This window comes from Cyprinodon tularosa, unplaced genomic scaffold, assembly GCF_016077235.1.
Source record: "Cyprinodon tularosa strain WSP-4 unplaced genomic scaffold, ASM1607723v1 ctg645, whole genome shotgun sequence".
NCBI lineage: Eukaryota > Metazoa > Chordata > Actinopteri > Cyprinodontiformes > Cyprinodontidae > Cyprinodon > Cyprinodon tularosa.
This window is the reverse complement of record NW_024039391.1, coordinates 543,490-674,091: the sequence shown is the minus strand read 5'-3', so window position 1 is coordinate 674,091 and position 130,602 is coordinate 543,490. Positions and strand designations below refer to the sequence as shown.

The 130,602-nt window shown below is 46.7% G+C and overlaps 5 protein-coding genes across 10 annotated transcripts; 3 read left to right on the top strand and 2 right to left on the bottom strand.

Annotated features, from left to right (window-relative positions):
- Window positions 1–9,920: 9,920 nt before the first annotated feature.
- Window positions 9,921–39,192, bottom strand: plekha1b (pleckstrin homology domain containing, family A (phosphoinositide binding specific) member 1b). Of its 4 annotated transcripts, none has more exons than XM_038308730.1 (13): window positions 39,089–39,192; window positions 31,253–31,438; window positions 29,951–30,007; window positions 28,483–28,528; window positions 27,912–28,009; window positions 27,430–27,555; window positions 24,444–24,575; window positions 24,301–24,369; window positions 23,332–23,396; window positions 23,191–23,254; window positions 15,970–16,059; window positions 15,331–15,371; window positions 9,950–10,299 (listed from the first exon to the last, which is right to left on the bottom strand). In XM_038308730.1, exons 2-13 carry the CDS (start codon window positions 31,391–31,393, stop codon window positions 10,083–10,085), a joined length of 1,146 nt encoding a protein of 381 aa, XP_038164658.1. In that variant the 5' UTR covers window positions 31,394–31,438; window positions 39,089–39,192; the 3' UTR covers window positions 9,950–10,082. The 4 variants fall into 4 exon arrangements, 3 of the variants coding, with proteins under 3 accessions (XP_038164657.1, XP_038164658.1, XP_038164659.1); XR_005282805.1 differs by lacking the exon at window positions 15,331–15,371 and adding an exon at window positions 12,402–12,558 and having other exon boundaries at window positions 10,161–10,299; XM_038308731.1 differs by lacking the exon at window positions 9,950–10,299 and adding an exon at window positions 12,440–12,558.
- Window positions 31,954–34,482, top strand: LOC119799044 (collagen alpha-1(I) chain-like). The gene has a single exon (XM_038308722.1). It carries the CDS (start codon window positions 31,954–31,956, stop codon window positions 34,480–34,482), a length of 2,529 nt encoding a protein of 842 aa, XP_038164650.1.
- Window positions 36,283–38,892, top strand: LOC119799043 (proline-rich extensin-like protein EPR1). Its single transcript, XM_038308721.1, has one exon. It carries the CDS (start codon window positions 36,283–36,285, stop codon window positions 38,890–38,892), a length of 2,610 nt encoding a protein of 869 aa, XP_038164649.1.
- Window positions 39,193–47,405: 8,213 nt separating the features above from the next.
- Window positions 47,406–82,652, top strand: LOC119799046 (wings apart-like protein homolog). 3 transcript variants are annotated; one of them, XM_038308728.1, is made up of 20 exons: window positions 47,406–47,724; window positions 48,630–49,138; window positions 62,637–63,336; window positions 64,750–65,126; window positions 65,476–65,600; window positions 74,747–74,842; window positions 74,918–75,088; window positions 75,226–75,362; window positions 75,440–75,551; window positions 75,632–75,877; window positions 76,145–76,256; window positions 76,337–76,425; window positions 76,511–76,587; window positions 78,093–78,229; window positions 78,304–78,419; window positions 78,499–78,675; window positions 78,751–78,964; window positions 79,040–79,128; window positions 79,219–79,314; window positions 82,345–82,651. In XM_038308728.1, the coding sequence occupies exons 2-20, from the start codon at window positions 48,652–48,654 to the stop codon at window positions 82,408–82,410; spliced, it is 3,624 nt and encodes a 1,207-aa protein (XP_038164656.1). In that variant the 5' UTR covers window positions 47,406–47,724; window positions 48,630–48,651; the 3' UTR covers window positions 82,411–82,651. The 3 variants fall into 3 exon arrangements, with proteins under 3 accessions (XP_038164656.1, XP_038164655.1, XP_038164654.1); XM_038308727.1 differs by having other exon boundaries at window positions 64,762–65,126; window positions 78,499–78,964; window positions 82,345–82,652; XM_038308726.1 differs by having other exon boundaries at window positions 78,499–78,964.
- A 1,093-nt stretch (window positions 82,653–83,745) lies between these two features.
- On the bottom strand, window positions 83,746–84,403 carry atoh1c (atonal bHLH transcription factor 1c). The gene has a single exon (XM_038308733.1). The coding sequence runs from the start codon at window positions 84,309–84,311 to the stop codon at window positions 83,829–83,831; it is 483 nt and encodes a 160-aa protein (XP_038164661.1). The 5' UTR covers window positions 84,312–84,403; the 3' UTR covers window positions 83,746–83,828.
- Between the last annotated feature and the right edge of the window lie 46,199 nt (window positions 84,404–130,602).

The window sequence follows — 130,602 nt, the reverse complement described above, 5'->3', positions numbered from 1 at the left end:
TCTATAGTTCTAGTGAGAACGCAGGCAGCAGCGTCTGGATCAGCTGTCTGATCTACTTTATATAGTTCTAGTGAGGACGCAGGCAGCAGCGTCTGGATCAGCTTTAGTCTCTGATGGAGTTCTTAAGCAAACCAATGAAGATGCTCTTCCAGTGATTAATTCCACTAAAGATACATTTATTAAGGAGTTTCATGAATTTTCAAACATTTCCTTACATACGTGAATCTGTAAAGTGTGGTGTGCATTTCTATCTAGCCTTTACGAGTGAATAGTTACATTTTTTTTCTTATAGGTATCTACCACTAACCTGACTCCGCCAGATGGATTTGCTCCGCATATCCATCTGGAAACCTTCCGTTGAAGTAATTTTGGGAAGGGGCGAAAATACTGGTTAGCTGATTGGCCTATGCTGGTGATAGACGGGCCAAATAAACCAATCAGATCAATGAAGCATATGACGTACTAACAGAACGACGACGAAGAGGAGCCAATTGATAGATCAAACTCTTGCCGAAACCAGTCGGGAGAAGAGCAAAAACATCTTTTCCTCTGAGAAAAGCCTCCAGAGCAGTGTTTTGCTCTTCTTTCAGTGAAGAAATACTCTGTAATTCCCATAAAACTTGCTCGATAGCCACGCTAACGCTAGTTTCATCGGCTGAAGCCGCCATGTTCTTTAGCCTGAACTGTGGCGCTTCTCGTTGCGTCATACCTCAACCCGCCTCAAAGCCAACGCTGATTGGACGTTCGTTTGGTGAACGGCTCCAAATTTTCTTTAACGGAGAGTCTCCAGACTGATCTGCGAGTGAAACCTTGAAAGCTCGCGAGATCAGGATGGTCTCACCAGGCTAATCTACTAGCTTCCCTCATCATAGCTTTTCCTCCCTGTTGCTTTTCCCTCCATCTGGTGCTGAACTAACTGAGGAACAGAGAATAGTTCGTTTTACTGGATCATTCTGATGTAGAAATGTTTGGGGAGGTCATCCTGCTGGAAGGAGAAGCTCTGGATTTCTCTCCTCAGGCATGATTGAGTGATTGAACAGCAGGTTTGTTCCTGAACCATAGATCTATGGTCCTCACCTATCAGCTTAGGTGGACCGCGGCGTCTTCATAGAGGAGCAGGTGCTTCTGATCCTCAGCAACCAGGAGGAGGAACGGCGCTGTGCCGCGTTCAGGGTTCCACTGTTGTTTTGGAAACTCTGCAGCAATAACCTTTCAATAAAGATGATGGAGAGATTGGATGGAATGGATCCCTGATGCCGTGGGCTCTGGGTGACCTGCCCCCTGGCAGAGGTGCACAGCCATCGGCTTATTGATTTTTCCAGTAGAAGAGACTGGAACGTTTATTCATTGTCTCTCTACAGGGAAGACAACATTCACAGGAAAACCCCAGGAATTTATTTTCTGTTTTTCTGCGATGCTTTTATTTAACAGCAGTCAATCTGCATTAATGGAAACATGAGCAGCATTAGAAATGACTTGTTTTTGTGTCTTTCATCAGATGTTCTATAATAAAGACAATTACCGACCAAAAATGGTCGGACCGATCAGTTGCTGCTCTATCAAAGTTTCTGAAGTTTCTATAAATACGCTTTAATCAAAGTCGTCCCTGAAGCAGCTTCTGCCCAGAAACGTGTCCTCGTTCTCTCTGGTTACCAAAGATGCTGAAAATGTGAGGAATTTGTTCACAGGCCGCCTCCATGTCTGAAGCGAGTCCCGAGTCTTCGTCAGGGTTGAAGAGCGAGGCCGACGTGTCCCCGATGAAGCTTTGTTTTGGAAACTATCGATTGTTTTGAACGCTGAACAACCAGTGACAACATCTATGACAACACATGTGACTTCATGTGATTATTATGCAACTACTGGACCTAAAGATCCTGGCTGACCTGCTGGCAGCCATGTTTGCTCATTTGCCTCCCAGCTGTGGAAAGTTTGTTCAGGGGACGTTGCTGTGCTATTTTACACATCTTGAAGCTTAATTTGTCATGTTAAAATTTACAAATCTTTAATGATGTCATGCAGAGAAAGAGCACTGCAGATGTGATGCTTGCTTTGGTGCAGCTAGAGACGTTTGGATGGTCTCTGTGATGATAGATCTAAAGCACATAGATGAGAAAGAGGAGAGGTAGTAGAGGCAGTGGGTCTCTGTGATGATGGGAGAAGATGAGACCCAGCAGAGTGGAGCTAGATCATAAAACAGGGCGGGTCTACGGAAGCCCAGAAAGGGAAAATGAAAAATAAAATTCCGGAAATTAAAAGTCTGAAGTATTTTTTTTTTTCTGTCCTGAAAGGCAAGTAAAAAAAAAAATCAAAGGCACATTTTTTTTTAGGTTTTTTTTTGTATTACTTTGTTTGGCCACTAGAGGCGCTGAAGTCGCTGTCAGTTGTATTTTTCAGGTGTGTAGTCAGAGAGGCCTGGTTTCCAAGAGTCTATAGCTCCATTTAGACGTCCCTCTGAAACCGTCGCTACCTGAAACCACCGCTACCTGAAACCACCGCTACCTGAAACCACCGCTACCTGAAACCACCGCTACCTGAAACCACCGCTACCTGAAACCGCCGCTACCTGAAACCGCCGCTACCTGAAACCACCGCTACCTGAAACCGCCGCTACCTGAAACCTTCGCTACCTGAAACCACCGCTACCTGAAACCGCCGCTACCTGAAACCGCCGCTACCTGAAACCACCGCTACCTGAAACCACCGCTACCTGAAACCGCCGCTACCTGAAACCACCGCTACCTGAAACCGCCGCTACCTGAAACCGTCGCTACCTGAAACCGTCGCTACCTTAAAACCGTCGCTACCTGAAACCGTTGCTACCTGAAACCGTCGCTACCTTAAAACCGTCGCTACCTTAAAACCGTCGCTACCTGAAACCGCCGCTACCTGAAAGCGCCGCTACCTGAAACCGTCATTACCTGAAACCACCGCTACCTGAAACCGCCGCTACCTGAAACCGCCGCTACCTGAAACCGTCGCTACCTTAAAACCGTCGCTACCTGAAACCGTTGCTACCTGAAACCGTAGCTACCTTAAAACCGTCGCTACCTTAAAACCGTCGCTACCTGAAACCGCCGCTACCTGAAAGCGCCGCTACCTGAAACCGTCGCTACCTAAAACCGCCACTACCTGAAACCGTCGCTACCTGAAACCGCCGCTACCGCGCCACACAGTGATGATTCTGCTCAGCAGTGGGATGAATCTCAACGTCTGTCATTGTTTCCTGCGTCTGGAAGCCCTGATTAGACGATCGCTTGTCGTATCCACTTCCCAAAAGTCGACAATGTCACGTAAATTCACCTAAGGCTGCCTTCTTCGCCTGACTCTCCGCAAACAATGAAATATCACAATTATAGCCAAACTTCCTGAATGTTACGGGCGCCGCCATCGTCCTTCAATGTTAGGGAGCAGCAGTACCTTAGATCACCACTAGGAGGCGAGGAATCACGCTAGTGTGGTGTGTAACTGGTCTTAAGGAACCGAGCTTGGCACGGTTAACTGATCCAAGCTCGGTCCGAACCCGGCATGAATCGGGTTCAGAGGGGAGTGGAAACGGGGCTTCTGCTATCAAAGAACCGCGCCGCGCCCTACTGATGAGCTAGTACCATGCTAGCGCGGTGCGGTTGTGTCTGGCAGTTATCTGGGTTACCGTGCTTGGACCGATCTTGGCACGGTTTCAAAATGGTGCACTGCAAAGTAAACTTAGATCCAGATCAGGTCCAGTAGCTGTTTATTCATTGGCCGTGGTGTTATTATATCAACCTTTCATGAGTTTGCAGAGATAATCTTTGGATCAAGACCGTATTTCCCAGGTAACCTTAGACCTGCTGTCAGTCAATGGTTATCAGAACTTATTACGGTAAATTAGAAATAATGTGGAGACAATTTAAATATGAATGATATTTATTCATGCTTTATTAAAACAGCTAAATGGAAAGTAGTTGCAAACTTAAGACTTTTTAATCTCAAACCACAGAGTGGAGAAAAAACTCTTAGTTTAGATTCCTAAGTCCTGTTTTTAGGACATTGCCTCTCTGACTGTAGAGCTGAAGAACGCAGCCTTTTTACTTCACTGCCTCTAGTGGCAAAACAAAGAATTACAAGAATAAAAATTGCCTTGGATTTTTTAAAAACGTGCTTTTCAAGGGAGAAAAAATAAACCTTGGTCACTGGTGAAATATAAAAAATAAAAACTCATAATATAATAAGTGTAAGTTTGATCGTGTGTTTAGGGGAGGATTATTTTACTAAGGGATTAATATTCAGATAGCAAATTATTTATTTTAATTGATTTGACAGGATCAGAAGCAGGTGAGGCTAAAACTTTTATTAAAATAGTGAACCTTGATGCTTTCTTAGCGTTTTGGTCTCATTTCTGCTCTAATTTGGTCGTCCCGGTTACCGGTTTGATCAGATTACATTGATAGTCGATTCATACCAACTAATCTGCATTCCTGCTCAGATTATAACAGATTATCTGGATTTTATGAGTGAGTGCTTTAACCAATGTGAATATTTGAAACCTTTTAATGAATAAAAAGCCTTTGCTGTTCTCTAGTGAATCCTTCAGGGTTTGCCTGCTCAGCAGCTGCTGCAGGGGATTAACCAGAGTTTTTACTCACTATTTCACTTTAATGCAGCAGGAGGCAAACATTAAAAGTTTCTCTTGGAAGCTTCCTGGGTCGGTTCTAATGTAGAACAGAAAATGGGTTAGTCTGCACAGCAAAATGTTCCTGCAGAGTTCTTTAGTGAAAACATAACACTGCAGGAACCACAGAGCGGTTAAATGTTCCCCAGATGCATCCAAATGTTTGACAGCTTACTTACAAATCCATATCTTTGCTCAGAACTGACACGAAACAGCGGATCGTTGCTACATAACTGGAGAAAGTTCATAAAACTTGAGTTCAAATCATCCTCCCCTGATGTAACATGAGTCACAATAAACACACAGCAGATAAAAGCGAAGGGCTGGAGAAAGCTCTGAAGTGTGACTCAGTCTGGAGCAGGAACGCTTCCCAGCGCTGACGTGAAGAACTCTGGAGGCTGATTAACGGCCCTGTTCCCAGAAAAACATCCCATCCCAGAGAAAGACGCCTCAACCTGAATTCAACTTATCCTCATTACTCAGCCACAAGTACAGAGCAACGGAATGAGGTTTGCATCTATCCAGAGGTTCTATACAGGATAGAAATGTTTATTTAGATGTCAATGCATGCATGGATGGTAGATATAAGCAGAGAATAACTGGAAAAGGCTAGAAAATAAATAAATATGGAAGCTATATACAGATTATACAGGAAGGTTAGGATATGGATTATATATATATATATATTAGTGGGGTTATAATACAGGATTAAGAAATAGCAGATCAAAGGTTTACAGATTAAATCCAGCTATAGTTGAGAAGTGCATTGAAATGTTGTTGGATCCATGAATGTATGTGAGGTCAGTCTGTGTTCCTGCTGTGTCTGTAGCGCCTCCCAGAGGCAGGAGTGAGAAGAGTCTTTGGTGATTTTCTGGCTCTTTTCAGAAACTACGTCCTGTAGATGTCCTTGATGGCAGGAAGCGTTGCCCCGGCGATGCGCTGAGCTGTTTCCAGCAGCGTCTGAAACACCTTCTGCTCCAAGCAGAGCATTATATACTGTTGGTGAGGATCTCTGAGGTCAGATGGTTCTCCCTCATGAAGAAGAGGCGCTGGTGAGCCTTCTGGATGAATATGGAGCAGCTGGTGGTCCAGGTCAGGACTCCCATGAACTTAAAGCTGTCCACACGCTCCACCCCTGTCCCCTTGTGGATGGGTGGATGTGGGTCATCGTTCCTCCTGAAGTCCACCATGAGCTGCTTGGTTTTTCCGTGTTCAGCTGCAGGTTGTTTGTGTGGCGCCTCTCAGCCAGACGGTCCACCTGCTCCCTGTAGACGTCATCATTGCCTCTGATGTGAGCTAGAAGCAGCTGCTCAAAGCGCGTGGTGATGATGAGGGTGAGGGCTACTGGAAGGTGGTCACTGAGTGTGGAGGGGTTGGAGTTCGGCAGCATGACTTAGGTTTGTAATGTTACGTCTAAACAATGATTGCAGAGGTGCAAATGCGCTGCAAATGCAAAATGAGGCAAAAACTTGCAAAGAAAAAAGATGAAAATTCTAAACATGCTGCAAAAACAGATTTCTTCATGCATCTGCAGTCTCTGAAACAGCCACTAAATGCTGGACCATAACGGAGGCTACAGCGCCACCTATTGAAATAAATCAATACACGTACACAGAATGGGAGGTCATCGGTCCCACAGCTGCGATTCGACCCGAGTGGGTCATCAGCGAGACAAAAATCCAAAAGACATAAGAGAATGATTGTTAAAAAGCTTTAGTCATTTCAGTGGCCTAGTCAAAGCCCAGACCTAAAGAGAATATCATAACCCAAAGTGGAGGAGTGACAATCAGAAGCAGCACCAACATGATGAAGCTATATTTACCTAGCAAGCTTAGCACACCTTTTTTTAAAATATATATAGTGAAACATGGTAGTGGCAGCATCATCCTGTGGTGATGCATTGCTTAGAAGAATGCCGGAGATTCAGCTGCAACTGAAAGGTTTAAAGCATCTTCATGTGCTGCAGTGGCCTAGTCAAAGTCCAGACCTATTGAATGACCACCTGAAGCGGCTACCTCCCCCAGTTCAATCATGCTGTATGGATAGATATAGAACGCATAGAATGCACGTTTGTTTCAGTAAGGAGTCAGAAACAGAAACACAAATATTTCAAAATTCTTTTAATAAATAGAAAACTGGTCTTAGAATCAGACAGAGGATCAAACATGCTCTGAAACATACACTGATGCTGCCCCCCCCCCCCCCCACCCACCTCATTAATCAAAGGGAGGGGGGGGGAGGTATGCAGTCATGCAAACGAGTTCATAGAAATTCAGTAAACAACATATATTTCATTTTCTCCATAATGAATATCAATACTATAAAGCACCCACAACCAGAGAGGAGGAAGGACCTGCAGAGCCAGGAGTCCTAGTCATGGACACGGCAGCAGGACGGGTCGCAGGATGCTGAGGGGAGGGGAGCTGGTGAGCAAGAAGGACATGTTTCCTGCTGCAGGTCAGAGAGAAGGAAGAGAGAAGGAAGGCCGACGTCTATCAGGCGGAAAAACCGTTAAAATGAAGAAAATAAAGATGTTTCTGGCACAGAAAGGGTTAATATAGGAGAGTTCATCTGTTTTTTCCTAAAAGTTTCCTTTTAGAGGATCTGAGTCAATTTCCTGCTTCGCTTTAAGCAAACGGCTCTAATTTATTGAGCCGTTTGCTTAATTTATTGTGTTTCTGGATGTTTATTCACAGGATTGAATAAAAGTTAATCGTTTTTTCTTTACTTTATTCCTATTTTTTCTGCCTCGGTTTTATTTGATCTTATCGTTTTAAGATCAAACAAAAAATTCAATATGCATAAATCTGAGAATTAAAACCCAAAGCGAGTTAAAAATTCTCATCAACACTCTGCTGCAGACACTAGGTGGCAGCAGAGAACTCTGATGCCTTCCTCCATTCTTCCTGTTAAACATGTTAGCCTGTCAGAGATCAACGCCACATCCTGCAGTGTGTGAAGTGGAAAAAAAATCAAACATGATTTAATCGCATCTCAGAATTAAAACCATAAAAGTGCTGAGCAAATTTAGGCTTCAGCCCCCTTTGCTTTGATACCCCTAAATGAACTGAAGCAGTGGTGTTTTGAGAGGGGCGTGAAGGAAGCCATCTATGTTAAAGTCGTAGGGAAGCAGCTGTTCCAAACGTTGCATTTCCGAATTCTCCCAGTGGTGCACGACTTTACACCAGTGAATAAAGTGAATGTGATTGGTCGATAATCAAGGGGGCGGGATTGTTGTGGTGGAAGGTTCGCAAGCCTTTTGGTTGTGGCCGGTTTGTGGGAAGCAGCTTGCTAAGCAGTTAGCATCTTAGTGCTAGCAGGTTCCCAATGGGAAATTCCATTGGGACCAAGTAGCACTAAATTGGTGACTTAGAAACGACGCTGTCAAGGAACGCTATGGACAGAGGAAACATGCAAGAGGAGGAGAGTTTAGTGTGGGAGGTCGTGGATGAGTCTCCTCCGTCATCCATTTTTTATTTAGAGGAGGAAAGCGGGGACGAAGATGTTGTGGAAGAGGACGCCAGGGCGGCAGAAGCTTGGTTTGGTGTAGAAGGCTTCCAGCCGTCCATGTTTGAGCCCTTGCCTCGCAACGCTGCCAGTTCTGTTAGCTCTACGCCTGCCGAAGACACAGACGTCCATCCCCGTGAACACTGGGACGCAACTCAATGGGAAAGGAAAGGATTCTGATTTCAACCGTTGCGTATATTAGCTGCGACACATGAATCAAGATGCTATGACCGAAAACATTTGATTGACAGATGACCGTTGATATATGATTGGCTGAATTTAGGTGTTCAGGCTGACGTAGAACTAACTGGCCTGCAGAAGATAACGGAAAAACACAGATTTTAAGACTTTTTTTCAAATAGAAATTTTCTAACTTTTGGGCTCTGATTGGTTCTGACCCGTTTCTGCTGACTCTGTTAGCCTTTGAACCCAGACTCTACCTGATCCCTACCAGAAGACCTGCAGGTCCAGCAAAAATAACATTTTTATAAAAGGAGTTGGTTAAAGGGGGAGGAAACAAATGCACAACACATTTTATGATTTGTACCTGTTGGAAATAAAACTATGCATAATTTTCCTTCTGCTTCAGTTCAGAGCAGCCACTGGGGATCGGCAGAGGAAGACCCACTGGGGATGAGCAGAGGAAGACCCACTGGGGATCGGCAGAGGAAGACCCACTGGGGATCAGCAGAGGAAGACCCACTGGGGATCGGCAGAGGAAGACCCACTGGGGATGAGCAGAGGAAGACCCACTGGGGATCGGCAGAGGAAGACCCACTGGGGATCGGCAGGGGAAGACCCACTGGGGATCGGCAGAGGAAGACCCACTGGGGATCGGCAGAGGAAGACCCACTGGGGGTGAGCAGAGGAAGACCCACTGGGGATCGGCAGGGGAAGACCCACTGGGGATCGGCAGGGGAAGACCCACTGGGGATCGGCAGGGGAAGACCCACTGGGGATGAGCAGAGGAAGACCCACTGGGGATCGGCAGAGGAAGACCCACTGGGGATCGGCAGAGGAAGACCCACTGGGGATCGGCAGGGGAAGACCCACTGGGGATCGCAGAGGAAGACCCATTGGGGATCGGCAGGGGAAGACCCACTGGGGATCGGCAGGGGAAGACCCACTGGGGATCGGCAGAGGAAGACCCACTGGGGATCGGCAGGGGAAGACCCACTGGGGATCGGCAGGGGAAGACCCACTGGGGATCGGCAGAGGAAGACCCACTGGGGATCGGCAGAGGAAGACCCACTGGGGATGAGCAGAGGAAGACCCACTGGGGATCGGCAGGGGAAGACCCACTGGGGATGAGCAGAGGAAGACCCACTGGGGATGAGCAGAGGAAGACCCACTGGGGATCGGCAGAGGAAGACCCACTGGGGATCGGCAGAGGAAGACCCACTGGGGATCGGCAGGGGAAGACCCACTGGGGATGAGCAGAGGAAGACCCACTGGGGATCGGCAGAGGAAGACCCACTGGGGATCGGCAGAGGAAGACCCACTGGGGATCGGCAGGGGAAGACCCACTGGGGATCGCAGAGGAAGACCCATTGGGGATCGGCAGGGGAAGACCCACTGGGGATCGGCAGAGGAAGACCCACTGGGGATCGGCAGGGGAAGACCCACTGGGGATCGGCAGGGGAAGACCCACTGGGGATCGGCAGAGGAAGACCCACTGGGGATCGGCAGAGGAAGACCCACGGGGGATAGGCAGAGGAAGACCCACGGGGGATAGGCAGAGGAAGACCCACTGGGGATAGGCAGAAGAAGACCCACGGGGGATAGGCAGAGGAAGACCCACATGTAGAAAAACATAGTTCAGCAGGAGAATAAACAATGGTGAGTTTTTATCACATCTGAGTGATGAGTTTGTCTGGATCCTCTGAGGTCAGGTCGTCCTCGCCACCGCAGAGCCTCTTGGTCGCCATCACTTTGAGGACTGAACCGTCTCCTGCAGCGACAGGCGGGAGCTCATCGGCTGGACTCCACTGAGCCGCCAAGGAAGGAGGCTGAGGAAGCTGTCCTGTTGGTGAGTGTCCAGCGTGAGGCTGATCACCCGCTGAGGATTCTGGGTAAAGCGATTCCGAGTTAACGGAGTAGTAGAAGGTGGAGGCTGAGGTGGGAGAGGGAGAGCCGCTGTGCTCCTGGGGAAAGAGTAGAAGAGAAGGTGAGGGGTAGAAAAGGAGGCTGTGAACGACGGGATGGTTGGATGGATGGATGGATGGATGGATGGATGATTGAATGGATGGATGGATGGACGGACGGATGGATGGATGGATGGATGGATGGATGGATGGATGGATGGATGGATGGATGATTGAATGGATGGATGGATGGACGGACGGACGGACGGATGGAGATTAACAGATTACTGGTGGAGCGGATGGATGGATGAGTCTGTGATTGAAGGAGGAAAAGTCAAACTTTTTAGACAGAAAGAAAGTTCAGCTGAAATTTGTTGTCAAGTTTTCCTTGTATTCGGATTATTCTGATAATAATCCCAGAGATTTTTTCTTGCATTGAATTTCCGTTTGCTTATAAATCAGGATTAACAATTAAAGCTGATCACTGCAGAAACAATCAAGAACAGTAATCATCCCAGAAGCTTAAAATGTAAACAGTTGTTTCTCCAACCAATCAAATGCTGGAAATATCCAAGTCATTTAAAAAAATATGTTTTTGCAGCAAAATAATCTCCCCCTGAAATCTTTATACAATCATCTCCAAACCAGAGGACATTGGTTCAGTGGCAGCTTGAATGAACCAATCAGAGCGCAGCACATGCAGCTCATTGACTTTAGTAAACAAAGTTGGCTTTTAAACTCAACAGCTACTACGAACTTCAACGTTTATACATTTATTTGTTTTTTTTTTATAAAAAAGTGTCTCTGATTTAAAATGTTTTACCAAGATGAAATTCCTTAAAGTTTTAAACAGATCAGGCTGTTCCGACTGAGGGTCGATCAATGATAACGGCCGCTGACTGATGTGGTTAAGTCTTTGGTCAGAGGAGAAACACCCAGCAGAGAAAGAAACTGTGGGAAAGTGACCTCTAGTTTTAGAGTCTGTGGATCGCTGGCTGAGGCCTCTGACTGCTGCCCCGTCCTCTCTGCACCCGTCCCCCATTGGTCCCCCTGCAGTTGGGGGCCACAGAGGGAGGGCCTCTCGTTTCTCCTTCAGGCAGGTTCCCATGATGAAGAAGTAAACCACCAGGCGCTCGCCCATGAAACCCGGCTCCACGTTAGGGCCCCAGCTCTGCCATACCGGGTGATGTCACGTGCCTCGACTTTTCAGTCTTCAGGGCTGGAACCTACCAGGGGCTTTAAGCCCTCGACAACACGACCAAGGTGGAGGTTCAAGGACGGCTCAGTTCCCTGGACTGGCAGACTGGGGAGGTGGTTCCTGGTCAGAGGGTGTGTTCCACCTATAGGGAGAACCCACTGCTCAGCCTCCCTGGAGGTCTATGCCAGGGTGCTGGAGGGGAGAGTCCTCTGCTTTAGGAGCAGCAGTATGTTTCTGGATGTGGAAAGGTGGACCAGGTAGGGAGCACCAGGGTTCATGGGAGTTGGCTTAATTGGTCCACATGTGTCAAATGGACCTGCCCTGTGGGGAGCGCTCTATGAGCATAGAGTCGGACCTGTTCCTGGTCCATGTTGGACTCCATCAGGGCTGCCCTCTGGTACCGGTTCTATTCAGAACTTTATGGACTGGATTCTAAGAGCAGCCCAGGACCAGGGGTTCTGGTTTGGGAACCAGTGGGTTTCCTTCCTGCTTTTTGCAGACCTGGTTTTGCTGGTTCCCTCCTGCAGCATGGACTGGGGCGGGTTAGTGTGAAGCGGCCAGGAGGCTTCGGCTTCCCCCGCCGGGTGGAAGGGGGAAGGCTGGGAGTCTCTGCTGCCCTCTGTGACCCCTTCCTAGAGAAGACGAAGACTACGAGTAGATTTCCGTGAGGTAAAAGTAGACAAAGTAGCACAATCAGGAGAACGTAAACTTCTGGGTTCAGACCATTTCATTTTATATTAGATTTTTCAAAACCTCCAGGAAGAGATTATGCCGCTGCAAAGAAAGATGGGTTTTTACCACCTCTTTATTCTACATCTATAAGAAGTTTACCTTTCTAACTCAAGTTGCTCTATTGATTTTTTCCGGTAAGAATTACTTTTAAAATGAACTGATTGAATGTGAGCAACAAAGTTAAAACTGGGTCATAGTCACAGAAATGCAGCTCTCATGCAGGTCCACATACAGACGAGTGATGCTGCTGCTGCTGCGGAAGAGGAGAGGATGAAGAGCGCTGGCTAGCGGGGCTGGGTGATGAAGACGATGAGCAGCAGTGAGGGGGGAGGAGGAAGGCAGTGGGCTCATTTAGGGAAGGTTACTGTGTCACTGTCACACCTCACCCTCTGGAAAACACACACACACACACACCAGGAAGCAGAAGCAGAAAGACAAGATGGCAGAGGGTTAGCAGAAAGACAGGGACGTTTTGTTCCGACTGGGAGGCGGAGAATCCAAAGGCTTTAGGACCTGGAAACTCTCCAGAGATGTTAGGAAAAAATAACCGTGGGCTTGGTAGAAAAATGATCCAAATGTCGTGAAAACGCAGGATAGATGCAACTAACGGCATTATTAAACCTCCATATGCTGCTGAAGTTAGTGCTGATTTGTCAGATTCCCCTGCAGTCAGTTTGAGAACAACTGAGCAAAACTTGGTTTTGAATGAGAATAACAGATCCTTCAAGTTTTAACTCATCAGCTTAGTTTCCTAATAAACTACTGTTTTGGCTTTCCTGATGTGTCCCAACATAGCTGTCACCCTGCCTTGTCCTGCCACTGCCCTGCCATTGTCCCGCTACCTTCCCGCCATTGTCCTGCCTTGTCCTGTCACTGTCTTGCCTTGTCCTGCCACTGCCCTGCCATTGTCCTGCCACTGCCCTGCCATTGTCCTGTCACTGTCTTGCCTTGTCCTGCCACTGCCCTGCCTTGTCCTGTCACTGTCTTGCCTTGTCCTGTCACTGTCTTGCCTCGTCCTGCCACTGCCCTGCCATTGTCCTGTCACTGTCTTGCCTTGCCCTGCCATTGTCCTGTCACTGTCCTGCCTTGTCCTGTCACTGTCTTGCCTTGTCCTGTCACTGTCTTTCCTTGTCCTGCAATTGTCCCGCTACCTTCCTGCCATTGTCCTGCCTTGTCCTGTCACTGTCTTGCGTTGTCCTGCCACTGCCCTGCCATTGTCCTGTCACCATCCTGCCTTGTCCTGCCTTGTCCTGCCGTCAAGTTTGGTTTTGCTGTTTTGCAGCAACTTCTTCTAAATGAGCTGCTTTTACATGAAGATCAAAGGGATTAAAAACTAAAGGATTTAAGTTTCTGACCTTCCAAAGTGGTTTAACATCTAAACCACCATCACCATGACAACAGTCAGGTTCATCCAAAAATATTGATGTCATCCGTTTGCTGCCATGGTTGAGCATTTCCCCTGACTGATCAACTCTCCTCTCATTAACCCTGATTCAGTGCGAGTCAAAGCAAACTGGTGAATCTCAGGCACCAATGGCGGATGACAGTGGATAGAAATGGAAACTATGTTTTCAAAGACGCTTTGAGGAAGTTAATCAGTTTATTAAGGTTCCACCTGATTAGTTATTTCTGAGCAGCTGATTGGGCCGTCTTCTCTCTGGATTGACCTGCTGAATGGACGCTACACCAGAACTCATTCCAGTAATATACTTTTGGACTTTTGTTAAAAAGTAAATCTTGCCTTAAATTCAAGTTGAACATGAAAATGAGATCAGAGTTAGCTCATCTTCAAACGGCGCTATTGTGGATTTAAAAAGAACTTTACAATCATAACCTCTCACCAAATACCTTCTAGAAAAACATCTTTTAAATATCTCCACTAAGATAAATGTTTATTCAGCTCTTTGAAAATGATGAAACACAGAAGCAGAAGTACTGCCCTGTTTGATTGATGCCACCTGTCCCATTAATAATGAACACTGAGACCCTCATCAATCAACCATTCAGAGTTTTAACTTCTGTTATACGCAGCTCTACCTTTGATAAATACCACATTAATGTCAGGATAAAGGATTTAAAGAGAAAAATGTTGCTGTCACTGTTGCTAGGCAACTGAAGCTATGCTCAGGATGCCGCCCTGAATTGGGACCCACCCAGAGATGGAGTCCAGCTGTCTTTAGGAGTTCAAACCGTTATTTTGCAGCTGGAAATTCATCTGAATCAAATATTAGATTTCCGGTTACATCTGTGTGGATCTCTGATAAGATCCTCTTTGCCTCTCAGCAGATTTTTACCTTCAGTAAATAACCTGAAGAGTCTGGTTGTAATCAGAGCCACAGTCCCCGCTCTCACTGATCCTGGACCAGCTTCATATCAGGATCCTAAAGCGTTTCCCAAACCCATCCCTCCTCCGTAACGTCTTAGCCCGATTAATGACGGATCTTTAAGCTGATCTTTGCTGTCCATCACAGGCAGCACATTTATTTCTCCACATCCGTTTTATACTGGAGACACACAGCAATGCTAACACAGCAATGCTAACACAGCAATGCTAACATGACCCAGACTGCCACTCTGGGTCCCTGAGCAAGACCCTTAACCTCACCCTGCGCCTCACAATGGCAGCTCACTGCTCCCCAAGGGGATGGGTTAAATGCAGAGAAGTAATTTCCCTCTGGGATTATTAGAGTATATCAAAATCAAATCAAATGTCACTGCTTTACTGCAGAGGACAAGCATGAAATTCACACTGGATACTGGAAAGAGTCAAAGTAATCCCAGTTAAAACCAGTCCATAAATAAAGGGGGGTCTGAAAGATCGAGGGAATATGTTTAAACTTAGGGAAAAAAGCTGCAAAACGTCAGAAAGTAAAGAATAAAAAACGGCTGCGCTGTGGAGGTGATCCAGCCTTGGATCAGGGCGAGTTAACGACTTCTAGAGATGGCCTCTGATGACAGAGGAATCAGAAAGACGAGAGTGTCGGAGAGTTGGCGAAACATTTCTGGAGTCTGCTGTAGATTCAGGAGATGAAGACATTTATTACTGGTTTCCCTCTAATAGCTGGAAGCTTGGGGGTAAATTAGGAGGAAGCAGAGATGGATGAATGGGGGTTAGGTTAGGGTTGGGGTCGGGGGTCAAATACGTGCAGATCAGAGTATACCTCTGTATACAGGAACTGGACAGCCGGCGGGCCTGACGGATCTGAAAACAACAGTTTACAGCTCAGTTCCAGGCAGGCAGACAATACCCCCCCCCCACCCCCCGCCCCCTAACTGCGCCATGGCGACCTGCTCCTAACCTGCAGGTCAGAAACCAGCTGATGATGTCACAGCAGCTCAGACAGAGCAGCTGTTTGCGGTTGGATCTGTTACAAGATCAACCTTTTTATCCGCAGAAACTAACAGCTACGATAAAAACACTGATTTTAATCTTCTCTCATCAAATATCCCAAACTTTAAATCAGAAATAAAAAACATTTTAGTTTTAATTCCAAACAAATATTGAAGACGAAGAACTGATGAGGTTTGGAAAGAGACTGTAGAGAGAAACTTCACAGGCTGGGGGAGAAAATCACTAAAAACACATCATCATCATCATCATCATCATCATCATCATCATCATCACCATCATCACCATCATCATCATCATCACCATCATCATCATCATGTCATTAACTCTAAAAATGTTTAAAGCTATGAATCTCTGGACAAACAGTAACTATGAGCCCGATCCCAGGATGGAAGAGTTCCTTTCTCTGCCACCAGGTGGCAGCACCTTCTGGCAGCTGTGAGATACGCACCGAGCTGGCGGAGCGTCCCGGCCCGCGCTGAGCGACTATGGCCCCGGAGATGGCCTTGATCCAGCCGTGCATGTCTTCTGGACTGTCAGCCTGAAGGACACAGAGACACAGGGACAGTTTTAGCTGGTTCCCATGGTAACGGGAGCTCCAGGTCTGTTTAAAAAAGCAGGTTTACTGAAAACTCTGAGTTTTCTAAACCTGAAATCAGGGAAACTCTGAGTTTTCCGTTTCTCAAAGAGAGTTTCCTCATCCTCTGTTGCCATGGTAACATCCTCCCAGAGCTGACCTGGTCAGCAGCAGGTTTCCTTCAGTAAACTCAGAGTGTCTCTGTCTCCGCTCTGCTTACAGCCAATCACAAAGCTTCATTTCCTCATTTAGTCCGATTATTGTTGTAGTTTTGGGCATAAATATTATATATCATTTACTAGGTCCGTTAGAAACATTAGGTTTTAATAAACATTTCATGCCTGTTTGACGGGGATCTTATTAAAGAATGATCAACATTAATTCACAGAGAATTAAATATTCATAGGGAGAAGATTCTGCAACTCAGTGATGGGAGATTTATTTGTTCTTTGTTTGTTAATTATGAGTCATTTTGATCTGGTGAACTGGAAAGTTCACCAGATAATTTCACCTAAACAGATAATTTCACCTAAACAGATACATTGATCCACCAACATTCAAGAAATAATCTCGTAATGCTATCGTGTTCGTAAGACTGTTTCGATATGTACTACTTTTACTGATTACGTATTCCTGATATCAGAAAAAAAAAACTGCTTTCTTTGTCATAATGAGCATTTAAAACAAAATGACATTCTCCACATCTAGAATAAACATTGTGGATGTCTAGAAATTAATATCAGATCTCCATCTTCCTATCGTTTCCGGTCAGCATTTGTATTATTTTGACTGTGAAGAAATGTTTCTCATATATAAATAAATTTTCAGTCAAACTGATAAATGTCAGAACTGCCACTGAAACTGTCTAAAGATTTCTAGTTCTACAAAACTTAATTGTTATTAGTACAATTTTTTTTTCTGAAATTCATTTTCTGCTACAAAACTGTAATTTATAGAATATAATATTACAGCTGAGTCTACGAGTGTGATTTTGGTCAGGAAGAATCTTATTTTAGTGATCTACAGTTGGAACAGAGAGGAGAGGTAAAACGGCCTGCCATAGCCCACTTCATGTAAAACGGCCTGCCATAGCCCACTTCATGTAAAACGGCCTGCCATAGCCCACTTCAGATAAAACGGCCTGCCGTAGCCCGCTTCAAGTAAAACGGCCTGCCATAGCCCGCTTCAGGTAAAACGGCCTGCCATAGCCCGCTTCAGGTAAAACGGCCTGCCATAGCCCGCTTCAGGTAAAACGACCTGCCATAGCCCACTTCAGATAAAACGGCCTGCCGTAGCCCGCTTCAAGTAAAACGGCCTGCCATAGCCCGCTTCAAGTAAAACGGCCTGCCATAGCCCGCTTCAGATAAAACGGCCTGCCGTAGCCCGCTTCAAGTAAAACGGCCTGCCGTAGCCCGCTTCAAGTAAAACGGCCTGCCATAGCCCACTTCATGTAAAACGGCCTGCCATAGCCCACTTCAGATAAAACGGCCTGCCGTAGCCCACTTCATGTAAAACGGCCTGCCATAGCCCACTTCAGATAAAACGGCCTGCCGTAGCCCGCTTCAGGTAAAACGGCCTGCCATAGCCCGCTTCAGGTAAAACGGCCTGCCATAGCCCACTTCAGATAAAACGGCCTGCCGTAGCCCGCTTCAGGTAAAACGGCCTGCCATAGCCCACTTCATGTAAAACGGCCTGCCATAGCCCACTTCAGATAAAACGGCCTGCCGTAGCCCGCTTCAGGTAAAACGGCCTGCCATAGCCCGCTTCAGGTAAAACGGCCTGCCATAGCCCGCTTCAGATAAAACGGCCTGCCATAGCCCGCTTCAGATAAAACGGCCTGCCGTAGCCCGCTTCAAGTAAAACGGCCTGCCGTAGCCCGCTTCAAGTAAAACGGCCTGCCATAGACCGCATCAGTTAAAACGGCCTGCCATAGCCCGCTTCAGGTAAAACGGCCTGCCATAGCCCGCTTCAGGTAAAACGGCCTGCCATAGCCCACTTCAGGTAAAACGGCCTGCCATAGCCCGCTTCAGGTAAAACGGCCTGCCGTAGCCCGCTTCAGGTAAAACGGCCTGCCGTAGCCCACTTCATGTAAAACGGCCTGCCATAGCCCACTTCAGGTAAAACGGCCTGCCATAGCCCACTTCAGGTAAAACGGCCTGCCATAGCCCGCTTCAGGTAAAACGGCCTGCCATAGCCCACTTCAGGTAAAACGGCCTGCCGTAGCCCACTTCAGGTAAAACGGCCTGCCATAGCCCGCTTCAGGTAAAACGGCCTGCCATAGCCCACTTCAGGTAAAACGGCCTGCCGTAGCCCGCTTCATGTAAAACGGCCTGCCGTAGCCCGCTTCAGGTAAAACGGCCTGCCGTAGCCCACTTCAGATAAAACGGCCTGCCGTAGCCCGCTTCAGATAAAACGGCCTGCCATAGCCCGCTTCAGGTAAAACGGCCTGCCATAGCCCGCTTCAGGTAAAACGGCCTGCCATAGCCCGCTTCAGGTAAAACGGCCTGCCATAGCCCGCTTCAGGTAAAACGGCCTGCCGTAGCCCGCTTCAGGTAAAACGGCCTGCCGTAGCCCGCTTCAGGTAAAACGGCCTGCCGTAGCCCGCTTCAGATAAAACGGCCTGCCATAGCCCACTTCAGGTAAAACGGCCTGCCGTAGCCCGCTTCAGGTAAAACGGCCTGCCGTAGCCCGCTTCAGGTAAAACGGCCTGCCGTAGCCCGCTTCAGGTAAAACGGCCTGCCGTAGCCCGCTTCAGGTAAAACGGCCTGCCATAGCCCACTTCAGGTAAAACGGCCTGCCATAGCCCACTTCAGGTAAAACGGCCTGCCATAGCCCACTTCAGGTAAAACGGCCTGCCATAGCCCACTTCATGTAAAACGGCCTGCCGTAGCCCACTTCAAGTAAAACGGCCTGCCATAGCCCACTTCAGGTAAAACGGCCTGCCGTAGCCCGCTTCAAGTAAAACGGCCTGCCATAGCCCGCTTCAGGTAAAACGGCCTGCCGTAGCCCACTTCAGATAAAACGGCCTGCCATAGCCCACTTCATGTAAAACGGCCTGCCATAGCCCGCTTCAGGTAAAACGGCCTGCCGTAGCCCACTTCAGATAAAACGGCCTGCCGTAGCCCACTTCAGATAAAACGGCCTGCCGTAGCCCACTTCAGATAAAACGGCCTGCCATAGCCCACTTCAGGTAAAACGGCCTGCCATAGCCCACTTCAGGTAAAACAGATTGCCATAGCCCACTTCAGGTAAAACGGACTGCCATAGCCCACTTCAAGTAAAACGGCCTGCCATAGCCCACTTCAAGTAAAACGGCCTGCCGTAGCCCGCTTCAGGTAAAACGGCCTGCCGTAGCCCGCTTCAGGTAAAACGGCCTGCCGTAGCCCACTTCAGGTAAAACGGCCTGCCGTAGCCCACTTCAGGTAAAACGGCCTGCCGTAGCCCACTTCAGGTAAAACGGCCTGCCGTAGCCCACTTCAGGTAAAACGGCCTGCCGTAGCCCGCTTCTGATAAAACGGCCTGCCGTTGCCCGCTTCAGGTAAAACGGCCTGCCGTAGCCCGCTTCAGGTAAAACGGCCTGCCATAGCCACCTTCAGGTAAAACGGCCTGCCATAGCCCACTTCAGGTAAAACGGCCTGCCATAGCCCACTTCATGTAAAACGGCCTGCCGTAGCCCACTTCAAGTAAAACGGCCTGCCATAGCCCACTTCAGGTAAAACGGCCTGCCGTAGCCCGCTTCAAGTAAAACGGCCTGCCATAGCCCGCTTCAGGTAAAACGGCCTGCCGTAGCCCACTTCAGATAAAACGGCCTGCCATAGCCCACTTCATGTAAAACGGCCTGCCATAGCCCACTTCATGTAAAACGGCCTGCCGTAGCCCGCTTCAGGTAAAACGGCCTGCCGTAGCCCACTTCAGATAAAACGGCCTGCCGTAGCCCACTTCAGATAAAACGGCCTGCCGTAGCCCACTTCAGATAAAACGGCCTGCCGTAGCCCACTTCAGGTAAAACGGCCTGCCATAGCCCACTTCAGGTAAAACGGACTGCCATAGCCCACTTCAGGTAAAACGGACTGCCATAGCCCACTTCAGGTAAAACGGACTGCCATAGCCCACTTCAGGTAAAACGGACTGCCATAGCCCACTTCAAGTAAAACGGCCTGCCATAGCCCACTTCAGGTAAAACGGCCTGCCGTAGCCCGCTTCAGGTAAAACGGCCTGCCGTAGCCCGCTTCAGGTAAAACGGCCTGCCGTAGCCCGCTTCAGGTAAAACGGCCTGCCGTAGCCCACTTCAGGTAAAACGGCCTGCCGTAGCCCACTTCAGGTAAAACGGCCTGCCGTAGCCCACTTCAGGTAAAACGGCCTGCCGTAGCCCACTTCAGGTAAAACGGCCTGCCGTAGCCCGCTTCTGATAAAACGGCCTGCCGTAGCCCACTTCAGGTAAAACGGCCTGCCATAGCCCGCTTCTGATAAAACGGCCTGCCGTAGCCCGCTTCAGGTAAAACGGCCTGCCATAGCCCACTTCAGGTAAAACGGCCTGCCATAGCCCACTTCAGGTAAAACGGCCTGCCATAGCCCACTTCATGTAAAACGGCCTGCCATAGCCCACTTCATGTAAAACGGCCTGCCGTAGCCCGCTTCAAGTAAAACGGCCTGCCATAGCCCGCTTCAGGTAAAACGGCCTGCCGTAGCCCACTTCAGATAAAACGGCCTGCCATAGCCCACTTCATGTAAAACGGCCTGCCATAGCCCACTTCATGTAAAACGGCCTGCCATAGCCTGCTTCAGGTAAAACGGCCTGCCGTAGCCCACTTCAGATAAAACGGCCTGCCGTAGCCCACTTCAGATAAAACGGCCTGCCGTAGCCCACTTCAGATAAAACGGCCTGCCATAGCCCACTTCAGGTAAAACGGCCTGCCATAGCCCACTTCAGGCAAAACGGCCTGCCATAGCCCACTTCAGGTAAAACGGCCTGCCATAGCCCACTTCAGGTAAAACGGCCTGCCATAGCCCACTTCAAGTAAAACGGCCTGCCGTAGCCCACTTCAGATAAAACGGCCTGCCGTAGCCCACTTCAGATAAAACGGCCTGCCATAGCCCACTTCAAGTAAAACGGCCTGCCGTAGCCCGCTTCAGGTAAAACGGCCTGCCGTAGCCCACTTCAGATAAAACGGCCTGCCATAGCCCACTTCAAGTAAAACGGCCTGCCATAGCCCGCATCAGGTAAAACGGCCTGCCGTAGCCCACTTCAGTTAAAACGGCCTGCCATAGCCCACTTCAAGTAAAACGGCCTGCCGTAGCCCACTTCAGGTAAAACGGCCTGCCGTAGCCCACTTCATGTAAAAGGGCCTGCCATAGCCCACTTCAAGTAAAACGGCCTGCCATAGCCCACTTCAAGTAAAACGGCCTGCCGTAGCCCACTTCAGATAAAACGGCCTGCCGTAGCCAACTTCATGTAAAAGGGCCTGCCATAGCCCACTTCAAGTAAAACGGCCTGCCATAGCCCACTTCAGTTAAAACGGCCTGCCGTAGCCCACTTCAGTTAAAACGGCCTGCCATAGCCCACTTCAAGTAAAACGGCCTGCCATAGCCCACTTCAAGTAAAACGGCCTGCCATAGCCCACTTCAGTTAAAACGGCCTGCCGTAGCCCACTTCAGTTAAAACGGCCTGCCATAGCCCACTTCATGTAAAACGGCCTGCCATAGCCCGCATCAGTTAAAACGGCCTGCCATAGCCCACTTCAGGTAAAACGGCCTGCCATAGCCCGCATCAGTTAAAACGGCCTGCCGTAGCCCACTTCAGTTAAAACGGCCTGCCATAGCCCACTTCAGTTAAAACGGCCTGCCGTAGCCCACTTCAGTTAAAACGGCCTGCCATAGCCCACTTCATGTAAAACGGCCTGCCATAGCCCGCATCAGTTAAAACGGCCTGCCATAGCCCACTTCAGATAAAACGGCCTGCCATAGCCCGCATCAGTTAAAACGGCCTGCCATAGCCCACTTCAGGTAAAACGGCCTGCCGTAGCCCACTTCAGTTAAAACGGCCTGCCATAGCCCACTTCATGTAAAACGGCCTGCCGTAGCCCACTTCAGTTAAAACGGCCTGCCATAGCCCACTTCATGTAAAACGGCCTGCCATAGCCCGCATCAGTTAAAACGGCCTGCCATAGCCCGCTTCAGGTAAAACGGCCTGCCATAGCCCACTTCATGTAAAACGGCCTGCCATAGCCCGCATCAGTTAAAACGGCCTGCCGTAGCCCACTTCAGTTAAAACGGCCTGCCATAGCCCGCATCAGTTAAAACGGCCTGCCATAGCCCGCATCAGTTAAAACGGCCTGCCATAGCCCACTTCATGTAAAACGGCCTGCCATAGCCCGCATCAGTTAAAACGGCCTGCCGTAGCCCACTTCAGTTAAAACGGCCTGCCATAGCCCGCATCAGTTAAAACGGCCTGCCGTAGCCCACTTCAGTTAAAACGGCCTGCCATAGCCCGCATCAGTTAAAACGGCCTGCCATAGCCCGCTTCAGGTAAAACGGCCTGCCATAGCCCGCATCAGTTAAAACGGCCTGCCATAGCCCGCTTCAGGTAAAACGGCCTGCCATAGCCCGCATCAGTTAAAACGGCCTGCCATAGCCCGCTTCAGGTAAAACGGCCTGCCATAGCCACTCTAGTTCCAGTGGGGGAGTAATGGCACTTCCTGTTGCCTGTTGTCATGGTGACTGATTGAATCATTTCTCCACTGATAATGGCCTTTTATACTTGTTGTGCACGTTCTAAACTCTGATTGGTTCTACTTAGAGTTGATTGAACTAATTGATAGCAGCCGAGTTTCAGACTTTAGGTTGGATTAATTTAGAGTTAAGGATTTTAATCTGAGTTTGTTAAACCTGCTTCAGGGTGATGAGCTGCACTAACAGTGATGTTCCCTTAGTTTAAAGTATGTTTTAAAAGCTGACATTCATTGGTGGATCTTTCTTTCACATTATTTGTTGGTCTGAGATGTTTTTTATTTTGATTTTCAGTCCATCAGGAAGGGAATAGTTGAAGCTGCTGCAGAGCCTCATCCATCCTAAGCAGAATAAAGATGAAAGCAGCACCTGGATGTAGAAGGTTCTGGAGTTGGTGACCATTTCAAACAGGTTGTCTCTCATCATCAGTTCGCTGCAGAACACAGAAGAGAGCAGCTTTTAAACACTGTGGCTTAAACAAGGCTCTGAAGGATCCAGCAGCTCACTGACCTCTGTTTGCACTCCTGGACCTTCTGGATCTCCTTCAGAGGGATGACTCTCAGCGCCTCCCGGTCCTGAGAAAGACCAGATATGTTTTATAAATCAAACTTTGTTTTATCTCCTTTGCTCCAACTTTCTGCAGGATGTGAGAGCAGGGCTGATGGGAGGTGGAGGCAGCTGAGAGCAGTAAACCCCATACCAACCAGGTCATAATCCAGATTATGCCCTGAATCATCACCTGAGGGAAGCCTTTGGTAAAAATGTCATGGAAATCAACGGTTACACAGACAGACTCTCCTAAAACATCAGAGCGCCTCTGAACAGGGCGCCCTCTTCTGGATGCCGGTATCACTACAACACTCTGAGCAGGAAACAGTTAATCTGGCAGAGCAGAGATGATCAGAGGTGGATTATCATCCCTGGTTCAAACATTTCCATCATCATCAAAAACGCTTCCTGTTTGCCTTTGCGTTGCCCTGGTAACGGGTCAGCCACAGCCTGAGTCAGCTCCTGTCCCAGACCGGCAGGCGGAGGACGATGGTGAAACGGGTCCGTTCTCCCAGAGCTGGAGGCGTTCAACCAGCAGCTCTGACTTCCTCAGTCAGACCATGTGACCAAGCTAACATCTGCTGAGGCATGAACCTGCCGCCTGAGGGAACATGCTCAGCCGCTCTGGGTGTGTCCTCATGTGCTCCGACAGGTCCTGGTTGGGACATGGTTCAGCCATCTCTCCAGGCATGAGCAGGAATTCAGAGTGCGTGCTGCAGCGTGCAGAGATAACCACGCCTCTGCATTTAGATCCCTGTTAGAACATCAGCAACCTCCGCTCCATTCACACTCTGACCTAAAGAGGATGTTGATCAGGACACAAACAGGGAACAACCAGCACGGTTCCTGCTTCATATGCTGCTAAAAACCATTTCTTATAGATCATCAGATTTGCTCTGTCTGCAGCAGATAAACAACTTCCTGTCTCACCAGGTCAGACTTGTAGTAGCTGAGAGCGTTTTCATCCAGGATGAAGTACCTCCTCTTCCAGTTCCTCATCTGAAAAGCAGAAAAAAGACCTGAGCGTCTGGAGGTTCTGGACATGGACGGGTTCTGATGGCGCCGGGTCTCACCACAGCTCCCTGTTTAACGCAGTATCCAGCCTTAATGAAAGCCTGATCCTGCACCCCTCTGGACAGGAAGTACGGCAGCTGGTTCTGAGCCCGCTTCCCTCGCTCTGACCCGTTCTGGCCTTCGCTCTGCTCCTGAAACAGAAACCAGCTTCATCTTAAACAGCCAAACACATGGCGACATGTTGGAGGGGACCGCCATGGCGGGGAGGAAGGAGAGGGAGGCAGGAAACAACCACCTGCAGACCTGCAGGAGTCTGAGCTGCTTAAAAAGACTCGGATCCACAGAAAGAGATGGTCTACAGGAGCTCAGCTCATCCTGATGGACCAACAACCAACTGGAAACATGTCATCAACATCTACTTCTGGACAACGGATCCAGTTTCTTTCAAACATTCAGACTCAACTGGCAGCACCACTGGGGTTCCTCAGGGCGGTCGCCCCATGCCTGCTGGGACCAGTGGTTCTGACAGCTGGACGCCCAGTCAGTAACTGGTCACCAAGCAGGAGGTCTTGCACTGCGAAAACCATCGAGAAATAAGTCAACAATTCTTAAATTAAGTGTATTTATTCTTAATTTGAGGAGGTAAATAAAACGATCGGTGAATAGAATGAATATTCTTCCATTAAAGATAATTAAATTATACGCCCCAAGATACTTGAACTCCTCCACTTGAGGCAGGGCCTCTCCTCCAACCCGAAGGGGACATGCCACCTTTTTCCGGTGGAGAACCATGGCCTCGGATTTGGAGGAGCTGATTCTCATCCCGGCCGCTTCACACTCGGCTGCGAACCGCCCCAGCGCACGCTGTAGGTCTTGGCAGGAGGGAGCCAGCAGAACTACATCATCTGCAAAAAGCAGGGACGAGATCCGCTGGTCCCCGAACCAGACCCCCTCCGGTCCTTGGCTGTGCCTAGAAATCCTGTCCATAAAAGTTATGAACAGGACCGGTGACAGAGGGCAGCCCTGTCGGAGTCCAACATGCACCGGGTCCTGTTCACGAGTGAGGGAGGAATGGAGCGGGAGATCGATAGACGGATCGGTGCGGCTGCTGCAATAATGCGGACGCTGCACCGGTCTGTCGTGGTGAAGAGAGAGCTGAGCGAAAAGGCAAACCTCTCAATTTACCATTCGGTCTACGTTCCTACCCTCACCTATGGTCATGAAATCTGGATCATGACCGAAAGAACGAGATCCCGGATACAAGCGGCTGAAATGAGCTTCCTCCGCAGGGTGGCTGGGCTCTCCCTTAGAGATAGGGTGAGGAGCTCGGTCATTCGGGAGAGGCTCAGTGTAGAGCCGGTTCTCCTCCACATCGAGAGGAGTCAGTTGAGGTGGCTCGGACATCTTCTTCGGATGCCCCCTGGATGTTCCAGGCACGTCCCACTGGGAGTAGGCCCAGGGGACGACCCAGGCTGGCCTGGGAGCGCCTTGGGCTTCCCCCAGCAGAGCTGGAGGAGGTGTCAGCGGAGAGGGAAGTCTGGGAGTCTCTGCTTAGTCTGCTGCCCCCGTGACCCGGTTCCGGATAAAGCGGGAGACGACGAGTACGAGTAAATTATACGCACCTGAAATAAGACAATGCAACACTTTTTTAATTGTCTTGATCTATTAGCAAAACGTCTCACTTACTTCCTCAATAAAAGAAAAAAATATAAATAATAAAAATCTCTTATTTATATTTCTATTTTTTCCAGAGTGGAGCCCAGGTCCATCAGTGACGGGGCCCCGGGGACCCAGCATGCACTGCAAGACATTTACATCTAAATAGGTCATTTTTTCTTATAAGTGCATTTTGTCTTGAATTGAGGAAAGTGAGACACTTTGCTAATGGAACAAAACAATTTGCATTTCAAATAAGAAATAAACAACTGCAGTCTCTTATTTTAAGTCTATAATATCTAATTATTGTTTTCTAAGGGTAAAAATACGCCATTGGCAGAGCATCTTATTTACCTGCTCGATTTAAAGGTGAATAAACTTATTTTAAGAATCTTTTACTCGTTTTAAGATCATTTTTGCGGCGCAGGTCCGTTGGTGGCGGCCCCCCCGGAGCCCCAGCATGGCCGAAGCTTTCAGCAGGATGTAAACTACAAACATGGAGGAGATAACAAACTGATCAGCACCTGAATAAAAGGAGGCCAAAGGGAGCGCCGCATGGAGGGACAGAACTGTTGTTAAACTGGGATTATATCCCACTGATTGGAGGACCTGTCCTGTTGGATTCAGGTTCCTCCATTTTCCTGGATTCCTCTCCTCCTAAAGGAGGACGGGATGGACGGCAGCATCCCTCCATCCAAAGAGCATCTACACAGGCAAAGGAAGGTTCCTTTCAGCCAATCCTCCATCAAAAGGCTCGGCTGCATCTGGACTCACTCCTCCTGTGGCTCCTTCCCACACTGGGACTCAGAAAGAGACAAGATGTCGGCAATCTTCATCAGTCTAATCATCATCATCATAAGTTCACATCAACTATGAGAATCCAGGAGCTTGGGAAGCTTTCTACGGAGCTCCTCCTTGGTTGCCTAGCGTTGCTTTTGGACCGTTGTCGCGCTGGAAGACCCAGCAACCTTTCATCTTCAAAGCTATCAGTGAATCTCACTGTTCATGATCCTATTCTGAACACGGATCATCATCCTGTCTGCTCTGAAGAGAAACAGCCCCACATCATGCTGGTTCCACCCCCATGCTCCACAGTAGGTGTGGTGTCGTGAGGATCCAGCTCAGTTTAACATGGTTTGTGTCAGAAAGTTCTGCTCTGGTTCCATCTGACCACCTGGTGTTCTCCTAATCCTCCTCAGCTCTCTGGGGGAGGTTCTGGACTGGTTCTGTCTCAGCAGAGGGACACGCCTGGCCCTGCAGGATGCCAGGCTTCAGGTTCTGACCCCGCAGCCCTCTGCAGGCTTCAGACTGAATGATGGGACCACATGCCTGCAGAGACGGGACCAAACCTGCCAGCTGCTGCTAATAAACCACCTGAGGAGGACTCACCTGTGTGGCTGTGATGATGGGAACCCCAGCTACGATCTCTGTCTTATAGGAGACCTGCTTCATAGCTCCAAGAGCTTCCTGTGGGGTCTCCACGTCGGCGGTCTGACCCTCCCCACACTTTGGCACCTGAAACACAACAGCAGAGGAAGGTTTTAGTCCTGAGCTGCAGATTAACCCGGTCCTGGATCATCCCGCCGCGGACAGGAAGTCCAGGAACAAAGTTAACGGACCGATCTGTGCTGAATGTCTTTGGTCCACAAACATCCTCCTCTGCTTGTCTGCAGCTTATCTGTTCTGGTTCATCTGGAAAACTGATTCTATCTGAAGCAAAGCTTTTCCACCTTCTGCAGGTAAAGAACTGTCCGGATTCTGCTTCCACTGCAGGATCCTTCATTAAATCTGCAGGTCCACTACGCTGCGATCCGAGGAGTCATTCAGGCAACCAGAATCAATGATGGGATGGTTGTGTGTGTGAGACTCACTGTGATCTTGGTGGCGTTGTTCAGAACGTTGATCCATTCCACCAGGTCCTGCTGGTCGTTGGCCTGCAGGTAGAACTTCCTCATGCCTGCGTTTATAACTGCAGCAACAAAAGGAAGTTTATAAACGCTGCTGCTTGGGGTCGGCTCTACAGAAGGAGAGAAACCCCTGGAGATCTAAAAATATCTGCCTGTTTATGGTTTCCCAGAGGCAGGAGGATGCACGCCTCCATATTAACATCCCATCTAGATGCAAACGTCCGTACACAGCCACTGGGTCATTGTCACTGAACCGTTTCCTCCCATTGAGTGACAAAGAGCTGCTGCTCCATGCAGGAGCAAAACAGGGAGCACGGGACAAAAGGGAGGAAGTGAACTCAAGAGACGAGGAAAGGAGGGAGGGAGGAAGGGAAGGAGGCGAGCGGAAGTGGAAAGATGAGGAAGGAGGGAAGGAAGGAAACGAGGGACTGGAAAGCCGAGCTTTACGTAAAACTGAGACGATGGAGACGGAGGCTGATGGTGGGACAGAGGGAAACGGCCAATCAGAGGAGCGGGGGGGAAACAATGAACTTACCAAAGCAGAACTCTGCCTTCGGCCTGAGCTTGCTGGCATCACTGACCTGCAGACAAGAGGAGAAAACTCAGAGGAACACGGCGGGAGGACGGAGCATCCCACAGAGACAATCATCAGGCACTGCAAGGAGAGCTGCCGCTGCTCCACACAGCTGGATGCCACCAGCGCAGAGCTTGTACAGGAGGAGGAGCAGAGGTTCTGACTCAGCTCTACTGGCTGGCAGAGTGGTGCATGCAGTAAATGCAGCGCTACATCTACACCTGATGGACAAAGGACATTCTGGGAGGACCAGAATGTTCACGTTTTGGACAAAGCAGACAGGTGGTTGAGAAGGAAGCCATCTATGTTAAGAAAGAAAAACCAACCTTAAACGGGGGGGCAGATTACAGCTTTCAGAAACCTCCAATGCAGCGATAGAGTTGATTCCTTCCCGCTATCATCGCAGCTCCAACCCCTTTACAGGAGAACAGGAGACCTCACCTGTTCCTCCAGGCCAACAATTCCCTCTAACGACCCCCCTTTCAGAGACATAGACAGGTATGGAGCATTGCAGGCTAACAAAGAAGCCAAACGGCCCCCATTCCAGAGGGGGGGACCCGTTCATCCGTTTCTATTTGCATGTTTTCTAAACTAAAACCAGGCTTTATTGGGCTGCTGGATAAAACCTGGAACTAAACGCTATTTCTGACATTTTGGATTGAAAAAGTTTCCTAGATGGAAGAGAAACGTCTTCAAACCTGGAAACAAAGTCCAGAGGATTGATTTTTGAACTTTTTTGGACCGGCTGTGTGGAAAATGTAGTTTCTTTTATTTCATATATTAATTTATCCTATTTACTCACTATAAAAGTTTTCATTCAGTTTCACCTGTCAGGCCAAACAATACCTGAGTGAAAATGATTGTAGACCAGTTATAGCTTCTTCCAGAACAAACCAGATTCTTTCTCAGGTTTATTCATAACATTTTACTGTTTAACCAAAGTGTCTGTAATTAGTTTAGACTCTGACTATTTTCCATTATTGTCAGTAAGGAGGAAGAACGCTGCTCAGTCAGAACAGGGCTGATTATTAGGGCCCATTAGGGCCGTATGATGAACTGTTCTCTCTTTTCAAAGATAAAATAAAGATCCGACTGAGTAAAATCCATCGATCTCCGTTTATTAAACTGGGGTGAATGGTTGAATACTTTTTCATGATGGTTCTGGTTCCTGTTGGTGGGATTTCTCTATTCAGCCGTCTGGTTGTGGCGTCCAGCAGAAATGGAACCAGATGTGGAGGCTATTTAAATGGTAACGGCTCATATTTCCTTCACTTTCTGCTCTGAATCCAGATCCAGGAACAAGCAGTCTGCCCCCCCAACAGGAGCTGAACATCTAGAATAGAACCTGAGACCCAGTGGGTGTGGAAAGCAGAACCAAAGCTCTGCTGCCCTGAAGGAGCCAGAACATTCCTGTGGTTGTCAGACTGACCTTGGAGATGTAGGTGAGTTTGAGGAAGCCCACACTATCCGCACCTTTAGGCAGATTCTGAAAGGGAAAGAAGTGAGGAACGTGGTTAGGATGGTAACCAACACAAGCTCAACATTCATGCTGTGACTCATCGCATGTAAATGACGGTTAGACGGCATCAGGCGCTGCACGCTGCTCTGTCTCTGCTGCACTACTTCCTGTTCAGCCTCCTGGCAGCAGAAATGCAGCTATACCAGCTTTACAGAGACGTTCTGCCGCTGACTTTTTACTCTGGCTGCTGTTTGGTGAGCTTAGTAAACGCCTCCTGCCTCCAGGGGGGGGTTAACATTAGGCAATACTAGGCAGCTGCCTAGGGCCCCAAGTTCCTGGGGGCCCCATAAAACTTGCAGCAAGCAGCAGCAAAGCATTTGAAAACAAACCATGCAAAGAGCAGTGTTGCCAACTTAGCGCTTTAGTCGCTATATTTAGCCACTTTTCAGACCCCTCTAGCACTTTGATTTCTAAAAAGCTCCTAGCGCCAAATCTAGAGACTTTTTTCTGCTACTGGAGACTTTGGAGACAACATCTAAAAGCAGCGAACTCTGCTCTCCAGAGCGAGTAGATTGGTAACCCCGCCTCCTGCTCTCCTCTATCTTGTCTGCTGTCATGATTCATGCAGCTATTATTTCATCCAAATGAAAAATGGAGAACAGATAAGCAGATCATGGCTTGTCTACAGTGAAAAGAAGGACTGGGTTATTTACTTTGGCCTTTTTGGAAACACAGGAAGGAGCATTCAGCTAAGTGAGCTTAGTGCTTGGAAAAAATCTTTCATTCCTTTAGAGACAGCATGAAAAGTCAGCTGAGTACAAAACATAGAGAGGAAAACAAGAAGAAAAGGGACAAGAAGAGAGGGACACAACCTAGAACAGATAATGGATGTCTATTCTATTAACATTTCTATATCTGGAGAATGGGGCTGTTTGATGTGTTCTCCATTCAGAGGGGCCCCCTGCCTGTCTTTGCCTGGGGCCCCACATTTCCTAAATCCGCCCCTGCCTGCCTCTGCAGCATGCAGTGTTTTCTTAGAAAGCAGCAGCTGAGATCGATGTTCTGATGGGAACACGGCCGCTTTAACGCTGATCTGAAAAGTGCGGCCTGCATCTGTGTTTAGCGGCTGATCCAGTTGGTGCTTTATTTTCTAACGGGATCAGAACCGTCCTGGATGAAGGCCTGCGGATGGACAGCCGACCTAAAGCTGCAGCTGATCTAACTGAGCTGCAGCAGGGGGGGCTCTGACCCCACCCGCCCCGCTTCACTCACCTGGGGGTTGTCCATGAACCACAGCAGGTTCCCCTGCTCCGTGTCCAGGATGAAGTAGCGGCGCAGGAACCTGCCGCTGTTCTCATTCTCCTCGATGTCCAGGAAGCCACAGATGCGGTTCTGTCGGTCCACGTACGGCATCACGACCCCGGCCAGCTCCGCCCACTCTGGGGCATCACAGGAACTCTGCAGAGGAGGAGGGAGAGGTTGGAGCGCAGACAGAACCGAGCCGCCCGCTGGCCACAGAAGCACGGCGGTGGGGGCGTCATTCCTATGTTTGATGGCAGTGTTTAATATTTTTATTTTTACCACATTAACTGTATAAAAAGTGTTTTATGAATAAAGTTTTGATCCTTTTGAGTCATGCTGGTTACTCCTGTTAGTGGAGTCATTTCAGAAACGTCTCCTCAGGCTATAAGGCAGAACTGCAGGGCATTCTGGGAGATGTAGGCGGGGAAGCCTCTCAGCAGAGCTGAGGAATGTTGGTGTGCAGCTGAGCTCTTTTAAAAGTTTAATCTTTTTCTCCATCCTTATTCTAAATATAGAAACAGATCAGTGATGGAGTGATGGTGAAGCATCGTCACTGGGTTCATCTTTAACTTTACGCTGAGTGGTTTCTGTTCTCTGCTGCTGACCTGCTTTAACATAAAACTACTGTTTCTGTTTTCTTTCTGTCAGAAAGTCCCAAACACACCTGGATGATGTCATCCTTCGCTCTGCAAACCTTCTCGGGTTCTGCTTTTTCCCACCAGCACTGCAGGAACCCACCGGGGCTGCAGGAACCCACCAGGAACCCACCGGGGCTGCAGGAACCCACCAGAGCTGCAGGAACCCACCGGGGCTGCAGGAACCCACCAGAGCTGCAGGAACCCACCGGGGCTGCAGGAACCCACCAGGAACCCACCGGGGCTGCAGGAACCCACCGGGGCTGCAGGAACCCACCAGAGCTGCAGGAACCCACCGGGGCTGCAGGAACCCACCAGAGCTGCAGGAACCCACCGGGGCTGCAGGAACCCACCAGAGCTGCAGGAACCCACCGGGGCTGCAGGAACCCACCAGGAACCCACCGGGGCTGCAGGAACCCACCGGGGCTGCAGGAACCCACCAGGAACCCACCGGGGCTGCAGGAACCCACCAGAGCTGCAGGAACCCACCGGGGCTGCAGGAACCCACCGGGGCTGCAGGAACCCACCGGGGCTGCAGGAACCCACCAGAGCTGCAGGAACCCACCAGGGCTGCAGGAACCCACCGGGGCTGCAGGAACCCACCAGAACTGCAGGAACCCACCAGAGATGCAGGAACCCACCAGGAACCCACCGGGGCTGCAGGAACCCACCAGAGCTGCAGGAACCCACCAGAGCTGCAGGAACCCACCAGGGCTGCAGGAACCCACCAGAGTTGCAGGAACCCACCGAGGCTGCAGGAACCCACCGGGGCTGCAGGAACCCACCAGGAACCCACCGGGGCTGCAGGAACCCACCAGAGCTGCAGGAACCCACCGGGGCTGCAGGAACCCACCGGGGCTGCAGGAACCCACCGGGGCTGCAGGAACCCACCAGAGCTGCAGGAACCCACCGGGGCTGCAGGAACCCACCGGGGCTGCAGGAACCCACCAGAACTGCAGGAACCCACCAGAGATGCAGGAACCCACCAGGAACCCACCGGGGCTGCAGGAACCCACCGGGGCTGCAGGAACCCACCAGAGCTGCAGGAACCCACCGGGGCTGCAGGAACCCACCGGGGCTGCAGGAACCCACCAGAACTGCAGGAACCCACCAGAGATGCAGGAACCCACCAGGAACCCACCGGGGCTGCAGGAACCCACCAGAGCTGCAGGAACCCACCAGAGCTGCAGGAACCCACCAGGGCTGCAGGAACCCACCAGAGTTGCAGGAACCCAACGGGGGCTGCAGGAACCCACCAGAACTGCAGGAACCCACCAGAGATGCAGGAACCCACCAGGAACCCACCGGGGCTGCAGGAACCCACCAGAGCTGCAGGAACCCACCAGAGCTGCAGGAACCCACCGGGGCTGCAGGAACCCACCAGAGCTGCAGGAACCCACCAGAGCTGCAGGAACCCACCGGGGCTGCAGGAACCCACCGGGGCTGCAGGAACCCACCAGAACTGCAGGAACCCACCAGAGATGCAGGAACCCACCAGGAACCCACCGGGGCTGCAGGAACCCACCGGGGCTGCAGGAACCCACCAGAGCTGCAGGAACCCACCGGGGCTGCAGGAACCCACCGGGGCTGCAGGAACCCACCAGAACTGCAGGAACCCACCAGAGATGCAGGAACCCACCAGGAACCCACCGGGGCTGCAGGAACCCACCAGAGCTGCAGGAACCCACCAGAGCTGCAGGAACCCACCAGGGCTGCAGGAACCCACCAGAGTTGCAGGAACCCAACGGGGGCTGCAGGAACCCACCAGAACTGCAGGAACCCACCAGAGATGCAGGAACCCACCAGGAACCCACCGGGGCTGCAGGAACCCACCAGAGCTGCAGGAACCCACCAGAGCTGCAGGAACCCACCGGGGCTGCAGGAACCCACCAGAGCTGCAGGAACCCACCAGAGCTGCAGGAACCCACCAGGGCTGCAGGAACCCACCAGAGTTGCAGGAACCCAACGGGGGCTGCAGGAACCCACCAGAACTGCAGGAACCCACCAGAGATGCAGGAACCCACCAGGAACCCACCGGGGCTGCAGGAACCCACCAGAGCTGCAGGAACCCACCAGAGCTGCAGGAACCCACCAGGGCTGCAGGAACCCACCAGAGTTGCAGGAACCCACCAGAGTTGCAGGAACCCACCAGGGCTGCAGGAACCCACCAGAGTTGCAGGAACCCACCAGGGCTGCAGGAACCCACCGGGGCTGCAGGAACCCACCGGGGCTGCAGGAACCCACCAGGGCTGCAGGAACCCACCAGAGCTGCAGGAACCCACCGGGGCTGCAGGAACCCACCAGAGCTGCAGGAACCCACCGGGGCTGCAGGAACCCACCAGAGCTGCAGGAACCCACCGGGGCTGCAGGAACCCACCAGAGCTGCAGGAACCCAACGGGGCTGCAGGAACCCACCAGAGCTGCAGGAACCCAACGGGGCTGCAGGAACCCACCGGGGCTGCAGGAACCCACCAGGGCTGCAGGAACCCACCGGGGCTGCAGGAACCCACCGGGGCTGCAGGAACCCACCGGGGCTGCAGGAACCCACCAGGAACCCACCAGTAAAGGCGAACACTGGAACCTGATAAACTGCAGAAATATTTGACCTTTTCTAAGGACGTTAATGATGTGAATGTCCAGGATCAGATGAACCCTTTAAAGCAGGGGTCTGCAACGTTTTCCAGGCCAAGGACCCCCTGTTGAAGACCTCCGCTATACACAGCAAGTTAGTTTCATACACCCCCCCCGTCCCTCAGTGAGGTCTAGAAGCACAGATCTATATCCAGCCATTCAGCATAGATCCTGCTACATAGCTGTACATCTTATTCTGGCGTTTGGCCAATTAGAGGAGCCTTTGAATGATAGATTAGCTGCTGGAAATGAAGCTGGAAAAAGAAGTAAAAAAGGTAAAAAGTTAATAAGCCCCGTTAACAATTATATTTAGGTTTATAAACTAAAAAATGTCAGTGCTAGTATCAGCATTAACGCCTCTAAGGTTATGTTAGACCAAAGAAAATGTTTTTCTTTCACTCAGAGTTTTTTTCATAAATTTCTTATAGAAGAACTTTTGTTATTTTTCTCAATATATTCGGGGAGGTTGGCGTTTCTGGTTCTTACAATCACATTAATATTTGCCATCAAAATATCCAGATTTTTTTATGTTACAAAGGAAATAAAGTCTTTTCCTGGATTCCACTAAGACTATTGGCTGGAAATTTGGATTTTCAAAGTATTCTATTCTTCTTTTTCTATGTCTGCTTCTGTCTCCTTGAACCCCAGTGTGCCTCAGCAGATGGCCGCTCACACTGAGCCTGGTTCTAATGGAGGTTTCTTCCTGTTCAAAGGGAGTTTTTCCTCTCCACTGTCGCTACAAGCATGCTTAGTGTGAGCTATAGAAATAAACTGAATAGAACTGAAAGTATTTCACTGAGCGCCCTATAAAGGGTTAAGATGTTTGCTGTGTTTTATCTGAATCCAGATGTTTCATGTTGGAAATCTGGACATTTTAAGTCAGATATTTGTAGACATTATTTAAAGACTGATTTTCTGCAACGTTTCGCTGTTTCTGGATGAATGAAGTTCTAGAAAACGAGGAACCTTCTGGTTCCCAGCAGAGGAGGTTAATGTCTGATCCTGACAAAGCGGAGATCCTGGTCCGTCCAGTGGGACCAGTCCCAGGCTGGGATGATCCCAGTCTGCTGGAATGAAGTCCTTCAGGCTTCCTAAGGGTTGATGGGTTTACCTCTGGCCCATCAGTGGACTGGGAAAGCCGCTTCGGCGTACTGGTTTTACTGGGATTTTCTCTGACAGCCAAACCTCATCGTTTCAGACGTTGATCAGATCCAAACTGGGCCTGAACCTTCTGCTGGGTCTGGACCTGCTGCAGGTCTACAGTCTCTACCCTTTCCAGAATCCTGGAACGTCACTGGCTGGGTGATCTGATTGAGACGGATCTATGAGGTGGTGTGACATGGAGCTATAGAAATAAACTGAATAGAGATGATTAATAAACAGCCCAGTTAATCATAGTGGGATCTGAACATCCCATAATGCTCCGCCTCTCTACTGCAGATTAACCAGACCTGATCAGCCTCCCTGATGTTCTACATGATCTGTTTCTAGTTCAGGACTAACAGCTCTAGATTGGCATCGTCTCTCCGTCTCTCTCAGACCACTGATCTCTATCCACTGGGTGGCTGATAGGACATCTGTATACCTGGCTGTGAAGTCACCAGCCGCCATATTGGTACTCCCTAGTTAGGCAGGTCGGAAGGTAAACAACATGTGAGCTACAGCATCAAACAACAATAAGGTTCTCATTTAGAGAGGGAATTAAGACTTTAAAACAATAATAATAATAATAATATGAGCAATAACAATATTATTGCTCAGACCAGACCGTCCCCTATCAGACCAGACCGTCCCCATCAGACCAGACCGTCCCCTATCAGACCAGTCTGTCCCCTATCAGACCAGACCGTCCCCCATCAGACCAGACCGTCCCCCATCAGACCAGACCGTCCCCCATCAGACCAGACCGTCCCCTATCAGACCAGACCGTCCCCCATCAGACCAGACCGTCCCCCATCAGACCAGACCGTCCCCCATCAGACCAGACCGTCCCCCATCAGACCAGACTGTCCCCCATCAGACCAGACCGTCCCCTATCAGACCAGACCGTCCCCCATCAGACCAGACCGTCCCCTATCAGACCAGACCGTCCCCCATCAGACCAGACCGTCCCCTATCAGACCAGACCGTCCCCCATCAGACCAGACCGTCCCCTATCAGACCAGACCGTCCCCTATCAGACCAGACCGTCCCCATCAGACCAGACCGTCCCCTATCAGACCAGACCGTCCCCTATCAGACCAGTCTGTCCCCTATCAGACCAGACCGTCCCCCATCAGACCAGACCGTCCCCCATCAGACCAGACCGTCCCCCATCAGACCAGACCGTCCCCCATCAGACCAGACTGTCCCCCATCAGACCAGACCGTCCCCTATCAGACCAGACCGTCCCCCATCAGACCAGTCTGTCCCCCATCAGATCAGACCGTCCCCATCAGATCAGACCGTCCCCATCAGACCAGACCGTCCCCTATCAGACCAGACCGTCCCCCATCAGACCAGACCGTCCCCCATCAGACCAGTCTGTCCCCCATCAGATCAGACCGTCCCCATCAGACCAGATCGTCCCCCATCAGACCAGACCGTCCCCCATCAGACCAGTCTGTCCCCCATCAGACCAGTCTGTCCCCCATCAGATCAGACCGTCCCCATCAGACCAGACCGTCCCCCATCAGACCAGACCGTCCCCCATCAGACCAGTCTGTCCCCCATCAGACCAGACTGTCCCCCATCAGACCAGACCGTCCCCCATCAGACCAGTCTGTCCCCTATCAGACCAGACTGTCCCCTATCAGACCAGACTGTCCCCTATCAGACCAGACCGTCCCCTATCAGACCAGACTGTCCCCCATCAGACCAGACCGTCCCCCATCAGACCAGACCGTCCCCTATCAGACCAGACTGTCCCCTATGAGACCAGACTGTCCCCCATCAGACCAGACTGTCCCCTATCAGACCAGACCGTCCCCTATCAGACCAGACTGTCCCCCATCAGACCAGACTGTCCCCTATCAGACCAGACTGTCCCCTATGAGACCAGACTGTCCCCCATCAGACCAGACTGTCCCCTATCAGACCAGACTGTCCCCTATCAGACCAGACTGTCCCCCATCAGACCAGACTGTCCCCCATCAGACCAGACCGTCCCCCATCAGACCAGACTGTCCCCTATCAGACCAGACTGTCCCCTATGAGACCAGACTGTCCCCCATCAGACCAGACTGTCCCCCATCAGACCAGACTGTCCCCTATCAGACCAGACTGTCCCCTATCAGACCAGACTGTCCCCTATCAGACCAGACTGTCCCCTATCAGACCAGACCGTCCCCTATCAGACCAGACTGTCCCCCATCAGACCAGACCGTCCCCCATCAGACCAGACTGTCCCCTATCAGACCAGACTGTCCCCTATCAGACCAGACTGTCCCCCATCAGACCAGACTGTCCCCTATGAGACCAGACTGTCCCCCATCAGACCAGACTGTCCCCTATCAGACCAGACTGTCCCCTATCAGACCAGACTGTCCCCCATCAGACCAGACTGTCCCCTATCAGACCAGACTGTCCCCCATCAGACCAGACTGTCCCCCATCAGACCAGACTGTCCCCTATCAGACCAGACTGTCCCCTATGAGACCAGACTGTCCCCCATCAGACCAGACTGTCCCCTATCAGACCAGACTGTCCCCTATCAGACCAGACTGTCCCCCATCAGACCAGACTGTCCCCTATCAGACCAGACTGTCCCCCATCAGACCAGACCGTCCCCCATCAGACCAGACTGTCCCCTATCAGACCAGACTGTCCCCTATGAGACCAGACTGTCCCCCATCAGACCAGACTGTCCCCCATCAGACCAGACTGTCCCCTATCAGACCAGACCGTCCCCCATCAGACCAGACTGTCCCCTATCAGACCAGACTGTCCCCTATCAGACCAGACTGTCCCCCATCAGACCAGACTGTCCCCTATGAGACCAGACTGTCCCCCATCAGACCAGACTGTCCCCCATCAGACCAGACTGTCCCCTATCAGACCAGACTGTCCCCCATCAGACCAGACTGTCCCCTATCAGACCAGACCGTCCCCCATCAGACCAGACTGTCCCCTATCAGACCAGACCGTCCCCCATCAGACCAGACTGTCCCCTATCAGACCAGACTGTCCCCTATCAGACCAGACTGTCCCCTATCAGACCAGACTGTCCCCTATCAGACCAGACCGTCCCTCAGCAGCGCTATAAACACAGGGATCTCCTGCTGCTCCTCCTGCTGCTCCTCCTGCTGCTCCTCCTGGCTGGTGGTTGAGGAGGTCCCCTCAGACCCAGAAGATGCTCTAATCTAATCCTTCATGTTGGATTATTTCACAAATTATGGAATAAAGCAGCAACAGAAAGCAGCTGATCAGCGGACCGGAACTAACCGAACCGAACCGGACCCAGCCAGGCCTGCCGCACCGAGCCGAACACGGCCCGAACCCTGATCTCTCTGCTCCTGTTCAGAACCACCGAACCAAACCGGACCGGACCGGGTTCACTCACCTGTAGTTCGGCTCAGTCCGGCTCCAGTCCGGCTGTCTGGGCAGCAGCATCAAGTTAAAGGTAAAAGGCAGCTACCACTTCCGGTTTACACACGCAGCCTGAAGCAGACATTAAGCAACGAGGTCATTTCCGTCTGGACTTCAAAATAAAACACCTGGATTTCATTTGTTAATCAGAAACAGAAATACTTTAATAATCCCAGAGGGAAATTGCTTTTGTTACACGCTCCAGTTACAGTTTTATGTATATATATATATATATATATATATATATATATATATATATACACACATCCAACTACACAATATAATAAAGATTTAAAAAAATAAGAGATAAAATATATACACATTAAGGGGAAATGATGAATAATGTCAGTTACGGTCATCAAAGTGTGGCAGGCTAATGGTTAGAGCATAGAGCTGGGACTGAGGTTCAGAGTTCAGGACCCACCCCCACAGCCTGCCCCTGGGTCCCTGAGCCAGACCCTGAACCCCACAATGCTCCCTGGGAGCCACACAATGGCAGCCCACTGCTCCCCAAGGGAAGGGGTTGAATGCTGGGATCAATTATTATTAACCATCCCAGCTCCTCATCTGCCTGACTGACCTCTGACCCCCATACCCCCCCCCTCACAGGTTTAGGTTCCCTCTCAGGTTTAGGTTCCCACACAGGTTTAGGTTCCCTCATAAGTTTAAGGTCCCTCTCAGGTTTAGGTTCCCTCATAGGTTAAGTTCCCTCATAGGTTTAGGTTCCCTCTCAGGTTTAGGTTCCCCCACATGTTTAGGTTCCCTCTCAGGTTTAGGTTCCCTCTCAGGTTTAGGTTCCCCCACATGTTTAGGTTCCCTCTCAGGTTTAGGTTCCCTCACAGGTTTAGGTTCCCTCTCAGGTTTAGGTTCCTCTCAGGTTTAGGTTCCCCCACAGGTTTAGGTTCCCTCTCAGGTTTAGGTTCCCTCACAGGTTTAGGTTCCTCTCAGGTTTAGGTTCCCCCACAGGTTTAGGTTCCCTCTCAGGTTTAGGTTCCCTCATAGGTTTGGGTTCCCCCACAGGTTTAGGTTCCCTCTCAGGTTTATGTTCCCTCATAGGTTTAGGTTCCCTCTCAGGTTTAGGTTCCCTCATAGGTTTGGGTTCCCCCACAGGTTTAGGTTCCCTCTCAGGTTTATGTTCCCTCTCAGGTTTAGGTTCCCCCACAGGTTTAGGTTCCCTCTCAGGTTTAGGTTCCTCTCAGGTTTTGGTTCCCTCTCAGGTTTATGTTCCCTCATAGGTTTAGGTTCCCCCACAGGTTTAGGTTCCCTCTCAGATTTAGTTTCCCTCTCAGGTTTAAGTTCCCCCACAGGTTTAGGTTCCCTCTCAGGTTTAGGTTCCTCTCAGGTTTAGGTTCCCTCACATGTTTAGGTTCCCTCATAGGTTTAGGTTCCCCCACAGGTATAGGTTCCACTCAGGTTTAGGTTCCCTAACATGTTTAGGTTTCCTCTCAGGTTTAGGTTCCCCCACAGGTTTAGGTTCCCCCACAGGTTTAGGTTCCACTCAGGTTTAGGTTCCCTCACATGTTTAGGTTTCCTCTCAGGTTTAGGTTCCCCCACAGGTTTAGGTTCCACTCAGGTTTAGGTTCCACTCAGGTTTAGGTTCCCTCTCAGGTTTAGGTTCCCTGACATTTCTAGTGCCCAGTGTTCCTGTTCCTCTGAATGAACCTCCCCTCTGGTCTCAATTCTTTTCTGGAACTTTTCATTCGATCAGTTTTTACATAATTACATAATAAACAGAGATACATGAAATTAAATGACAGGTACATAAAAAACATATCAAGTAAAACAATTACAGATGATTGAGGCTGCTTCAAATTCTCTCACTTTCAACTTAAAAGCATATAAAGATAAAAACTCGGTCAACTTCCAGTTTCTTTGTAAAATATTCCCCCCAGAAGGAGCTGCGTAGCTAAAGGCTTTCTCCCCCAGTTCTGTTCGGGCAAAAGGAGCAGAGAGCAGCAGCTGATGTTGGATCTCAGGCAGAAGAAGCCGCGCTTTACTGGGGAAGGAAGGTAGAAACGTTAGAGGGCAGTAATCCAAGAAGGGCCTCGGAAATAAACGTGTAGCAATGACACTGCCTTCTGGTAGAGAGGGAAGGCCATCCCACCTGAGAGGACAGGTGACAGTGATGTCATCAGTGATGAACCTTAATGAAGCATGGGAAACAGAGTCCAACATTTGAAGACAGGAAGAAGCGTGGCAGAGACAAGCCGCTTTTTACTCCAAAAGAAAAACATGTCTTATTAGGAAAGAAGAAGCCCAGTTTAACTTTTAATTTCTTCACAAGTTTCTCAATAAAAGGTTTGAAGGTGAGGGAGTCATCAATTCCAATTCTAAGGTATTTATATTCATGTTCCACCTCAATGACATTCCCCTCCGACTGGCAGGGTTTGGGGCACCTTCCTATGATTTAAAAAACATTATGTTTGTTTTGTCAGCATTAAGAAATAAAGATAGTTAAAAGATAAACAATAAAATACTGTACTTTACAAGCCCATTTCTCCTCGTGCACGCTCTGTTTAATAGTTCCTGTTTGCATCATACAAGCTTATTTTCCTCTGTGTCAGACTCACCAGCGGTCATTGGAAATGAGGACGAGCGCGTAGGACGGCCTTATGGAAACATATCACCAGAATGATTGACAGTTAGGAGGACCACTGAATGAGATGATCCACCTGGGAAAACAACACCCTCTCCTGTACTTTTAATTTTCTCTAAGCTGTCAGTGAAACTTAGCTCACACATCGCTTCACTTATACTTCCTCATATTCTACCACAGTTCCTCTCTGGGTGCAACATCATCTGCTTTCTGATCCAACTTCTGCAGCTTCTCCCTCTGACTGCATCTAAACTTCTCCATCAACCCTCTGAATGCAGCATTCCTGAACCACAGACTGCGTCTCCCTGATGACCATCGCTCCTCTTAAACCAGCACCTCCTTCCCATCTTTAGCAACTTCATTCATCAGCGCTTTCTGAACAGCGTTAGCTTTCCTGATTAAATTAAACAACGTTTGTCTTTGACAAACCTTCTTTCCAAACATAAATTACACAATAAAACCATAAACTTTAATAAAACAGCTGCTGCTTTTATTTTGAAGGATAAATGTTTGCAGCAGCTTCCTGATGATCTGAAGTTGCCCTGATGCCTCTAGCTCTGCAATGTATTATGGGAAATGCAGTCTTTAAAGGAACAGGGTCATCCTGTGTGGAGCCATCAGTCTAAATATCAGGGAATCGGTCCGTCTGCCTGCCTGCCTGTCCGTCTGCCTGCCCACCTGCCTGCCCGCCTGCCTGCCTGTCCGTCTGCCTGCCTGTCCGTCTGCATGCCTGTCCGTCTGCCTGCCTGCCTGTCCGTCTGCCTGCCTGCCTGCCTGTCCGTCTGCCTGCCTGCCTGTCCGTCTGCCTGCCTGCCTGCCTGTCCGTCTGCCTGCCTGCCTGTCCGTCTGCCTGCCCACCTGCCTGCCCGCCCGTCTGCCTGGCTGTCCGTCTGCCTGCCTGTTTGTTTTACACCTGGAATCAAATCTGAGCAAAGCTGAAATGATAGTGACTCAGATGAACTGAATCATGAGCTGATCTGGTGTGAAAGGATCTGCACCGACACAGTCAGAGTTCACTGGTGTGAAGTGAAACAAAAGGAAACAGCATCTGGTTTACAGCTTCAAACAAACGCGGGGTTTTCCATGAGTGTGTGTAGGTGTGTATTGTTGCAGACCATGTGACTTTCAGTGTGGATGGGCTCTGACATTTATAATGAATAAACAGGTCAGAGCAGGATGAACCTCCCCACCAGTTCCTGTTCAGCCTTCTGACGAACGTTCTGGCTTGATTGATATTAAACTGACTTAATCATTTTATTTTACTTTGAGTCTCTTTAAATATTTTGTGTTGCCTCTATGCAGCTGCAACATACTTTTATCCATTGTTTTCAGATGCACAGCACTTTGGAATTAGAGTTGGATTTATTGCTATTTAAAGTCTTTCTAATATAATGTACTATAGAACTAAACCTGCCTTGCATTGACAGCGTCCCTGCTTTTCATGTGTTAATTAATAAAGTTCTCAGGGTTTGTTGTTAAAGGAATAGTACACCCAAAACATGATTAGCCTTCATTTTCTACTCACCCCCATGCTGAACAACACTCTGGAGTACTTTTTTGATATCTCAAATGCATCTGGAGATCTGGGAGGCTTCTTGCTGTCTGCTGACATTCAAATAATGGAGGTCTATGGCGCCCGAGGCAGAAAGGTCCATAAAAGTCCACAAAAAACGTGTCAACATTCCTCCATACTGCTCGTCCAATGTATTCCAAGTGTCCTGAGTGGGTAGCATCCAGAATTTACTTGAAACAAAGTCATTTAGAATGTTTTTAGAGCATAAACAGTAGTGTATAGGATTTCCTGAAAGCGCGCGCCAGCGCGTTCAGGACGCTACGGAAGCCGGCAGACCAAACCAGATGAAAGTGCGCATTCAGCGTCTGCTCTGCCGATAATGCAAGCGTAGAAGAAGAAATGTGCTGTTTACCTGTGCAAAGAAAGAAACAACGAAATAAAAATGTCTGAGGACTTCAGTGTTGAGGAAGAGCATGAGTTCTTTGCCGAGCTGAATGCGCACTTTCATCTGGTTTGGTCTGCCGCGGTTTCCGTAGACTCGTGAACGCGCTTTTAGGAAATCCTATACACTACTGTTTATGCTCTAAAAACATTCTAAATGACTTCGTTTCGAGTAAATTCTGGATGCTACCCACTCAGGACACTTGGAATACATTGGACGAGCAGTATGGAGGAATATTGACACGTTTTTTGTGGACTTTTATGGACCTTTCTGCCTCGGGCGCCATAGACCTCCATTATTCGAATGTCAGCAGACAGCAAGAAGCCTCCCAGATCTCCAGATGCATTTGAGATATCAAAAAAGTACTCCAGAGTGTTGTTCAGCATGGGGGTGAGTAGAAAATGAAGGCTGATCATGTTTTGGGTGTACTATTCCTTTAAAGAGTCTACTGTCAGTGCAGGGATAAGTGCAGGAATCAGTACAACAATCAGAGAAGGAATAAGTTCAGGAATCAGAGAAGGGAGGGATGCAGATTAAACTGTCTGGATGAACACTGACATCTGGTGGTGGAACGCAGAAACCACAGTCTCTCTTTTGTCATTGCAAAAACTTTTGCCTGTGAGTTTTTTTATTTTATGACCACAACAATTGTAGATTTTTATTTCTCAACAAAACCTTCAACTTTTTAGACAATGTAATTGGCAAAATTATAACGATTTAAGAAAAGTTTATTTGTTCACAGTTTAGTAAAGATATAAAGACCTGCCCAAATATAATGCCATAAAATATAATAACAGCAGATTAATATCTTTAAGAAATTAGAGGATCAAATCCAAAGTATTTCAGAGTATTTCTGGATCCTGGAACCAATTAAGAACAAAAGCTTTGTCCTCTCAATTTTTAGTAATAAACTGAGGGGAAAAAAAAACAGGCCCTGATTACTGGACCTTAGGGACCCGCTGGGGACATAAAGCTGCAGTGCTCTGGTGATGAACTCTGCTGGGAACATGAGGAGCTTTCCAAGTCCATATTATCTGAGTCTTTGTCAGGGAACTGTTCAGGAGCAGAAATGTTGGATATCCTATATTCTTATTGCTCCTTCTGCAGAAATCCCAAACCATCATAACATGGACAACTGCATCTACACCTACCTGCTGCCAGAGTTAAACAAGCTTTGCTCTGGTGGTAACACCGTTCTGTCGGCCTTCTTAATGAGAAATCAGTCCTGGAGTTTCCTGCAGCCTCAGAGGTCATGCTTAGTGTCTGCTTCAAGCGTTGCTCTGTGTCAAGGACAAAAGTACATTTTACTTGGAATATCACTGTTTTAGAAGACAGCATTAGAGGTTAGAGGTTTATTCTGCGCATAAGTTATCCGCTACGTCTGGAAGAATGAGTTCAACCGTTCTGATACGTATTTTACCTCCAGTGATCCAAGCTAGCATGTTACTAATTTGAAATGTTTTTTTTCTGAGTTGTTCTTTAAACTTTCACAGGTTTTTCATGTGTTTTTTTTTCTCAGTCTAGAACATGCAGTGACTTAGAGCAGCTGTTCTTTGCTTGTTTCGCTCCAGAATTCTGATGCATCATTAAATCATTTCAGTTGGGGAAGAAACTGTTGCAGAAATGTTTTCATTTGGTCGTGAAAGGAATGGGAGATATGTTTATATGCAGATGATAGTGTTTTGTGTTTACATCATGAGGGCTAAAGTCCACCCCACCAGAGGCCTGTTTCCTCTCTGAACCTTCGTCTTTGTGGCGTTGCTTGCTCTGGGAAGCCATGTAGCTTCCTGTCACTTTTTATTTGCCAGACATCATTCTTCTATCTGCTGAATGTCAAAAGCCTAATTGTTTTCACAGAAGGCTCTGCCAGTGTTGAAAGCCGCCACTGCGTCCGTTCTTTCTTGTTCTCTGCATGATGCCGAGGCCCTCCAGGTGCCACCGCAAAGCTTTGCCAGGATCCCGACAAACAGCTCCGACTCAGGGAGCCTTTGGCAAAGCTGTGAAAAACACAGATCTATTTCTTCTTGTCAGGATAATGAACCCCATCATGGTACAGTAACATCGGTCTGACGGCTGATGTTGGCATGGAAGCGGTGCGGTATGCCAGTCCTGGCGAGGCGCAACGCTCTGCAATCAATGCTGCATCTGAGGTTCAAATATCAAAGTTTGTTGGCAGCAGGACTGACTGCCTCCCCCAGAACCAGACAGCCATAGAAAGGAGCAAAAATCCAGATCAAAATAAGTGCTTTTTTCCTAGTTTTTCCTTGAATTGAGGAGGAAAGGACTTTGCCAATGGAACGAGACAATTTACATTTTAACTAATAAAAAAACAATTGCATTGTCTTATTTCAAGTGCATATTAGCACCTGCTCAAATTAAGGGTACATATACCTAATTTAAGACATTTTGACTTATTTCTAGATCATTTTTGCAGTGAACAAACTCTTGTACTCTGACAGGTCCCGATTTAGAATGACAAGGAGCAGCTATACACACAGATGGTGTTTTTCATTGTTGATAGGAAACATAAAATGAGACTCAACATTGAGGAGGAGAGAATTGTGTCGCTTTAGTCGCTATATTTAGCCACTTTTCAGACCCCTCTAGCACTTTGATTTCTAAAAAGCTCCTAGCGCCAAATCTAGAGACTTTTTTCTGCTACTGGAGACTTTGGAGACAACATCTAAAAGCAGCGAACTCTGCTCTCCAGAGCGAGTAGATTGGTAACCCCGCCTCCTGCTCTCCTCTATCTTGTCTGCTGTCATGATTCATGCAGCTATTATTTCATCCAAATGAAAAATGGAGAACAGATAAGCAGATCATGGCTTGTCTACAGTGAAAAGAAGGACTGGGTTATTTACTTTGGCCTTTTTGGAAACACAGGAAGGAGCAATCAGCTAAGTGAGCTTAGTGCTTGGAAAAAATCTTTCATTCCTTTAGAGACAGCATGAAAAGTCAGCTGAGTACAAAACATAGAGAGGAAAACAAGAAGAAAAGGGACAAGAAGAGAGGGACACAACCTAGAACAGATAATGGATGTCTATTCTATTAACATTTCTCTATCTGGAGAATGGGGCTGTTTGGTGTCTTCTCAGTTCAGAGGGGCCCCCTGCCTGTCTTCGCCTAGGGCCCCACATTTCCTAAATCCATCTCTGCATGGGAGGAAAGAAAAATCTAACAGAAAAATGTAAGATTTAAAGAAAAACCAATACCAGTTTCAAGCTCATCTCAAAGCAGACTTTTCAGATTAGTTTAAGGTATGTTGGAAATGTGTGGATAAGTTTTCGAAATTTACTCATAAGACAAATTAATACATATTTATGGCTTTTAAAATTAAACAGTAACGTTTTCCATCATATTCATTTATTTTTAATTTTTACATAATTTCTTTATCTTTTTTACTGGTTGTGAAATTATAAATGTACATTTTCCGAGTTCAAGGACGTGTCTTAAACGCAGCATTCTTTGCTATAAATGTGATGTGATGACCACAAAACGTAGACAAGTTCCGGTCTAGTTTAAGAAATAAAATAATATTTTTACTAAATTGTAAATGAGTAACAATGACTAGAATGGTTTATTGACTAGCATGTAAATAAGCAAAGTAAGATTGAAATATATTTCTAAAATTAACTCTAATTCCAAATATTTGAAAGTAAAACAGTTGGGTGCCCTCCGGGTGTTAGCACTTTTATTTTGACATGCCAAGGTCATCCATTTCCGGTTGTTTCAATTCAATCTTTACGCGGTGGGGGGGGGGTCCAATGGAAGCCTTCGTCGTAAAGTGGAGAAGACAATCGAGTGAGATTTAAGCTGATAAATCTTGACACATTCAGTTAATGTTAATATAAATCTGGTTTTCCCGCCTCGGCCCGGAGCCTCCGTTCTCCCCCGCCTGTCTGGGAGCCGGTGACCCGCCGGTAGCCGCCGCTGTTCGGCCTTGTTTATAGTGATCAGGTCGGTGAGGGAAGCAGCAGGCCCGGCGCCGCTGCTGCCGCTGCTAACGGCCCATTGGGCTCCGCTCTGGGACGGATGCTGTTCGGCTCTTTAGCTCAGCCAGTAAGTCCGGACTCCGCCGGTACTTCCGAGTCTCTAACTGTGTTTTTGTAGGACTTGTGAGCGTTTAAATGTCGGTTTCTAGCTTTTATTAACTGTTAGCTTGGGACTAGCTCCGGCTAACCCGGAGCTAGGTGTATGCTAAGCTAACGGCTAAACTAGTTAACGGTTGGAGATAACTTCGGACATTGATAGAACTGCCATTCTTCTTTAAATGTTTTGGTAAGAAGGCACATTAGTCTAACCATTAAATTAAATGGTTTTAAAATAATTTAAAGGAAACGTCAAAATAAACAAAACACGACAAAAATAAAGCTAATCACAATTTCACTAATTCCCAGTGATCTAGAAGCAGCAGATAGTGAGCAGGGTGATGGTGAGTCGGTGTGAACTTGTGATGCCCATCACAGCCTGGAGGTTTATTAGACCAAGTTCCTGCAGAGAGGAAGATCATTTAAAAGGTTTTATTATTTAGTAAAACTATCAGATCACCTGCAGCCATGAAGGCAGAGAGGAAAGATTCCTTCATTATCTGAGGGACTGAAAATATCAGGTCAAAAATATATTTGGATCTTTGACACTAATGCTGCTTTTTTAACTTTGTTGTGTTTGTAAATGAATCCACTCTATGCATAAACCTGTTCACATTGATCATATTTAGGAGGAGATGAGCTTGGTTCTAAACATTAGGATCTAAGGAAGCCCAGTTAGAGACTACGTTCTAAGTCTGATTATTCTAATGAATAAAGTTAATCTGGGTCATTGAATTTCTGTTAAATGAGCTCAGAAATGTTTTTTTCTCATATATTTAAGTTGATGAAACAATTTTTAAACTTAAAAAAATACAAATAAAGAAGATGTGCTCTGAAATGTAAGAGAAGACTAATTTCATTGTTTATTTTTTTCAGAGAACATGAACCAGATGCAACAATGACGTCCAGATTTGGGAAAACCTACAGCCGCAAGGGAGGGGAGGGCACGTCCAAGTTTGATGAGGTCCTGTCCACCAAAAAAGGCACCCTCAGTACCAAATGGGGAGACACCACCTATAAGGCCAAGGTGGGCTCCAAGCGAGCCGGCGCTCCCAGGAACGACTCGGTCCTGGAGGTTTACAAGAAGCCCCGCCCCTCCGCAGATGGCCAGGACGACCCGTTCGGCTTCGACAGCGATGAGGAGTCTAAACCAGTGTCGTCCCGGGCAGTTAGCAAGTCCTCGCCCTCCAAGCCGGCCTCAGCGGAGCCTCCGCAGGCGGAGAGGCCGAGCTTCTCCTCGGATGTGGGGAGCTGGTCCAGCTTTCAGGGAGGATCCCACACGGCGCTGTCGGCTGAAGAGACTCTGTGGCCCTCTGGGAATGGGAATCAGCTGAGAGTGATGGAGGACACCGCCCGGTTCTTCAACAGCACCACAGCAAACACAGGTAAGACACACACCATCTCAGCTTAGTCATTATTTGGAAACTTAAACCAATCCTAAACTTAAGAGATCAGCTTTGGAACAAGTCCCACATTCTGAATGCTCCCTGCATGGATGTGACTCGGGAGGAATAGAGGCTGATGTCGACTCTGACCGCCGGTCAGTGTTGATGTTGAGATTTGAACAGCTTTGACGGAGTCCTGGAGGCAAAGTGTGCCTCAGTAGCTGCTCTGGTCTCCTTCTGATGAGCGTCTGCTTTAGTTACATGGAGGCAGTCAGCTGGAGCGCTGCTGAGGACTGAGAACTGCTTGGTTTGGTCTTCAGGTTCTCCTCATAGTTCCTAGGTTCCCTGACCTCCACAGCAGATGTCAGAGGTGCAGCTAAAGAAGGAAAGCAGCATCTCCTTATTAAACCCCGTCAGTAGAAGGAAAAAGTGCCGCTGCTGTCCTGGTGGATGTCTGCACTGACCTTGGATTGATAAAACAAGATGGCGTCTAAAATCCTGCCTGACTGGAAACCGGGCGCCTCTTTCCCTTCAGACTCTGATCCAAATCCTGCTGACTTTACCTTCAAGAAGATCTTGGATCAGTTAGGAGTCCAGCGTGGTTTCTGCTCAGGTCCTCCTGAGGCTCCACTCCGTCCTCTGGACTCGCCATCAGCTCTCCTGTGGGTCATCTTGTCTTCAGGCTGGGATGATCCCTGTTGCTTTTCTGGATTTTTCTTAGTTCTGCCGCTATTAGTAAAGATTATCGACAATGAAAATTTGTTGTCAGGTTTTTCTTTTCGTCGATGGCTGTTTGTTTTTTGGCGGCTAGAAGTAGATGTTAGCGTTTTTCAGGTCTGTGCTACAAACTGCAGGCAGCAGGATAATAAAAGCCAACATATTCTGCCGGCAGGTTTCTACATTTGAAGTTAATTTAGGCGTTAATAAACTGTTTCAGAGGAGTGATCATAGCGCTCTGCATCAGCAGTGCTGCGTCTGACTCCCTGCCAGCTCCCAGATCAGCTTCTCTCATTGGTTGATGCGGCGCGTCCAGCAGAGAAAGTTCAATTTTTCCACCTCCAGCAGCTGCTGCTTCTGAAGCTCCTCAGATGCTCATGAGGCGCCGCTGCTCTAGATGCTGCAGGACCTTCTGCTGCACCTGGATTCGCATCAACCATTGACTTTACATGGAAACCAGCTGCTGCTGCTGCCTCTGATGCTATCGGTCTGAACGTAGCATAAAGCTAATGCCTCTGCATTAATAAGCCTTCCTCTAATTCATCATTATTTTGTTTTTAGGGACTCTGAGCTTTAGGCCAAAGTGATTGAAATGAACAGAAATGTGACTGAAATGGATCTGTGGTTGTGAGCGGTGCGCTCTAACGGTGCTCTGCTCTGATGGGGGCTGAAGGTGTGAACATCAGAGCTCTGCTCCTCCTGGTTGAAGGTCGATGCCATTCAGGATGCAGAGCCTCATGACATCACCCTCCAGCTACCATCTGGGCTTTAAAAGCAGATCTTAGGTATTTAGATTTCCCTGGGGGTCAGTGAGGGAGGGAGTGATGGTGATCTCAGCAAGTGATGAACAACCTGCCGCTTTTCCACTCATGTCTGTGGCGGACGGGTGGACGGGTCCTGAGGAGGAACCGGCGGCAGCGTTGAGACGCATCATCAGTTTGTGTGGACAGTCTGTCCTACAGCCTGTTTGGGATTTTAGGATTATCGTTTTCTGTTGAAGTTTGGGGGAAAGCTGAGGTCATCAGATGTACTACCGCATGGTCACAGTCGCCCTCAGATTGCTTCCTGCTGCCGCCGCCCTACAGCTACTTTCACTGCTCACCTAAAAACACCCTGGAGGCAGAAGAGGTCACAGTTTGATCATTTCATCTCTGAACAGGATGCCCTCAGCGCTCACTGCCTTGTTAATGGAGCAGGGGGAGCTGTACAATATTTAAAATGGCCTCTAAAGAACACGCCGTTAGAAATGTAACGTCATGGTCTCTCTATGTGAAGCTTTGAAGGAAGTATTCCCAGTTTATTTACTGCAGCATTTAAAGTTAGCTCTCATTAAACTGCTTTAGGATAAAAAGGACATGTTTTTATTTTACTGGAAAAGCTCAGCAACCACAGCATAGGACTGGTCATTGTTTCTGCTGCATAGACTGAGGCCAATTCCATTGTATTTAGTCTATTTCTATAGCTCCAATTCACATCAGGTCACTTTCCAGTTCACCAGATCATCCAGTCAGATTGATTCAAAGTTTTCTATCTAAGGAAAACCAGCTGATTGCATCGACTCATTGACTCTTCATCAATCCCTCACACTAAGCATGCTTGTAGCGACAGTGGAGAGGAAAAACTCCCTTTGAACAGGAAGAAACCTCCAGCAGAACCAGGCCATGAGAATATCATTAGTGACTTTCACCAGAGCTGTTTCAGTGCTATGATGAGCTCTAAAGCCAGACTGAAACTCTTCAAAAAGTTCATTATGGTGGAAGTGGTCGGACACAAACTGCTTAATCAAGATATCAGATCAGAAAGGAAGATTGGATATAGGTCTATAATTGACCAAGAGCCTTTGGTATATATCCCTGTAACAGATAGATTAATCACATCTAGAATGGAGGAGGAGATCACAAACATTAACCAGATTTAATGGGTTGGCTCTAATTCTACTAAGATGGAAAAATAAATCTTACCTAATAATATTAATTGAACTTTATTGATCTCACATTGGAGAAATTCCCTCTCTGCATCTAACCCATCTCCTCGGGGAGCAGTGGTCTTGCTCAGGGACCCATAGTGGCCAGCTGTGGTACTGCATCCTTCCCAGAGCACAGAGCGCTGCTCTAACCTCTAGCCCATCAATCCCCTCAGAAATACTCTAAACCAGTAGCTCTGCTGGTGGAGTTCTCAAGGTTCAAACTACCAGTTTAGAAACAAACTTACCTTCTCTGGAAACGTCGTACTTGTTAAGATGAAAAAGGTATCATTTCCAATATAACATTATGATTCTGTATTATTATTTTTCAGACATTTAAACAGGTTTCCATTCAAAAACAATATTTTAAATACCTTCTTTTATTGCGGAGTGATGCAATCATCAGCAATGTTCAGAACGCAGCAATCTCCAGCATCAGTTTGTTCGTTCAACACAAGATTTATATTTTTATACCTTTCCTGTTTACGTGTTCTCATCACCCCCCCCCCCACTGTTAGCCTAAGGACTCACCGAGCATCCAGGTCTGCAGTGGTTGGTACTGAATGACTGTTGATGGTTGAACTGGTTGGCTTAGAGCTCCCAGTGCAGAAGCTGTGCTGATGACTGGGTAGAACTCTTCATTCACCACTAAGATCAGAGACGACCTACTTCTACAGGTCTGACACAGAGGAAGGCCTGGATGGTGAACCGTTTCCTGTTTGAACTCTGTCAGCTCAGCCGTCTTATTGTGTTTATATCTCAAGCAGCCGGACTGGGATTTTCTCACCAGCAGCCATAACTCATCCCAGCTTATATGTTTAATCTCAGCTTTAGTTCTACAGTTAATCTGACTTTCATGAAGACAAAGCTCCTCCATAGAGGCTCTGCTTTAGCACCGGCTGGAAATGAAGCTGTTATTAGGTCATGTTTCCTGTTTCTGTCCAGACATTCGCCCAAACTTGATTTTTTAATTTTTTCTGCCTTCCTAACCAGACGCATCATCAGGCAGGAGGCGTGTTGAATGAAACCAGCAGCTATCAGCTGGTGGTAGGTTTGGCCTGGATGGTTTCTGATGTGGCTCTATGACCCGTTTGCTTCACGCTGTCGGGTCTTTGCACCTGGAGACACTATAGAGGAGGAACTGCACTTTGACTGAAGTTAATTTAACACACTTTAGTGGAGTTCCTGTTCTTTCAGCCTTGGTCTGCGAGGGCTGCAACAAACGATTATTTTGCAAATCAGTTATTCTGTCGATTATTTTTTCAATTAATAATCGGATAGCCAAAGATTTTTTTACACATTAAGCCAGATGAAACTCAAACCTTTCCACTTTCTGGATAGAGCAGATTGACGGACAAAAACATTTTTTTTATCTTGAATGCAGAAAGTGTTTTTTATATATATATATATATATATATATATATATATATATATATATATATATATATTTATTTATATAAATATTTTTACCATTTTTAAATAATCATTACACTGTCAGCTAGAGGCATATTTACAGTCTCTGTTTTCCAGTGTAGTCCTGTTTCTCTGACTGTGACTAACTGGATGTGCTCTCTTCATCCTCTGACATGGGAGCTGGCTCGGAGCTCGTCTGCCTGGCTGTGTGTTTCCTGGACGGGGCCGCCTGTGGAGCTGGTTGACAGTTGCCTTTTGTATCTATGCTTCTTTTTCTATGTCTGCTTCTGTCTCCTTGAACCCCAGTGGGCCTCAGCAGATGGCCGCTCACACTGAGCCTGGTTCTGCTGGAGGTTTCTTCCTGTTCAAAGGGAGTTTTTCCTCTCCACTGTCGCTACAAGCATGCTTAGTGTGAGGGATTGCTGAAGAGTCAATGAGTCGATGCAATCAGCTGGTTTTCCTTAGATAGAAAACTTTGAATCAATCTGACTGGATGATCTGGTTGTTTTATATCTATAAAGTGACCTGAGATGACATGATGTGAATTGGAGCTATAGAAATAAACTGAATAGAATTGAATGTGAGATTAATCCAATTAATTGTTTCAGCCCTAAAGTCTTAATTAGGAAATAGCAGCTAGCATCAATCAGCACCTGGTTTATTTTCAATGGGAAGAAAGCTGTGAACAAAGGGAGCAAAAGAAGTCGTCAGACTTTGTTTTTAAAATGTTCTGCACATCTGCTGCTTTCCTTCAGCCTGGGTCATGATGGCTTCCTGCTTCCTGCTTCCTGCTCAGACACACATTTAAAAGACATTGAAACCTTTTTCAGCTTCCGTTTCAACAGGAATGGATGATTTGTTCTTTCTACAGATCGAGTCTTTTGATTTTCTGCTCTCCACTTTTTGATCTGCTCATAAATGATTAACTTAATGTATTTCATTTGAGTGTTTCTATTTATTTATATAAGGCACAGAGGGGATTACACACTGGAGCTAAGGGTTAGAGCTATAGAAAGTAGATCAGACAGCTGATCCAGACGCTGCTGCCTGCGTCCTCACTAGAACTATAGAAAGTAGATCAGACAGCTGATCCAGACGCTGCTGCCTGCGTCCTCACTAGAACTATAGAAAGTAGATCAGACAGCTGATCCAGACGCTGCTGCCTGCGTCCTCACTAGAACTATAGAAAGTAGATCAGACAGCTGATCCAGACGCCGCTGCCTGCGTCCTCACTAGAACTATAGAAAGTAGATCAGACAGCTGATCCAGACACTGCTGCCTGCGTTCTCACTAGAACTATAGAAAGTAGATCAGACAGCTGATCCAGACGCTGCTGCCTGCGTCCTCACTAGAACTATAGAAAGTAGATCAGACAGCTGATCCAGACGCTGCTGCCTGTGTCCTCACTAGAACTATAGAAAGTAGATCAGACAGCTGATCCAGACGCTGCTGCCTGCGTCCTCACTAGAACTATAGAAAGTAGATCAGACAGCTGATCCAGACGCTGCTGCCTGCGTCCTCACTAGAACTATAGAAAGTAGATCAGACAGCTGATCCAGACGCTGCTGCCTGCGTCCTCACTAGAACTATAGAAAGTAGATCAGACAGCTGATCCAGACGCTGCTGCCTGCGTCCTCACTAGAACTATAGAAAGTAGATCAGACAGCTGATCCAGACGCTGCTGCCTGCGTCCTCACTAGAACTATAGAAAGTAGATCAGACAGCTGATCCAGACGCTGCTGCCTGCGTCCTCACTAGAACTATAGAAAGTAGATCAGACAGCTGATCCAGACGCTGCTGCCTGTGTCCTCACTAGAACTATAGAAAGTAGATCAGACAGCTGATCCAGACGCCGCTGCCTGCGTCCTCACTAGAACTATAGAAAGTAGATCAGACAGCTGATCCAGACGCCGCTGCCTGCGTTCTCACTAGAACTATAGAAAGTAGATCAGACAGCTGATCCAGACGCTGCTGCCTGCGTCCTCACTAGAACTATAGAAAGTAGATCAGACAGCTGATCCAGACGCTGCTGCCTGTGTCCTCACTAGAACTATAGAAAGTAGATCAGACAGCTGATCCAGACGCTGCTGCCTGCGTCCTCACTAGAACTATAGAAAGTAGATCAGACAGCTGATCCAGACGCTGCTGCCTGCGTCCTCACTAGAACTATAGAAAGTAGATCAGACAGCTGATCCAGACGCTGCTGCCTGCGTCCTCACTAGAACTATAGAAAGTAGATCAGACAGCTGATCCAGACGCTGCTGCCTGCGTCCTCACTAGAACTATAGAAAGTAGATCAGACAGCTGATCCAGACGCTGCTGCCTGCGTCCTCACTAGAACTATAGAAAGTAGATCAGACAGCTGATCTAGACGCTGCTGCCTGCGTCCTCACTAGAACTATAGAAAGTAGATCAGACAGCTGATCCAGACGCTGCTGCCTGCGTCCTCACTAGAACTATAGAAAGTAGATCAGACAGCTGATCCAGACGCTGCTGCCTGCGTCCTCACTAGAACTATAGAAAGTAGATCAGACAGCTGATCCAGACGCTGCTGCCTGCGTCCTCACTAGAACTATAGAAAGTAGATCAGACAGCTGATCCAGACGCCGCTGCCTGCGTCCTCACTAGAACTATAGAAAGTAGATCAGACAGCTGATCCAGATGCTGCTGCCTGCGTCCTCACTAGAACTATAGAAAGTAGATCAGACAGCTGATCTAGACGCTGCTGCCTGCGTCCTCACTAGAACTATAGAAAGTAGATCAGACAGCTGATCCAGACGCTGCTGCCTGCGTCCTCACTAGAACTATAGAAAGTAGATCAGACAGCTGATCCAGACGCTGCTGCCTGCGTCCTCACTAGAACTATAGAAAGTAGATCAGACAGCTGATCCAGACGCTGCTGCCTGCGTCCTCACTAGAACTATAGAAAGTAGATCAGACAGCTGATCCAGACGCTGCTGCCTGCGTCCTCACTAGAACTATAGAAAGTAGATCAGACAGCTGATCCAGACGCTGCTGCCTGCGTCCTCACTAGAACTATAGAAAGTAGATCAGACAGCTGATCCAGACGCTGCTGCCTGCGTCCTCACTAGAACTATATAAAGTAGATCAGACAGCTGATCCAGACGCTGCTGCCTGCGTCCTCACTAGAACTATATAAAGTAGATCAGACAGCTGATCCAGACGCTGCTGCCTGCGTCCTCACTAGAACTATAGAAAGTAGATCAGACAGCTGATCCAGACGCTGCTGCCTGCGTCCTCACTAGAACTATAGAAAGTAGATCAGACAGCTGATCCAGACGCTGCTGCCTGCGTCCTCACTAGAACTATAGAAAGTAGATCAGACAGCTGATCCAGACGCTGCTGCCTGCGTCCTCACTAGAACTATAGAAAGTAGATCAGACAGCTGATCCAGACGCTGCTGCCTGCGTCCTCACTAGAACTATAGAAAGTAGATCAGACAGCTGATCCAGACGCCGCTGCCTGCTTCCTCACTAGAACTATAGAAAGTAGATCAGACAGCTGATCCAGACGCTGCTGCCTGCGTCCTCACTAGAACTATAGAAAGTAGATCAGACAGCTGATCCAGACGCTGCTGCCTGCGTCCTCACTAGAACTATAGAAAGTAGATCAGACAGCTGATCCAGACGCTGCTGCCTGCGTCCTCACTAGAACTATAGAAAGTAGATCAGACAGCTGATCCAGACGCCGCTGCCTGCGTCCTCACTAGAACTATAGAAAGTAGATCAGACAGCTGATCCAGACGCCGCTGCCTGCGTCCTCACTAGAACTATAGAAAGTAGATCAGACAGCTGATCCAGACGCTGCTGCCTGCGTCCTCACTAGAACTATAGAAAGTAGATCAGACAGCTGATCCAGACGCTGCTGCCTGCGTCCTCACTAGAACTATAGAAAGTAGATCAGACAGCTGATCCAGACGCTGCTGCCTGCGTCCTCACTAGAACTATAGAAAGTAGATCAGACAGCTGATCCAGACGCTGCTGCCTGCGTCCTCACTAGAACTATAGAAAGTAGATCAGACAGCTGATCCAGACGCTGCTGCCTGCGTCCTCACTAGAACTATAGAAAGTAGATCAGACAGCTGATCCAGACGCTGCTGCCTGCGTCCTCACTAGAACTATAGAAAGTAGATCAGACAGCTGATCCAGACGCTGCTGCCTGCGTCCTCACTAGAACTATAGAAAGTAGATCAGACAGCTGATCCAGACGCTGCTGCCTGCGTCCTCACTAGAACTATAGAAAGTAGATCAGACAGCTGATCCAGACGCTGCTGCCTGCGTCCTCACTAGAACTATAGAAAGTAGATCAGACAGCTGATCCAGACGCTGCTGCCTGCGTCCTCACTAGAACTATAGAAAGTAGATCAGACAGCTGATCCAGACGCTGCTGCCTGCGTCCTCACTAGAACTATAGAAAGTAGATCAGACAGCTGATCCAGACGCTGCTGCCTGCGTCCTCACTAGAACTATAGAAAGTAGATCAGACAGCTGATCCAGACGCTGCTGCCTGCGTCCTCACTAGAACTATAGAAAGTAGATCAGACAGCTGATCCAGACGCTGCTGCCTGCGTCCTCACTAGAACTATAGAAAGTAGATCAGACAGCTGATCCAGACGCTGCTGCCTGCGTCCTCACTAGAACTATAGAAAGTAGATCAGACAGCTGATCCAGACGCTGCTGCCTGCGTCCTCACTAGAACTATAGAAAGTAGATCAGACAGCTGATCCAGACGCTGCTGCCTGCGTCCTCACTAGAACTATAGAAAGTAGATCAGACAGCTGATCCAGACGCTGCTGCCTGCGTCCTCACTAGAACTATAGAAAGTAGATCAGACAGCTGATCCAGACGCTGCTGCCTGCGTCCTCACTAGAACTATAGAAAGTAGATCAGACAGCTGATCCAGACGCCGCTGCCTGCGTCCTCACTAGAACTATAGAAAGTAGATCAGACGGCTGATCCAGACGCCGCTGCCTGCGTCCTCACTAGAACTATAGAAAGTAGATCAGACGGCTGATCCAGACGCCGCTGCCTGCGTCCTCACTAGAACTATAGAAAGTAGATCAGACAGCTGATCCAGACGCCGCTGCCTGCGTCCTCACTAGAACTATAGAAAGTAGATCAGACAGCTGATCCAGACGCCGCTGCCTGCGTCCTCACTAGAACTATAGAAAGTAGATCAGACAGCTGATCCAGACGCCGCTGCCTGCGTCCTCACTAGAACTATAGAAAGTAGATCAGACAGCTGATCCAGACGCCGCTGCCTGCGTCCTCACTAGAACTATAGAAAGTAGATCAGACAGCTGATCCAGACGCCGCTGCCTGCGTCCTCACTAGAACTATAGAAAGTAGATCAGACAGCTGATCCAGACGCCGCTGCCTGCGTCCTCACTAGAACTATAGAAAGTAGATCAGACAGCTGATCCAGACGCCGCTGCCTGCGTCCTCACTAGAACTATAGAAAGTAGATCAGACAGCTGATCCAGACGCCGCTGCCTGCGTCCTAACTAGAACTATAGAAAGTAGATCAGACAGCTGATCCAGACGCCGCTGCCTGCGTCCTCACTAGAACTATAGAAAGTAGATCAGACAGCTGATCCAGACGCCGCCGCCTGCGTCCTCACTAGAACTATAGAAAGTAGATCAGACAGCTGATCCAGACGCCGCCGCCTGCGTCCTCACTAGAACTATAGAAAGTAGATCAGACGGCTGATCCAGACGCTGCCGCCTGCGTCCTCACTAGAACTATAGAAAGTAGATCAGACAGCTGATCCAGACGCTGCTGCCTGCGTCCTCACTAGAACTATAGAAAGTAGATCAGAAAGCTGATCCAGACGCTGCTGCCTGCGTCCTCACTAGAACTATAGAAAGTAGATCAGACAGCTGATCCAGACGCTGCTGCCTGCGTCCTCACTAGAACTATAGAAAGTAGATCAGACAGCTGATCCAGACGCTGCTGCCTGCGTCCTAACTAGAACTATAGAAAGTAGATCAGACAGCTGATCCAGACGCTGCCGCCTGCGTCCTCACTAGAACTATAGAAAGTAGATCAGACAGCTGATCCAGACGCTGCCGCCTGCGTCCTCACTAGAACTATAGAAAGTAGATCAGACAGCTGATCCAGACGCTGCCGCCTGCGTCCTCACTAGAACTATAGAAAGTAGATCAGACAGCTGATCCAGACGCTGCCGCCTGCGTCCTCACTAGAACTATAGAAAGTAGATCAGACGGCTGATCCAGACGCTGCCGCCTGCGTCCTCACTAGAACTATAGAAAGTAGATCAGACGGCTGATCCAGACGCTGCCGCCTGCGTCCTCACTAGAACTATAGAAAGTAGATCAGACAGCTGATCCAGACGCTGCTGCCTGCGTCCTCACTAGAACTATAGAAAGTAGATCAGACAGCTGATCCAGACGCCGCTGCCTGCGTCCTCACTAGAACTATAGAAAGTAGATCAGACAGCTGATCCAGACGCCGCTGCCTGCGTCCTCACTAGAACTATAGAAAGTAGATCAGACAGCTGATCCAGACGCCGCTGCCTGCGTCCTCACTAGAACTATAGAAAGTAGATCAGACAGCTGATCCAGACGCTACTGCCTGCGTCCTCACTAGAACTATAGAAAGTAGATCAGACAGCTGATCCAGACGCCGCTGCCTGCGTCCTCACTAGAACTATAGAAAGTAGATCAGACAGCTGATCCAGACGCCGCTGCCTGCGTCCTCACTAGAACTATAGAAAGTAGATCAGACAGCTGATCCAGACGCCGCTGCCTGCGTCCTCACTAGAACTATAGAAAGTAGATCAGACACTGATCCAGACGCCGCTGCCTGCGTCCTCACTAGAACTATAGAAAGTAGATCAGACAGCTGATCCAGACGCCGCTGCCTGCGTCCTCACTAGAACTATAGAAAGTAGATCAGACAGCTGATCCAGACGCCGCTGCCTGCGTCCTCACTAGAACTATAGAAAGTAGATCAGACAGCTGATCCAGACGCCGCTGCCTGCGTCCTCACTAGAACTATAGAAAGTAGATCAGACAGCTGATCCAGACGCTGCCGCCTGCGTCCTCACTAGAACTATAGAAAGTAGATCAGACAGCTGATCCAGACGCTGCCGCCTGCGTCCTCACTAGAACTATAGAAAGTAGATCAGACAGCTGATCCAGACGCTGCCGCCTGCGTCCTCACTAGAACTATAGAAAGTAGATCAGACAGCTGATCCAGACGCTGCCGCCTGCGTCCTCACTAGAACTATAGAAAGTAGATCAGACAGCTGATCCAGACGCTGCCGCCTGCGTCCTCACTAGAACTATAGAAAGTAGATCAGACAGCTGATCCAGACGCTGCCGCCTGCGTCCTCACTAGAACTATAGAAAGTAGATCAGACAGCTGATCCAGACGCTGCTGCCTGCGTCCTCACTAGAACTATAGAAAGTAGATCAGACAGCTGATCCAGACGCTGCTGCCTGCGTCCTCACTAGAACTATAGAAAGTAGATCAGACAGCTGATCCAGACGCTGCTGCCTGCGTCCTCACTAGAACTATAGAAAGTAGATCAGACAGCTGATCCAGACGCTGCTGCCTGCGTCCTCACTAGAACTATAGAAAGTAGATCAGACAGCTGATCCAGACGCTGCTGCCTGCGTCCTCACTAGAACTATAGAAAGTAGATCAGACAGCTGATCCAGACGCTGCCGCCTGCGTCCTCACTAGAACTATAGAAAGTAGATCAGACAGCTGATCCAGACGCTGCCGCCTGCGTCCTCACTAGAACTATAGAAAGTAGATCAGACAGCTGATCCAGACGCTGCCGCCTGCGTCCTCACTAGAACTATAGAAAGTAGATCAGACAGCTGATCCAGACGCTGCCGCCTGCGTCCTCACTAGAACTATAGAAAGTAGATCAGACAGCTGATCCAGACGCTGCCGCCTGCGTCCTCACTAGAACTATAGAAAGTAGATCAGACAGCTGATCCAGACGCTGCCGCCTGCGTCCTCACTAGAACTATAAAAAGTAGATCAGACAGCTGATCCAGACGCTGCTGCCTGCGTCCTCACTAGAACTATAGAAAGTAGATCAGACAGCTGATCCAGACGCTGCTGCCTGCGTCCTCACTAGAACTATAGAAAGTAGATCAGACAGCTGATCCAGACGCTGCTGCCTGCGTCCTCACTAGAACTATAGAAAGTAGATCAGACAGCTGATCCAGACGCTGCTGCCTGCGTCCTCACTAGAACTATAGAAAGTAGATCAGACAGCTGATCCAGACGCTGCTGCCTGCGTCCTCACTAGAACTATAGAAAGTAGATCAGACAGCTGATCCAGACGCTGCCGCCTGCGTCCTCACTAGAACTATAGAAAGTAGATCAGACAGCTGATCCAGACGCTGCCGCCTGCGTCCTCACTAGAACTATAGAAAGTAGATCAGACAGCTGATCCAGACGCTGCCGCCTGCGTCCTCACTAGAACTATAGAAAGTAGATCAGACAGCTGATCCAGACGCTGCCGCCTGCGTCCTCACTAGAACTATAGAAAGTAGATCAGACAGCTGATCCAGACGCTGCCGCCTGCGTCCTCACTAGAACTATAGAAAGTAGATCAGACAGCTGATCCAGACGCTGCCGCCTGCGTCCTCACTAGAACTATAGAAAGTAGATCAGACAGCTGATCCAGACGCTGCCGCCTGCGTCCTCACTAGAACTATAGAAAGTAGATCAGACAGCTGATCCAGACGCTGCCGCCTGCGTCCTCACTAGAACTATAGAAAGTAGATCAGACAGCTGATCCAGACGCTGCCGCCTGCGTCCTCACTAGAACTATAAAAAGTAGATCAGACAGCTGATCCAGACGCTGCTGCCTGCGTCCTCACTAGAACTATAGAAAGTAGATCAGACAGCTGATCCAGACGCTGCTGCCTGCGTCCTCACTAGAACTATAGAAAGTAGATCAGACAGCTGATCCAGACGCTGCTGCCTGCGTCCTCACTAGAACTATAGAAAGTAGATCAGACAGCTGATCCAGACGCTGCTGCCTGCGTCCTCACTAGAACTATAGAAAGTAGATCAGACAGCTGATCCAGACGCTGCTGCCTGCGTCCTCACTAGAACTATAGAAAGTAGATCAGACAGCTGATCCAGACGCTGCTGCCTGCGTCCTCACTAGAACTTCCCGTTATCTGCTGGAAGTCTCCCTCTCTCTGAGCAATGCACATGGTTGTTATTTATTGCATGAATGTAAAGACGTCCCTGATGCTGTTAATAAGGAAAGTATTCCTCCTCCTCCCGTCTGGACTTGAACCAAACCATCGTCTCTTTTTCGGCGTATTTTCCTGCTCAGTTTTCCCCTGAAGTCGTGCAGATTTAATCCTGCCATCTTTGTCTCTGTAGGAACGTCATGGCAGAACCCGGCGTTGCCGCAGAACCAGCACAGCTACTCGTGGTACCAGAATGCTTCAGACAGCGATAAGCAGCCCCTGTCCCAGACCACCACCCTGAAGTCGGGCTCCAAGGCAGAATCCACGTATGACTCCTGGGACGCCATCGTGGGGCTCCGCCCACAGTCGCCAGTTCAGGAACCTCGGAAGCCGGCCCCCTCGCTCTCCTGGGGTTCCGGTGGTCTTAACTCAGTGCAAAGCCTACACAGGAAGCCCCCGTCTCCTCCACAGCTGCAGCACCTCGGTGAGAGAAACGACGTAATGGGGGGGTCTGCCCCCGCTGAGAAATTCCCCCAGACATCCGCCTCCGTATCGCTGGAAAGGAACTCCAACTGCCGGACGTACAGGAGGCCCAACAAGCAGGGCTCTGGCAAAGCCCCGGACTCCAGCAGCTTCGACGACGCAGCCTTTGGCGTCACACCTGAAGCCCCCCAGACCAAAACAACAGGCAGGGGAGGGGGCCGAGGCAGGACGAGGGACTGCACAGTGCTGCAGCCCTCATCCATTTCCATGACTAACGTCACCAACCAGGACAGGGGCAGGGAGGAGTTCCCTGCCGATGCAGCGCCCCCTAGCGTTGGCCCCTCAGGAGATACGGCAGAGCTTGGAGAAACGGGATGGCAGCGGAAAAAGACGGAAGCGCAGCAGCCGAGGTAGGACAGGTGGTTGGTTTGAAAACCAGCGGATGTTGGCTTGCAGAAGCAGGACTCCTTAGATCACGTCCTCTTCCGTTTCTAAGCTGCTGATGTCAGAATAGTTCCTGACAGAATCGCTTTATTTACAGTTAAATCAATAATTACTGGTTTATGCCAGTTAGCATCAATCCAGTCAGACTGGAGCTGCATCAGGTTAAAATGGAGGATCAGGAAAGGTCTAACTATGACAGAAGACTGTTATGGTCTGTGTGGCGACTGACCGGCTGCGGTTCAGAGCTGGAGCACAGACTGAAAAAGACAACATTAGAGATCACTGCTGAATGGACGACCACGAACTGTTCTAATATATGAACCACCGTTTCTAGGTGAAAAAGATTGGCTGCTTTGTTACGGAGCGTATTGCATTGCAAGAAAAATAAATACGAACGCTTATCTCATAATTACTAGATGCGTATCTCTATATTTGGTCATGACTCATGGAGCCAGTAATAAATCTTATTTAAGAAAACTTCTTAAAATCATCTGTTCCATTGAACATTTCTCTGTACCGCGGTCTGACCTGATGCCCGTTGGAGCTCCGCTCCGGTTTAATACTTCACCTGGGATTACTACTAGTGCAGTAAGCATGCAGCCATGCGACCATACGCCAAAATCAGTCAGCAGCTCCTTACAGACTCTTTATGGTTTTAGTTGTTCGTATGAATCCACATGCTGCATGACGTTGGGACCTGGTCGTTTTAAACGACGCTGAAGCCTCAGCTGCAAACCTTAAAGGATGTCGGATTGTTTAGCAGGTACTGAACGGTTCTTTGGGTCGCCACAGAGCCAGCTGGGACTAGTTTCAGATGCATCATTTGGAGCCATAAAGCTTCCTGTGCTGGTTTAAAGGCTCCTGCAGGAACTTCCAGCAGGTCAGAGTAGAGTGGACTGACTGCCCGATGCTGACAAACTAAAACTATTTCCATCCACACTGAGGAAACTCAGTATTTCACTAAAAGGAAATAAAAGCTGATTAATCTGACAACCATTGTTCATGTTTCGTGCAGCGTAGCTCAGCAATGACTGTCCTTCCTGATCTCCTAAGAATGACATCTCATCTTTTATTAAATTAGTTTTTCTTCGGATGCAATACGCTTCCATACATTGTAAATAAAGAACTAAGAAAAATCTAAATCTGTTGACATTTGAGCAAAATACATTTAAAGTTGTAGGGAATTCATAAAAATAGTTACAATAGAAACGATAACTAGTAGATTTTCTAAGGATCAGATATAAAGGATGCTCTGTAGACCTGACAAAATCTTTGAATTCACATTTTTCACTAAATCTTGTTTCTCTGAAGGAGATAAAATATTAAAACATTCTTTTAATAAACTGAAAGAAAACCTCTGTCCTCTTGTCTGATGTCAGTTCTCTTGTCAGGCCCAAGCAGACCAAGTCAAAGGACGACCTGTTCGGCTTCGACGACACGGATTTCGATCAGGGGGAAAACAGCGGCGACAGCACAGACGGCAGGTCCAGCTACAAAATCCAATACTTTGGCTTCGATGACATGAGCGACAGTGACGGCGCGGACGGCGACTCTGAACCCCACATGAGGAGGAAGGTTATGCAGCCTGCCGTCTCCACGGTGACCCCAGCGCTTACGGCGAAGGAGGCGATGGGCGACGATGTTCCAGATCCGTTTGAGAGGCTGGAGAGCAGAGAGAGTCTGCAGGTCTGGGAGAAACCAGCCAGCAGGGAGAGCAAGAAGACCTCTGAGAGGCTGGACAGGAAGCCGCATCGAGGTAAACGCTCTCAGGTTCTCTCTCCACGTCCTGTTCTCCTGACGACTGAACACCGCGGGGTTAAACTGTTTGTTCTCCTGATGAACTCTGTTCAGCTGCACAGAGAAACTAGCCTCTTTTCCCCTGAATGCTTCAGGTTTAGTTTCTCCCAGGAAACGGGAATCTTCCCACTGGAACATCAGCGCTAGAGAAACCAGTAAATGTATCTGTGTAGAAATGTAAACATGGCGCGCCAGCAGAGGAATGCTTTGATCCAAACAGTGACGTCATCAGAGCCTCTGCTGAGCGTCCTGCTCAGGCGGAGCCTAGAAGCAGAGAGGGCTAATGGAGGTGATCTGGTTTCCTGCAGGTACGGTGGACTTCTCAGAAGACAGCCTTCGAGTGCTGGCGAGCGGTCCCAGGAGGCCGGCCATGGGCAAGCAGGCGGAGAAGAACCCCGACACGTTACGGAGAATCTTCAGTGCACACAAGAAGGTCAGACGCTGCGTCACATATGGGCTGAATACCTGCACAGGTGTCAGAAAAGACACTGCTGACAGAATGCAGATAATGTGGGACGGAAATAAAGGAGGAATTCCCTCTCTGTATTTAACCCCTCCCCTTAGGGAGCAGAGGGCTGCCATTGTGTGGCGCCTGGGGAGCAGTGTGGGGTTAGGCGTCTTGAACCGGGTACTTGCAACCTTCTCAGAGCGCAGAGCGCTGCTCTAACCACTAAGCCAGCGCTCCCAAAGGGACAGATGATGGTGGAAATGCTGGAAGAACCAGTCTGAAGCGCTTCACCACAGTCTGTTGAACTTTAAAGAGCAGAATTAGTTGCTAATGGCTGCTGAAGGGGGATGTTGTCATGAGACGTTGCTTCAGATATTTATCCTCCTGACCCTGAGTGGATTAGACTCATTCAAACCATTAATCATTCATATTTAATCATCTTTAAAATGGTGTAAAGTAAATAATTTTCTTGAACGTACTCACTGGTTTATATTTAAGCTTCTGAAATGTTTCCTTCATGCTGAAAATGAGACCCAGCTGTTTACTCGTCTCTGCTCAGCTGAGCAGCTTTTTAAAAGGACCCATTTCCATCTGATTAGAGCTCCGTTTGGGAAACATCTGACCTGCTGCATCTAGATGTGTGGATCTACCTGTAGGGGCGGGGCTTGGTACCAGAGGCTGCTTACTGCTTCCAAGCTATTCCCCCAGGATGGACAAGTCACGGCTTCAGAACCACTGACGTTCTGTCATACTCCTCCTGCAGTCTCTGCCACCCCCCACCCCCCCAGCGCTCCCTGTAGCTGTTGCCTCTGCAGCTTCAGTAGTGTGGTAGCGGATGGAGGGGATGCCTTTGGCCCCTTAAAGCAGGGCTAACTGGTGTAGTATGAAACAGCTTAAAGTCAGCTAAGTGGGAAAACTTCATCCAAAGCTAAAAGAGGAAAACAGCTGGAAGAAGGCTTCTCTGTGTGTTCAGACAGCAGCTGATCTAATGCTCTGTGTGGAGTATCAGCCACAGTAGGTGAAAGGGGTCTAGAATGGAATGAACAAGCTAACAACTGTTAGCGTCGTGTTCCTGAGCCTAACAGTTTGGTGATTGTTCTGCTCACTAATGCTCTGCTGATAAAGTGAAAGCAGAAATAAAGCGTAGCTGTGGCCCGTCTGACTGCGCTCATTCTTCTCTGCACAGAAAACAGTTTATATATAGCAGCCAAAATTATTAGTATGGCTGACAGAAACATTTTCTAGATCACACATGTTTTCTAAAAGCGGCTTCAACAAAATATTAAAAGTTAAATCTATTCAGTTTATTTCTATAGCTCCAATTCACATCATGTCATCTCAGGTCACTTTATAGAGACAATTCAACCAGATCATCCAGCCAAACAGGAACAGACCAGATGAAGCTACTATGAGAAAAAGCAGAGAGAGCAGAACGTTAGAGATTGAACTAACAGATTCTGCAGAGTGGGAGAATAGAGATAGAATGAAGCAGAATGATGAAAAAGGGGTCCCTATGTCCTCCAGCAGTCTAAGCCTATAGCAGCAGAACTATAGAGATAGATCAGGATAACCTGAGCCACTCTAACTAGAAGCTTCATCAAAAAGGAAAGTTTTAAGCCTAGCCTTAAAAGTAGACAGGGTGTCTGCCTCACGGACTAAAACTGGTAGTTGGTTCCACAGGAGAGGAGCCTGATAACTAAAAGATCTGCCTCCCATTCTACTTTTACAAATTCTAGGAACCACTAGTAAACCTGCAGATTGAGAGCGAAGTGCTCTGTTAGGAATAGGGATGGGGATCGAAACCCGGTTCCATCAAGGACCCGGTTCCACTTTTTTCAAAACCCGAAAATCAATAACGTTTGGGCTTATCGATACCACTATCGAGTCTTTTTGTTTTTTTCTCCCGGAGGTCCTGTAACATAATTGTGTGTCCGTCGAGTCGCGTCACAGCATTTAAATCTAATCAATCCAATCACTGCAGCATGTCCACCAATGCTTTGGAATGAAATTGTAAGCAAACAGATATTAAAAGTAAAACAAGTGAAGTCTGGCAGTTAACTTCGCTCGTGATTCGAGGATGGCTGAACGGACGAAAAGGTCTAAAGTTTGGCTTCATTTTACCAAGCTCAAAGATAAAGAAGAAGCAGAATGCAACTTATGTTGCAAAATCATCTCTTTTAAAGGGGGGAACACAACTTCAATGGCCAAGCACATTAGTATTGTGCATCAAATAAAGGCTAAATGCAGTACCTTCGACTGTCCTGCTGCTGCCGTCGCACCACATCCGGTCTGTCTTCATCATCCACTCAGAGTACCACTGGTAAGCGCACACAGACTTTGTAGCTTGTCCGGTCAGTTAAAAATAGTAATTGTGAAATCTGTGTTGTAATCGGAAGCATACAAGCTAGTTAGCTTGAAAAGTAAATAAAGTTTCAGACGTGCTGCGTGATGATGTGTTCAGATTGGCTCAGTAAAACGACAATTAGGTTATCATGATGCGTTCGAGTGTAACGTAAAGAAAACGGGAAATTGAGATTTTGGCGAGAAACATGAGTAATACAGTTGTATATTGCTCTAACTATTTTAGAATATATAATTAACTACTGATGCCAACATTTATTAAAAATTACATTTAATTTAAAATACAATTATTTATTTACTAAATAGTTTCCTAATCACTAAAAACGTGATGAAAAGTGACAGTAGACAATACATTAACCAACAATTGTGAAAATGTATATATTTTTTTAAACCAAAAGAAGACATTTCTTCAAATAATTTTTTCCCCACTTCTTTTCTGTCTGTTAAAAAAATATTGTTGCATCGTCTTTCCCCCAAATAACAGAAAAGTATCGATAGTGGTATCGATAAAGACTCGGATCAATAAGGAGTATCGATAAAGGTATCGATATCAATAAATATTAACAATCCCCATCCCTAGTTAGGAACATAAGGAACAGTTAGTAAATGTATTTCTATAGCACCTTCAATAGAGAGGGCAGGTCACAAAGTGGTTAACAGAAATGGTAGAACAAAGATGCAGATTAATTTATCATCCCAGTGGAAGAAAATACATAAAGTTAAGTAAAAAGAACTTTATTTTAACTTGAGTTTATGATCTAAACTTGGTTAGTTTTAGACAAACTTTGTCTTCTTATACACACAGAGTGCATAGAAAACAAAATGTCGATGCGTAGAGCTTATGAACAGATAATGAGCAGCTTAGCAGTGAAATGAACATTACCGTTTACAAAGTGCAGCAGTGATCAGAATGTAAACAAAGAGAAAATAAACCAGTGAAGTCATGTTGCAAAAGGCATTGATATGGAAAGGTTCAGTGCAGAATAAATAAATATGGTGCAAAAAGCTGTAGAACATTAAATTCTATTTAAAGGGATTCTAAAAATATTCAGCCATGTCGGCAGTGCAAACATTCTAAGTATGATGCAGATGCTTGGTGATGTTTCAACATTCCTCAGTGTGATGGCGGTGGGGAAGAAGCTGCTGCAGAACCTGCTGGTCCTGCATTGAATGCTGGGAAGCCTCTTCCCAGAGGGCAGCAGGTGGGGGGGTGAGGGGTCATTGATGATGTCACGGGACATGCAGCGCTGGGATGAAATGTCTTTAATGGAGGGAAGAGGAGTTACAGAGTGTATTTAAATGCTAAAACATTTATACTGAAGAGCAGCGAAAATCACATCTAGAATTTAATTTTTCTCAGTTTTTTTAAATTAGAAATGTCAGAGATGGAGCTGTAATCATGATACCATCAAACTGCTATTTTTGCTTAAATTAGTTGTTCTGTTAGAGTTCATGCCGGCCCTTGCCTCGTGCTAACTGTTAGCAGTTGGCAGAGCTGCTGCTCTTTGCTCCGTTCTGATGGCCCGTGGCTCCTCGCCTGACCGCTGGCCTCAGATCAGTTATCGATCAGCCTTCTTAGAGCTGATGCAGAGCAGAGAATCTGTTCATGTTGGATGCCTCTTCTTTATGCCACCACATAAAGCCAGACTGATCATCATGTTCAGCTAAACAGACTCTGCCGCTTGGTCTCAGCAGGTTCCTGTTAATGAGACCTACTGTCTTCAGATGCATCTGTAGATTATGGCTTTTATTGGACTGATGTTTGTTCACAAGCTTTTCTGCCCCATCAGGTCCTTCTACCGGTTCCAAATGAGTTTCTAAAATAGTTTTTCTTTGTAGAAATAATGGTAAACTGGTGAGTTCAGGATGACATGGAAAAAGGTAGAGAGTGTTATGAGTTGGTGAGCTAAAGCAGCTGCAGCTCTGGGTGTGACTGACGGTGAGATGACAGCATCTCAGAAGCCTCTGGCTAACGGGGAGAAGGTGTTTGTTTTTAGTAAGCAGATCACAGGAACATTTGAACTTTGACCTCAGGGAATGTCTCCAGTTCGCACTTAATCGCTGCCATCGGCTCTGTCACTACACGATCCGTCCCGGGGAGCGCGGTGCATCCCGGGGAGCGCGGTCCGTCCCCGGGGGAGCGCGGTGCGTCCCCGGGGGAGCGCGGTCCGTCCCCGGGGGAGCGCGGTGCGTCCCCGGGGGAGCGCGGTGCGTCCCCGGGGGAGCGCGGTCCGTCCCCGGGGAAGCGCGGTCCGTCCCCGGGGGAGCGCGGTCCGTCCCCGGTGGAGCGCGGTCCGTCCCCGGTGGAGCGCGGTGCGTCCCCGGGGGAGCGCGGTCCGTCCCCGGGGGAGCGCGGTCCGTCCCCGGGGGAGCGCGGTGCGTCCCCGGGGGAGCGCGGTCCGTCCCCGGTGGAGCGCGGTGCGTCCCCGGGGGAGCGCGGTGCGTCCCCGGGGGAGCGCGGTCCGTCCCCGGTGGAGCGCGGTCCGTCCCCGGGGGAGCGCGGTCCGTCCCCGGGGGAGCGCGGTGCGTCCCCGGGGGAGCGCGGTCCGTCCCCGGTGGAGCGCGGTCCGTCCCCGGTGGAGCGCGGTGCGTCCCCGGTGGAGCGCGGTGCGTCCCCGGGGGAGCGCGGTCCGTCCCCGGGGGAGCGCGGTCCGTCCCCGGGGGAGCGCGGTCCGTCCCCGGGGGAGCGCGGTCCGTCCCCGGGGGAGCGCGGTCCGTCCCCGGGGGAGCGCGGTCCGTCCCCGGTGGAGCGCGGTCCGTCCCCGGTGGAGCGCGGTGCGTCCCCGGTGGAGCGCGGTGCGTCCCCGGGGGAGCGCGGTCCGTCCCCGGGGGAGCGCGGTCCGTCCCTCCCGCGCATCCAGATATACATCTGAGTCGCCCTGGATTTTATTATTAAAAAGACATAAATGACGTTTTCCCCTCCCCAAAAATATTTAAAGTACTAAACTATAATGTGTTAAAGGTTAATAATGTATTTCCTGATAAAATAATTGCTTTTAAATCCTTTCTGTTTATCCTTCTGTTCTCGATCTGTACAGGAAATGGATGCTACGCTACTTCCAGGAGCTAACTTTATCAGCTTTGGATTTAAACATTTTTGAGTTTAATGTTTTCCTTTCATGTTAACATTATGCTATATAGTCCGTAATCTAAAGAAAGAAACAATTAAAATGCAGATAAACATTGTTTATTCAGATTTACTGCTCTCATGTCCCATGATGACATCAGAGAAAATTTAAAAAGCATCAACATTTTCTCAGAACAGTCAAACATTTTTACAGATGTGTATTAGCATTATTTGGAGAGCTAATGATAGAAATAAGTGATTTTAGAACCATCATTCCATTATTGATGGAGACTGGATGTTAATCTGTTCACTCACCGCAGGACAGGTCGTGCTTCCTGGACAGATCGGTTAGTGACAGGTTCTCCTCTCAGTCCTAACCCAAATAAAGCCCCGCCCACATTCCGCTGCTCAGCCAATCAGAGTAAGGTCCCTCCCCCGCTGCAGAGTGTGTGTTTACGGTGCTTTGCTTAGATTGATGGTGGTGTAGAAAGTTATTTTTTGAATAGAAACTCATCTCTGGTGTGAACTCCATCAGATGAGCTCTGGTCTTATTCCATCATCATTTCAAAAGAGCAACGTCACTCAGTTAATCAGAGCCAATATTCTTTTATCTTCTAAATGTTTAATGGTTAATTATTCCTCCGTGCACTGCCAATGAGATCTAGATCTCAGCCAGGCTTTAATCTGGTTCAATAAATTAAATGATGATTAAGAGACACGCTTGCAGCCAATGTTGCATACGACTGGTTTGACTCCTGAGCTACCAGGATGAACATCATCCAACTGGGGCGTCCAAATCCCAGCAGGTGAGGTGGGAGGGGGTCCGCTCTGTGGTCGCAGTGGTTCCCTTATTGGAGCTCTCCATGGTGCTGTTTCCTTCTGCTCTCCTTAAGAGCTTAGAGTCTGAGGTGAATAAAGGTTCTGACCTCCTGGGGGAGTCGGAGGTGATTAAGTGGGTTCGACCAGCAGCTGACCTCACCTGTGGTTTGCTGCTGAATGTTACAGACTTCTGATCAGTTCCAGCTGAATCCAGCGGCTCCAAATCTTTTCCCACACACTGATCTGCTGCATTTAAAGTGAAACCCAAAGAAGAATCTCTGAAGACCTTTGCTTATTTCTCTTATTTGCTGTTTCTGTGTTTTTAAAACGGGCGGTACAGTAGCAGCCATTCAAAATGGCCGACCCCGTCAAAATCTTGCTGAACGGCAGCAAAATCCCCTCTAACTTCCAGCCTCTGGCCTTCTCCTGGGCGTGCAGTTTTTCCTCTGACTCCACCCTTTCACTGAATTACAGGGTCTGACCAGGAGATGGCGCTGCTCTTTCCATCTTAATGTCCACAAATCATGACGGAACATTTTAAAAAGGAACTGTAGGAGACCAACCAAAGGCCCGACAAGGAAAGTGGGGAGATTGTGAATAGTTCCTACTGTATGACCGTGAGTCATACGACAGATGTAATGAAGAGAATTGCTCCTTCAGGTAAATGAATGACGGACGCCCGGTACCAGGCTCAGGACCTCGCAGCGATCTAACGGACCCAACATGCTGTCGGCTTATTGGGCTGGGATCAGTGTGAAACGTTTCCATAGTGACAGACAGACTTGTTGGTGGTAATGTGAAGCGAACTCTTTGGAAGCGGCGTCGGCGCGGTGCGGATGCATAGCGTGGACTTCAGGGTCACGAAGGGCGTTAATGTTGGCGATGTGACCCGCCTCGTCAGGGATCCTCTGGCAGCGAGCGCCGCATTCAGCAGACCAAGCGTGTGTCCGTTCCCCTCCCTGCCTTATCAGCAGCAGGTGGGGGTGGGACGGGGTCCTGGTCTGCCTGTGTCACTCAGATTACTGCAGCAGGCTTTAATTTGCTGTGTTGATGTTCCAAACTCTGCTCAGCTCATCCCTGATCTCCTCCTTTGTCTCTGCTTATTAACCCTGTGGAGAACCTTCTCCCTGCCAGCTCCGCCTCCTCTGCTTCCCTCTGTTGGTCTTTTGTTTCTCATCATGAATGCCTTGGCAGCCAGCGGCCGCAGCTTTGGCTCAGCGGGCCGGGTCCGGCCGGGGAGGCTGCTTGTTTTAAGTGTGTCCTGCTGTTTGATCAGGCTGGCAGAGTCCACTCTCACCAACCTCCTCTGCATCTGCTGGTTCCTCCTTCACCTCCCTCCCTCCCTGCATCTGCTGGTTCCTCCTTCACCTCCCTCCCTCCCTGCATCTGATGGTTCCTCCTTCACCTCCCTCCCTCCCTGCATCTGCTGGTTCCTCCTTCACCTCCACTCTGTGTGCTTCAGCTCCAGCCGTCTGCTTTCTGCCTTTTCTACTCCAACTTCAGGCTTTTTGACCTTCTGCTCTTTATTATTGCTGAAGCAAAGTTTGCCGGTCATTCTTCTGGCGTTACCACCAGGCTTTTAGCTAGGAATATTTCATAGGCCGTTTCTCAATCTGTGTTCCTGTGAATTCTCTTGTCCTCGTGAAACATCATCATCCTCAGCCCCAGTACTGTTCCAATTCATAAGAACAGCAGACAGAGAACAGGCAAAGTCCCCGGATGCTGTACTGGCCCCTCCCTCTTTACCCAGCATGCATCAGAGCAGACTGGTCCATCCTCCAGACTGACAGCTTTCCCAGCATGCACTGCAGCAGCAGCAGCTTCCAGGTTAGCGCTCACAGAGCTCAGAGGATTAAAAGTTCTCTTTCTGTTGCCGTAGTTCAATAAAAGTGCGTTTTAAGATCATTAGAGGCGAGAATATTATACTTTAAGCTTCACTATATGGAACATTTACTGATTTAAGGCATAATTTAAGAAAACAACCAACAATCAAACCTGATGGAGGTTAGATTGTTTTATTTGGTAAAATCTGACTGTGTTCATTATTATTCCTCCACTAAATGAAAAAAGTCATAATTTATTATAATCTAGAGACTATTAATAACAGGAGGGGAAAACCAGCTCCAGACCAGCTTTGAATGTGGTGATGTCATCAGTACGCTGCTGTTCTAGTTGACCCACATTTATTCTGCGGGTCCAGTTCTCCCCGAGTCCAGACTCTACTGGGTTCTAGTCAGGAACCCAGACTTGGTGAGGACACGGGTCCGTACTCGTGTTCTTGTTAATTGAGAAACGGCCATAGGGTGTACAGTTTTGTTTTTTTCTCCACACTGCAGCATAGTAGGGGGGTCCGGGGCTTTCCTCCCCCCAAAATGCTGAAATTTAGATTCTCTGAAACAATATTTTATTGATCTCTAGGAAATGAAGACTCCAATTTTCTTGAAGAATCATGAAAAAAAAAAATCGCAGCATCTGTTTGACATTTGGATTTAGTACTGATATCCCCACCAGTTATCATCTAAACTATCTCTTGGTTTCCTCCCATTCAATCCACCAAATTGCCCCAAAGAACAACAAACCTTCCTCCTCTAAGCTAAACATGTGTGTCTGAAATACATTGACGTTAAGTCACTGAGTGTAAACAACCCAAAGTTTGCTGTCAGGGAAAGATTTCTAAATAATTCAGCGAGCTGGTCCTCTGTTAGAGGCGCTCTCATGTTCCTGATAAAAGCCACAATAATACGTAGCAAAGATGGTTTCTCGCTTCAGGAGTCCAACATTTAGGGCTGACAGTCTGAATAAATCGTGTTTCTGCTCAGAGCGGCTGCTTCTACATCAGGAAAACATGACGCAGCTTCTTTATCCTGACCATCTCCTGTTTCAGTCTCCCACCAAAGCCGTGTACAACGCCAGACACTGGACCATGGAGAGCGAGGAGGAGCCGCCGCCGCCTTTCTTCTCTCGTTCACATTCCAACCCGGTAAGAACACGCCGCGCTGTCTGCCTGGACCTCAGGCTCCAAGAAAGTCCTTCAGAATATCCTTCATCCCTGCAGGCGACCGTGGCAACTGGGAGCTCCACCAAGGAGCCCGCCGAGGCCCAGAGGGACGACGGGGTCTTCAAGGCTCCGCCCCCTCCTCCAAAGGTCACCAAGTGTGTCACTGTTCCCACAGACCCGTACCAGGACACGGTCACAGCACTAAAGTGTCATAAAGAACACAAAGAGGTTTGTTTGCTCAGAGATCCTCCTGATTGGCTGCAGAATGCGGCGTTCTGTGAATCTTTGATCAGCTGTTGTCAACGTCTTCCTCCTGATTGGACGTTTCTCCTGATTGGACGTTTCTCCTGCGTCTCTGTCTGCAGCTTTACACGGTGGTCCAGCATGTGAAGCACTTCAACGATGTGGTGGAGTTTGGAGAGAACCAGGAGTTCACCGACGACTTTGAGTACCTGGCCACCGGTCTGAAGAGCGGGCAGCCCCTCAACACCCGCTGCCTCAGGTAGGACAGCCCCCCGCCCCCCTCTGGGAGCCCTCTGGGTGTCTCCTGGTGACCATGCTTGTGCTTGCTGTCCTCAGTGTGATCAGCCTGGCCACTCGCTGCGCCATGCCCAGCTTCAGGATGCACCTCCGAGCCAGAGGGAAGGTAGCTCAGGTCTTCAAGACACTGAATGACGCTCCTCAGCTCCCGGTAACCCCCCACCCCCACCCCACCTGCCAGCAAGGCCCGGTCTGATCCTGGGATTTAACCGCCGCTCCCTCTCTCTGCAGAACCTGGCTCTCTGCACGGCGGCGCTGATGTACATCCTGAGCAGAGACCGGCTGAACATGGACCTGGACCGATCCTGTTTGGACCTGATGATCCGGCTCCTGGAGCTGGACCAGGATCACGGCGCCGGGACGGAGCCGGACTCCAGCATCCAGTTTAGTGCCAAAGAGCTAGCAAAGATCAAGGAGAAGATCCGGAAGCTGTGCGACACGGTGCACAACAAGCACCTGGACCTGCAGAACATCACGGTACCTGCAGCTCTGAGCGACCTGCTGCACTCGGGGATTTTAATCTGAGATTACGTCACATTTAGGTCAAACCGCTGCAGTTCCTGCGCGGAGGTTAATGAAGCCATACGTGAAACTAGATGAACAGACTTTGTTTTTATTTTGACATAAATGTGATGCAATAATCTCAGATTTGTAATCCTCAGGTTGAAACATGTTGGATTATTCTTCATTCTCAGTAATCCAGGGTGTTGTTAGCATCTCATGACGTCTTCTCTGTCCCTCCAGACGGGACATTTGGCCATGGAGACGCTGCTGTCCCTGACCTCGAAGCGAGCAGGGGACTGGTTCAAAGAGGAGCTGCGGCTGCTGGGAGGACTGGACCACATCGTGGATAAAGGTGTTAATCTCAGGGTGACGGCGAGGAAACGCGCCGACGCTCATGGTTTCTGGTTTCTAACCAACTGTTCCTCTCCTCAGTGAAAGAGTGCGTGAAGAACCTGGACCAGGAGGAGAAGCTGGTGTCGTCGCTGTGGGGAGCAGAGCGCTGTCTGCGGGTGCTGGAGAGCGTAAGAGCATCCAGTGTTTCGGGGCGGGGGGCGGGGTCTGTCTACCTGTCTGCCTGCATAGAGATAACTTCCTGTTTGGTTTCAGGTGACGGTCCACAACCCAGAGAACCAGAGCTACCTGATTGCCTACAAGGACTCGTCGCTCATCGTCTCCTCTGCAAAGTGAGCAAACCTTTAAACATTTTTATTGTTTCTCTAATGGATCTGCTGAATCCTGGTCGTCGTCACGCTGTGATGAGACCTTTAGAACACCTGGGATCAGATCCATCCCCATGATTTCCTGCAGGCGCCGCCTGCCTCACCCTGACCCGTGATCTGTCTGCGTCACTACTAAGGCACGTCACTATGAGTTTTGTTCCTCCACTTCCTGGTTGTGACCTCCTGTCAGTCACAGCGGCGACCTTTGACCTCTGACCTCAGCAGCAGCAGACGATGACGTCGCTCGTTAAGTCGTTGCCTGGTCGGTTTGTTCTTGTTTCTGCCTCATGCTGAACTACAGCAGCACAGCTTTTGTTGTCTGAGCGCGTTACAGGACGCAAGAAGTGAATCTGAAAGGTGTGGCTGGCATCTGAATGCAGGACAGTGAGTCTAAACATGCAGCCAGAGCTACGATGGAGTGAGTGACAGCAGAGCATTCAATGGTGGTAAATGGCCTACAGTCCTTTACAGAGCAAAGCCATCAGTAATAAAAATAATCATGGCCTCCATTAAAATAAAGGTTAAACAGCATCTTTCTTAGTCAACAAGCTGATATTTAAATTAATATTTAAATGCATATTTATTTATTCTATTAAAGAAGGATTGGTTCTGTTTGACCAACCTGCAGCTGGTAGCTGCCACCAGGGGGCAGCAATGCCCAGAGCTGGGACGGCTGCAGAAGAAGAGCAGCAGCAGCTCTGCAGTGGTTTCTGGGCGGAGCCTAAACAGCTAGTTTACCTCCTGGATCCTCTGGCCCCTTGCTGACCTGAGGGGGGGGACAAAGAGCTGCTGTCTGTGAGGCTTCAGCTGCTGCTTTAACTCGATTAGCTGCAGAAGGACCCATGGCTGCTCCGCCACACATTCTCCTCCCCACTAACATGATGAGGAACTCACTGGGTCCACGTTCTGCCCGGGGGTTCCCGGTTCTCTCTGACCTTCAGGGTGATGATGTAAACCATCCTTCTGTCACACTGAAGGTTCCTGCTGTTTTATTGAGGTGTGAACATGTGAAACATGACTCAGCATTTCTGCTCAGCCCCTCCACTCCGTTTCCCCTTAATGAAATCCGGTCTAAATCTGGAACCAAAATGAGACTCTAAACCATGGAGCTGACCATGAGGGAAACCAGACCTTCTGTCTGAGCGCGGGGGCCACAGCAGGTCATGGTCCCCCCCCCCCCGACTGAAGGAGCTGAAGCATCTGGAGGAGGACCCTCCCTCCTCTGGGAACAGCAGGGTTCATCTCCTGCAGATGTTCCACACGGCTCTGTTCATTCACTGACATTTCATCTAATTGGATTATTTCCATCAGCGCTCTGACCCCCCCCCCCCCCCCCCCCCCCCCCCCCTCGCTGAATGAGTCCAGTTTATAAGCTGGAGGTGATCCAGTTGATGTCACCTGCCAGACTGGGAGGTCGTAGTGCCGCTGAGGGAGGATGTCACACCAGGTGACCCTCTGTTTGTTCTCAGGGCTCTGAGGAGGTGTGAGCAGATGATCCAGAGGTACAGCCGGCAGAGCAGCTCAGATGGAGCGCCGTTGGGGAAGGCGGTGGAGGACTGCATGAGGGCCATCATCGGAGTCCTGCTCAACCTGACGCACGATAACGGTGAGGCGGCAGGCCGCGGCAGCTTCCTGTCAGCGGCTCTGGCCTTTCTTCTCATGTGTGCTGTGGCTCTGCAGAGTGGGGCAGCACCAAGGCGGGCGAGCAGGACGCTCTGATAGAGACGGCGCTCAACTGCGTCCTCAAAGTCCCCCAGTTCCTTCTGCAGGAGCAGAGATTCGACATCAGAGTTCTGGTTGGTATGGCGTCTCTGAACAATCTGACAGGGTGGAGCTGCTGGGCTGATGCTGGAGCTTTGTCTGTGGATCATCCAGGGTCTGGGTCTGCTCATCAACCTGGTGGAGTACAGCGCCAGGAACAGGTACTTCCTGATTGAGATGGAGATGGAGGGGGGCCAGGGGCCCTGTGACTCCACCGTCCTGCTTGGCGAGCAGCATCAGGACCTTGGCAGCAGCGGCGGTCCACTCAGCGCCATCGCTGCTCTGGTGCAGGTACGGTTCCCTCCTGAGACGGCTCAGATTAAACCTCAGGGAGGCGCTCTGATCCAACTCCTCCCGTCTCCTCAGCTCTTCCTGCAGCGTGAGCGAGCCGCCGTGCTGGCCGAGGCGCAGACCGATGACCTCATCAAAGAAGCCCCGAAGCCCGCGCTCGACCAGAGCGGGGAGTGGCAGGAGACCGGAGGAGAGATCCAGTGGGTCGCCAACGACAACGCCTCTGAGAAACAGGACGAAGGCAAGAAGAAGGACGAGGAGGAGGATGAGCCGCTGGATCTGAACAAAGGTAGATCAGAGGTCCGGATTCTATCGGCGAACCGAACGGAACCGAACTGAAGAATGTCCTGTTTGTTCCTTGTAGCTCTGCAGCACGCGGGGAAGCACATGGAGGACAGCATCGTGGCGTCCTACACCGCCCTGCTGCTGGGCTGCCTGTGCCAGGGGAGCCCGGTGAGTATCAGGACCAGGAGGTCTGAAGCCTCAAACATCTGCAGAAATCACCTGGTTTCCGTCTCCATGACGACCGTCTCTGTTTACCAGATGAATGTGACGACCGTCAGGGAAAACCTGCCGAAAGGAGATTTCTCCATCATGACAGAGATGCTGAAGAAGTTCCTGAACTTCATGAACCTCACAGTGAGTCACGCCTTCTTTCTCTGGGGAGACCTTCCTCCTGCAGAGCCAGAGGTCAGGGGTCAGAGGTCAGGCTGCTGTTAGCTGCTAGCATCACAGAGAGCCTCTGCTAACATTTCCTCAGCTACAACTTCAACTGAGTTCAAGTTTAGTCTCAGACCGTTCAGCTCCCTGCAGTGATGATGCAGATGACTGACTGATTCACTGACTGATTCACTGACTGATTCACTGACTGATTCACTGACTGATTCACTGACTGACTGATTCACTGACTGACTGATTCACTGACGGACTGATTCACTGACTGATTCACTGACTGACTGATTCACTGACTGATTCACTGACTGATTCACTGACTGATTCACTGACTGATTCACTGACTGATTCACTGACTGATTCACTGACGGACTGATTCACTGACGGACTGATTCACTGACTGACTGATTCACTGACTGACTGATTCACTGACTGACTGATTCACTGACTGATTCACTGATTCACTGACTGATTCACTGACTGATTCACTGACTGATTCACTGATTCACTGACTGATTCACTGACTGATTCACTGACTGATTCACTGACTGATTCACTGACTGACTGATTCACTGACTGACTGATTCACTGACTGACTGATTCACTGACTGATTCACTGACTGACTCACTGACTGACTGATTCACTGACTGATTCACTGACTGATTCACTGACTGACTGATTCACTGACTGATTCACTGACTGATTCACTGACTGATTCACTGACTGACTGACTGACTCACTGATTGACTGACTGATTCACTGACTGATTCACTGACTGACTGACTGATTCACTGACTGACTGACTGATTCACTGACTGACTGATTCACTGACTGATTCACTGACTGATTCACTGACTGACTGACTGACTCACTGATTGACTGACTGATTCACTGACTGACTCACTGATTGACTGACTGATTCACTGACTGATTCACTGACTGACTCACTGACTGACTGACTGATTCACTGACTGACTGACTCACTGACTCACTGACTGACTGACTGATTCACTGACTGACTGATTGACTGACTGACTGACTGATTCACTGACTGACTGATTCACTGACTGATTCACTGACTGATTCACTGACTGACTGACTGATTCACTGATTGATTCACTGACTGACTGATTCACTGACTGACTGACTGATTCACTGACTGACTGACTGATTCACTGATTGATTCACTGACTGACTGATTCACTGACTGATTGACTGATTCACTGACTGACTGACTGATTCACTGACTGACTGACTGATTCACTGATTGATTCACTGACTGACTGATTCACTGATTGATTCACTGACGGACTGATTCACTGACTGACTGATTCACTGACTGACTGATTCACTGACTGATTCACTGACTGATTCACTGACTGATTCACTGACTGATTCACTGACTGACTGATTCACTGACTGACTGATTCACTGACTGACTGATTCACTGACTGACTGATTCACTGACTGATTCACTGACTGACTGATTCACTGACTGACTGATTCACTGACTGATTCACTGACTGATTCACTGACTGACTGATTCACTGACTGACTGATTCACTGACTGACTGATTCACTGACTGACTGATTCACTGATTCACTGACTGACTGACTGATTCACTGATTCACTGACTGACTGATTCACTGACTGATTCACTGACTGACTGATTCACTGACTGACTGATTCACTGACTGACTGATTCACTGACTGATTCACTGATTCACTGACTGACTGATTCACTGACTGATTCACTGATTCACTGACTGATTCACTGACTGATTCACTGACTGATTCACTGACTGATTCACTGACTGATTCACTGACTGATTCACTGACTGACTGATTCACTGACTGACTGATTCACTGACTGACTGATTCACTGACTGATTCACTGACTGACTGATTCACTGACTGACTGATTCACTGACTGACTGATTCACTGACTGACTGATTCACTGACTGACTGATTCACTGACTGACTGATTCACTGACTGATTCACTGACTCACTGACTGATTCACTGACTGACTGATTCACTGACTGATTCACTGACTGACTGATTCACTGACTGATTCACTGACTGACTGATTCACTGACTGATTCACTGATTCACTGACTGACTGATTCACTGACTGATTCACTGATTCACTGATTCACTGACTGATTCACTGACTGATTCACTGATTCACTGATTCACTGACTGATTCACTGACTGATTCACTGACTGACTCACTGACTGACTGATTCACTGACTGATTCACTGACTGACTCACTGACTGACTGATTCACTGACTGATTCACTGACTGATTCACTGACTGATTCACTGACTGACTGACTGACTCACTGATTGACTGACTGATTCACTGACTGATTCACTGACTGACTGACTGATTCACTGACTGACTGACTGATTCACTGACTGACTGATTCACTGACTGATTCACTGACTGATTCACTGACTGACTGACTGACTCACTGATTGACTGACTGATTCACTGACTGACTCACTGATTGACTGACTGATTCACTGACTGATTCACTGACTGACTCACTGACTGACTGACTGATTCACTGACTGACTGACTCACTGACTCACTGACTGACTGACTGATTCACTGACTGACTGATTGACTGACTGACTGACTGATTCACTGACTGACTGATTCACTGACTGATTCACTGACTGATTCACTGACTGACTGACTGATTCACTGATTGATTCACTGACTGACTGATTCACTGACTGACTGACTGATTCACTGACTGACTGACTGATTCACTGATTGATTCACTGACTGACTGATTCACTGACTGATTGACTGATTCACTGACTGACTGACTGATTCACTGATTGATTCACTGACTGACTGATTCACTGATTGATTCACTGACTGACTGATTCACTGACTGATTGACTGATTCACTGACTGACTGATTCATTCACTGATATTGAAGCATCCATCCTGTAAATGAACCTCTGTTCTGTCCGCAGTGTGACGTCGGCACCGCGGGACAGAAGTCTATTTCCCGGATCATCGACTACCTGGAGCACTGCTAGAGCCTGCTGCACACACTGGGACAGGCTCCGCCTCCTCCAGTTATAGGCCCCTCCCACCGCTCCCCCTGAGCCCCCTCCACCTCTGCACCAGTTTGTTCCCCAGGATGTCTGTTCTCTGACTGGTTTCTGCCTGGGATGGAAGTTCTGTGAAGGTTCCAGTCTGACCTGAGTGTCTGCTGCCCCCGCCCCCGCCCCCCCCGGGTCCCCAAAGCTTCAAACATCCAGAGATGATGCTCCTCTCCTCCTCCTCCTCTGGGTTCTGTGGTGGAGATGCTGAGGAACCAGAGGTGCTGAAAGCGCAGAAGCTGATCAGAACCAAAGACTGATTGGAGGAAACGTTCCTGTGGGCGGAGCTACTTTCCTCCGTCTGGAAAGCCAATCAGACCACAGGTCCTTCATCTACTTCCTGTCCTCATGCGCCTCCTCTTCTCCAGGCTGCAGCTCCTGCTCACCTTTGGCCCCAGATGGCCAGAAAGATCTTTAGCTCCTAGAATATCTGCTCTCACTTAATGTCATCTGGACGCCTTCTACCTGTCAATCATGTCTAGTTATGAGCTGAGCTTCATCTAACAGGAAGTGACAGGAAGAACGCACCGTGACCCAAACGGCGCTCTAAACCTGAAGGAAAATGAGAACCATTAACCTGCTTTATAGAAGAGAAGGTCTCTAGATGTGACTCTGGTTTCTCTAGCTCTAGGTATGAGGGAGGTTAAAGGAGCAACAGTGAAACGTTCACCTCCCAGCAACGCTGAACCTGATTGGCTCCTCAGATCCTGATTGTTCATGTTTGGAGGGGAGCTCAGCGGAGGAGGGGCCGACCAGCAGCAGAGCCTCCTGCTGCATCTGAGCGACTCGTTCTAGAAAACCTTTTCTCTTCTGTTGGACTTTGTTACATCAAAGGTTTTTTTTTAATGTTTCTAAATCAGTTCAAAGCATCAAACACATTTCAGTCACACTCCTGTTCTCAGAAGTTTACAGAGCTTTATTCCTGGACGTCTGCAGAGTGAATGGAACAGCTTTCTGTACATAGATCCTGTACATAGATTCAATGGGGGTGGGGTGGGGGGGTAAATTTAATTTTAGATGCTAGACTTTTCTGGATCGGACTCTATTTTTCTTTTTCTAAAGCTTTTTTCTCCCGGTTGTTTTGGACGGATGGACAGACAGCTTCTGCAGGAAACTTGATCTTTGTACCAATTTGCAGATTTGTGTTTTTGGTTACATGTAAATAATTTTAAGATAATAAAAATTGCTACTTTCAGTAACTAATGGAATGTTTTTATTCATTTCTGATGAGATGAAAAACTTCCTCACCGAATGAACATAAAGAGCCGCTTTCAAACAGGAACCATTTATTTACAATCATCAAGCTGTGCGGGTCTGGGCCCTCCGGGGCCCCCGGGGGCCCTCAGTCCAGGTTATCTGCTCCTCTCTGCGCTCCGGGCCTCCCCGTCAGGTCCCGGCTCTGCGGCTCCGTCCTGCAGCAGCTCGCTCAGGGTGCTGATGTAGATCTGCGCCATCTGCAGCGTCTCAGACTTGGACAGTTTCTTCTGGCTCTGCAGGTTCGGGATGACGCTCCGCAGCCGGTCGAAGGCCACGTTCAGTCCCAGCATCCTCCTCCTCTCCCGGGCGTTGGCGGCCAGGCGCCGCCGCCGCTGCGCGCGCTCCAGGGCGCACCTGTCCGGCTGCAGGTGGCGCAGCGCGCTCCCGCCGGGGCCCAACCGAAGCTCCACGAGGGCGCGCGGAGCCTCGTAGAAGTCGCGGGCGTCTCTGGCGCGCGCAGCGTCGGGTTGCTCCTGCAGAAGGACGTGGATGTTCCCACTGAGGTCCGCGGGGGCCGCGGGGCCGAGTCCGGCTCCTGGGCTTCCTGGGTTCAAGGGCGCAAACAGGCCTTTCCTCATCGCTCCTCCTGCGGGTCAGAAGCAGGCGGCGCTGCGCTGGAAGTTCAGACCTCCCCGCACTGGGACGGGCATTTATGGGCCGGGGGGACGCGCCTTGCGTGGTCCGTGGGCGTGGAGAAGGTCGTGTGCTGCCTAATGAACGGAGCCAGAGTCACAGCAGGAGGTCCATCAACCAAGTTCATCAAAAAGGGATTAGAAGCGAGTCATCGCTTCGCTGAGGAGGAGAGATGCTGCAGGAGGACCCGGCAGGAGCTGCAGGAGGACCCGGCAGGAGCTGCAGGAGGACCCGGCAGGAGCTGCAGGAGGACCCGGCAGGAGCTGCAGGAGGACCCGGCAGGAGCTGCAGGAGGAACCGGCAGGAGCTGCAGGAGGAACCGGCAGGAGCTGCAGGAGGAACCGGCAGGAGCTGCTGCATCATCAGATGATTGATTCAATGGATTATTGGAATGTTAACATTTAGAAATAAAACTTTGGATCAATTAAAAAAAACAAAAATAGATTGCAAATAGAAAACTAGAGATAAAAGCACGTGGATAAAATGGTTGGATTTAATAAAGGAAAAAATTAAATGAAAATGAACAAATTCAATCTTTTCTTTTCAATAAAATAAAAGCCTGATTTAGGAGCTGCTTTCTTGATTGGTTCCTGCTCCTGTCAGTCAGAGCTCTGCTCCTCCTCCAGGAGTCTCAGGCTGTTTCAGCTCCTTCCAGAGATGCTCAGTAGGATGGAGGTCAGGGGCCCCTAGGGGCCCCTTAAGTCCACCGTTTCCCTCTCAGCCGTTCTCGGCTGTTTCTATCTCTGACCTTTGACCTGCTGCAGACCAATCTTTCTGCAGCTGTTTCTCTACCATCCCTGATAGTCTGGAGATTTCATTGGACCCTGCAGAGATTCAGATGAAGCAAAGCAGCCCAGAGCATGACACAGCCTCCTCCATGCTCCACAGTCTTGATCTGGGATCATAGAGCAGATGATTGTTGGCATAAAGCTCCATGTTTGTCTCCTCTGTCTCCTTTGTTTCATGTTTGGTGAATTCCAGTCTGTTTTTTATGATCCGTTTCATCCATGGTTCCTCCTGGATGGTTTCCAGGTGAGCGATGCTGCGATCTGACTCTGATGTTCCTTCAGACTGAAGTTCACCTCTAATCTCTGTAGAAGTTTTTCTGGGATCTTCCTCAGTTGTCCTCCTGCAGACGCGTCCAGGTAGGCCTTCTTCAGTCCATGGATCCTAGATGTTCAGCTGCAGTCAGAGGAGCGTTAAAGCTGCGTGGAGATGCTCTGATAGCCGTTAGCTTTGACAAGCTGCTCTGTCATTTTCTCCTCCATGTAGAGTGTGGTACACACCATGTAGCTCTATATATAGATCCACTGACTGGCTACTAAATTGCTGTTAACTAGATGCTAATTAGTGGACACGCCCTGATTAACTCACATTATTCTCAGACTTTTCTAGAAGAACCATCATGTTGGTCCAGGTCTGTTTCATGAGTTTTTTTCTTCCTATTCTGTTGAATCCTAATTAAAAATCATCTTTTGTTCATCGTTATAGAATTGGTATTTATTATTATTGACAGATTCACATTATTTCGGTGACCATTGTGGGTTTTCTTTCATTAAATGAGGGAGGCAAACAATCCTGTTCACGTGTGTATATCTATAGATGTATACAGAAATACACTGCTCAAAAAAATGAAAGGAACACATTGAAAACACATCAGATCTCAATGGTATAAATTCCTTCATCCTCCAGGAACTGCCTGCAGACTCTCGCCACGTGAGGCCGGGCATTGTCGTGCACCAGGAGGAACCCAAGACTAGAGCATGAAACGGGCCTTGAAAGTCAGCCCGAAACCGACCCGAGTCCGAAAGAACCAGGCCCGTGCCCGGCCCGGCCCGTTATGATTGACAGCTTCGTAGAGCCCGACCCTTTTGCAGCCCGACATTTTTCAATTGTGCGCATTAAGGGCTAATCTCCGTTTCACTTCTGTAACATCCATTTTGCATTCATTTGCATTCATCGCGTATAGATCGAACGTTATCACATGATCATTTATTTGCCGCGCATATAACGGTTTAAAGCCCGAGCCCGGCCCGGCCCGAATGAAATAATAAAAAGTACAGCCCGAACCCGACGGGACCCGAGAGGTCCCGTCGGGTTCGGGCTAATATTCCCTGCTCTACCCAGGACCCACTGCACCAGCAGAGGGTCTGATAATGGGTGTAAGGATTTCATCCCGATCCCTAATGGCAGTCAGGGTGGTGTTGTCTAGCCTGTATAGGTCTGTGCGTCCCTCCATGGATATGCCTCCCCAGACCATCACTGACCCCCCACCAAACCGCTCATGCTGAACGATGTTCCAGGCAGCAGAACGTTCTCCACGGCTTCTCCAGACTCTTTCACGTCTGTCACATGTGCTCAGGGTGAACCCGCCTCATGCTAACAGTAGTGACAGTGACCCTAGCCAAATGCTAAACTGGTGAAAAACAGTCAGAAAAGATGAGGAGGGGAAAATGTCAGCGGCCTCCACCTGTAAAACCATTCCTGTTTTGTTGTTGCTCCTCTAGTTCACCTGTTGTTCATTTCATTAACACCAAAGCAGCTGAAACTGATTAACACCCCCTCTGCTACTGACCTGACCAATCAATATCCCACAAGTTTAATTAACTTGATGCTTTACTCTGATTACAGTGTTCCTTTAATTTTTGTGTCTACTCTATATATAAATATATATTCAGTTCAGCTTTCAGCACCATCATCCCACAGCATCTGATGGGCAAACTGGGACAGCTGGGCTTCAATACACCCCTCTGCTATTGGCTGCTAGACTTCCTCACCAACAGACCTCAGTCAGAACGCCTCTGATGTCATTGGTCTAAGCCCCTCCCCTCAGGGCTGCGTCCTGAGTCCCCTGCCGGACGGACGGACGGATGGATGGATGCAGGATGGATGGATGGATGACGGTTAAATGGACGGACGGACGGATGGTGGATGGATCCAGGTAGATCTGCTCCCAGGTTGCTGCAGACTGATGGTTTTTTAGACTCATTATCTGACTGGAAACCAAACACCTTGGTGAGCTTTCCTAAACTCCTGTGCTCCTCTTTTCTCTTTCTCTCCACTTCCTGGTTGACGTCCTGAAAGGTTGGCGGTTCCTGTTTGAACCCGGATGAAGCCTGAAGCGGATGAACTTTGACCCCCGGATGAACCGGACTCCTGGAGACGAGGCGATACCTGAAACTGCTGAAAATAATAAATACAGAGATTCTCTCCTAATTTATTTTAATCCCAACTGATCTGAGTAGAAAGGATTGGATCCCAGATAGAGGAGAGAAAAAGCTGCTTTGGTTTTAGTTAGTTAATCTCTGATTTCTGCTGTTTTTGAGGTAAATGGATCAAATGTGATCAAACTGCAAAAACAATCTAGAAATAAGTAAAAATATCTTTAAGTGAATTTATACTTAATTTGAGCAGATCCAATTAATATCTTTACTCTTAAAATAAGATAATTAGATATTTACACTTGAAAAAGCGTAAATAGTTTTGTTCCATTAGCAAAGTGTCTCACTTCCCTCCTTAATTCAAGACAAGATGCACTTATTAAAAAAAAAAAGGCTTATTTTGGCATCAGATTAATTTGGAAGAACGTTCTCCAACTCTCTATAGTTTAGTTTTAAGTTGCTTTGTTTGCGGTGGAGTTGGAACCGCAGCAGTTCCTCCTGAGGAAGTTGGGAGGCGTTTTGTTCCTGGGGTCTCTGCTGGTCGGACTCTTGCTGTGACACATTGAAGCTCATCAGAGTGGAAACCTGCATCTTGTTTTTAGAGTTAATTAAAAAGCTGCAGCTTCCTGCAGGGCCCGCCTCATGATGACTGACAGTAACTGGCTCTCTGGACGCACTAATGGGATTTAGCAGCGTGTCCTGAGCACGGCGTGCCAGAGCTCTGCTGGGACAAACCGGGCCTTTACAGACGCCGCAGTGTGGGGGGCGGCCGGGGACACACAGGGAGCACAATGTGGCCCTCGGGGCCGTATGGGCCCTCTCTGGTTCTCCTCCTTTTGTTCTGCTGATCTGGAGCACGTGGGGGGGTTTGGCTCCACGGCTCAGATGATGCTTGTTGGCACGCTCCACTTTATAACCCCCCCACACACACATGGCAGCGGTGCAGGTTAAGCTTAAAACTTTACACAGACTCAACAATGAAGACTTTTTGATCAATTTCATTTCTTTCATGGTTTACAGAATAATCTGATCATTAAATAAAAACAATGAAACATAAACTTTAACACCTGCCCTGTCTGGAAAAGTATTTCTATTCAGTACAAACAAACCAAAAATACAACAAATCACCAAGAAAAGAAAGAAAATAAACATTAAAATAAAAATCATCCATTACTTTCATCTTCTTTTAGCTTCTTTAAACATTTTCTTAGATAAAATAAAGAAATATAAATCCCTTTATTGTCCCATAAGGAAGAAAATCTCTCTTTGCATTTAACCCCTCCCCTTGGGAAGCAGAGGGCTGCCATGGTGCGGCGCCCGGGGAGCAGTGGGGGGTTAAGGGTCTTGCTCAGAGACTTAGAGTGTCAGTCTGTGGGGATCGAACCGGGAACTGCAACCTTCTCAGAGCTGCTCTGACCTCTAGGTGCAAATTTCCAGGATTTCAGAAATCCAGAGATTAACATCAGAAGCTTTAATCCCCAAACAGGTTTAGGAAAATATGCTGGTGAAGATTCTCAGTCATCCAGGTCAGAGTCATTCCCAAAAAACTTAAAATCAATCCACTGGACTTTGTTTCCAAGTTTGAAGACGTTTCGATTCTCATCCAGGAAGATTTTTCAGTTCAAATGTCAGAAATAGCGTTTAGTTCCAGGTTTTATCCAGCAGGTAACCAATGAAAACCAGCAGGGTCCGAATAAAGAAAATGATCAACCAGTAAAGGTTCGGAGACATTTTTAATGATCTGTTACTTTAAACAGAATTTAACACTGAAATAAAATGAGGTTTTTATGCATCCTTGTTAAACAATTAATTTTTAAATAAATAATTTATTAAAAGTAGAGAACAACAATCGTTCAGTTTGGTTTATAGATAATTTCCTGATTCCCATATTTTCTCAAACCCCTGAACTGATGGTTTGTTATTTTCTTTCTTTTTTTCTGTCTTAATGTTGGCAGTGGGCTTTAGGCTGCCCTGCAAGGCTTTAAACCTGGGTTTAACCGGAGACTAAGCCATTCTCAAGCACATATCAAGGAGCTCACTTTGAGCCTGGATCCAGATTTATTGTTGATTCTGTTCATGGTGGAGAATCCTGCTTCACAGCAGCAGGTTGAGCCAAACATCCTCTAAATGTGCAGGGTCATCTTTGAGCACGCCATTTCACTTTTCTTTCACCAGTTCACCGCAGTTCTTCCAGCAGTCCACACTTTCTCTGCTCTCTTTTTCTCATGGTCTTCTCCTTCTTTCCCATCGCCCGGCTTCCCACAGGTTTGAGAAGAAGGTTGGGTCCAGATTAGCCAGCAGGTGGGTCTGGATCCGGACCGCGGTCCGCTAATCCGTGGTCTCTGGTTTATAGTGTGGACCAACAAAGCCTTGATTTGGTTTAGAATTTGCAGCTTTCTAAGCCAAAACCAGGTTTATTGAAAATGTTTCTAAACCTGAAATCAGGAAATGAAGAAAGTTCCCCTGGTCTCCGCTGGCTTTGACTAAAACACTTCCTCTGTTTTACCAGACGTATCTTTATCAGTCCTCCACTTTCCCCTCCAATGTCTGATATCTACCCTGCAGTCGTCTGAAGCCATCTTCTTCCGTCAATGTTTAAAGTTTCTTTAGGGTTTTCTGAGCTTGCTGCTTCTGGTCTCAGGGGCCAAGATGAAACCCCGGATCCAGCTCTGGAAAGTGAAGAAGTTTTTTGCCAATTCTGACCTTTCTGTTCATTTAGGTTTTCCATAAAGTCTGACAGCTTAACAAAGAATCCTGAAGCGAAAGGTTTAGCCTGCTGGACTGGGCTGGTAGAGACGCCCAGAGATGCCCAGACAAGCCAAGAGACGCCCGGAGACGCCCAGAGACGCCTGGAGACGCCCAGAGATGCCTGGAGACGCCCAGAGACGCCTGGAGACGCCCAGAGACGCCTGGAGACGCCCGGCAGCCTGAAGGATCTGATCAAACTACTGAAATAGACGGAAGTTTGGCAAAACCTAAAGGAATGAATGGAAGCAAAGCATTGTGGGATTTAATGCAGGTTGTTGTTTCTGTGCTGTAATATACGACTCGTCTGTCTGTCCTCTGTGTTTATTTTATTTGCATGATATTTAAATCTGGTAAAATACAGGGAAAGGATGAACTCTCATCTTCCTACTTTTCCAAAGTTGCTGTTTGTTTTTCTTCTTCCTGCTTCCTTCTCAGCGTTCTGCTGTTCGCAGAAACAAAGGAGACAAAAGGATTTTTCGGCCTTTTCTCTGTTTTCTTTGTGCGGCTCCTGTTTGATGCAGCTGGGAGTCAGAGGGCCCGACACCCTGGTTGGTTTAACTCAGCTGTTTTCACGCTGGATTTATTTTTCACCTTGTATAGGAGCAGGGGAAGCAAGTCGGAACGAACTCGGGCTGCTGTTCTTTCGGTGGTATACATGTGCAGCTGCTTTTTCTTCCATTTCCCTTCCGGCTGACGGCGTGCCAAATCCGCTGCACTACAGTAGGTGAGATGTAGTGGTGATGACTTGATTTGTGCATTTTATGAACTTTACGTTGCTGGTTGGTTTTGGGGGGGTTACGGGGTTGATGAGGAGTACGGGGTCGAAGGTTAAGGGTTGGTTCGGTTAAGTTGGTGAGGGTGTGGAGTTAGGGGTGGATGGGTGTGTGATGACTTACATGACATACTTCATTGACTTTACATTAATGCCTAATTAATTACATTAAATGGGGAATTAATGCAATTTAATTAATTAATAGAATTAATTAATTAATTAATTATGAATTATTAATGAATTAATGAATTACTTACTGCATTAATGAATTTAATTAATTTCATGAATTAATTACTATAAATTAATTTAATGAATTAATGGATGAATTAATTTAATTATTAATTAATTAATTCATGAATTACTGCATTATTAATTCATTAATGGATGAATTAATTAATGACTTAGCTAATTAATGAATTTAATCGAATTTAATTAATTACTTAATGGGATGAATTATTAATGAATTACGTAATAATTAATTAATGATTAATTAATTAATTAATTTATTTAATTAATTATTATTAATTCATGAATGCTGGAATTAATGACTGCAGTGAATGGAATGAATGAATTTTCATGAATGAAGGATGCATTATTAATTACTGATTAATTAAATGAATAATTAGTGAATTTTAAATTAATGAATTAATTATGGAACTTACTTATGAATTTAATATTTCAATTAATGGTGTGTGATTAATTAATTCATGGATGAATTTATGTGATGAATAATTAATGATGAATTTAAATTAATTTATGAATTCCTTTCAATTACTGAATTTTAATTTAATGAATTTAATTAATGAATTAATTAATTAATTAATGTACTGAATTAATTAATTAATGGAATTATTAATGAATTATGAATTAATGGAATTAATTTAATTAATTAATTAATGGATGAATTAATGGATGACTTCCTTACTGCATTACACACATTAATTAATGGCATTAATTATGAATTAATTAATGATTTAACTTTAATTGATTATTAATGCCTTAACTGAATTATGTTTAATTAATTACTTAATTCAATTAATTAATGGCTGAATTAATGGATGAATTAATTCATGAATGTAATTAAAAACATTTTTTTTTTTTTTGGAAATTAATGAATTCATGCACTTAATTAATGAATTAATTAATTAATAAAGAATTAATTAACATCGAATTAATTAATTAATTAATTAATGAATGCTGAATTAATGACTGATGATGAATTAATGAATTAATTGAATGATGGCTGAATTAATTTAATGAATTCATTATGACTTCATATATTGACTTAACATAAATGACTTATTATTTCATTGGTGTGTGATTAATTAATTAATGATGAATTAATGGATGCATTGAATTCATGAATGAATTAATTTAATTAATGAATAATTAATTTAATGAATTAATTTAATGAAATTAATTAATGGTGTGTGATTAATAATTAATGGAATGAATTATGGGATGAATTAATTCAATGAATTTTAATTAATTAATGAATTAATTAATTAATGATTAATTAATGAGTAATTAATGATTAATTATGAATTAAGTATGAATTCATTAATGAATTCATTAATTAACTGGTGTGTTGATTACTTAATTAATGGATTGAATTAATGATAAATTAATTAATGAATTTATTCAATGAATTAATTATTATGGATTAATTAATTATGCAATTAATTAATTAAATTAATTAATGGATGACATTAATGGATGAATTTAATGAATTATTAATTAATGAATTCATTTATGACTTCTATAATTAATGAATGATTTAATTAATGGTGTGTGATTAATTAATTATGATTGAATTAATGCATTAATTAATTGACTGAATTAATTAATTAATTAATTAATTAATTAATTACTGAATTACTTACATGACTTAATTAATGGAGAATTAATGGATGCTTAATGGAATTAATTATTAATGACTTAGGTAATTAATGAATTACTAATGAATTAAGTAATGAATTAATTGAATGAATTAATTAATTACATGGTGTGTGATTATATTATTAATGGATGCATTATGCCTTATTAATTACATGAATTAATTACTGAATTCATTAATTAATGAATTAATTAATTAATGAATTAATTACTGAATTAATAATGGATGAATTAATGATTAATTAATTTATGAATTCATTAATTAATGATTAATTAATGAATTAAGTCATGACTAATTTCATTGAAATTAATTCCTTGAATTATAATTATGAATTAATTAGTGAATTAATTCTTTCATGACAATTAATTAATGAATTAATTAATGGATGAATTAATGGATGACTTAATTGAATTAATTAATTACTGAATTAATTAATGAATTACTTAATGAATTAATTAATTACATTAATGAATTATTTAAGAATTTTATTAATGGATGAATTAAATGGATGCAATTATGAATTAATTAATTAATGGATTAATTTATTAATGAATTAATTATTTAATTAATTTAGTTAAATTAATAATTAATTAATGGAGCGATTACTTAATTAATTAGTTACTGGAATTAATGGAATAAATGAATAATTAATTTAGATTAATTAAATGGATGAATTAATGGGATGAAGTTATTACAATGAAATTGATTAATTATTAATGCTTTAATTAATTTTAATGACATTAATTAATTTAATGAATTAATTAATTAATGATTCTTTAATTAATTGAATTCATTAATGAATTAATGACTTAATGAATTATTAATTATTATTTAATGGATGACTTAATGGAAGCTGCCCCATTCTACCAACAACCATTCATCCAACCATCCAACCAACCAACCATCCAACCAACCAACCATCCAACCAACCAACCAACCAACCAACTAACCAACCAACCAACCAACCATTCTTCCAACCAACCAACCAACCAACCATCCAACCATCCAACCATCCAACCAACCATCCAACCAACCAACCATTCATCCAACCATTCATCCAACCAACCATCCAACCAACCAACCATCCAACCAACCAACCATCCAACCAACCATCTATCCAACCAACCATGATAGATCAACCAACCAACCATTCATCCAACCATTCATCCAACCAACCATCCAACCAACCATCCAACCAACCAACCATCCAACCAACCATCTAACCAACCATCCAACCAACCATCCAACCAACCATCCAACCAACCAACCATCCAACCAACCAACCATGATAGATCAACCAACCAACCATTCATCCAACCATCCAACCAACCAACCAACCATCCAACCAACCATCCAACCAACCATCCAACCAACAATCCAACCAACCATCCAACCAACCAACCATGATAGATCAACCAACCAACCATTCATCCAACCATTCATCCAACCAACCATCCATCCAACCAACCAACCATCCAACCAACCAACCATCCAACCAACCATCCAACCAACCATGATAGATCAACCAACCAACCATTCATCCAACCAACCATCCAACCAACCAACCATCCAACCAACCAACCATCCAACCAACCATCTAACCAACCATCCAACCAACCATCCAACCGACCATCCAACCAACCATCCAACCAACCAACCATGATAGATCAACCAACCAACCATTCATCCAACCATCCAACCAACCAACCATCCAACCAACCATCCAACCAACCAACCATCCAACCAACCAACCATCCAACCAACCATCCAACCAACCATTCATCCAACCATCCAACCAACCAACCATCCAACCAACCAACCATCCAACCAACCATCCAACCAACCATCCATCCAACCAACCAACCAACCAACCAACCAACCAACCATCCAACCAACCATCCAACCAACCAACCATCCAACCAACCAACCATCCAACCAACCATCCAACCAACCATCCAACCAACCATTCATCCAACCATTCATCCAACCAACCAACCATCCAACCAACCATCCAACCAACCAACCATCCAACCAACCAACCATCCAACCAACCATCCAACCAACCATTCATCCAACAATTCATCCAACCAACCATCCAACCAACCATCCAACCATCCAACCAACCATCCAACCAACCATCCAACCAACCAACCAACCATCCAACCAACCATCCATCCATCCAACCAACCATCCAACCAACCATCCAACCAACCATTCATCCAACCATTCATCCAACCAACCATCCAACCAACCATCCAACCATCCAACCAACCAACTATCCAACCAACCATCCAACCAACCATCCAACCAACCAACCATCCAACCAACCATCCAACCAACCAACCAACCATCCAACCAACCATCCAACCAACCATTCATCCAACCATTCATCCAACCATTCATCCAACCAACCATCTAACCAACCATCCAACCATCCAACCAACCATCCAACCAACCAACCAACCAACCAACCAACCATCCAACCAACCATCCAACCAACCAACCATCCAACCAACCATCCAACCAACCAACCATCCAACCAACCAACCATCCAACCAACCATCCAACCAACCATCCATCCAACCATTCATCCAACCATTCATCCAACCATTCATCCAACCAACCAACCATCCAACCAACCAACCATCCAACCAACCAACCATCCAACCAACCAACCATCCAACCAACCAACCAACCAACCAACCATTCATCCAACCAACCAACCAACCATTCATCCAACCAACCATCCAACCATCCAACCAACCAACCATCCAACCAACCATCCAACCAACCAACCATCCAACCAACCAACCATCCAACCAACCAACCATTCATCCAACCATTCATCCAACCAACCATCCAACCAACCATCCAACCATCCAACCAACCAACCATCCAACCAACCAACCATCCAACCAACCATCCAACCAACCATCCATCCAACCAACCATCCAACCAACCATCCATCCAACCAACCAACCATCCAACCAACCATCCAACCAACCATCCAACCAACCAACCATCCAACCAACCAACCATCCAACCAACCATCCAACCAACCAACCATCCAACCAACCATCCATCCAACCAACCATCCAACCAACCATCCAACCAACCATCCATCCAACCATCCAACCAACCATTCATCCAACCAACCATCCAACCAACCATCCAACCATCCAACCAACCATCCAACCAACCAACCATCCAACCAACCAACCATCCAACCAACCATCCATCCAACCAACCAACCATCCAACCATCCAACCAACCATCCAACCAACCAACCAACCATCCAACCAACCATCCAACCAACCAACCATCCAACCAACCAACCATCCAACCAACCATCCAACCAACCAACCATCCAACCAACCATCCATCCAACCAACCATCCAACCAACCATCCAACCAACCAACCATCCAACCAACCAACCATGATAGATCAACCAACCAACCATCCAACCATTCATCCATCCAACCAACCAACCATCCAACCAACCTTCCTTCCTTCCTTCCTTCCTTCCTTCCTTCCTTCCTTCCTTCCTTCCTTCCTTCCTTCCTTCCTTCCTTCCTTCCTTCCTTCCTGCTCAGGTGTTTCTCTGCAGGTGAACACTGTCAGCAGTTCAGGTGTATAATCTCTCACCTGTGGAGAACGATGCTGCAAAATCTCTAAAGTAAATCTGATTCTGCTTTACTCTCATTGATGCCAAAGCAAACAAATTAGGGTGGCGTTGTCATGACGACTGCAGCAGTGTGATGTTTGCTTCTTAAACTGTTCCTGTTTGACCCGTTAAACTGCAGCAGATCACAGAATCAACAGTTCTTAGTTTTTGTTTCTGGAGTTTTCTTTCATTTCACCAACCCCCTCTGGTGACCATCAGCCGCTCCTGCCTGTACCTCTTGGTTGCTTAGCAACAGACATAGGGCCAGATCTGCAGTGTACAGACAATGTTAAATAAATAAAAAAAGCTTTAAAATATTAAACAGTTCAGCAGAGCAGCAATCTCTGTGTGGGGAGAAAGTTTGGTGTTTAATCTGCAGGATTAAAAACATCAACAGGTTTCCGTCTCTAAACTCTGAACCGCTTCGCTCCAAAGGAAGGAGACTAACGGTGGAGGTGACCTGGGTCTGTGGGACATCAGGTCAGCTGGAGCTGGCAGTCAGAGCCTCTTACAGCGCAGGGCGCTTTTTGGGCAGCAGGGGTCGCTGTTTCCTAACAGTTTGTGTCCCTCAGTGCATCAGTCCTGCCTCTGCTCCTCCTGTGGGCTTCATGCCATCAGCTGCAACACTTAGAGGATGAGTTCCTGAAGGTCTGAAGAGCAGGAAATCTGCTCACAACCAGACGGAGAACATTTGAAAAAGATTTAAATGTAAAGCTTTCACATTTTGTAATTTAACAAACCTTTCAGAGTTTATCAGACCAATAGATAACAAGCATCACAACGTTTCTACTGTTTGTTAACTTTCAGCTTTTATTGGATTTTTTTTCCATTCATCCAATATTTAAACAATCTCAATAATCGTTACAGGACGGTTCACAGTTATGGCTGAATCCCGCCGCCGTGCTTCACAGTGAAGTCAGCGTTAGCCATGTGATCAATGACCTCAGATGGCCTTCCTGCTATGGTGGCTAAAGGTCACATCAAACATTTTCAGTTTGCTTCATCGGACCAAAGTTCTGCATCTCTTTACTCGATCTTCTCTGAGATGGTTTCTGCCTCAGGTCGGCCGTCCACTCTGCCAAATTATTAATGGTTGGACGAAGCTACAGCTCAAACACGACGAAACCGCAGAGTTTAAAAGTTCACAGCCTTCAATGTTTGTTCTTCCACTTTACGGCCCGATGCTCTGATGCTGTACGTCCAGAAACCAAACGTTACTCAGCACCTAGAGATGGTCAGACTCGTCAACCTGGAAGAAGAAGAAGAAGAAGAAGAAGAAGAAACCTCCAATGCAGCGATAGAGTTGATTCCTTCCCGCTATCATCGCAGCTCCAACCCCTTTACAGGAGAACAGAAGACCTCACCTGTTCATCCAGGCCAACTATTCCCTCTAACGACCCCCCTTTCAGAGACATAGACAGGTATGGGGCATTGCAGGCTAACAAAGAAGCCAAACGACCCCCATTCCAAAGGGGGGGGCCCGTTCATCCGTTTCTATCTGCATGTTTTCTAAACTAACTGCAGTAAAATATCAACCAACCAATGGGCAGAAGATGACCCTCTAAGACACGCCCCCTTCCTCATTTGCATTATGAGGCAGAAATAAATAGGATAAAAAAATACAAAGGAAGAATAACAAAGATAAAAATATTATAACATGCACATAAATAAGTAAGGTAATTATTACAAAGGTGAATAAATAAAGAAGCTAATATAGATATATACATTTATGTCTCACTGTATAATTGAATTTTTACCTACATTTATTTGTTTATTGTAATTTTGGGGGCAATTAATTGTATGCTTATTTATTTATTCAGCATTTATTTATTTCTGTATTTATTTTTAAATATAGTAGAGTTGGTCCTGCATAGTACTGTCCATCAGCTGTCATCCCTTCATCATCTCTCAGACAGAAACATCCAGATGTTAACAGATGAATCCAGAGCCAAACATCCACAGCGTTGGGTGCAGGAGTCTGTTTTCCCCTCTAGGTGGAGCCATTAGGCTGCGGTCGGCCTGGAGGGCAGTTTCTGCACACCTGCGGGTAATCTTCCTCATCCTCTCCAGTATAAGAGGAGCGGTTGAGTGTTCACCGAACCCCCCCCTCAAACTAACAGTCTGCAGAGATCCTTTAAACCGGAAAAACCTCCCTATCCAGACGCTCCTCCATTATAATCTTCCTTCCTTCTGTTTGTTTCTGTCAGTTTTAAAGTGAAAATTCATCTGAATTAATCCTCATCATGTTTTCTCTGCATGTGGGGCAAACGCCTTGCTTCAGACATCAAACACACATTTATTGTGAGAACAAAGCCAAGGAACTGCAGCAATCCCTCACACTAAGCATGCTTGTAGCGACAGTGGAGAGGAAAAACTCCCTTTGAACAGGAAGAAACCTCCAGCAGAACCAGGCTCAGTGTGAGCGGCCATCTGCTGAGGCCCACTGGGGTTCAAGGAGACAGAAGCAGACATAGAAAAAGAAGCATAGAAGCTCTGATCTATAAATACTTTCTGTGCAAGCTAATGCTAATTAGCTCCACAGGATGCTCTGTCTGGGAAAGAAACAGTTAACCAGACAAGCTCTAAGCCAGTTTTCATGTCAGAGGATGAAGCTGAGCTCATAGGTGTAGGAGAGAAACAGGACTAAACACTGAAAAAAAACAGAGCAGCGTGTTGAACTTTAGAAGGACCCATAAATATGACCAGATTCCCAGAAAGAAGAGCTGCTCCATCCAAAGTGGGATGGACGCCGTCCCTCCGAATCAGACCAAATGATTAAATGATCATGACTTCATGTTACCGCTGGTCACGGTGTGAATAGTTATCTGTCAAAGCGACTGATGGCTTTCATTTTATTTCCGTCATTTTTAATGGACCTGATCTGCAGGCAGGTCAGTGGTGCTGATTCCCGCTGCTTGCTCTCAGGTCTCGGCTGTTAGAGAAGGAGGGATTCATTTTGCTTTGCTTCTGGCTTTCAGCGGTTTGGAAGGTTTGGACGCTCAGACAGATCTGCAGCATCTTTGATCCAGAACCAGCATTCAGCTGTTCAGCAGTCGGAGCTACAGTGGTTCCCTGTTGGATGGGGCGCATCATGAAGGCTGCCCATGACCCTGTCCACCTGTGCTGCTGACCCTCAGAGGCTGCAGGTTTGAGTCCTGGAGTTCCCCTGGATCAGGTGCTGTGATGAACGCTTTCATTGGCTGTTTGGTGATCAGGATGTTTTTCAGATCAATGTCAGATTGCTGTTTCCTGGGTAATTGCTCTGATTCCTTCCAGCTCTTCACACGTCTGTTTCTTTGAACGCCTCCCAGGCGCTCGTATCGATGCTCCACTTTTGTGCATCATCATCACCAGAGCAGCTGTTAAGGGACTCCTGAATGTTAGCAGGAGGTTATGCATCTCCATCTCTCTGACTCATTTGCTATAAATGACTGCGATAGCTTGGCCACAGCGGCAGCTATCGTACCCTCTGGATTCATTCTTCCACTCGCGTTGCTGCTGGTTTTAGACGTTTTAATCTGAGAGCTGCTTGTTTCCAGCTGCAGCTCAGGTATGTTGGATTCCTGCAGCAGAGAAGCTGAGGAGCCTCCAGCTCCCTGATGGTGAGTGTTAGCAGCTACAGATGAGACCTCCTGCCTGCTTGGCATGCAGGCCTCAAGGTTTGGAGGAAAAAATAGACAATAGATTTTTACTGCTCTCACAGCAGCAGCATTTATGTCCTTAAACGGAAACGGTTCCTAATGTTTGACATAAAGACGGGAAGAAATGTTCTTTTCATGTTTGGTTATATTCTGCTCAGCAGATCAGAGATCAACACAGATGGCTGCATCACTTTTATTTGGGAAGATAAATCCAGATTATTTTTTTACATGTTAAAATAAGGAAGTCCATCTCTGCACTGATCTGTGTTTTTCTCCATGGATAAGAAGCAGCAGAGATAATTCAGAAATATATACTGTTTTAATTCTGCCATAGAACTAGAACAGGCAGAATTCTGAACACCATGCAGGGAGAAACATGATTCTCATGCTGTCCTATTGGTCCAAAGACCCGTCAATGTTTTCATGAATCAGATATGAAAACATTCAGGATTTCTTTGTTAGTCAATTCAATTCTATTCAGTCTATTTCTATAGCTCCAATTCACATGATGTCATCTCAGGCCACTTTGTAGATCCATATCAACCAGATCATCCAGTCAGATTGATTCAAAGTTTTCTATCTGTCGATACAATCGACTCATTGACTCTTCAGCAATCCCTCACACTAAGCATGCTTGTAGCGACAGTGGAGAGGAAAAACTCCCTTTGAACAGGAAGAAACCTCCAGCAGAACCAGGCTCAGTGTGAGCGGCCATCTGCTGAGGCCCACTGGGGTTAAAGGAGACAGAAGCAGACATAGAAAAAGAAGCATAGATACAAAAGGCAACTGTCAACCAGCTCCACAGGCGGCCCCGTCCAGGAAACACACAGCCAGGCAGACGAGCTCCGAGCCAGCTCCCATGTCAGAGGATGAAGAGAGCACATCCAGTTAGTCACAGTCAGAGAAACAGGACTACACTGGAAAACAGGCCAAGCTCCAACATCTAGAAACAAAGGTGTTGATGGCAGCAGCAAAGGTGTTAAAAAGATTCTTTGGGCTTATTTTATGCCACTCTTCTAAAACTATTGCGTTTATTAGTGAGAGTTTTCCTGTGAACACCTGATCTCTGCATCGCCTCCGATCCTCATGGGTCTTCTGATGCTTCTGATGATGTCTGCATGATGCGTCTACAAGCAGCTCAGATCCAATCAGCTTCACACTCTATGCTCATTTTCTAAGCTGATAATTCTGTTTGGATGCGCCGCCTTTAGAGCATTCTAGAGCTGCTAATTTAAACACTGGCTGGTGCCTGGGCTCATCAGTGCGCTCTTGGTGCTCGGTGTTTGGGGGTGGATGCCCAGGCAGGTGCTAGCTGATTCCTTGTGGATGCTTTGCAGGGCGTTGGGGCGCCCCTGGGGCCGCGTCTTCGGCTCTTCACAACCACTATTGAGCATTTTTCCTTTGGATAAACTTTACATGCAGTAGTGCACTCTCACAATCAACTACAGGTGTTTGGTTCCAGGTACTCAGAGATTCACTTCCACGCAGAAAGCCCATATTCTGACCTTAAGGTAACACAGAGTCCATGTCAGATTAAATAATACTACTGATACTTCAGCCATAGTATCAAGGTGTACTATATCCGTTGGTTGTTCTGTTCTTTTTCCATCTCTTTGCAGGTGATGAAGCAGACTGAAGATGTTTTATCATTTTCTCCCTTTTATCTCCTCTTTCTTTCATCTTTTCTCCTTTTTCCTGTTTTTCCGTTCCTGTTCTACCTACATTGCAGTGTCCATATAATCTGTAAAACTCCCTGCATGAATTATAATAAAGCTATTTATAATCATAAATCAAGCGGAACACTATGGTGATAGCCGTACTGCTCCACTGGTGAAAGGAAAATCTGTTGGGCTCTTTTTGGCATCAAGACAATTATTATTATTACCACATTGCCAGACAGGACACTGAAAAAAATAAAATAAAGATAATAAAAATAAAATAAAGATAATAAATAAACGCTGGTTTCATCTTTATTTCATTACAGCCGTCTCCGCTGGCTGCAGGAAGTGGAACAGCAGCCGGTTAAACTGCCTGGTTAGTGGACATTTCTGGCTCACTAATGCTCGGCTGGACGGCCACAGGGGAACCGATGCCAGGTAGAAACGCCAACGCATGAGGCGGAGCTTTAACGGCAGGCTGCAGCAGAGACGAGCTAACGGATCAGCGCTCCTCTTATCACACTATTAAACCACCGATGTGACCGATGGGAGAGAGGTCATCTGGGATAAAGAAGGCTGGTCTGAGAGAGGAAGATAAAATGAAAAAACTCTCCCTCCTACCAGCTGCTCATTCCCTGACGCTCTTATCGGTTCTGAGTTTTACTATTCGCCCACTTTTACAGTTTCTCTCCCTGAGCTGGAACCACAGAGAGGATCGGTCCAGGAGGGAAAAATCCCAGCAAGTTGTTCCAGCGCATCCTGGAAGATTCCAGGAACTTTCAGGGTGAGATGCTGATGGTGTCCCTCCATGGAGACCAGCCTGCCCTGGGAGGATGATCCACAGGAAGGGCGGTCGCTTTGTTGACTGCTCCAGCAGATATGAGGACAAGTCCGAGTCCTTCCCTCACATTCAAGGCAGACATGGAGGAAGATTCTGGAGCTCAGTTCTCCGTGTCAGTCAGAGTGTGAGAGGCCTCCTCTGGGACCCCCCCCCCCCCAGCCTTCAGCCTGCGGGCCTGTTTCTGATCGGCCCAGAGGTCATCCGCAGCGTTCCCACCTGTTAAACTTGGAGCGTCTGCAGTTAAATTGGCTCGCCGCTTCCCTGCAGACGCATCATCTCCTCAGTTTGATGGGACACTGACAGCCCTTCATGTTTCCTTCCCCCGTTACCCCCAGCAGACAGCGGGAGCTCGGCTGGGAGGATTCTCCTACATGATTCCCTGTTGGGATAACAGCCGGGATCTGAATGCTAATCCCAGACAAAAGGAAAGTCAGAAGATGGTTGGTCTGCATCTGAATTTGAGAATGACGCTTTTTTATCTTATAGATATTTCTAAGGTTTATTTTTTTGATTTACATTAGAATCCAACAGAAAAAAACAGTTTACAGGTTTTAGTTTTTGTTGCTTCTCTCCATCAAATGTGGAAAAAAGTATTTTTTTTCCAGTCAACCTGATTTTAATCTGTAGAGTTTTAAATTATAGCAGAGAAATTCAGCTGGAATCAGAAATGCAGACAGCAGCCAATTAAATAAACTCTCATCTCACTGCTGCTCCTCTAGAGTTATAATGTCAAACTGAAATATGCTAAACAATCCAGCAACATGTAGGAAACTGTTCAGGATGTGAGGCAGAGATGGCAGCAGGTGAAAAGGCTGCAGGGATTATTTGGTTTTTAGAAACAGGTTTTAATGCCGCTCTGCTTCCTTCATCTCCGTGCTGCTGGGGGAACAAGGCTCTGTCAGTCAAAGCATCTTCTGGGTGTTGGATGGAGCTCCTGTCAGACCTGGGCTCCCTTCGAATTCATGGGCTGCGAAGGCTGATGACATCATGGCGAGGCGCTGAGGTCTGGTCGGATTCAGAGACTCCTTCTTTTTTCCCAATAGGGGGTTTTCAGGTGACGTAATGCTCACGTGACTACTCAGCGCGTCCGCCATATTGGGTGGCAGCCTTAGGCAGTATTGACAGTGAAAAATGGTGAAATCGTGTGTAATTGTTGGTTGCACGGCCCGTGGAGGTGGAGATCAACGCTCTTTCTATCGCATACCAGCCGTAATCGTGAATCAATGTGAAAAAACAAAACAGCTATCTGAACAACGCCGTCACCTATGGCTGACACGGATATCCAGGTCCGATTTGGACGGTGTTAAGCTGGAATACGCCAGAGTCTGCAGTGCTCACTTTGTCACAGGTAATTAACTGTCAAGCATTTAAAACATGTAAGAATATATTAATAATAGGGCTTGGGCGTCATGACGTATTACTTTCCGTGGCCGCAATGTTGACCGTCTCCGCCGCCGCTACTCAGACTACTGCCTATGACCACCGCGTACTGGACTCCCTCTCTCTGCCGTGTTTTAATTTGATTAATTTCACCTTAACTTGATTTCAACCAGCGGGAAAAGGCTCAAATATGTCAGAAACCCGGAGGGTTTAGGGAGGTTTGGCAGTTAACGTTACTAACCAAACCTTTGAAACACATAGCAGCTGTTTAAAAGTACATTACATGCCTGAGTGGTTGTTAGCACTAACGGTTAGCACTGTTTGCTGGCTTTATGAGCTGCAGCTCCTGAACCCATCCATTCGTAAACTGCACATGAGACTCCAAGGACTTGTAGCTTTGGAACTGTTCGCGCACCGCCGGCCGTTAGCCACCTAGCATAGCGAGCCCTGCGTCGGATTGTTTACATTTTTACCATCTTATTAAAACTCACCCGTCCACGTATGATGGCGATTTCCTTCATGTACATCACTTCGACATCTCGTATCCAACCAGATGTGAACTGGTTGTGAGCCTCTAGACCCTTGTACGCTCTCATTTCCTCCAGAGTGTGCAGAGGGTTTTCACTGAACACCGGGTAATGAACTATGTTACCGTGCTCTACATTTGGCCAATCATCTGGATTAGTGCTAAACAAGGCACTGTGGAGGGCATAGGGGTCCATATGGTCGATCACGGAACATTTCCTCAGATATGTTCCATGATCTGGTGGCTCTAGCGTGCTGGCGTACTTATCCATTCGCGACATGATATATATGATATACGATATTATGCCACCCAAGATGGCGGACCGGAAGCTGGCCAGTGACGTCACTGAAAACCCCCTATTTGGAGGACGGGTCCGATGTATCCTCTCTATCCTTAGATTTCCCAGGATTCATTGCGGGACCAAGCTGCTCTGTGATCAGAGGGAAAAAGGAAATGGTGCCGAACAGAATATTAGAAGATCAGTTTAATATATTATTGCTAACAGCAGTTATTGCTATAAACTGCATCGAAAAATATCTAAGATATTTTCTATTTAAATATAGATATCAAGTAATATAACATAACCAACAATAATTTCAATGATATCATTGTTCTAGATCATCAAATCAGTTCAGTTTAGTCTGTCCATTCAGCTGCCTGTAGTGTCTTTAAATGTCCAGCAGGTGGCAGTATTCTGTGAGACAGCATCAGTGCAGCATCAATACAGTTTGGCTACAAGATGCCTCATTAACCATCAATGGCGTTCCCTCTTGGGAGCGTTTTTTTTTTTTAGTGGAGAGGGCTAGCCTGATAATCCAGACTAAATGTGAGATTAAATGTGTAATCTAGTCTGGCTCAGATGGATGCGACATCGGAAGATTGTTGATGAGATCAACCCGTTGTTTTTCAAACCATGTCTGTGGCTATTGGCCAACGCTCTGACCAATGAGAGCCACTGACTGTGACGTAGGAAGCGGGACAGGAAGCTGGTGGGGGAGTGGAAACATACAGCATGTTGGTAAAACGACGAATACGTCCTTCTTAAAAATGAATGAGCGTAGAGCCTCTTCCTGCTCACGTTTCAATGAAAACCCAAAGTCTGATCCTTCCAGAACTGATTCCAAAGCTGAGTCAGAAACCTCCATCAGAGCCAGCGGTCCTTCACACACGGCTATGCCGAGAGAGGGCCGCTGCAGACGGGCTAACGTTAGCCCTGGCTGCCGTGAGCCTCGGAGCTCCGCTGGTTGCTGCAGTCCTCTCACCTTCGGAAATTGCTTTTTAAATTACGCATTAAATCGGTAAATGGACCAGATAGTGACGCTTTAAAGTATAACATTCTCGCCTCAAATGATCTTAAAACTTTTAATGGATATCAGCTGTGCTGCTGCCATCAACACCTTTGTTTCTAGATGTTGGAGCTTGGCCTGTTTTCCAGTGTAGTCCTGTTTCTCTGACTGTGACTAACTGGATGTGCTCTCTTCATCCTCTGACATGGGAGCTGGCTCGGAGCTCGTCTGCCTGTCTTCATTGAAAGCTGCTGCCGCAGGGCATCATTCTACTGTTCAATAGTTGTTGCCACTGTTGTGGGAAAATTTCAACCCCTTTCTCTCATTATATATTAATATTCATATTTACTCACTATAAAAGTTTTCACTCAGTCTGTTTCTCTCTCAAGGCCACACCATTCCCTGCAGAATGTTGTTTGTAGACCAGACATAGCTTCTTCCCATAACAATCCAGATTCTTTCTCAAGGTTTATTCATAACATGTTACTGTTAAGCAAAGTGTGTGTAATTTGTTATGACTCTGACTGCTTTCGATTGTTGTAACTAGGGGGGAACGAACCCTGCCCAGATCAGAACAGAGCAGAATGCTGTGCCATGATGACTGTTCTCTCTTTGCAAAGATATTAATAAATGTGCCGACTGAGTGAAATCCATCGATCTCCGTTTATTTAACTAGGATGAATAGTTGAATACTTTTTTCCCACGACACCATCTTCCTCCTTGTGCTTCTCCAGCATCGTTTTGTCGTCACGCCCTCAAACCCCCGCCCGCTTTGCATCAAAAAATTGAAAACACATCTCTGCGATGTGATTGGCCCGCCGGTTCTAGGGTCTGGGGCATTGATCGAAGCTAGACCACCCGCAGGCAAAAATGATTTTGGCCGCTGGCGGGTGGAGCTAGTTTACTAGGCTAGGAGAGGGCGGGTCTTTTAAAAAATTCATGAAAATCCTCTACTATACCTTTAAGGTAAAGCCTGGCTGACAGCGAGGCCTTTGGTTTGGTCATTCCTTCTGATGGAGCAAACGGCGTTTATGAGCTGCCGGTTGGACCAAGCTGCAGGTTGGACCAAGCTGCAGGTTGGACCAAGCTGCAGGTTGGACCAAGCTGCCGGTTGGACCAAGCTGCAGGTTGGACCAAGCTGCAGGTGGGACCAAGCTGCAGGTTGGACCAACCTGCAGGTTGGACCAAGCTGCAGGTTGGACCAAGCTGCAGGTTGGACCAAGCTGCCGGTTGGACCAAGCTGCAGGTTGGACCAAGCTGCAGGTGGGACCAAGCTGCAGGTTGGACCAAGCTGCAGGTGGGACCAAGCTGCAGGTTGGACCAAGCTGCAGGTTGGACCAAGCTGCAGGTTGGACCAAGCTGCAGGTTGGACCAAGCTGCAGGTGGACCAAGCTGCAGGTGGGACCAAGCTTCTTATCTCTGGTGTTTCTCTGAAAACAGCTGCTTAGAAACAGAACCGCTCAGCAGTGAAGGGAGAGCAGAGATGCTGTGAATCTGCACTGAACATTCTGATTTTATGATTTTTATAAAGTTCTTAACGGGTTTAGCCAATAATATTGAACAGAACCATGCAGTCGGGAGTCAGTTCTCTCCCCAGGTTAGCTGAGGCCTAAACTGATAATATTACCTCCTGGCCTCCTGAACAGCCTCCCTGAAGTCAGCAGGATAGTTCATAATCTAAACATAACCAAATGAAAGAACTATCTTTATCACTTTATTGTTGAAATAATCACTGTTTTTGCAACTATTTTGAATTTCCTCTACTTTGAGTTTAATTCATGTCCAGAGACGCTGGAGAGCTGGGAGAGCGGCTCATCGGAGAAGGAGAGGCGGGGGGAGAGGAGTAGGAGGAGGCGGGGGGAGAGGAGTAGGAGGAGGCGGCGGTGGAGTCAGAGGAAGACCACAGCGTGGGGAAGAGGCAGCGAAGGAACGCCACGGGGGTGACGGCGATCTCGGCGGGTTATCGCTGGCCCGACGCCGTCATGTCCTCGCTCGTTTAAAAAAGTAAAATAATAATAATGATAAAAAAAATCTCCTGCAGAACACCTCGCTCTGCTTTTTAACAGGCAAGTGGTTACCATGGCAATAACCAGTCCAGCTTATAATGTTGCACATGCTGCCCAGTGCATGCTGGGAAAGTTAATTCCAGCTGTTTGACGTTTGGATTTTTCATTTTGGAACCGGTCGTTAATTTAAACACTTCCAGGACTTTGTTTTGAGCTTGGAGGACCTGGAACTCCTTTGTGGAAATTATTACTAAAATAAAAAGAAGGGGCAGTTTTTCAGTTACTTTCAGTTATTTGGATTTTTTGCTGATATAATTTGAATGTTTTGAGACCAACTTATAATTAGTTTTTGAAGGATTTGATCTGTTTATTCTAAATTACTATTGAATGAACTGTTGATACTTTGTAGCATTTTGATTTTTAGATCCTTGTTTCTAAAAATCACTTCTTATTGATTGGTTGGATATTTACTTTGGTATCAAATTAATAATGTGACCTATTTTACCTGATTCCTGTGACAGAATCCCTCCTTCAGCATATTGTGAGTTCTGCTTTTAGTCAAGCTGAATTATTTACCTGGTCTCAGGTGGGGTAGGGGTCCAGGACTGGTCCTGAGCCCCTGTCTCCCCCATCAGCTGTAGCAATAAGGTGCTAGCCGGTCTCTATGAAGCACCACCTCCCGGCTCCGCTTGATCAGTCGTACCCAGGAAACGACGTCTGACTTTAGCACAGTGCAGGGGCCAATCCATTGGCTCATCAGCTCCTTTCTTACCTTCTGGACTGTAAACTTAGGACTACGCATGAGATGCCAAGTCCTCCCCTTTACGGTGAGAATCGTAAGCCTGTTTCTGTCAAGGCCCAGCAGCTGACACGGCCTGCATGGTCATTTTATGCACCCAGCAAAGCCGTTCCCTGGGATTAATTAAATAATCCAAGCCAGGCCCACCCCCAATCTGTGGGAGTGCAGAGCTGATGTCCACATGTAAGGACTGTGCAGGGTGCACTTGGTAGACTCCTGGACGGCCGTTCTATATGTCCACAAGGGCAAGTACAGGTCCCAGTCCCACTGCCGGACTGGTCAGGATAGCGTGCTGGGTGGCCAAGGTGCGGTCGAAGCGTTGTAACATCAGGAACAGCATATGCCTCTGGCCACTTTGTGAGGGAGTCCATTACCACAAACACATAGCGTGTGGTGGGGGGAGGGGCCAAGGATGGTGACCCCCATGGGCTTCATGGGAGCTCCCACCTGGTACTGCTGCATAGGGGCGTGTGAGCCAAGACAGACCCGTCCGGGCCGTAAAACCAGGACCGGAGCCGATTCAAGGCCCAGGCGACCCTGAAGTTGCCCTTCCCTACCGAGCCATGGACCATTTTAAGGGCCTTTGGGCGAAGCTGGCGGGTCACCAGAAGCTGGACGATGTTACAGGCACCCCTGGATGCCTGCCAATGGCGGTAGAAGAGGCCATCCCTGATGGTAAGGCTATTCTACTGCGCTATTCCACTGGAATTTTTAAATTCCAATCATTCAAGTCAGCAAAAATAAGACAAAATAGAAGAAAATGAAGTGTTGGAGTCCTGAAGATCTGACAGAGCTCTGCTCAGGCCGTGTGAATCCGGCCGGCATCAGGGTCTGTCCTTGGCTGCATGAATGCACAATGAAAAGCTATTGAACAACAGAACGCCGTGTGAGCGCAGCACCTGCCTCACCTGCAGCTCCTGCAGCTCCTGCAGCACCTGCAGCACCTGCCTCACCTGCCTCACCTGCCTCACCTGCAGCACCTGCCTCACCTGCAGCACCTGCAGCACCTGCAGCACCTGCCTCACCTGCAGCACCTGCCTCACCTGCAGCACCTGCAGCACCTGCCTCACCTGCAGCACCTGCAGCACCTGCCTCACCTGCAGCACCTGCCTCACCTGCAGCACCTGCCTCACCTGCAGCACCTGCAGCCTCAAACTCAAGAAAGATCCCATCAACAGTGAGGTTCTGTAAGCAGATCTGAATTCATAAACAGCTCATCCAGTCATTGTGGGAGAATCCAAGGACACGCAGCTGGTCTATATTCCTGAGATAAAACCCCAGAGGAGAGAAGAAGGAGCTGTTCACCTTCAGCTGCATTTATTGGGATCTGCTGAAGCAGATCTTTAGCCACCAAACTGGAAACCATTATTGAATCGGTGAACGTATTGATCCACACATGAGCGGCTCGTCCAAACTGGTGGGAAAGTGGAACCATCTGCGTCTGATCGATCATTTCAGGAAACCAGTGAAACTCAGAGGGTTTTCTGCTTGAGCTCCCAGAAAAGTTTAGTTAATCTCTGATAAATCTATTTATGAGCAGAGAAGGTTGAGGCTGAGAGAATAACAGATTACTACTTGGTTCAGAAATGATGACCGAATGATTCCTGCACTAAAGGAGACTAGGAGGAAGGCAGAGCCTTAGTTTTCAGTTCAGATCCTTCAAAGCTGAACGTGAACCAGAGATGGAAAAAAAGACATGAAGCCAGAAAACTTCAAATCTGTTCTACATGAATAAAACCTGCTAGGAAAACAGGAACGGATGAAATCTGAAGGAAAAGCTGAGCCTCAGCTCAGGTTCCCTTTTCTCCACCTGCATTTTATTTATGAATACATGTTGACTGCATATTTAAACATTTATCAGTTCGGTGAAGCAGCCTGCTGGATAATAAACCCAGCCAGGACTGATGAAGACCTTCTGCTTGGGCTCCAGTAAATCGCTTATGAGAGGAACTGGAATCATTAAAGGAGTCCAGCAACAGTGAAACAGAAAAAATGACATAAAGCTTGTTTGGAGGCCTTTTAAACATTCCAGGGCCAACATTGAGTCCTGCATGTTTTTCCTTTTTCTGTTTCCGTAGAAACTAATTAGACACGTGGAGGGGAGGGTGGGGAGGGGGGGGGGGGGGGGGGGGGGGGGGGGTTTGCTGCCAGTGCAGAGCCCGGCCCTCTGTAGCGGCTTCACGGTTTGTTCAGATGAACAAGACATCCTCAGAGATTTGGGTTTCCTCTCCAGGTCCCTCAGCATGAAGCCTCAGGGGGGAGGAAGCAGAGAGGGGAAGGGGAGGCTTCATCAATAATTTAAAGAGCAACACAGATATCGGTCCCCAGTAGAGTTTAGTGTGCTGGGAAAAGTAGGTTCCCTCCAGTCCAGGCGTTTTAGAAGCAGGATCGACAGGAGGCTGAGGCGAGAGAATTCAACATGGAGCAGCTGCTGCAGAGATGAAAGCAGCAAGAAGATGGAAGAAACAAAGCGAGGGAAGAAGGAGAGAAGTTAGACAAAACAATGCAAATGTTTTGGCTGAATGGGATGAAATCAGAGGAGTAAAATAAACCGCAGCTACACTTTATGTCTAAATACATTAAAATATTAGCAGATTTTATCCCTTAGAGCAGATCTAAGGATTTAGGTTCATTTAAGCTCCTCATATTCAGGAACAAACCTGAACCCAGGCAGCATCAGACCGATGCTCCCAAAACACACCTGGGTTCTATCTACTATAGAAATATGAATATTATTAAAGCCATTATTCAAATATGTTTTTATTTAAAAATGCATCTTGGAGAGTCATTATTATTTTTGCACGTTCTGAACCTTCCACATCAATTTAAATTTTGATCACTGCTGCACTTTAATAATGTTCATTTAACTGCTGTAAGCTGGAAAAGCTTTATTTATTGAAATGTTTTTTTGCATACACTTTGTAAACAAAATAACAATGAAATTGATCTAAGTCTGCGTCCCCTCCACTGCACCGAGCCGACACAGTTTCCCTTCATCTGATGCTTAAGAAATACTCTGCTTGGGCAACAAATTGGTAGAAAAGTCAGTCAGAGTTCTGAACTGAATGCTAATGCTAACCTAGCCTGACTGAACGATCCAAACTGTGGGTTTCTGTCTGCTTATTTTTCCCCTTTTTCTGCAGAGTTCATCTTCTGTGGTTGGAAAGGTTAACATAATGGGCTCCAGGCTTCCTCATGTTGGGCGCCATGGTAGCAGCCATTTTGTTACCATCTATTGTTCTAGCAGAGCCCCTCCTCGTAGCCGGGGGTCATCAGAGCTAACCCATTCTGCTCCAGTTTACTAAATGCATTCCTCAGTCATTTTTCACTGTTTGACTGCATTTAATATCTCTGCATCAGAGTTATTCACTTTTATCTGCAGCTTTTCTAAAGGACACCTAGAACAAAAAATTAAGCCTTAAAGGTTAAACATTCCTCAGAGACTCTTGAACACTTGTTTAACCCCCTTTTATGCTTTTTATTTGTTTAATTTACTCGTGCTTATTTCACTAGTGTTAGTGTCTGTTTAGTTATTAGATATAATAACCATTATATTCAGTAAAACCTCAGAAAACACCATTTTAGAAGAAACTCTTAAAATATGGTATTAGGTGCTTAAAAAATACAAATCAAAGGGGAAAGTAAACTATTGATGTGGCGCTCTCAGTCAGAGAGATTCAAACGAAAGGACTCAGATACTTTTATAGATTGGAGGAGAAAGGGTATAAAATTAAAAAAGTTAAAGTTAAAAAGCCTTTATTGTCATCATATTCTGCAACAGATACAATGAGATTTTTGGGACTTCCATTTCAGCTACTGTGAAAAAAATAAAATAAATTAAAATAAAAATAACGGCTATCTGCACACTAGTAGAAGGAAAAACATTTAAAACATTCAATAAAATCAGAAGAGAATTTGAACTGAATAACAGAGTTTTTTCAGATACCTGCAGCTAAGATACTTCTCTACCAATGAGGTTGAGGAAGAATTATCACCAGAAGGAAATTAGTTGATTGAGTTCTTTGTAGATGCATACACCAAAACCCCAATAAAAGTTGTATCTAAGCTTTATAAAAGCTTATAAAAACAAAATGGAAAATAACTTGTTTTATATAAAGTCCAAATGGGAAGCAGAGTTAAAAGTGAAACAGAGTGACTGGCTTTCAATGTGCAAAACACAACAGTCCTGCAGAAGCTCCAGAGGCTGGAGGGAATGTGGATGGAAAAACTTAATACGCTACTTTATAACGCCTCAATTACAAAATAAATTATTCTACACTCAGCAACAATGTTGGAGGCAATGTGGACGGATGAATGCCAGTAGCTCTGGCAATGTACAAAATACAAACCTACTGGGATCAAGTTGTTCAGGTTATAGAAGAAATAATAGGATACAATATGCCCAAGGACCCACCAATGATGTACCTGGGATGGATGGAGAGTGAAGGATCAAGGACCCACCAATGATGTACCTGGGCTGGATGGAGAGTGAAGGATCAAGGACCCACCAATGATCTACCTGGGCCGGATGGAGTGTGAAGGATCAAGGACCCACCAATGATGTACCTGGGCCGGATGGAGAGGGAAGGATCAAGGACCCACCAATGATGTACCTGGGCTGGATGGAGAGTGAAGGATCAAGGACCCACCAATGATGTACCTGGGCTGGATGGAGAGTGAAGGATCAAGGACCCACCAATGATGTACCTGGGCTGGATGGAGAGGGAAGGATCAAGGACCCACCAATGATGTACCTGGGCTGGATGGAGAGGGAAGGATCAAGGACCCACCAATGATGTACCTGGGCTGGATGGAGAGTGAAGGATCAAGGACCCACCAATGATGTACCTGGGCTGGATGGAGAGTGAAGGATCAAGGACCCACCAATGATGTACCTGGGCTGGATGGAGAGGGAAGGATCTTCTGAAAATCTTTATAGTGCAGCTAAAAGGTGATTACCAGAAAATGGTTAAAAAGTGGCCCTCCACGCCATGATGGAGGAAATGACCTCCCACCTAAGGATCAGGTACAAACACCTGAGACAACAGTGGAGGAAATGGTTTGATTACACAAAGCGGAACGGACTGACCCTCAATAAGAACCACAGACAAACCTTTTTAAGACTTGTGTGACCCCCACATTCACTGAACTCCCACTCTGTTATACCTTTGCTGTATTTTATCTCCCTGCTCTGTTCACATTCTTTTTGTTTGTTTAATGCAAAATTGAAAAATACTGAATAAAAAGTAAAAAAAAAAAACCCAAAAGCGATTCTATTCAGTTTATCTCTATAGCTACAATTCACATCATGTCATCTCAGGTCACTTTATAGATCCAGTTCAACCAGATCATCCAGTCAGATTGATTCAAAGTTTTCTATCTAAGGAAAACCAGCTGATTGCATCGACTCATTGACTCTTCAGCAATCCCTCACACCAACGCTGTGGGATTATCAGCTAATAAAGGTTTCATCGTATTTCAGCCGATGGTGTTACGACCCGTCTAGGGTTGCCAGACCATAACATATTAAAGAGTGGATCCATCCTCTTCCCATCCCAAGTAGCTCACACATACAAAGTTGCACATCTTTAGAAAGTGATTTATTTACAAAAAGGAAAATAATTCTAAAGTTACAACATAAGTGGAGCAAATGACTTCAGAGAGAGCTATATGCCAAAAATAACAAACAAAAGGCAACTGTCTAAAACAATGAACCAACTTACCTACTGCAGTATAAGTAAACAAATGACAGTCACCTTACCTCCCTAACTAAGAAAAACAGGAGAAAACTTAAGCAACAGAAATGGCAGCTCACTCTTACAAGCTCCAGAATGTTCAGGTGTTAACAGTGTGGCCAGGAAGAGTGGAGGACGGGACCAGGAAGTCCACATCAGCAGCCTTTTTATAGTTGTCACTTCCAGGAAGCCACCAATGGGATGTCATGATGTCATCGTCCTGGAACCAATCAGCAACTGGCACCTGCACACTTACATTTGCACACAAATTATCACCAGCTGTAACAATGGTCTTTGAAGTTATTTGACGCGGTGAACGATTTATCACTCAGGCTGGATTCTCTCTGTCAGCAGCATCCGAATGAACAGAGACACGTTTATTTGGCTGCTGATTAATAACTGCTGATATCCACAGTCTGAATTATAGAACCCTGGTGAGGAAGTTAGAATCATTCATTAGTTTAACCCTCAGTTTGAATGACCTATTAATTACCAATTACTCTCAGTTCTAGTTGTTTCATATCTTCTGCCTGGCCTTTAACCAGTCGTTAGTGTTAACTGGAGGTCTGATGTTGCCTTCACCTGTTCTAAAGTTTGAAAGGTGGATCACATTCGACCTGCAGGGAGGATTTTGATCTAAATAGATTTTATTTCACATCAGCAAGTTTTTCTAATCCTCTTCTTTTAATAAAGAAAGTAGATATAAAGAAAACTAAGGAGACCGTGGGAAAAAATAGATGTTTGATAAAGAGTCCTAAAAGAAGCCGTGTTTAAAACCGTCCCAGTCTGCCTCCCTCTAACCCTGAGAACTGCTTCGCTGCTAAATGATTAAGAAATGATTTGTTTTTGGTTGTTTTATCCTGTTTGGAGTTTATTTGTATGATTTCAGCTTTATTAGTTTCCTTGTGAGGAAGAAACTTTGGCGAAATGTTTCCAAACCATCTCCAGATGATTTATACAGACATTAATGTTTCTAACCAGAGGAGAGGAGAGATTATCTGAGGCCAGGTTGGGTTTTAGGTCGATATCTCTGATTATTCAATTCAATTCAATTCAATTCAGTTTATTTATATAGCGCCAAATTCACAACACATGTCATCTCAAGGCACTTTACAGTTGATTATTCCACACTTCAGATTCAGAGAACTTCTCAGGAAATCCAGTGAGTGAGTTTAATCTTATAGGGCCACTAGAAAGTCATTGCCCAGGTCAGAAATCAATACAAGTTGTGTCAGACTGTCTGGTAGCAAGATGTTTGAAACAGACCCCTGGAGTTCCTTTCATGGGAGGAAGGTCTCCATTCTGCAGAGCAATGAAGATCATCAATATAAAAGGTTACATCTAGGCCTACGTCACAGCCTCTGAAAGCAGCTTCTGAAGCACAGCGGTGCAGAAAAAAGCTGCATCGAACGCTCTGACTGTGGCCATTGTTCACCAATACCTTCATGCTGCAGATATGAGGAACCGCCGAGTCTCTGGGTCAGCAGGCGATGTGGGAGATTACCGACACGAGCAGGCAGATAACTTCATCTCTGGCATCCAGGAGGAGCTCGATTAGGCTCACAGCTTTTCTGTTGAGATGCATCAGGACACTTCACTGGGGGAGGGCGGGGATTATCAGGTCGCTACGGGAACCAGACAGCACAGGCTGCACGGACTGAAGCTCTTCGGTAAAAATAAACGCTGGAAATGAGTTGATCCCTGAAGGCCTGATGAGGAGAAAACTAAATCATTTCAGGAGAGAAAGGTTTGCAGATGTGTGCAGAAGAGGAGGGATTTGATAAATATGAAAATCACCACAGCGAGATCTGAGATGTAGATCTGGAGGTGTTGGCACAGAGATCTCTGACCTACTGACCTTTCTGTTCATGTTAGCAGAGCTTCTGCTCCTACAGGGAGTCAGACTATCACCCATTCTAAGATTTCTGTCTATGTTTCAGGTACTTATTTTCTATTTATTTCATTTTAAAATTGTATCTTTAGATTAGATTAGATTAGATTAGCTGAGCTTTATTAATCTCACAGCGGAGAAATTGGCTTGTCACATATTGGCATAGAAGTCAAAGAAGGTGCATTAAGAATAAACAATAAAGAATATATATACAGTATATCAAGATAAATAATTTAATGCATTTTCATGCTTGCAGTGTTTAATTAGAACATCTTTGTGCTGTTTTTCGATCTCGCTGAGATCTGCTGGTTAAATGTTCATAAAATAACAGCCGACTGCAGCTTATCTCTGCTAACCGCAGCCAGTAGAGGACAGCTTCCTGCAGTATTAGCTCTATGTATGCAGGAGGAAACGAGGAGAATGGTTGATGTTTGTTATCCGACTGCTGCCTTTTTTTTCTTATAATCAGGATCAAATAACTTCAACCTTTTCATCAGGGTTTACATTTTCAGAATAATACATCCAGCTCTCACCTTTACATTAAAGGCACACTATGCAACATTTTCCAGTTAATTAATGTGTTCCATAACGTTTTGGATGATTAAATGAGTCATTTCAGGTTGAACAAAGGTATTCTCGGCCGCCCTGGTGGTCTGTGGGGGAAATACTGCACTTGCAATTGCAGGAGCCCTCGGCCCGCACCCACAGGCTCAGAAGTCTCGCGAGAGTCGGTCTTGCTTTACGGCGAGAACCGCTACACGCCCCCAGTGAAAGGCATGCTCGTTGCTAGCACAGTGGCGATCTTTGTGCAGTTATCATGGCGGAACCAGCGTGAAAACAGCGAAAGCCCATGTCGGAGCAGGCAAGAAAGAGGAAAAGGGCTCCGGACAGAGAGAGGAGTCGTACACGGGTGAACATCGGGCAAGCTTTTTCCGAAAGGCGAGAGCTAAAATAAAAAGAAGGCTGCAAGGCTGACGCGGACCTCGCGTTTCTGCTGATGCGATTGTAAGTAACATTGGAATGGTTTCTCTCTCTCTGTGTGCATGTTCATACTTTCACTGTGTTAGTCATTCGTTGCGTTCGCCTGTCTGCTAAGCTCAAAACAACCGCGCCTGGCTTGACGGAGAAACCAGGAGAACAGCTGAGCATATTTACGGCAGTGCACTTTTACTTTCGCCCTCTGGGGGGAGCCTCGCTGGAAAATCAACACCGGTTGCATAGTGTACCTTTAAAGAACAAAGGATCCTTTAAAGAACTTTTCAGATTTTTTGTGTTTTTCCAGCAGGACTCAGAAAGTGAACCAATGCTGTTGATGAAGTTTATATTATTCTACTATTTAACTTCAGATATTATGGAAGCTCATTGGTAGAATTCTCTTATGACAGAAAAAAAGACACTTGAACATGTTTATTTTGTCCTCCGCGGGGGGGGGGGGGGGGGGGGGGGGACATTTATTTACAGTTCAAATTCCTACAGCTGTCTTAAACACTTTGTGAGTTCAGGAATACGTCGTCAGACATCTAATCAGACATGGAATACGAAGCTGTATTTATACCGTTGCACCAAGTGCTATTTCCAAATCTTGCAGGTGTGTGTGACTGCATGTGTGTGTGTGTGTAGCTCTGATTCTTAAACAGGAAAGATATTTTTCCTGTTTTCGCTAAAACCCTGCAGGTCACCAGTTAAGGTCTTGTTTTCGTAGCTGAGTTCTGTTTTCCAGTGTTTCTGTGAGTTAAAGTTTTAACAGCCTGTCTCCTATATCCTGTGTGTATGTCGCTAATTATTTATGAGGCCTTGAATATTTTTACACGTGTGAAAATTATATAACACCATCATTGCTGACTCGTGAAATGCTACCTAAACTTTATTTGATTGATTTCTGTTAAAAATCTCTATATTTTATATTATATTTCAATGGAAGTTGTGGTGAATTTATTCCATATCTGTTCAGAATAAACTGTCTAAACGTGATTTAAGCTCGATTCACTTTTTCACTGATTGTTCCAACAAACAGCCAGTAGGGGGCGTGTTCACAAACAATATGTGAGTCTGAATATAATTTTGGTTAAATATTTGTCTGGTATATCTTATGTTAGTCTGACCTAATTCGTTGGGTTTTATTCTATTTTATCCGTAGTTTAACCAACCTGGGATTATATTTAACTTTATTCACACATTGTTGTTTTATTGTGGTTTATTTTAAAATAATTATATCTTTTCTTTACCCCGTTTTATCTGACAGACGTATTTTAGTTTGTGTAATTTAATTTAATTTCTTTTAAAAACATTCATTTCTTCCATCTAATACTTTTTAGTTGACTAAATAATCTCAGATTAGCTCAAGCTGTTATATTTTTATAATTTTTTACTAAGTATTGAAGAGGATCAGAGCAGCTCATGTTATTTTAGAAAATAAAGAAATAGTTTCTCATAAAGCAGCTTCCAGCTGTAGCATCCTGTATGTTAGTTTGCTGAATGCGGCTCAGTAAAGGTGTTTGGAGGATTTCCAGCTTGGTGTAATTCCTTTGGGTAAATCTGGGCGTGCGTCCAACCAAACATGGAGGAGAGTTTCTGTTTCAGAGACATTTCCCCTCCCACACGTGTTTCTGCATGATCCCATGAACCAGCAGCCTCGTTTCTGTCTCACACACCTTAGCTGTGATGAAGAGGAGATTGGATGAAGAGCGAACACACACACACCTCCTCCTGTGGGATTAGTGTTCAGATAAATTAATCATTGAAAGACAAACTAGCTTTAGGCATGGCCTGCTGCCTTGAAATGAATATTTAACCAGACGGTACATCTCTGTCTTCATGGCTGCCTCTTTCTCTCCCCCAGTCTCTCAATAAATACATTTATTCTTTAACTCCTCAGGAATTCACCGCCTGAAGCAACACTGCACCCACAAAAACACACTCTCACCTTCATCTGCCACAAAGCGAGGACTCCTGTCACGCAGAGAAGTTTTTCTCAGCATGTTGCTGCGGCGCTAAAGGACGGCGGAGCAGAGTCAGAGTTCAAGGCCACAGCCTTAATCAGGGAGAAGCCATGAAGGCGTAGATGAATGTGTAATGAAGAGGAGGAGAGCGAATCGTGCTGCATCGCTATGTTTGGTATTCTGCTTCAGCCTTTTCTGTTCTCCAGTATTGATGATCGAACTGCTTCTGCTCGGCGAGTCGGGCTGAGATGAAACCGACTGCAGAGCAGCAGCTTTCTAAACTTCACCTACTATCACGGTGGAAGGAACAAACGAAGGCATTCCCGTAAACCGGACGTTCTCCCTGCGGTCGTCTCTGGCTGTTTCAGCAGACAGCCCCTCCCCCAAAAGCAACATGACTTTCCTTTATCTCCTCTGGTTGGGTGGAGGCGCCCTCCTCGGGTCGACCTCCAGCACCGGGCAGCTGTTTGCAGATGATAAAGCCTGCACCATGGGCAGAAGGATGCAGTTAAAACTTCTCATAAACAGCTTAAAGACTCAACACTAAATTCTTCTAAAGCTGAGGGCAGATTTGATGGGGGCCACATTAAATCCCGCCTCATTAAGACATTTACTGTCTTAATGAGGCGGGATTTAGTTTTTACTGCTTTTAACTGCATTAATTCTACTGGAATATTGAATATATTCAAGCAAAAATAAAAACATGCCTATGTGAGTAATGTTACCATTTTAATTTGCTAAAAATAAGTGAACTATGGTGTAAAGTTCTGGTCAGCTCTTTATTTCCACTCATCATGGTCATGAATGGGAAGTTAAATAATCTCCCAGTTCAGCGTGTCTCATTGAACCATTAACTGCTCCTGAAAGCATCAAGCTCGTCCATTTTGGCTCATCCAACATGTTAGATGTTGGAGCTTGGCCTGTTTTCCAGTGTAGTCCTGTTTCTCTGACTGTGACTAACTGGATGTGCTCTCTTCATCCTCTGACATGGGAGCTGGCTCGGAGCTCGTCTGCCTGGCTGTGTGTTTCCTGGACGGGGCCGCCTGTGGAGCTGGTTGACAGTTGCCTTTTGTATCTATGCTTCTTTTTCTATCTCTGCTTCTGTCTCCTTGAACCCCAGTGGGCCTCAGCAGATGGCCGCTCACACTGAGCCTGGTTCTGCTGGAGGTTTCTTCCTGTTCAAAGGGAGTTTTTCCTCTCCACTGTCGCTACAAGCATGCTTAGTGTGAGGGATTGCTGAAGAGTCAATGAGTCGATGCAATCAGCTGGTTTTCCTTAGATAGAAAACTTTGAATCAATCTGACTGGATGATCTGGTTGAACTGGAAAGTGACCTGAGATGACATGATGTGAATTGGAGCTATAGAAATAAACTGAATAGAATTTAACTGAATCATCAGTGATTCCTGGTTTTCTTCCAGACATCCAGTTACTGTTGATCTGAGGACAACATGGTGGGTCTTCTTTCCGCCTGCAGCAACATGGCGACAACGTCTGACTGAGTTTTATGAGCGGGACTTTTAGCGCTTTGATCAAGTCGCTTTACGTTACATTCATTCACCCATTCACTCACACACACAGCTGCCAGGCTGCCGTACGCTGGCGCCATCAGGCCCTCTGACCTCCATCAGTAGGTAATGTGGGGAAGTGTCTTGCTCAAGGACACAATGACACTGAAAGCCGAGGCTCGAACTGACGACCCTCCGATTGCAGGGCAAACTCCTGCACCCAACACCACTGCCGCCCCAACGATCTGGTTTTGTTGTTTATATCTGTCATGCTGCGGGAATCTGAAGTCTTTCAGGATTGGCTCCAAAAATCCTCCAGATTGTTTAAATCCATAAATAATAATTCTGACTTCGTCCTTCTATAAAAAACGGCCAAATGCCCCCAATCACAGTCACTAATGAGAAATGAATTAATTTAAACTCCATGAATTAAAGGACTTCACTTATTCAAATATTAATTGAACATATTCATATGTTTGACCCTGTGGATAATTAAAGGGAAAAACTGCTCATTATTCCCATTTAATGGAATCTGAAAGCAACCTTTCATTCCTGATTCTGCAGCCTGTTTGATTGCCTCGTTCAGACACAAATCCACACAATGCAGATACGCCACAGGACGGCTAGAAAAGGCCTGATTGTGTTAATTAGAATAGTCAAAACTTGTTGTCTGCCTTGTCAGTCTCCCTGAGAGACTTTTGACTACTGCCAGCGTGCCCTTTAGCAGCGTTTGGACTCTTCTGTGACAGTTTGTTCATCTGTGGATGCATGAAAGCAGAATGTGATGAATGTGTTCTCTCCCTTTGTTTCTGCTCTGCTGGAAGGCTTTGCAGCTTAGCAGCGCGTCCTTTGAGTGTTTGACTTTCTGACTTGCTTTAAGTACAGAAATCTGTAAACTTTGGGTGAATTGCTGGAATGTTAACAGGGTCAGGGTGTTGCTGAGGTCATGAAGAACCAGCTGAGCTGAAAGGGAAAAACTATTTAGATGGTTTAACCTGCCTGTTACTCATCAGATCCTGGTTCCGTTAAAAAGCTGCCATTGCTTCGGTCAGCTTTATCTCCGTCTGTACGGAGCTTAGAGAGGCGATCCGACAGGTTCTGTTGACGAGTTTTCCTTTTTTCTCCTGTTAGAAGGTGTCTGAGACATCCTGCATTTAGATTGATGTAGCAGAAAAGCTGCTCTTCCTGGATCATGGTTCATTAAGCGGTGCAAAAAGCTGAGCTGCAAGAATCTGCCCCTAGAGGGTGCTATTGCTGCTGTGGGTGAGACGTATCGTGTTCACTTCCTGTTTTAGCTGCCGAGCGCGATCCGTACCATCAGCTCACCCAGTTTCACATCCAGGTTTCCATTAATAATGTATGATGGAACTAAAATTACTTATTTCTATCATTAACTCACTAAAGAATGCTAATACACATCTTTAAAAATGTTTTATGACTTTTCTGAGAGAATTTTGATGCTTTTTACATTTTCTCCATTAAACTGCTTCTCTGACGTCATCATGTGACATCAGAGCAGTCCGGCTAAATCTGATTAAAACACGTTTATCTGCATTTTAGTTGTTTCTGTCTGTAGTTTATGCACTATATACCATAATGTTAACACGAGGCCCACTGGGGTTCAAGGAGACAGAAGCAGACATAGAAAAAGAAGCATAGATACAAAAGGCAACTGTCAACCAGCTCCACAGGCGGCCCCGTCCAGGAAACACACAGCCAGGCAGACGAGCTCCGAGCCAGCTCCCATGTCAGAGGATGAAGAGAGCACATCCAGTTAGTCACAGTCAGAGAAACAGGACTACACTGGAAAACAGGCCAAGCTCCAACATCTATAAACAAAGGTGTTGATGGCAGCAGCACAGCTGATATTTCTCTCCAGGATGGAGTCACAGCCAAACAGGAACAGACCAGATGAAGCTACTATGAGAAAAAGCAGAGAGAGCAGAACGTTAGAGATTGAACTAACAGATTCTGCAGAGTGGGAGAATAGAGATAGAATGAAGCAGAATGATGAAAAAGGAGTCCCTATGTCCTCCAGCAGTCTAAGCCTATAGCAGCAGAACTATAGAGATAGATCAGGATAACCTGAGCCACTCTAACTAGAAGCTTTATCAAAAAGGAAAGTTTTAAGCCTAGCCTTAAAAGTAGACAGGGTGTCTGCCTCACGGACTAAAACTGCTAGTTGGTTCCACAGGAGAGGAGCCTGCGTGATGGAGTTAAACCTTCCCAGTGTTTCTGTCACATAGTCCAGCAGGACTAAAGGAGAGAAGAACTTAAACTTTTCTCATTTTCAAAGATCATCAATGGTCAATAAAACTAGATAAAGACTAAAAAAGGTTTCTACTGTAGATCTTCCTCTAGTGGAATCATCTACTGTAGATCTTCCTCTTCTAGAATCATCTACTGTAGATGTTCATCTTCTAGAAACATCTACAAAGGCTACAGAGGCTTTTTGCCCAGAAAAGCCTCTGATCTGTGGAGAGAAATATTTTGATTTCTGACATTTTATTTGTTTGTTTGTTCCATCAAAAACAACTTTTCATGGTTTTCTGTTTAGGTTTTGTTCTGAGATTCTGTGACTTTTAGCTGTAAATATTTTTTCCTTTTCTAAATCAGTGGTTTCAAAATGAACACAAATCCAGCTGTGAGGCGCCTGGAACAGCGGCGGACCAGTAAACCTGGGACAGGTTGGGTTTATAGTTTCAGAATCAATAACTCATTTTCAGGATTTGTTCTGCTCTGCTCTCTTTTCCATTGAGCTGTTTTTGAAAAGGGTTTCAGCTGTTTACAAGTTTCCATTAGACTGTGACAGGGCTGCGGCTCCAAAAACAGCTCAAAGAGGAAAAGCGATAGAAAAGATGAGAGTAACGTCTCTGTGTACCAATGATCTACATCAGGGGAGAACTTTGGTTTAGAAGAGAGATGAAAAAAAACATCCAATAATTCCTGAAGTGAAGCCACATCGAGTGTGAGGGCTTCCAAATGTTAACATAGATTATACTCTTACACGCTAAGTGGGTCAAACAAAACCTAAGATGTTTTATTTCCAGCCCAGCTGCTGGGCTAATATAGCCCCACTGAGCATTAGCTAATAGGACCCAACATGATGGGGGGGTCCATTTGAACCCAACTCATGCTTAGAACGTTCCTCCCAAACGCTGAGTCAAATACAAACACAGAACAATCATTAAGAAAATAAAATGCTGGGTGGCCTGTGGGGACATGGGGGCCCTGTCCCCGGGGGGCTTTTACTGGGGGGTCGTCTGGTCCGCGTACGAGGTGGGGGGCCGGGTATGAAGTTTGGACTAGATGGGTTAGTGTGGCGCTGACCCCCCCCCCCCCACCACCGTTTGGGTCATCCAATAATCCTCGGTCCTGGGATTATTTGATGTGACTAACTTTGCAAGTGTTGATTGGATGGACATCAACCTGCATCTGTGAAGAACCGAGGACAGATGGACCCCGTATTCAAGGAGAGACAGTCAGTAGGAAAGTTCAAAACGTTTATTAAATAAAACAAAACAAAAGCGGAGCTGTGGCTCACGGACACTGCAGGCGGGGGGGCGGGGCACCACCCAATCTCAGACAGGGGAGAAACACAGGTAAGTGACCACGATCATCTGACTGAACATGATGTTCTCAGCGAGTCACTTACCTGGTTTAACAGTCCAGACCAGGAATGTCCCAGTGCTGCAGTTCCAGAGGTCATGCTGGAAGCTGATCCTGGTCAGGGATCCAGAACAGACAGGAACAGGCAGGATCCAGATCAGGCAGGAACAGAAACAGGTGGCAGGATCCAGACTTCCATGCATCCACAGGCTCCCAGGCGGGTTCAGAGTCTGACTGGGACCAGAAGCATGACCAGGTGGTCACGCACAGGAGCAGACAGGATCAGGTGCAGACAGGCAGGCAGGCTCAGTGGAAGAGGGTAGCCGAGACAGGACGTGGGACCAGAACTTGATGCAGGACTTTAAACTGGTCTCCTCCCTGGAGCCAGGCTTACTGGATAAAAACTGAACCTCCCCACATATTAAGCCAAAAACCCAGAGGACTCTGCGGGGGAGGAACAGTGGACGATCTGGAGACGAGACAAACACTAAAACCCTCTTTCCACTGGCTGCTAGGATCAAGGACATGAACCAAGAACTAAAACTGAACAGACAGACTCAAAGAAAACAAGTAATGATCTGGCCCTGAATGCTCAGGCTGAACTGAATATAAACCAGAGGAAACAGGTGAGAGGAATAAATAATGATTGAGGCAGGGAGGGAAAACGACAGGTGAAAGGAATGACTAATTAAGGGAGAGCAAACAGGCCAGATCATGACAGCATCTCTATCAGGACCTTGTTTTATTGCTGCTTTGATACTAAACCATCTTTTTAAATCCTTTTAAAAAAATTTTTATTTCTTTGTATTTTTTGTTTTGTTGAAGCACTTTCTGGTTTAATCTGGAAAAGATGTTATATAAAGTTTTACTTACTGACCTTAATTAAAGCCTGCTTGATCAAATTAAACCCAGTTTTAGTGAAATTCTTTATCTTTATTAAAACCGATCAGCAGCAGACATGTGAAGATGTTTTCATTTTCAGGTGAAACTGAAAAATCTCATTCATGCAACAACAGCAGTGAAACAGTCTGATCTAATCAACACCTGCTGGATGATCCACATTTTCATAACAATGTTTAATTTCTTTGTGATTTTTCGATTGTATTTTTTTAAAAGAAAACAACCAAAATAAAGTTCATCATAAGTTAGAGACCAAATAATAAATCTATACATCTTCATCCCCACAGGAGAGAAAAATAAATAATAATTGAAGTCAGTCGCTGGAATGTTTTAGGCTAAGAAATTAGAAATATTGAAATAGATTTTCTACGCTAGGAGCAAAAAACAATTGACCACAGAATGTGGAAATTTTAAGTATTCAGGCAACAGCTGCAACACAGTAAATAATTCATGAAGAGCAGATCATAATTCACCATTCCTCTGAAAGTTGCATCATTTCTTTCAATCATTTTATGTTTCTTACCCAAAGATCTCAGCACGACTCCAGAGAAAGAACAACCACACCAGTTTTTTTAACATCATCCAGCTGAGGTTTTTATTTTCTCCAGCTTTAATCTTACCATGCAGTCATCTATCTATTTTTAATACCTCACCTGAAAACAAACAGAAGTCCTTCTCATGGTGGGGGCGATATTTCTCCAAACGCTTTCTAAGGTGAAGCTGAAGGAGGCAAAAGTCCGGCTTGTTCCAGGGAGTCCTGCTGTCCCCACCTCAGCCACAGCCTCCAACTGCAGCTAATGAAAAGTGAATGTTGTTGTCAGGCCTGATCAGGGGAAGCAGCAGAGGACTGCAGGGAGGCAGCGCAGTTCGGATCGGCTTGGATCAGGATGAGGAAGAAGTTCTCGGTAATTTGCTTTCCAAACCAGTTAGTTAAAGCAGGCTTGATGTAATCGGAGGACTGGGTTCGAACATCTCATTATCGGAACCTGAAAAACGAAGAAAAATGGCTGATATTAATTCATCTTTGCTTTTTATAAATCAGTCGGTTGAACAGAACCTGGATCTGATCCTGAACTGTTTTTTCTGTGGGATCCTTCTTACTGTTGCTATGCAACCAGAGTTTACCGCTGTCACCATCAATCAGCCAGTAAATCAGCCGGTGGCCACCTTAAAAAACCAGCAGCCCACACATTTTCTTTCAGGCGTTCTGACATCAGACCTCTCAAAGAAAATCTTGCGATGTTTGCGGTTCCACTGACTTTCTTTTTGTTTGGACTCTTCTTAAGCTCTCATCCACCTCACTGAATCACTATTTTCTATTTGCACAAATCACTGTAATTAAACCGAGCAGCTCCAAGCGGGTTAATGGTGAGAGATTACACCAAGAAGATAATGATTCTGTAAAAATCAACACATAGGATAAATATTGACCCTTTAGTTCTGGTTCTGAGGGGTAGTGAGCTCTAAAGTTTACACACTCTTCTTGCACATAAATGAGTTTTACTCAAATAAAAGAAAAACAGAAAGCACATCTGGTAAAAGTGGCTCCTGTCTCCCTCAGTGAGCCGTTAAATCCTCCTCCAGGTCTCAGTTTCGGCCTTCCAACCTGCCAGTGTTCTCCCTAATCCCCTCCATCCCGTAGTGACAGCGGGGGGGGGGGGGTCGTTGGTTTGGGGTCTTAGTCTAAGTCTATTCTTCTTTATTCTGGTTCTGCAGGCGATTTCTTGTCATGGTTGTTTATTTATCCTAACGAGTTTTGCAGGATTGAAAGCCTTTAGGCAGTTGGAAGAAATATGCTGGACTAGACTCTGCCGTCCATCTTCATCTACACCTTATGGACAAACGAAAAGAACTGATGTTAAAAACCGTAAACAAACAAAAGAATGAACCAGAATGTTCACATTTTGGACAAAGAAGACAGGTGGTTTGAGAGGGGCGTGAAGGAAGCCATTTCAGCTTTCAGAAACCTCCAATGCAGCGATAGAGTTGATTCCTTCCCGCTCTCATCGCAGCTCCAACCCCTTTACAGAACAGAAGACCTCACCTGTTCATCCAGGCCAACTATTCCCTCTAACGACCCCCCTTTCAGAGACATAGACAGGTATGGGGCAATGCAGGCTAACAAAGAAGCCAAACGACCCCCATTCCAAAGGGGGGGGACCCGTTCATCCGTTTCTATTTGCATGTTTTCTAAACTAAAACCAGGCTTTGTTGGGCTGCTGGATAAAACCTGGAACTAAACGCTATTTCTGACACTTTGGATAGAAAAATCTTCCTGGATGGAAGAGAAACGTCTTTAAACCTGGAAACAAAGTCCATGTTGGAAGCTGGAGAAGTACCACCTTTCTCCAGCAGAGTCCGCCGTGGATCCTCCTGAGCTGAGCCTCCTTCACAGCTGCAGCTCATTCCATCATCAGAGGATCCACTACTTAAGCTGTCTTCAGAACTTGCCTCAACGCCGCAGTGTTGATCCAGTTGGTTAGCACTAAGCCTAGAACCTTCTGAGAACTTTTGTTGACTTTTGAATCCAAGCTGGATTCTAACCTCTGTCTCTGTTTTCCAGGAAACCAGTCTTTCTCCTGTGAAGCTCTGGAAGAGCTTAACCTGCCTAGCCTGCCATCTGAGCCAAACCTGAAGCCTGCCTTTGAACTTCCATGCAGCCTTGGATCAAGAGCTGGAAACCCTGAGCTTAGCTCTGTTCAAACCCAAAGAAGTAAGACGCTGAAGCAGCTGTCGGACTCTGCGAACCAAACTCTCTCCAGTTCCAACAACCTTCCTCTCAAAGCTTTAATCGTGGACCCTCAAGGTACAAGCCAGAAACTATATAAAGACAAATCCCTAAGTGCCTCGCTAACTGAACTGTCTTCCCAAGCAGACTCCGGTGAACCCGTGTCCCTGGACCAGAACCAGAACCAGTATTCATTGTGCTTTGTGACAATAAACTCTGTTAAACTTTTACACCTGTTTCCGTCTAGTGGTGTTCTGCATATTTGGGTCTCTTTTGAGAACCCATCATGACAGTCCAGAGGATTGCTTTTTTGAACTTCTTTTGGAACAGCTGGTAGAAACCAAAACATGGTTTCAGTCTCTAGGCAAGGCAAGGCAAGGCAAGGCAAATTTATTTGTAAAGCACAATTCAGTACAAAGACAATGCAAAGTGCTTTACATGATTAAAATACAGGAAAATAGAACAGAATAAAAGCAATTAGGAAAAATAAAAAATGCAGAAACAAAAAAGAACATTAAATAAAGTTGAACTAATGATGTTTCAGTTGAACTGTTTAACTAGAACAGTGGAAGGCAATCCTAAACAAATGTGTTTTTAGTCTTGATTTAAAGAACTCAGGCTTTCCACACTTTTCCAGTTTTCTGGAAGTTTGTTCCAGATAAGTGGAGCATAGGAACTAAATGCTGCTTCTCCATGTTTAGTTCTGGTTCTAGGTCTGCAGAGCAGGCTGGAGCCAGAAGACCTGAGTGGTCTGGAGGGTTGATCCACTGATAGCAAGTCTGGGATGTATTTAGGTGCTAAGCCATTCAGAGATTTATAGACTAACAGAAGTATTTTAAAGTCTATTCTCTGAGATACAGGGAGCCAGTGGAAGGACTTTAGAACTGGGGTGATGTGCTCTACTTTCTTAGTCTTAGTGAGGACACGGGCAGCAGCGTTCTGGATCAGCTGCAGCTGTCTGATCCACTTTTTAGGCAGACCTGTGAAAACACCGTTGCAGTAATCGATTCGACTAAAAATAAACGCATGGATTAGTTTTTCCAGATCATGCTGAGACATTAGTCCTTTAATCCTGGAAATGTTCTTCAGGTGATAGAAAGCCCACCTTGTAATTGTCTTTAAATGCTTTTGGAGGTTCAAGTCTGAATCCAGCACTACACCTAGACTTCGGGCCTGATCAGTGGTTACTAGCTGAAGCCACTGAAGCTGTGTGCTAACTTTAGATCTCTCCTCTATTGGTCCAAAGATTATTACTTCAGTTTGGTTTTTATTCAGTTGAAGGAAATGATGGCACATCCAGGCATTGATTTCTTCTAAGCATTTCCTCAGTGCTTGAATTGGTTCATAGTCACCTGGTGACATGGTGATGTAAAGCTGTGTGTCGTCTGCATAGTTATGGTAGCTGATGTTGTTGTTTTTTATTAACTGAGCAAGAGGGAGCATGTAGATATTGAATAGGAGGGGACCCAGGATGGACCCTTGGGGAACCCCACATGTGATTTTTGTCATCTCTGATGTAAAGTTGCCTACTGACACAAAAAAGTCCCTGTCCTTTAAAAAAAGCGGCTGGTCATATCTAAGAAAGTGTTTAATTGTTGAAACGCAGCTTTTTCAATAACCTTACTTATAAAGGTTTGATATGGGCCTGTAGTTCTGGAGCAGTAGTTTGTCTAAACTGTTGTTTTTCAGCAGTGGTTTGATGTTTGCTGTTTTTAGGGAAAACACCTCTACTCACATGTGCTCAGACGGCCTAGATCTTCACCATTTAGACTTCATTCACACTTTAACCCTTCTTTCATATGTTTTATACAGATTTTTCTCAGCCTTTCGTTTCATTTCTCAACCTCAAAGTTCTCTGCCTGCATGAGGTATTTAGTCTCAAACTTAATCTTTTCTCAGACAACCAAACTTCTAAACCTCTGCTTCCAGGTACAGCCTCTCCCACCCAGAGGAAAATAGATAAATTCATTAAACTTCCTTTTGTGACCCATTAAAGTTTTCATCCTCACGCAGATCTTTATAGCGTCACATAAACGCATGTTTTTATGTAACATGATGAAAAAGCAGACTGACACAAACCAATGTTAAATATGTTTAAACTAATTTATAAAATTTTATAAAATGCTAATTGAAGTTTCAGAAATCTACTAAACATTTCAAAATGTGTCTTATAAAAATATTTCCTCCTTTTTTTCACTCTAATAGGTTAATATTCAAACTGACATGTTTAGGATCATAACCAGTTCCTTTTCTCAGGAGAAAATATGTTTTAAGAGAACATAAACATGATTTAATATCAGATTAACTGGTTCAACTTTTACCAATCCAGTTAGCACGTAGCGGATGCCTAATCTTCTCCGGTCAATATCAAACAGTCTTGGATTGATCATAAAAGCTCTGAGCAACATTTTTCCAACAGCTGCTGGTTCAACCAGAGAAGCTCATCTTTCCCAGATCAGCTGTTCATCTTCTCTGCTCCTTCCATAGAAAACCTCTTCAACCAATCAGGACCCATGGAGGGGATTGGTGGTTCCAGTATTTTCCTCC

Excerpts from the sequence above, each read along its gene's own strand:
- plekha1b (XM_038308729.1), bottom strand. The coding sequence starts at position 31,393 with ATGCCGTACGTGGACCGACAGAACCGCATCTGTGGCTTCCTGGACATC. Across the intron at positions 30,008-31,252 it reads GGTTCATGGACAACCCCCAG|AATCTGCCTAAAGGTGCGGA; the intron begins GTGAGTGAAGCG and ends TTTCCCTTTCAG. Across the intron at positions 24,370-24,443 it reads GCGTTAAACAGGGAGCTGTG|ATGAGGAACTGGAAGAGGAG; the intron begins GTGAGACCCGGC and ends TCTGCTTTTCAG.
- LOC119799044 (XM_038308722.1), top strand. The coding sequence starts at position 31,954 with ATGTCATCCTTCGCTCTGCAAACCTTCTCGGGTTCTGCTTTTTCCCAC.
- LOC119799043 (XM_038308721.1), top strand. The coding sequence starts at position 36,283 with ATGAGCAATAACAATATTATTGCTCAGACCAGACCGTCCCCTATCAGA.
- LOC119799046 (XM_038308726.1), top strand. The coding sequence starts at position 48,652 with ATGACGTCCAGATTTGGGAAAACCTACAGCCGCAAGGGAGGGGAGGGC. Across the intron at positions 76,588-78,092 it reads CTCATCGTCTCCTCTGCAAA|GGCTCTGAGGAGGTGTGAGC; the intron begins GTGAGCAAACCT and ends GTTTGTTCTCAG. Across the intron at positions 79,315-82,344 it reads TGAACTTCATGAACCTCACA|TGTGACGTCGGCACCGCGGG; the intron begins GTGAGTCACGCC and ends TTCTGTCCGCAG.
- atoh1c (XM_038308733.1), bottom strand. The coding sequence starts at position 84,311 with ATGAGGAAAGGCCTGTTTGCGCCCTTGAACCCAGGAAGCCCAGGAGCC.